The sequence below is a fragment of the Acomys russatus genome, chromosome 1 (genome assembly GCF_903995435.1).
Source record: "Acomys russatus chromosome 1, mAcoRus1.1, whole genome shotgun sequence".
Classification (NCBI taxonomy): Eukaryota; Metazoa; Chordata; class Mammalia; order Rodentia; family Muridae; genus Acomys; species Acomys russatus.
Window position 1 is genome coordinate 121,428,237 of NC_067137.1, and position 109,222 is coordinate 121,537,458.

General features: G+C 45.3%; 2 protein-coding genes across 3 annotated transcripts; both read left to right on the forward strand.

Moving 5' to 3' along the window:
- The first annotated feature begins 8,262 nt into the window (after positions 1-8,262).
- On the forward strand, positions 8,263-20,536 carry LOC127194985 (zinc finger protein 480-like). Of its 2 annotated transcripts, none has more exons than XM_051152480.1 (3): positions 8,263-8,421; positions 13,928-14,054; positions 18,610-20,536. In XM_051152480.1, exons 1-3 carry the CDS (start codon positions 8,413-8,415, stop codon positions 20,259-20,261), a joined length of 1,788 nt encoding a protein of 595 aa, XP_051008437.1. In that variant the 5' UTR covers positions 8,263-8,412; the 3' UTR covers positions 20,262-20,536. The 2 variants fall into 2 exon arrangements, with proteins under 2 accessions (XP_051008437.1, XP_051008438.1); XM_051152481.1 differs by having other exon boundaries at positions 8,283-8,456.
- Positions 20,537-39,770: 19,234 nt separating this feature from the next.
- Positions 39,771-108,815, forward strand: Vipr2 (vasoactive intestinal peptide receptor 2). The gene is made up of 13 exons (XM_051152483.1): positions 39,771-40,154; positions 42,264-42,363; positions 53,992-54,099; positions 56,024-56,121; positions 86,785-86,882; positions 95,338-95,479; positions 100,975-101,125; positions 101,788-101,848; positions 103,157-103,226; positions 103,717-103,808; positions 106,661-106,790; positions 106,864-106,905; positions 107,858-108,815. The coding sequence occupies exons 1-13, from the start codon at positions 40,107-40,109 to the stop codon at positions 108,029-108,031; spliced, it is 1,314 nt and encodes a 437-aa protein (XP_051008440.1). The 5' UTR covers positions 39,771-40,106; the 3' UTR covers positions 108,032-108,815.
- The last annotated feature ends 407 nt before the right edge of the window (positions 108,816-109,222 follow it).

A 109,222-nucleotide genomic window follows, 5' to 3' on the forward strand; every position in this document is an offset into this window, starting at 1 on the left:
TTTTAGAAACATCAATACATACTGTAAAGTCTCTAGTTTTGCCCAGTTGTGCTTGCAAATTTACTCGAACACATTTTAGAGCAGTGTGATGTTTAAATAAATTATTTAAATGGGGTTCATGCTATTTCCTCCAGTGGTCAGCTGTGGGCATGTGACTTGCTTTCATTTTTGACTACTCTGTCAGTAACATGTGCTTATGCGGTGACCCAGAATAACTTGATTCATGATTTCCAGGAGGTCTTCTGGAAAGTACAACATGGGATAGTTTGTATGCTTTGTTTACTTATTATGTGCCTGTGTGTGGGTGTCGGTGGACATTTACACAACTTGTGGAAGTAAATTCTCCACTTCCACCATGCAGGTTCCAAGTTCCAACCCAGAGTGTCTGTGTGGCAGCACGTGCCTTTACCTGGCGAGCTATCCACCTGGCTCAGTTTGTGCGTTGTAAAGTTCATTCTCGTATTTGGATTGTGGATCTCTTGTTGCTTCCTGTAATTGAAGACATGGAACAGAATAGTTTCTAAAACTTTCAGACTTAAGAAATAATAGCAAAATGCAATACATGATATTTTGTGTAATTATGTGTTTCCTTGTTTATATACAACTCAGAAAATCACTGGAAAGTGGTAAATTATATCTAGTTAACTTATTTTTAACTCCTATAATGCATATTAAAGGAATTTTAGTCTTCTGTGGTAGTACACGGCTTTAATGCCACAACTGGGGAGGCAGAGATAGGCATATCTATGAGTTCAAGGACAGCTTTGTCTACTTAGCAAGTTCCTGGCCTGCCAAGGATTCATAGAACAACTCTGTCCCAAACAGCAGGAAAAAAAAGATAGAAGAAAGAAAGAAGAAAGAGGAGCAAGGGAGGGAGAGAGAGAGGGATCCAGAGAGGAAGAGAGGGAGGGAGGGAGGGAGGGAGAGAAGAAAAGAAAGAATGAGAAGTATGTTGTAGCCCAGGCTGGCCTTAAACTTGTGGTCCTCCAGCCTCCACCTCCTTCAGCAAATCCTACTGGCATGCACCACCACAAACCAGCCACTGGGCAGAATGTCCTCTTTCTACCACAGACAGAATTCTGCCTAAAAGTGGGCAAGCTCAGATGCTGGCAGAGTTGACAGCCAAATTCTGCAAGGCAGAGTAAACAAGTCTTCAATAGTCCCTGCCTTGAGAATATGTTTGTCAGATATATTGGACCAGAAGGCTGAAGATGATGCTCCAGCATTTTGGGTTTTGGGTAACTGTTCAGGCAGCAAACTGTCTCTGTCACTTTTTCATTTTGGAAGCAGCTGACCTGCACTTCTGATTTACTCAGGTAATTAAGTTTTATTCCTTCTCAAGTCTCTGATGAGGTTGAAGACCAGATAGTTTAGTTTTACAATTAAGCTTACTTGTTTAAGGGATAAGACTTTTTTTTGGTCTAGATAGATGTTTTAAGTTGATAGAGATGAGATATGATAGATATTGATTTACATTCAGAATTTTAGACTCACCAATATAGGAAAGATGTTTCCTGAAAGATTGCCAAATACAATTAGCCAAAGCACCATGAATGTAGCATTTATATAATTCCTGATTGTTTCATGGTTCTTCTTGCTGTATGTAGTTTATTTTATTTATGTGTAATAATATAAACACATATGCCAAAAAAGAAAGGTAAAATTCCAAAAATAAATATTGTAAACAATAAAAAAGAATGAGTTAATCAAGGTGATTCATCCAATAAATGAATGATTTATATTTAAAAATAGAAATATGTTGTAATGATTGATGTATGGTCATATTGCGCTCAGTGTTCAGATCAAGTTAAATATATTTATCTCCTTAATGTGTATTTTTAACTTGTGAATATTTTCTAAATACTTGTGTGTGTATGTAGGTACATATATGTCTGCATGCATAAACACGCGAACCTATTTTGATATACCCATAGAGGCAATGATCAACCTTGGATGTAGCTCCTTACACATTGTCCATCTTTTTTTCTAGACAGGGTTTCTCTGTGTAGCCTTAGTTGTCCTGAACTCACTTTGTAGACCAGGCTGGCCTTTTTGTCTGCCTCTACCTCTGCCTCCCTGAGTGCTGGAATTACAGGTGTGTATCACTGTGCTCGGATCCATGTTAATTTTTAAAGCACGGTCTCCCTCACTAGGACCTAGAGCTTAACAATTACATAAGTTGATTGGCTAGCCAGTGATCTCCAGGGATGTCTTAGCTCCCCTTTGCTAGTACTGGGATTAAAGCCACACGTCATCATGCCTAGCTTATTTTGTTGCTATTGCTTTTTTTCTATCTCTTTTCTCCCTTACCTACATTTATATACTTTAATTTTCCTTATATAAAAAGAATCCAACGTTCCTCAATTTTTAATTGTAGAAAAAGGTAGGAATGTTAGTATTCTGCCTCAGTCCGCCTACCTATGACATCATCTCTCACCTACCACGGAGCGTGGCCCTGTCCAAGCACATATGAAAGGACAAACCGTCCATGTGTCCCCCTTTTCTACTCCTTCCTCCCCCAGCACCCCGCTCTCTCTTCTTCTTACTCTTCCTGTCTCTGTCTCTGTCTCTCTCTGGGGTACCCCATCCCACTCTCCTTCTCCCTCCATGTTCATTTAATAAACTCCTCTACAACATAATATCTGCTGCCTGGAACATTATTATACCTTATTTCCTTATATATTACTGCCATGATTATTAAATATAAAAGTGAATACCCATGAACTTCTCTGTATGTTGATATACAGAAAAGCTATTTATTTATACAAAGTGATTTTGTATCCTGACACATTGTTAAATTTGTTTATCCATTCTAGAAGTCTTCTGGTAGAGTTTTGGGCCTCTTTCACATCTAGTGTCATGTCATCCACACACAGGAATAACTTGACTTTCTCCTTCCCTATTTTATCCTTTTAATTTCCCCTTTCTTTCCCTATTGCTACAGCTAGTACTTTGAACATAGTATTAAAATGAAGTAAACATCTTTGTCTCAATATCAACTTGAGTGGCACTGCTTCAAGCTTTTCTCCATTTTGGATGATTTGGCTATGGGTTTCTCATATATAGATTTAATTGTGCTGAGATACAGTCCCTTGAGCGATACATCCTCTAGGATTTTTATAATAAAGCCATGTTAGATTTTGGCTAACTTTTTTCATGCATCTATTGAGATGATCATGTGACTTTTGTTTTTCGATTTATTTATATGGCTTGTGTATGTTGAACCACCCCAGCATTTCAGAGATAAATCCAACTTGATCATGGTGTATAATCTTTGTGAAGTACCCCTTATTCTATTTGAAAATATTTTATTAAGTATTTTTGAGTCTGTGCTCATCAGGAATATTGGCCTGTAACTTTCTGTTCTTGTTGTATCTTTACCAGGCTTGGATATTAGAGTTATACAAATTTCATAAAAGGAGTTTGGCAGTGCTCCTTCTGTTTCTGCATTTTTAAATAATTTAAAAATGAATCTGAGCAGTGGTGGCACATGCCTTTGATCCCAGCATTCAGGAAGCAGAGGCAGGTGGATCTCTGTGAGTTCAGGGCCAGACTGGTCCACAAAGTGAGTTCTAGGACAGCCAAGGTAACACAGAGAAATCCTACTTCAAAATAACCAAAAATGTGATTATCTTAGATCTTCTTTGAATATCTGGTAAAATTCTGTTCTGTGTCCAGTAGGTCTTCAACCTATATTTGGATGGAGGGCTTCTTATTACTACCCTAATTTTTATGGGTCAACCTAATGTTTAGATAGTTGAATTCCTTCTGGTTTAAATTTAGTGGTTTGGCTAAATCTAGAAAGTCATCCATTTCTTATAGGTTTTCCATATTTATAGTGTATAGGTTTCTAAAATATACCCCATATAATATTTTTAATTTCATTGGTGTCTGTTGTAATGTCTCCTGTTTATTTATGGCTAATTTAGATTGGTCCTTTTTTTTATTTGTTTCATTGGGTTAGTGGTCTGTTTTTCTTCTTAAAGAACCTGCTTTTATGTGTTCGATCTTTTATTGTTGTATTTGTTTCTATATTATTGATTTCTACTTTATTTTTCATTATTTCTTGCCATCAACTGACTTTTGATTTGGTTTATTCTTGTTTTCCAACTTTTTGAGTTGCATCATTGAGTCATTTATTTGTGTGCTTTCTTTTTTTTTTTTTTTTTTTTTTAATTGTAGGCACTTAAAGCTTTTTATTTCCCTTGTAGAATTGTTTTCAATGTGTTCCAAATGTTTATGTGTGCTATGCTTTGTTTTCATTTTTATTTTGTTCCAGGAAATTTTTGTTATTTATTTATTACGTTTTTTTCTTTGACCATTTCATCGTTCAGTAAAAAGTTACTTAATCTACATGAGCTTGCACATTTACTGAAAGCTTAATTACTATCAACTTTAAGTATTATTGCACTGTGGCCAGATAAGATAGAAAAACTGATTTCAATGTTTTTGAATCTGTAAAGAATTGCATTGTGGGACTGGAGAGATGGCTCAGTGGTTAAGAGCACTGACTGCTCTTCCAAAGGTCATGAGTTCAATTCCCAGCAACCACGTGGTGGCTCACAACCATCTACGATGTGATCTGTTGCCCTCTTCTGGCCTGCAATTGTACATGCAGGCAGAGCACTGTATACACAATAATAAATAAATAAATCTTTAAAAAAAAATAATTTCTTTAAAAAAAAAGAAGAAGAAGAATTGCTTTATGTCCCAGAATGTGACCTAATTTGGGAAAAGATTCCCTGTCCTAGTGAACAGAAATGTGTATTCTTTGATGTTTGGATAGAATATTCTGTGGATAGCTGTTAAATTCATTTGATGCATGGTATCGATTAATTAAGATGCATCTCTGCTAATTTGTTTCTCCAGATGGCTTATCTATTGGAGAAAGTGGAAGATTAAAATCACCTGCTATTAATGGATTGATGTTAATCTGTTTATTTGCATCTGGGAGTAGATTTTTTTTCAATGAAATTGTGTGACCCAGAGTTTGGTTCATTTACGTTTAGGATAGTAATGTCTTCTTGGTTAAGTGATCCCTAATTTACAATGTACTATGGCTATTTATCTCTTCTGATTAGCTTCAGTTTGACGTCTATTTGTCAAATATTAGGGCAGTGATGCTTGCTTGCTTGCTTGTCGTATTTGTTCTCCCTTTTACTTTAAGTCAGTACTCATATTGAAACTTAGATAAGTTTCTTGGATTTTGTTTCTTGACCCATTTAGTCACTCCATGTTTCTTGACTGAAGAATTAAGATGGTCGGCATTTGAAGATGTTATTGAAAAGTGTGTGTTTGTGGTGGTCATCATGCTGCTGAATTTTACTGCCGTTTGTGTTCTCGGTGGTGTTTTGTGTTTTAATAACCATGGCTTCCTATTTCCTCCCAGGGCCTCTCTGCTACGCTCATTCCTTTCCGCAGCCTGAAATAATCCTTCCTGCATTTCCCTTAGGTTTGGTTTGTTAACTGCAAATTTTTTAGGTTGTTTGTGTAGTGTAACATTTTCCTTCTCCTTCAATCGTAAGAAATAGTTTTGTTCTGTGTTTTATTCCAGATCGGTCGTCATGGTCTTTTAGGACTTAGAATGCATTGCCCCATTCCTTTGCCTTTCAAAGTTTCCGTTCAGATATCAGCTGGTATTCTGGTCAGTTTTGCTTTATATGTGACTCTGGCTTTTTTTTTTTTTTTTTTTCTACTGCAGATTTCTGGACTCTTTCTTTGTTACATAACAAAGTGTTTTAACTATGATAATATGCTGTGATGGTTTTATTTTCTGGTCTTGTCTACTTAGTCTTCTCTGAGCCTTTTATATTTTTTATAGAAATATATGTCTTTCCTTAGTTTGGGTTATACAATGAAAGGAATGCTTGGGTGAATAAACTGAGCATTGTCAAAAGGCAAATCTCCTATGGATATCCTAATTGTCAAGTGTCTCACAGCCCACTGGCCTTACTCTGCATTTTGTGTAGCCAGCAGGATTGTACTGGATCCCTAGCTAGAAAAAAAAAAAGATTATTTAACTGGGCAGAGAAGGAGCTGGTAGAAGTTCATCTTTAAATCTTGGGATCCAAATTAACCTGGTATGCCCACTTTTAAAAAGTTAAAGATTTGCTCTGATTCACCTCCCCAAATTGCTTGACTTTAAAAAAAAAAATATGCTCTGGGTATTGTTTTAAAAGAAGCCTAGGCCAGATGATAATATGAAAGATAGATGCAAAGATGTTGAAATAGCAGTCAGAAAGGAAATACAAACTGAACTTCCACAGGACACACAGGTTATGCTCAGAACCCAAGAAGTGGTTGAGCCCACATTGGCAAGAGCAGATAAAAAGGAAGGTTCCGTAGACACAGATAAGGACTTGGGCAGAGGCAGCTCCCAGATCCACCAGTGACGTAAGCCAAGCATGCCCCACTATTATAGTAAAGTGTGCCTCGACCGCCATCTTTCTTCAGTGTGCTGGAGAGAGAGCTGTCTGAAACAGAGGATACTGACCCTGATGAAATAATCGTCCAACATCACGACTACTCTATATCAGAACTCCAAGAACTAAGACAGGACTTTTCGCAGAAAGCACTGACTGAAGTACACTGGTTGATTAGAATCTAGGAAGAAGGAGTCTGTTTTCAGATATTTTTTAAAACCTGAGCAATTTGGGGTGGGCCAATCAGAACAAAACGTTGACTTGACTCTTTAAAAAACAAAACGGGTATGCCACCCACAAAACAAACAAACAAACAACAACAAAAAAAAAAAAACCTTCCACCCAAAATTTACCCTGCCTACAAAATGTGCAAGATAAAGATAGAGCAGAGATTGAGGGAATGTACAACTAATGGCCAGCCACACCATGCAAGAGAGCCAACCCCTGACTCTATTAATGACACTCTGCTAAGCTTGCAGAAGGGAGCCCAGCATAGCTGTCCTCTGAGAGGCTCTACCCTCAAACAGATGCTGAGGCTCATGGCCAAACTTTGGGAGGAGCACAGGGAGTCTCGTGGAAGAAAGGGAGGGAGGTTAGACGGACCCAGAGGGCACAGAAGCTCCACACTAAGACCACAGATCCAACTAACCTGGACCCAGGGGGTCTTGAGGAGACTGAAACACCAACCAAGGACCATGTATGAACTGTACCTAGGCCCTCAACACAGATGTACCCGATGAGCAGCTTGGTCTTCATGAGGGTCCCCTCATATGGGGAGCAAGCAAGAGCTGTCTCTGACAAGGACTTTCTTGCATGCTTTCAATCACTTCCCCCTGGCGAGGCTCCCTTGCCAGGCCGCTATGGTAGATGATGCTCTCAATCCTCATGCTACTAGACAGGCCTGGATGTTGGGGGTTGGGGGCTGTTCCCTTTTCTGAGGGGTAGGGAAGAAGGGGGGATACCTGGAAGAGGGAGGGAGGGGACTATGAGAGGGATGTAAAGTGAATGAGTTAATTAATTAATTAATGGAACTGTATTATATTGAATAAAACTAATCCTGAAGGACCTTGATCATTGTTCCATTCGAAACTGTATTATATGAAATTAAATCTTCAAGCAAGCATAACGCAAGCATTTCCCTTTTCTGCTAGCGTTATATTAGACTGTTCTCCCAAGCGATTTGTAGCACCCATGAGAGGCTTTCGTTTCTTAAAACTGGTGTTACCTGGGAAAGGTTGGGGGGGGGGGGGGGGGGGGGGGAGGCGGGAGGGTCTCCAGGGTCTCCTCCCAAGCTGATTATAAGGAAAGGAACCATCCTCACTGGCCCCAAGCATGTTAATGCCTGTTTAGCACTGGGATATGAAGCATGCTCTAGCACACGTAACTCTTTTGGTTTCTTAAAGTGAGCACAAGAATATTTTAGATTGAATCTCTCGCTCTCGTTTGTACTGGGCACTGCTGACTTGGGAATGGCTTGCCCATCCAGGCAAGAAAACAGAGCCCAAACAAGTTCTTGGAAATAGAAAAATAGTTATTGCTCTGTTCTGTATGTGTATCGTTCTGTGATGAGTCGCATGGCATTACGCAGAAGAAAAAAAACTACAGTTACCCACGCCCCCTCCAGAGAACTAAACCCTAGGAAGCCCGCCTCTAAAACAGTTTCAGCATAGAACTTGTCATTCGGGCCTCATTCGGCTGTGGTTTGGTGCTGTCTGATGTCAACCAAGGTGTTGGGGCGCGGGGCGCGGGGGCGCGGAGATGCGGGGGGGGGGGGAGTCGCTTTGAGCGAAATGTGTTGGTTGAGAACCTGCCAATCAAACTCACAGAGCGAAGGGGCGGGCCTTGACAATCTCGCGAGCCTCTACCCTGTCTCTGGCCTTTGTGTTTGAAAAAATGTCTTAGGGTGGTTCCCAGCTCTTGGAAGCCCCGGTGGCCTTGATGAGATCGCTGTTGCTCAGTGAGCTGCGGGTGCTGGAGATGCTGGAGAGCCATGGAGATGGTGAGCGAGGGTCGCGAGGCTGCGCAGAGGGTTAGGTAGGAGGGAGTCTGCGCCCTGAGGGGCGCCGGGCCAGGTCCCCTTGGCCTAGGGCGGAGATGGGCAACTAACTGCGCTGACCGAGGGTCCTCCGTGCCCCGGAAGGGAGGGGCTGAGCTGAAACACTGATTTTTGCTTCCAGTTCCTTCCCCTGCAGCGGCCTCTGTTTCTGCAGCCAGCTTCTCAAGAGCGCTGGAGGTGCTCTGAAGGAGCATCAGAAAATCCAGTCTTCAGGGTGGAGGAGGTTCCCGCAGGAGAGCCCCAACCCCAAAGTCCTCCCCACCCCCCGCCCCCCGTGAGCTTTGTGGATGTACCGGAAGCAGGAGCTCAGACCCGGAAAACCTTTCCCCAGCTTACAGTGCCTACCTAGGTCTGGCAATTAAGTTCTACATCGCAGATACGAGTATCATTCCCAAAAAGTTATAATCAATTGATGGTTCACCACGGTGTATTTCAGTCAGACAGCTTTTGTCATTTCTTTTCAGATAATGAATTTGACACTTTATTATTGGGTTTTTTTTTTTTAAGATTTTGTGAGTTTCATTATGACATTTCTATACATGATATGTATTTTGAACACGCCCTTCATATCCCCCCTGGCCCCGGCCCACTAACCCCCTTCTTCCCTAGGAGTTCCGCTTTCATCTGTCTCCCCGTACCCCAAGGGGCTTCATCAGGGCTATTTACAGGAGCCTGGGCATCTCTTAGTGGCAGCACCGGTAGAGAAAGTATCTCTCAAGCCCTTGTGAACTGTTAACTGCCCCTAAATCCTCAGGGAGGGGTGAGGGAAGTGCTGACAGATATACAGCCTTTTGCAAGTCTTGTGCATTTAATCACTTCTGACACTTTGGGCGCAAGGGCCATGTCATGCGTGTAGGGTATCATCTGGGCGGCACTTTATGGGGATTTGTCTTCTGTTTAATAGTTCCCCTTTCAACGCCCCGTTTGTTTGTTTCTTTGTTTTTAAGAAGTCTTTGATTGGACTTGATTTTGTACTCTTTCGTTGTCAAGGCCACAGACACCTTCCCACAATGCTTTTGGATTGCGTTGTCCCTTTATCTACATGACGGTTTGCCCACACTCTGAGCTGTAGTTATTTCCTGCACCTGGGCCTGGCACCGCGTGTCCACAGCTGCTATGTACTATCTAGCCCCATATTGACCACTGTGTCCTCTCCTTAGAAAACAGCCTGAGGTGTGGGGTGCAGGGAGGGAGCGGCTGCATGCCCTGAGCCTAGTAGACTCTGATCTAAGAGGCTCTTTGCTGTGTACTGCGTTGACTACTAAAAACAGTATTGTAGTCAGCCTGGGGGAATAGCCATTTCGTCAATACTATGACGTCAGTCCCTTTGTGACTGCGAGGCCATGTGGTCACTGTTTCATGTTTTTAAAAATAGCTTCATTGAATTTATACTTTAAACAATTCTGTGCCAAGGTTTTCTTTCTAATGTACCCGTGGGTACTGGAGCACTTTTGCTTTTAAATTTTCCTCTGATATATTACATTCCATCTGCAGTTTCCCCCTCCCTCCTCCCCTGCCGTCTACTCTCTTCCCCAGATCCACCCCTCCATTTCCCTTCAGGAAAGAGCAGGCTTCCCAGGGATATCAAGTGAACATCACATTACAAGTTACAGTAAGACTAGGCACATACCCTCATATCAAGGTTGGGCGAGGCAACACAGTAGGACGAAGAGGGCCTCAAGAGCAGGCAAGAGAGTCAGAGACAGCCCCACTTCCCACAAGAACAGCAAACTACACAACCATAACATGCAGAGGACTAGGGCAGACCCGTCTAGGCTCCCTGATTGCAGCTTCAGTCCCTCTGAGGCCTGATTAGTTGGTTCTGTGGTCCGTGGGACACTTACAGCACTGACCTGGCACCTGTCGACTGTGTGCTGTATCGACTGACTGAAGTTCTTAGACTCCATGCTGTCAGGTAGCCACTGGCAGCATGCACCGTAACACTTCCTGGAATAAACAGCAGCCGCTACTGCTCTTCAGAGTTGCAGCCCATAGAAAACTTGTCCGTCAGTTTAAGCCAGAAGATCACATGTGCTCAGGTCCGCTCTCTCCCAGAGCCTGCAGGTCCAGGGTCTAGTCCAGTGGAAGGTGTTAACTGGGTCCTTCACTGTGTGCACAAACTCCTTCCAGGCAGAGTTGGCAGGCCTGGAGTCAAGTGGTATGATCAGCTCGAGAGGAGCTGGGGGGTACAGAGCCCAGACTCGGGCTTCCAGAAGCCATTATTGACCGAGGCACAGGAAAATTTAGAGCTTAAGGCATGCCTGGTCTGTGTGTGGTTCCTCATCTCAAAGCAGTACAGACACGCATCTCACAGAGGTAGTGGTGAGGTGAGTGGCCCAGTAGACTGCAGCAGCTGGGAGAGTGGTAGCGAGTGGGCTCATGCCGAGAGCCTTAGTGCCATCTACCTTTATTGTTTATTGATCTGCATTTTCTGATGCAGTGACCCAAGACATAATGTTACATGTGTGTGACATGTTTGTGCTGACTTCTCATATGTATGTTACATGTGTGTAATGTTACATGGGTTCAGGTGACATGTTCATGCTGACTTATTGTATGCATGTAATGTTACATGTATGTAAGTGACATGTTCATGCTGACTTCTCATCGTATGTATCATCTTAAAGGGGGGAGGGCTTTTGTAGAATATAACTCTCCACTTATAGACTAGCAGAGAGTTTCACTACCAACCTTAAGCTAAACATGTCATTTTCCAGTTGTATTTTGTGTTTAGTTCTGAAACAAATCGACTAGAAGGTTTAAGATGGGCTCAGCTTTTTAATGGATATGTTATCTATACAATTCATGCTGCAGAACTACGTAATCAATTTATGAAACAAATTACCAAAGAACGTTCTTTGGTCCACAGTTTACAGATGGGTCATACAGATGCCACAGAGAAAGTGTGGTCACAAACAGCTTCTGAAGGGTGCTTGCTTCCTGGCTACAATGTGTGCAGATCTTACCTTCTCTGTCTCTCGGCTTACCTGGTAACACAGGCTGTTCGAAGTTGTGTTCAAGATAAACATGTTTTATGGCATTGACAATGCCAATTTTGGTTTTGTTCCCAGTTGAATGGGAGTGGACTTTGCAAGTCCTACACATATCCACAAATGGTGGATTGCTTATGGAATTTTTTATATGTTATCACATAACAAAGAAATGTTATAGTCTCTGAAAAGGGTAGATAATATAATTTGTTCCAACACTGAATATTGTCGTTTAACTCTGTGGAAATAGTTAGGAAGTAGATCTCTGAGGTTCAGGACTTGAAGCTAAAGAACCTCGGGGTGAAGAGCAAAGAGATGCATTCCTCTGAGTGTGGCTCCAGTTGGGGCTGTGGAATCCCGTATTCAGAGCTTGCAAACCTTTGCTTCTCCTCTTTTCTTATTTCTGCTTAGTGTGGTTTTGTTTGCTTGTTTGTTGTTATTTTAAGCTACTTCCTCTTCTTCTAAGGTCAGAACATGTTCTTTAAAATAGGAAGTAGACAGAGTGCAAAAGCTTTTTATTTTATTCAATATCATATATACACAATTCTTTAACATTCTTATTTTTAGCCAAAAAATCAAAACTAGTATTCTTCCAAGTATGTTCAAATTAAAGTTTATAATCCAAAACAAATAATAAATGACTAAAAAGCTATAGCTATGATTGTAGCTTGACACCCTTAAATATCTTGTGTGTGTGCGCGTGTGTGCGTGTGTGTGTGTGTGTGTGTGTGTGTGTGTGTGTGTGTGTGTAGAAAAGCAAGGGCTGGAGAGATGGCTTAGTAGTTAAAAGTACTGGCTACTCTGCCAAAAGATCCAGGTTCAATTCCCTGCACCCATATGGCAGCTCCCAACTGTCTGTACCTCCAGTTCCAGTAGATCTGGCAACCGCACAAGCAGGCAAGATAGCAATGTACATAAAGCAAATACTTTTTAAAACGGAATCTTCTTTTAATAGAATGTAATTCAGGTTTGTGTCTGTTTCTTTGGACTTACCATGTAGTTATGGATGGCCTTGAATGTACATCCTGCTACCTCCACCTCCTAAGTAGTGGGGTTAAAAGTGTGTGTCCCCCTCCCCCCACGTCTGACAAAAGCAGTACTGAGAGGTCTGTGCGTGCGTGTGTGTGTGTGTGTGTGTGTGTGTGTGTGTGTGAGAGAGAGAGAGAGAGAGAGAGAGAGAGAGAGAGAGAGAGAGAGAGAGAGAATATCTTCAGGAGGAGCCCAGGGTTAAAAGTGTGTTCCTCCCACATCTGAGTTAAGCAGTACTAGGAGGTCTGTGTAAAAAATATTTATGTACATTGATATCTTGCCTCCTTGAATGTGTGTGTGCAGTTGTCAGATCTCCTGGAACTGAAGTTACAGACTGTGTGTGTGTGTGTGTGTGTGTGTGTGTGTGTGTGTGTGTGTGTCTGTCTGTCTGTCTGTCTGTCTGTCTGTCTGTCTTCAGGAGGAGCCCAGAGTCTTATGTGTACTATCTATTACTAGGAAATATCCTCAGCCATAGTGTGTAGTGTTTTGGATTTATGGCTACCATGTTAAGTTTAGAAATGAAACATAAATGTTTTATTTGATCAGTTTTGGTTTTGCTACCATTTTAACACATTTCCATTCTCAATCTCATGTGAAAACTGCTTGAGGTCTTTTTTGTTTTGTTTTGGGTTTGGGTTTGGTTTTTTAAAGACAGGGTTTCTTTGTTTGGCCCCGACTGTCCTGGAACTCTCTTTGTACACCAGGCTGGCCTTGAACTCAACAGAGATCTCCCTGCCTCTGCCTCCTGAGTGCTGGGATTAAAGATGTGCGCCACCACACCAGCTTTTAGTTTTTTAACTTTTATGTTTCTATCTGAATCGTAGACCAGGTACATTTGGTTAGAACCTGGATTTTACTGTTTGCTATGTATTTGACAAAATGATGTAGAAAAAAAGAAACACCATGGAAAGATTGTTTTTGCTGTACTTCCTATTATAATGAAGTGCATGACCACTTTAAAAATCAAATATACCAGTGAGTTCTTCCACTGGTGTTCTGCCTCGTGCTGCTAATGAGCTGCCCTTGGACTCTGACATCAGCGTTATTACTGACCTATGTCCTCAGAAACCTGACTCCTGAACTCCCGAATTAGAATCAGTGCCCATCTAATTCACTTTGACTTTCTCATCTCATCAATTATGCGGCAGACGGTGTCGCTGTGTCACATTGGTTTATACCGTGCCCATGTTGATGGTAATGCTTTGTGACACTGTGAGTGCCCTATGGCTGTAATGTTCACACTGGTTTGGCAGGTGCCATGCCATACCTACTCAGGTAAGATGCTACCGAGTATGGGCGAGCATGATAGAAAAATCCCCCTACTGAAGAATTTCGCCTGCCTGAACCATCACCTGTAGCTCTCACTTCGTCTTGGTTGACACTAAAAACTCTGATCGGCGTGGCATTTGTCTGTCTTCATTTTGTTTCAGGACCAGTTGACATTCAGTGACGTGGCCATTGACTTCACTCCAGATGAGTGGGAATGCCTGGACCCTCCTCAGCAGACACTGTACAGGGATGTGATGTTAGAAAACTACCGAAACCTGGCCTCTGTGGGTGAGGACGGCATCCCTACTGAGCCCCCGACACACTGCCAGCATCTAATGCCTTTCCTTTCTGAAATGTCTGTCGTAACCTGTGCTTTTCATAGCTGATACAAACCTGTGTTTTAAAGAACAGTTGTGGGGTCACTGGCGTGCATAAGAGACGTCCCCTTTAATCTTTGACTTTGTCTGCTTCCTCTTTCTGGAGTCAGTAAACGTCCTGCCTTTAGATTAGTGGTGATTGCAGCAAAAATTCTATGGCCTCTAACATTCTAATCTACATATTAAGGTCTAGCTTTTCCTCTTCAACTTTGATTTCATTGTAGTTAGAGATGGAGCTCAGTATTCGCCAATTGAAAATGTCTCATGTGTCTTTTGAAAAACCACATTTGGACCAGTGTTGTTCTTGACTCTCTAGTGAGTCTTCTCTCTCCCGTTGAGCATAGTCCTGGGGCAGATGCCTCAGTTGTTCTCTTTTCTGACAATCAAGTCTTACAGTCTCTGAGTCCTACTGGTTACCTCTTTGGAAACAAGCAAAGGAGCCCTGGGGCGTGCAGTGACCAGAGCAGTGCGTTGGTCCTGCTAGGTAGGAAGGATGAAGCGGGGGACCCAGGTGAGAGATGCACAGATCGAGGCGCGCCCCACAGGGCTGCGTCATATTGCGCTGCGTGCGTGTTCCATGTTGCCTCCACCCATTGTTGTCAGGGGGAACTGGGCTGCTTTCAGTTCGCTGTTATGAGTGGTGCTGCAGTTAACCTTGATGCGAAAGTGCATCTTCATTTGGCCATCACCAAGTGTACATTATGCACTCCTGATTTCCGTGTGCACGGAACAACAGAGAATTGTCGAGAACTGTGGCCATCACTGTTCATTTGAATATGCCTGTGTCAGGAAACCCGATGCTTCCTTTTTTTTTTTTTCCTTACGAGTATTGAACCCTTCCTTAACATGAGACACTCATCTGAGTTTTTGAATTGCTGTAGGCACTGCTGCTAAGAATCATTTTCAGGTTTTGATGGGGGTTAAGTGGACTGTCTGGATTGTGTTGGATATGGCAGTCATCTTAATTTTAACTTCTCATGATGCAGCAATTCCACAGTCAAGAGTACGTCCTTTAAAGGACGCGTAGTTTCCCTTCTCCTCCACTGCCGGTGTCTGCTATTACATTTTAGTTAGAAGTGAACTTCAGCACTCTCCTGTTTATTAGGGCCAGTTTTGTGTCCTACCAGGTAATCCAGCTTAGTACTTGTTCCTGTCTGATTGTGTGTTTCTTCAGGATTTGTTTCCTGATTCATGCTCTACCTAGTTTCATTTTACAGTATGAGAAGTCGGGGTGTGAAGTCTTTCTTCTCCTAGGGCTCTCGGTGTTTTACTTCAGTTCTCAGTGTTTGTGCTGTATTTATTACAATTACACTCTCCCAGAGAAAAGGTTGTTTCATGTCTCCGTTACAGTTTCTATGGCTTTGATAAAATACCATGACCAGCAGCAGCGTGGGGAGGAAAGGGTTACATTCCGCACTACAGTGTGTGACCTAGGGAAGTCAGAGCAGGAACTCAAACAGGACAGGGACCTGCAGACAGGAAAGGCCCCTGGAGTGCTCCCTGCTCAGCCCAGGACCGCTATCCAGGGGTGGCACCAGCAACGATGGGCTGGGCTCTCCCACATCGATCATCCGGCATGGACTTCCTCCCTCCCAGTCCTATGAAGGTGTTTTCTCAGTTGAGGTTCCCTCCTCTCGGAAGACTCTGGCTTCTGTCCAGTTAATAAAGGAAAACAGAAAACTTGTTAAGATTGTTGGTTTCTTTCATTACAGTTTCTGTCTTAAATTGTATCTCATTTTCACATAACTGTTTCTGGCTGAAAGTGTATATTTTTTATGACATAATTGTGGACATACCAGTTCTCTTTGGCCCATTCCTTCATGATTCTTTAGCATTCCTGAATACTTACATGTGAAAGAGACTCCTGTGATACAGTGTAATTTTCTTTTTGTTTTTTTTTCCTGACAATGTAATCTCCATTCCATACAAATTATCCTTATAGTTACATTTCCCTCTCCTGTAATATTGATAATACAGATGTTTTGTTTAGAGTGTTTTAACAGAGGCTTATGATAAAGCTTTTGCTTTTGTCTTTAAAATTCTATTCAGAAATTTAAAATGTGCTGTGCGTCCTCCTAAGTCCATGGAATTCTCCTACTCTGTATTTGATTTTTCACAGAGCTTTGAATTTTTGTTATTTGTGTTGCCGTGTAACAGTAGGGAAGTCTAGGGGTGCTGGTCACTTAGAGCACGTCTGTGTTGTCCCTTCACTTTGACGGACGCATCGGCTGGGTGCAACGTGTCTTAGGTTGTGTTCCTTCAGCACGTTCAGCGCTCTCCGTCTTATCTCTGGACTGCAGTGAGTCTTCAAGAGCTCCACAGAGGTCGCATTAGCACCAGTGGGAGGACACATCACTGTCACTGAGACGTAGGCTCTAATGTGTGTGTCGCTTTTCACTCCATCTCTCGCCCTCTCACAACTAATCAAGCTGCTTAAGTTCTGGTGTGTTTCTTCATCATATTTCTAGCTTTTCTACCATTTCTTCATACTAAATTCATCACCTATAGTGTTTGCTTTTGGTGTTCATTTCTTTGTAATCTCACTTTCTTGACTTCAGTGTTTTATTAACATGCTGTCTTTCAGATGGTTATTTCTGTTTATAAAATTTGTAAGTCAGTTTTTGAACAATGAATTTGCAGCATTTTTCATGTTCTTCCCACTGAGTCATCCCTCTCTGTTTCTCTGTATTCTGTGTAAGCGTTCATTGGAATTTTCCCATTTAAAAAATAATGAGCAACAAATTATAACAGTTATGGAGGATGACAGCGCGGAGGTACCTTAAAAACCAAATGCGTATTTGTTCCAGCAAGCCAGGGACTGAACATTTTGGCAGACAATAGCAAATCACTCTGTTGAGAAGATCACTCATAGATTGTGTAGTGTGGCGTGGCTTGAAGTAGCCAAAATAAAAGTTAATGTCTGTACAAATGAATAAATGATTCAGGGGCTAAAGAGAGACCTAAGTATTTAAGAACACAAACTGCTCTTGCTGAAGACCAGAATTTGGTTCTCAGTTCCCACATTGAACAGTTCACAACTACCTGTGACTCCAGTTCCAGAGAGATCTGATGGATCTGGCACTCACAGACATATACTCACACACACACACACACACACACACACACACACACACACACACGTGCGCATTGACACCTCTTAAAGTAATTAGACATTTGTAAAAAGAGTGTATGGTCCATATGCACAATGGATTAATATTCAGCTATATAAAAGAGAAAGATCAAAATCATCTCACTTTATGCAGCATGGTTAAAAGTGCAGGACTTAGAATGAAGTCAGACAGACACAGAAAATGAACATCCTAATGTGCACTCTGAATTTAACCTCAGAAATAAAAGTGAGTGAAAAGGGGTGCATAACCAATGGGTGTCAACTTGGGTTGCTGCCGAAGTAGTAGTGGCCGAAGATGAATAAACAATAAAACTGAAATAAACATAAAGCTGCTAGACAGGTGCTGCTTAGTAGGGATCTAGATTTATTTGAAAGAGGCAGGCATAAGAACATCCAGAACCTTGTAGATCATAAGTATATGTAACATGTGTTCTTGAGACATACGAAGGAAACGGATGGGAAGTACAGAAATTATAATTATATGAAATGATAATGTGTGAAGTAGATAGATTTTGTCATTCCACATAAGCATGTACTTTAAAACAGCATGCTGTACATGATAAATAGGTCAAATTTATTTTTAATAAATAAATCAGTAAACAACAGGAATATCAAAACAGTGGTGAAGTCGTTAGCTTTACATCCAGAGAGTTACTTTTTTTTCTCTCTACAGGATGTCTTCCTTTGTGCTTTTGGTTATTGAGGATGCTGAAACCTATCCCTGGGACATCTGTTGTATGGAGTTCTGTGTCCTTACACAGATTTCGTTAGCCAGCATGGGCTCTATATCCTGCTGACAATTTAGAGTACCAAAATAGTGTTTGCCTTTGGTCTCAGTTTTACAAAACTGTCATGTAAAATATGCCTGGTAGCTCCTATAATCTGTCATTATAGATAACCAGGTTTCAGACAGCTCATACAAAAGAAAAGGAAAAAAACAAAAAGGTATGTCTGTGCTCATTTTTTTTCCCCTGATGGAGATGGAGATTTGAATTTTCCTAATTACCTGTGTTATATAGGGAAAAGAAGGGTTGTGGTTGACAAAAGTAACAAACTTTGCTTCTGCAGCAGTGAGACTGTCCTCGGCTCTGTGGTAGCTTGTAGTGCTGTGACTTTCTTAACTGGTTACGGGAGGCTGCACAAGTCCAACTTGGTCATTGAGTTCTCTGAAGTTAACATCCAAGAGAGTAATGACAACCTTTGGTCCTGTGGTTTCTCCAGGTGTTCCAGATGTGGAACTCCAGGTGTTCCCAGCTGATTTAACCTTACATGTATTTATAAGCTATGATCACCACAGTCAATTAAATTAATTTGTTTGTTTGTTTGTTTATTTCAGCCTTTTCTCATCAGTGTACACATAACTTTTCACCAGAAGAGATCTTAAAATACTCCTTCGACAAAGTGACTAGTGGAAGTCGTGGCCTTCAGAGTTTACACTTACAGGCAGACTGGGCAGATGTAGATGAGAGTAAAGGTCAGACAGCCTACTGTGGTGGACACAACCAGTGTGTGAACACAAGCAACACCAAAGATGTCATTGACAACAGAGATCAAGAACAGAAGACAGCTATGAAAAAGGCTCATGCTAGTACCGGTACTTTTGATGAGCCGTGTATCTATGAACATAAATATCTACAGGAAAATTTTCAGCATAACTTAACTTTGAAAGGGAGTTTGGAAGATCTGAAAGAGGGATTAATCTTTTACTCAAAGAATTCCAGAGACAATGGAGTGAGAAACAGAGAACTGATCTCTAAAAGTGATCAAGTAGACACTTCCTATCCCGAAAGATCCTTACTCTTCCACCAGCAGATAGATCCTTCCTACAGCCACATGCACAATACTAATGATCGTGGGTTGCCTGCTACTGATCCACTGTTGAGTAGCCAAGATCAAGATACAGATATTTGGAAACACCCTTACATGTGTAAAGAAACTAGCAAAGCTTTTAGTAATGGATCTACACTAAATAATTGCAAAAATATGACTATTGTAGAGAAATCTGGTCAGTGTAACAAAGTACATAATAACTTTGACCATTGCTCAGGTCCCAACAAACGTCAGTGTACTTTTCCAAAGAAACTTTTCAATTGTGAAAATGTCTTTACTCGGTGTTCAAAGCTTACTAGCCCTCGATGTAACTATATTCAAGATAATCATTACAAGAATATAGATTGTGACACAAAGTTTGATGAAACCTCAAACCTTTTTACGCGTAGAATTCAGCATGCCCAGAAATCCTACAAATGCAATGAATGTGGCAAAGCCTTTAAGTATTGCTCAAGTTACAGTAAACACAGCATAATTCACACAGGAGAGAAACCCTACAAATGTAAAATATGTGGGAAGTCCTTTACCCAGTGTGCAAGCCTTAAAAAACACCAGAGAATCCACACTGGAGAGAAGCCCTACAGATGTGCAGAATGTGGCAGAAGCTTTAACCACTGCTCAATTCTGAGTCAGCACCAGAGAATCCACACCGGAGAGAAACCTTACAAATGTGACCACTGTGAGAAATCCTTTACCCAGTGTGCAAGCCTTAAAAAACACCAGGTGATCCACACTGGGGAGAAGCCCTACAGATGTGCAGAATGTGGCAAAGCCTTTACCCAAAGCTCAACCCTCAGTGAACACCAGAGAATTCATACTGGAGAGAAACCCTACAAATGTGAGCAATGTGGAAAAGCCTTTACCCAGTGTTCAAGCTTGAAAAAACACCAGAGAATTCACACTGGAGAAAAACCCTACAAATGTGAAGTCTGTGGAAAAGCCTTTAACTGTCGTTCATCTTTTACCAAACACCAGAGAATTCACACAGGAGAGAAACCTTACAAATGTAAGGAGTGTGGTAAAGCTTTTATCCACTGCACAAACCTTACTCAACACCAGAGAATCCATACAGGCGAGAAACCATACAAATGCAATGAATGTGGCAAGTCCTTTAGTCAGTGTTCAAACCTTAGAAAACATCAGAGAATTCATACATGAGTAAAACCATCAAATGTAAATAATCTAGTAAACCCTTCGTACATAGTCAAAAGCTCATGTAATGTCCTATAATTCAAACTGGGGTAAGTCCTACAGAGGCAGTGAATGTAGCAAAGTCTATGATGACCATTCACAATTTTCTCAGAATCAGAATTAATTCTACCCTACAAATAAGAGTACCAAATTCTTAGAATTCTTTACTAGACACCACAGAATTCACTTTGGAGAGAAACACATGATTTTTTAATGTGGAAAAAAATCTAATTGTTGGCCATCTCTTACTTTGAGTCCACACATGAGACAGAAACCGGCATGTGTTCAGAGCCTGAGAATGCCTCTATAGCTCTTCAACTTAACACTAAACACAAAAAAAATCACACTCAAGACAAACCCTACAAGTGCAGAAAAAGCGACAAAGACTTTTACCATTTTACACACCCTAACAGCAGAGTTTATCCTGGAATGAAGCACTACAAATACCCCGGATGTTTCAAAGCCTTTAAATAAAGGCACAAAGTTTTTTAACATCAGACAACAGAGCAAAATTTTCAACTTGGTCCCAAATGCACAACTCAAAAGAACAGTAAAATACTTACGTTCTGTGCAAGTGTAAAAAGTGTAACAGAGCCATACTTCCTAACTGATAGTAGAAGTCAACTAGTATAAATGTTGTGAAGCCTTTAGTTCTTGCTTAATAATTAATTGACACTAATAATTGATCTGGTAGAAATAAACCTGGCTAGCTTCCAGAGAACAGTACCAGCAGCTCACTACTCAAAAGATACGATTGGATCACATAGTGAACGTGTTTAAAGGTGCTCACTTGTGAAAACTGGAGAAAGCACCATTCTCGCAAGTACCAGAAGACCAAGACTCACTTCCGAGGGTTTGTAATGAGTGTTTTGCCAAAGACTGTGCATTTCCCTTATCCTAGATAAAGTTCTAGATGACAGACATTACTAACACATTCTTGGGTGAACAATGGAATAGTGTCTACCAATCATTTACCCCACGATCTTTACATGACTTTTCCTAAACGGACATGTGGCAGGCTAAAGGGTTTCGGAGTATTTGTGGACTGACTTTGTCACCTGCCCAGGATAGGAAAGAGAAAAATACCCTTGAGGTTCGTATGCAGTACCAGCCTCTAATTATGACCAGCTATGCTACAGGCATCCCCTTAGTGAACATCCAATTTCTGTTATCCACAGTGAAGGCTACATGCCAAGGTGGGAGCAACAGCTTGGGGAGCAACCCTTGGTGTTTCTTGAAGAGACCAAAGGTTAGTACCAACACAGCAGCATAATACAAAGCAGTTGCTGCTGCTCCTACCTCAAGTTAGCTAGCTTGTTGGAACATGCAGAGCCTCAGTCCACTGCCAAATGTATGCGTATGACTGTTTGAGTTGGTCTCACCTACAAGACTCACTATTGGGCTGTGATACCATTGACCTAACCAGGAAGCCAGGAGGGAACACACTGCACAGTGTCCACAAAGGAAGGATGCCAGGGCTGCACAAGCACCTGAGATTGACTCCATTGGCCCAGGTAGCTCTGGGATGAATGGGAGGAGGGAAGGTGTTCTGAAGTATAAAGAACCACCTGCTTGAAATTTCAGCTGACCTTTTCTCAACCGTGCAGCAGGTATTGGAGTCATTATAGATAGGAACTGGAGACAAGGGTACGTGGGGGCACCGGGGTCAGACAGACTCTGCTAGCTAAGCCCCGATGACTGGTGTGCGGGAACTGGCTAGGAGAGGTTGGATAGTGTCTGTAAGTTGGGTTAAGGCTACAAGGGTCCTGACCTGAGCCTCGAGTTTTGGGGTGTCCCAACTGGTGCCTAGTCTCGAGTTTTGGGGTGTCCCAAGTGTTGCCTAGTCTATGTTGGGCCACTGGGTGTGAGACCCAGTCTAGATCAGGGAGTGGAAGGAGGAGCATAGGAGGGAGGCTCAGGCAGAGTCAGCCAGGTTTGCCCCGGTGGAGAGTTTGTGGGATGTAACACAGGAAGGGACTATAGGTTGGGAGTAAGTGGCAAGACCCCTCCAGGCTTTGAGGGTCTATAACTTGGAACATTTCCTGCTCTCTGTCTCTGTCTTCTTCCTGACTGGGTCCAGCTCCATGCTGCTGCCGCTGTGCCCTCCCTGACAAAGCGGACTGTGCCTCTGAAGTTACAAGCCAAAAGAAACTATTTCTCCCTTGCGTTGTTTTTAACATGGGGATTGTATCACAGCAACAGGAAAGAAACTAGTAGGGTCCTTGGGTCAAGCATCCACAACAGAGTTCAAAGACATTTGCCCCTTTAACAAAGTAGTAGTAGAAGCAACGACTATGTTTCATCATTCATAAATGTAAATAGCAATCGTAAGTGAAGGGCAGGTGGGCTCAACCCTTTAAAGTTGCAAAGCTTGAGAAGTTTCTTTGCATAGGGTTGCAGGGTAGGTAGTCTGCTGCTGGTCATTCCTGGCAAATAGTATTTAAGTGAGTCCATTAGCTGTCACCATTCTCATGAGATCTGAAGTACATGAGAACTTGTGTGCTTGGCAGGTGTTTTCTGTTGCCTTTTCTGCCATTAGAAGGGATGGAGGAGCGTGGTGTGAAAAAAAACATGAGAAATCTGTTCGTTTTGGCTGTGGGGGTTGGCCTTTGAGTTTAGTTTGCTTTTTACTTTGTGGTTTAAGAGTGCTGCGTGCATATGTTATGTGCATCACTTATGTGTCTGGAACCCACAAAAGTTGGGAAAGTGTATTGCATCCCTTGGAACTAGAGTTACAGATGGTGGTGCACCACCATGTGGGTGCTGGGGATCAGCCCAGGTCCTCTGAGAAAGCAACAAGGTCTCATAACCACTGAGCCATCTCCCCAGTTCCTATGTTTTTTTTTTTTTTTAAATAAAATGTTGCCTGTAAATTTGTTCCTAGCACCGTTATTGGGGACCACAGTTATGTTCCTAGCAGTGGTATTGGGGGCCACAGTTGACTCACACAAGGGTCCTTGTTCCCATCTTGACATTCAACACTTCCAGGGTTTTGTTTTGTTTTGTTTTTCAAAGCAACAACAACAACAAAAAGATTAAATGTGAAGTAGAGTGAGAACACAATTTTATATTCATAAGACATAGTGTATTTTAGCAGATATTTCAATCTAGACGCCCACGTATTCAATATCCAGGAAGAACACAAAATGAGGAGAAAAATAAAATAGTGGTTTATTGTCACTTGGGCAAAATATGTATGAATTTTGAACTAATGTATCAATTTTGACACATTAGTGAAGTTCGGCTGGTAGCTCCACACATGCATACAGTGTATAGTCATCAACCAACCCAAAATATGTGAAGGAAATATATTCAGGATGAGTTATCTCACTCCTCCATATTGGGATCTCCAACAATAGAGTTATGCCCCTATGTCTACAGTCCACTGTCAGTGGAAAAACACCAGCTAAGGAAGTGGAGTCTGACTCATGCCTGTGGTGCTACAGATTAGGGGTGTTAGAAGTTGGCCTCCCCATGGTCCAAACAGTTTTATAGTAAGCCATATTTTTCTGGAAGCTAAAGAAAGGCAAATTATGTTTTGATATAGTCTTAAGAAGTCAATTTGAAACTGATACGTTATTGACTAGGATCATTTCTTAGGCTTGGACTCCAGTGTTTTAAGTGAAAGCCAACTGTAACAATCTGGAAGATTTTTCTATATTAAGTTGAATCTTGGTGCCAATGAGCTTTCTGATTATTTCACTTAAAAACAAACTTGAGTTCTTTATAACTAAGCTGCTACAGTGTTGTGTTTGTTTCTGTTGTCTAGCTTTATTTTCTAGGATTCAAGTATTTGTTTTCATGATACCCAATCAGAGTGATTGGAGAAAGTTGGAAACATTTTGGAGAGTGGCAGCAAGGTTGGTAACAGGAGAATTGTCAACATGCAAGGTAGATAAAAATGCCTTAACAAACCACAGTAAGAACACATTGTTGGAACAACAGGGTGTCATTCTAAATTTCTGTATTAGTTGCTTTTCTATTGTTGTGCTAAGCCACCATGACCACACACCTTATAAGAGTTTATTTGGGTTTATTGGTGCAGAGGGTTAGAGTCTATAGTGGCAAGGCTAGCATAGCAGCAAGCCCGCGAAGCTGAACACTTCACAGGTTGAACTGTAAGCACAAAGCAGAGATACTGAGCTGTCACAGTGAGTAGCTTCTGGCTCTGAAAGCCAGCCCTGAGGGACAGGCTTCCTCACACAGAGTTCCCAAACCTCCCCTAAGCAGTGCCGCCAACTGGGACCAAGTATGGGAGCGTTCGGGGAACACTTTTATTCAGACATCTATCTACACCCCCTGACTCCCATGGGCTGCCGGATATATCTTAATGTGGAATGAATTTAATACAACTTTAAAATTCCCCCATAGTCTTTCCCAGATCTGAACTCTTAAACGTCCAAAGTCTCTTTTGAGACTTAAGATTTTACTTACCTGTAAACATACAATCAAAACCAACCAACTACTCCCCCCCCCAAAAAAGAACCTTACAAGTTACATAATTCCAATAATTGGGGCATAGTGAATACATAATGGACCAAAGCAAGATGGAAGCCCAGCAGACCAAACAGCACCTCTGGAACTTTCATTTCAAAGAGTTTAGGTGGCTCCAACCCTCCTGCCTTGCTGCCTGCAACACACATCTCTCTTGGAATGGTTTCCCTCTCTGTCTGAAGCTGTTCTTGACAGATGCCTCGTGGCTCTGCCATGTTTGGTGTCCTAGGGTCTCACTACAACCCAGACTTCAGTTACACAGCTTCACACAGTGTCATCTCACAACCTCTTGAGGTCTGGAGTACTTCACAAAGCGACTCCCCTGCCACATTTTGCCTGGCCTCGTCAGCTCTCTGAAATCAAGGAGGAGGGGTCCATGAACCCTTCCTTCCCTCTTGCACCTTGCGTGCCTTCATGGCAGCGGTGTGTTGAACACACTGCCAAGCTCCGCAGCCAGCTGGCTTCGGATGAATCTTGACCCTCTTGGATCGCATTAGCAGAAGCAGTTATTACTCAGTTTGCCTTTTAGGGACAGAAAACACTTTAGGCCAATGGTTCTCAATCTTCCTAATGCTGAGACACTATAACACAGTTCCTCGGCGTTAGGAAGGTTGAGAACCACTGGCCTAAAGCATTTTCTGTCTCTAAAAAGCAAACTGAATACAATAATACAGTTCCTTTAGGCAGGTGGTGGCGCACGCCTTTAATCCCAGCACTAGGGAGGCAGAGGCAGGCGGATCGCTGTGAGTTTGAGGCCAGCCTGGTCTACAGAGTGAGTCCAGGGTAGTCAAGGCTACACAGAGAAACCCTGTCTCAAAAACCAAAAAACCCAACAACAACAAAAATACAGTTCCTCATGTTACAGTGGCCTCCAACCACAGTTCTCTCATGGCTACTTCATAGCTGTAACTTTGCTGCTGTTATGAATTGTAGTGTGAACATCTGATATGCAGGACATCTGGCATGTGACCCCTGTGGAAGGGACGTCTGAACCTCAAAGGCGTCATGGCCCACAGGTTGAGAACCGCTGCCTTAGGCTTTCTTTCCCAGATGAGAAGCTAGGTGGGCTCTTGACCTGAGAGCACCTTTTCCTTTATTGACGTGCAGAACAGGAAGTCTCTCCATAAAGGTAATAATCTTATCTCCTTCAGCACATGCTTTGACTGCAACATTTAGTTTCTGGTGCTCTTTTTATCTTCAACATATATATTCTTATTTTTTAGAGTCCCACTTCCCCTTCTTCATTGTAGACCTGCATAACAGTCATTCCTAATAGCCACAGCCCAAATTGAATAGTATGCTACCTTGGAATTCTGTGCACCAAAGAAATTAGTCCACTACTTTTTTATTTACCTTCTAGCAAGTTCTTAGGAGGCCAACAGTGGCCAGAGTCTTTGCAAAAACCATCATATAAATGGCCTCTAACCAAGTTTCAAAAATGGTTTCTTCCCTCTGAAACGTCTTGACAAGCCTCTAACTTCAGCATTGCTCTGAGAACTACTGTATTCCAGGTTCCACTTAAATGTATATTTAAACTGCTTATAGCAGTCAACTACCTTTCTAGTCCAAGGGTCCAAAGTCTTCCCCAATCCCCTTTCTTTCTGACAGCAGCCTGTCCATACCAACTTCTACACTGGTTACTTCTGTTGTGGTAGAACACCATGGCAAAGACAGCTTGTAGGAGAGTTGGCATTTTGTTGATTTTGATGTTTTATTTGGCTTATTGTTCCACAAGTTTAGGGTCCATAATTGTGGATATAGTATAGTAGGAGAGACCAGAAGCTGAGAGCTCACATCTTGAATTGCAAGCACAATGCACAGATAGCAAATTGGATGTGATGGATTTTGGACCTGAAAGCCTGTCTCCAGTGAAATCCTCTCCCCATCAAGGATGCACCTCTGAAACCTTCCCAAACGGCACCACCAGCTAGGAAACAAGTGTTCAAAAACAGGAGCCTGTGGAAGAGTGTTCTCATTTTAATTCCTACAGCTTGATTATTTATTTACCTAAATACAACAAGAATAACAATTGATCATGTGGGCTTTTAAAATGTGAGGTTTTGAAATACTAGATATTGAACTTAGAAACAGTACTGTACCACTCAGCCATATTGGCACATAGAGGGTTGGGGGGGGTGTTTGCTTGATTGGTTGATTGATTGATTGATTTTGTTTTGTTTGGATTTTTAAAAACTTCATATTAAAGTTTTAAAACATTTTGAATTTAGGAAGCCAAGACAATAATATATCATCAGCTTCATTTGCAGTTCAGGGGGTAAGTTGTCCAAATTATCTCAAAACATCAAGGCTGTGAGAAAATAACATTCTTCACTTTCTGCAAGTCCAGGGATCCTACAGGAGAGTAATAACAGACAAGGTGACCAGCTGTTTATTTAGTAGGTGCTCATTAATCCTGTGTGATATCTGAAGTGAAGCATTCCAGCTCAAATCTCCATAATATTATCACTGTTCAAACAACAGCATATTTGTCTTTCCTTTTGTGCTTTGGATCGAAGCAATGGATTATGAAAGCTTAGCACACACTCTTCTACTGAGCTTTTTACAGCACAGCTCATGAACACATCCTTCCTGAACCTAAGAAATAGCTGTAACAGCAAAATATTAGAAAATTCATTGGTAGTCTTAAAACATGAGGCATGACCCCAGTGTGGGAGAAAAGCAAGGTATGCTGCTAGAAGGCTGAGAATATTCAATGACCACAGCTGTAAGGTAGAAACAATTCCCATCCAGGAAAAGAAGCACAAGGCTAACATGGCAAGACCAGAGTGGGACTGGAGGCCTCTCATCACTACTTCATGGAGTAAGATATGAAATCAATGGAGACAACCACTGTTCATGAAGTTTCTGTTTGGCTGAGCTCAGGCTGAAGGCAAGCACGGAACCTGCATGAACGAGGCACCAAACCCTTGCTGAGTCCCAAACAAGGGAGAGTTAGGCCATACAGATATCCAGGCTGTCTTAAGCCTAGATAGATACCAGCGAGCGAATGAAAATCTGTTTGTTTCAGATCGTCCTCAGAAAGCACTGTCTGGTTCAGCACCTGCTTACACCAGGTTCTCAGGGACTGTCCTGTGAGATTTTGCTGTCAATTTGATGCAACCTGGTCACCAAAGAAGAGAGAGACCCAATTGAATGGCCTACAATATATTGCTCTTTATCTGTGTTTTTAAGAAGTGTACTGACTATTGCTTGATATCAGGGTTGGGGGAGTGGGCACAGCCAACTACGGGCAATGCCATTCCTGGGCAGGCCGTCCTAGGCTGTATAAGAAAGATCGCTGGATATGTGCTAGTGAGCGAGCCAGCAGCCAGTATTCCTCCATGGTTATTGCCTCTGGGATCCTGCCTTGAGTTCCTGCCTAACATCCCTCAAACATGGGCTACGAACTGGGTATTAAAATTAAACACTTTCTGTCTCAAGTTCCTTTTGGCCATGGTGTTTCTTATAGAAACGTAAGCTAGAATGGGCGTCAGTGCATATGGAAGACACACGAACACACACTGAATATAAATAGGCCGTCAGTTATTTATATCTGAAATCTGAAACCTTTTTCACGACCATCCTTGTCGTATTGTCTTGCTTCATCTTTACTTCCCATACTTTATCAAAAAATGGCTACATTAAAGGCAGAAAACATTTATTTAAAGTAAATCCAAAGAGATTCCTTGCAACAAAAAACAAACCCAGTGACCAAGTGCAATGTTAATTATCATTAAAAAATAGATAAAGCTGTCAACAAGCATGAACGCCGGATTGTGCCACTATTGAGGGGAAAAAAAACCTACAGTCTCTTATATTTTGTGGAACTATTTGGGAAGGATTAGGAGATGTGGCCTTGTTGTAGGAGGCGTGTCACTGGGGCAGGCTTGGGGGTTTCAAGAGCTCGTGCTATTCCCAGTTACCTCGCTCCCCTCTGTGGTTGTGTTTCATGTGAGCCCTCTGCTGCAGTCCCAGCATCACTGCTGGTGTGTCCCTCCTACCATGATGGCCATGAATTCCAAACATCTGTAGCCATGAGCTCTTCTGTCAGTCGCCTTTATTGTGGTGTTTAATCACAGTAATTGAGAGAAGTTGGTGCCAGCAGTAAACTATTGCTATGGTGGCCGGACCGTAATGGCTTTGGGAGGAATATGGTAGGTGTTGAGACTCTTTACTAGGAAAGAATTTGATCACAGTAAGCAAGGCTTAACGGAACATTCAAGTAGGAACTTTGAAGACAGCAGTGCTGATGGCAACGTGGATTACGGAGCCTCACAAGCGGCTTCAGGCGGGAACAATGTTGGGGGGTCCCTGCAAGCCTCATGGCTTAACAGCCAGATGATCCAGGCGAGTCAAGAATGCAACTCAAGTCAGCACAACTTAGCTGGTGCTTGTCAAAAATTCCCAGAGTCTGATGCCAAGGGGTTTGTTTTTTACACATTTAAACACAGTGAAACATTAAATAAAACCATTTCCACACGACAGTTATCACCACAGAGCTTTAGGCATGGCTACAGCGAAACTCCTTTCCAAAGTACATTTCTTTAGCAAAGCACCTGTGACCTTTTCCACAAGAATGGGTTCTGTTGACCGAGACACAGTGCTCAGGACGAGGGCCTATGGAGGAAAGGGTTTGTAATAAGCATAAGGTGAGTTCTGTTGACTGAGAAGCAATGCTCCGGATGGTGGGGCATTTTGATGAGGGCTGGCTTTACAGAATAGCAAAGATTACTGGGTATTAACACATCCGTTCCCAGCCTTTAGGTTGGAAAACGGGTGTCCATTTCTTCTATTAAAGCAAAGAGCCTATGTGTATAACAACTCTGGTTGCTGTGGTGCTTATCTGAGCACTCGTGCCCTCTACAAACAACGTTAGCAACCTGGATAGATACGATTCTGGTGGCATTTGTCAAAGAATGTGGCTGCTCTCTGCTCTTATCCTCAGAAGCAGACCAAATTGAAAAGTGTTGATTTAATTTCTACTGGAAAGAAGATTTCGAGACAACCTAAAATGGATTCTGTTGTGAGGTTGCTAGTAATCACTATTGTGCAGGTCTACAGTGAAAAAGATCAAGCAGGGCAAAAAGAAATATGGAATGTGCAGTGTGAGATACAAAGGAACCACAGAAAAATCAATGCTGAAGGCAACGCATGTGCTGAAAGACTAAGAAGACATCTGACGTGAGACACAGTAAAGCAAGGGGTTCCACAGGGCAAGACCCCTCCCCACTAAGTTTTCACCTTATAAGTAGGAGGGCCTGGGGATTTTCCACTCATAAAAAGCAACACCAAAGGTCAGCTTATTTGGTGAAAGGGGATAGACTTCACTCAAAAAGGATGGACACACGTGGGAGCATAAGCCTTGTGGTCCTGACCTTAGAGACATGAAACATACAGGTGTGGAAATGTTGTGGAGCCATCCTCTGTGAGACCGCTAAGGACAGGTTGTGGCAGGGATACCTTTATGAATTTCCTGGAGAGAGGACAAAGCTTGAAGGTATGACAGTGAAGGTTACGGTTGGGGTTAGTGTTAGGATTGGGGGTAAGGGTTAAGGCTTAGGGTGGAGTTATAGTGTTAGGGTTAGAGTTATGGTTATTGTAAGGGTTAGGGGTTAGTGTTAGGTAATATGTGTTTGTACACATGTGCAAGTATGTATATATTTATATATTAATGTGCATGTAAATGTCTGTTTATATATCTATGTGCATGTGTATTTACATGCTTACATTTATGTGTGTGCATGTGTATTTTTATGTTTTGTGTATGTCTATAGTTGTATGAACAAATGTATATTTATGTGCATGTGTGTATATTTATGTGTATACACATGTATGTGTTTATGTGTCTATTTACAGATATATATTAATGCATGTGTACATGTGTGTCTTTATATGTGTACATTGCATATTTATTTGTGTATGTGTTATATTTGCATATATACAAATATATTTTATGTGTATTTATATATGTACATGTCTATGTGTATATATCTACACATGTGCACAGGTGTCATGTTTGTGTGTGTAAATCTATACTTGTATTGCATAAGTGTATGTTTATATGTGTACATATATATGTTTATGTATGTATATGTGTTTACTTATGTATATACATTGTATATTTGTGTGTATGTGTGTTTATGTATGTATACATGTGTAATTTATGAGTGTATATATGTGTATGTTTATGTGGAAGTCCATGTGTATACTTGTGTATATTTATCTGAGTGCATGTGTATATTTTGTCCTATTGGCAAGAAAGTGGCCTCCTATCCAGTGGGAACCTTGTAAAGAGTTGTCACAGGCAGCTCTGAGAAAGACCACAACAACATACCAATCGTTTCTGTACTGGAGAAACAATTTTAGTCTTAGTCTCAGCCCCAGGGATCTCTCCAGCAGTTGTAACAGAGCGGAGTTGGTTCTACCTGCGTGAAATCCTGCTTGTCTTCTGTCTTGGTTCCCTTAGCACAAATCCCCTGCATCTATCACGTTGTGGCAAATGACAGCATTCCCTACTTTTAAGATGCTGATTGGAATTCCAGTGCGTGTTTATACCATTGTCTTTATTTACTCATCTGTCAATAGGCGTGTGAATAATTTTCACTAGTAGCCTGGGGTGTGCAGCAGCTCACAAGCGACTCTGTTTCAAATAAAGTGGTGAACACCTGATATTTCTCTGTGACCTCCGTATGTATGTCCACACTCACACACAAGAACACATACACAACATGTACGCAATACACACATGAAAGAGTGGAGATATCTTGTCTTAAATTCCTGAATAATTATCTTAATTTCATTTTACTTCTAAACACTAATTTGAGATGATGGAAGCTGTCTTGCTTCCATCCAAAAGGAGCTTGTCTTAGTGACATAAGGAAAAAAGGAGGAGGAGAAGGACACATACAACTTAAGCTACACATACAACAACACAAAGTGCAACACCACAGCATACAGACACATACACCACAACACACCCCTCACAGTACATGCATACACACACACACACACACACACACACACACACACACTGCCAGCTACACATACCACAGCATACATAATACATGTGTCACACCAGACACACATCACACCAGCTACACACTTATACACGTACCATATCACACACACCAGACACACATCACACCAGCTACACACTTATACATATCACACAGACACATATGCCATACCAGCTACAAATGCATAATAAATTCTACGCTAGCCACACAAACACACCCACCACATCGACTACACGCACACAGCACAACCCACAAACACACAAGCAAAAATACATGTAACACATCAACTGCATACATACTATACCACACATAAAGTCACATAGACACCAGCTGCACACACATACACATGCCCGCTGCATACACACACATCACCATACCAACTACATATTCACATATGCACACATCACCATGTACACACAAACACATAACATATGCCCACATTTACCACACATAAACATATGCCCAAATAGTCACAGGTGACTGATCGCTTTTCTATTCTGAGAGCATGACGCATAAGGACATGTGTCGATCTCACTATTTTGACCTCCTGCGTTTGAGTCTATCACTACTAGTCAGTATCTGTGAATGATTGCTGACCTGTGTGTCCTGTCCTTGGCGCAGCACCTTCTCTGCGGGGCAGAGCACAGATGATGTGGTACAGCATTTCCTCTAGGGCATCGTAGCTCCAAGATTTAGAGTCGGCTTTCAGTGGAGCTAGTTCTCCATATTGCCCTCGGTCACATCTGGTGTACATTTTCCTCAGAAAGCGCTGGCTGTGATTTACAAGAGGAGCCCCCAAACCCTGCCCCTCAGGCTTGGCTTCACATAGATTCTGCTGCCCTGGTGCTGGGAGGAAGGCAGGCTGTACAATAGTGGGCATAGGTCGTGGCCTCTCAGGGTTCTCAGTCTCTTCTGAAGGAAGCACAGGCAGGCAGCGCCCCTCCCAGTGCTCCACTCAGAGGCCCCTTGTCTCACCCCTACACTTCCAGCTAGGTTGGAAGACAGTGCGAGGCAGACGTTGTCCACTGAGGGGCAGTGCTCCCCTGGCCACAGCACTTCAGCCTCAGGAAGCAGCCTTGAGAAAGGCCAGATGGGAGGATTGCCCACGATTGAGAGGCATTGCATACGGGGGAGCTGGGCAGGATATAACCACACAATCCTGATTGTGAACACCTGCCATAGGACACAGCCTCTCGGTGCAGCTCTGCTCTGCTGAAGAGGGAAATTGTGGGGCTCATGTCCTGCACGGCATCTCTACACCTCCCTCTCACCTGATGCTCCAAGTTGTCCTGGCTGGTGATTCACAAGACTTCATATTTACATTTTCTTAAGAATGTCATTAAAATGTTACACTTCATGAGAAGAGGTGTGAAGGAATGAAAGTATTGATTCTCCTTCTGCTTTGCAGTGCGAGGGCTGGAACTGGAGGCTTTGTGAACTCCACACAGGTACTGACTCCCAGCCCTGAATATTTTCTTATTCAAAGAGAATGTAACACAGCATCACAAAACTGAAGGCCACGTTGGCCTCAGGGCTCTTTACTTTCATTTACTGAACTCTATTTATAGCCTGAAATTGAGGGTTTGCTCCAAGCTGATTCGTCCTTTCACGTTTTACATGCCTTGATAACGAAATAAATTATGACTGAAACAAGCTCTTTTTCTTCCACTATAAAGACAGGGTTGACAGTATCTGGTGGACAAGGTACAAGCTAATGATCTTGGAGGCCCCCTCAGGGGCCACCTCCACTGTACTAGCCAGCCCTGGAGGAAAGAGAGAACTTAGCCTCTTTGGATTCTTGATTCCAAATTCAAGTAATTATTCTTTGAGGAAGAGAACGTCAACCACCTGGAGACAGTCACTTCACTGTGACAAAATGCGGCCTGTTCACTTGACTTGTTGGGGAGTGGTTTGAGGAGTCCTCGGCATCAGTCAGGCGTTTGCACTAGAAGACCAAGCACATCCTTTGGCCAAGGCTGGAGTCGGCTGCATCCTCAGCATCAGTCGGGCATTTGCACTAGAAGACCAAGCACATCCTTTGGCCAAGGCTGGAGTCGGCTGCATCCTCAGCATCAGTCGGGCATTTGCACTAGAAGACAATGAGCATCCTTTGGCCAAAGCGGGATCTGCTGTTGCTCCTGCTGTCACAGATTCCCCCATGTGCCCTTCAGGAAGTGGTGCATTCATACTTAGGAATGCTGAGGTGTTGTGTGCTCTCCATGGGCTCTAAACTCAATGAGGCTATGAGGATGCAGAGGCCATTATAACGACACCCATAAGTCCCAGTCAACAAGTACATTATGAAGTCAAACTCAGATAGATCGATCGCTATCATAAACACGTTCTCTTAGGTGGAAAAACAAATTGTTTTTCTGACAAACTCCCTGATGACACCTTTAGACAGCATAGAAGAAGAAAAAAAAAAGAGTTTTGCTTTTTAGCTCCCTCTTCTGGTTTTTTCCCCTTAACCATGCCTGCTAACCCACCTTTTTTGCCTAGAAGGCAACATCACTGTGTGGAGACAAACACAGCTTTATGTGACAGCTATGAGGAAGAAGATAGGTCAAAGCAATCAGCCAGAGGTCCTCCAGTAGAGTAAAGGGAACTTCTCAGCAGGAATTTGGGCTGCCCATAGGCTAGCCAGCACCCTGAGCATCAAAGTGGAGCACTCAGCTGTGACCTCCACAGCTGAGTTTTTCCTTGCTATCTCTATCTGTTCATCTGTTTAGCTAGTTTAGCTTATTAGAGTAAAGCCACAAGAAAGCATGTTTGCTAGCCCTGTGACTTCTGTGTGGATACTGGTCTCCTCATTAGACAACACAGCAGTCCCTTAACAATGAGCATAGGCTCTGTTTGCAGGGCAGAACACGGCACCCAGAACATGTGTGGCACTGCACAAATGTTTGCTTTCGATGGAATGATATGTATGACATTCTAATGATCATCTAGGAACAGGCCAGGGAGCAAATACAATGCTACTAGTTAATACTCCAGCCACTATCACCATAGCCAAGCTCTGCTCGGACACCTCACAGACAGGGAAATAAAGGCAGGTCACAGGCCTGGATTGGCAAACTCACGGTAGCCTGTGAGCCTGGAACAGTGCAAGAGCTCTATGCATGTCAGCACATGTCAAAAGGCAAAAGCAGAAGCGCCACAGTGCCCTGATGGCTTCCCTCATACCGGCTTCATGATACACTCGGGAGCAGTGATTTTCAAGTGTAAAACATAGTTATGCGGTCTGGCAATAACGGCTCGTACTTGTAATCCCAGGACTGAGGAGACGGAGAAAGAAAGATGAAAAATTCACAGTTGGTCTTAGCTAATGTAGAGCGGAGTTTGAAGCCAACCATACTACATGAGACCATCTTTTAAAACACACACACACACACACACACACACACACACACACACACACACACACAAACAACAGCAATAACAAAATAACCACAGCCCTATGGAAGCAGTCGTGTGACAGCTCAGAGCTAGGAGGAGGAGCCCCTGGGTTCTGGATCGCACTGAATCTTCGTGTAGAATATGGCTCTGCTGGTACCTGTGTAGGAAAAACTTAGCGCTGAAAACTATGCTGTTTGTTCTGCATAACTTGTGTTTCTAGTTCAATTTTGAAGAGCAAAGCTATTCTTTTTAGTACAGACAATTACGCAACTGAGTTGAACCTGAACCAGAACACATGAGCTCAGATCTGGCTACAAGTGTTGGCTGCAGACGGATGGATGCAGCCATGGCCCACCCCCACCCCCACCCCCACCACACCTCTGATTCTTGGAGTTCAAGCTGTCATTCCTGCTATTGATTTGAGAAGAAAATTTACCATCTGCTATTTTTTTTAACCAAAACTTCTCACTGTGTTTTGCCTTCCAGTGTTCTCTCATATCCCCATTTTAACCTTCTTCCCTGCAGGCACCAGAAATACTTGTCCCACGTACAGGAAGTGCTCCATGTCATTGTAGATGGAATGTCTGTGAGGGTTTTAAAAAAAACAGTAAAAATATGGAGAATAAAACTTTCTCCGATTTCCACTCAGCATGGGACATATGCGGTGGTGAACATCAGTACTCAATGTATTTGGATTAAGGAAAAGGCAGACCGCTGGCAAGCGTAACATCTAGATTTGTCGTTGGGTATTTTGGATAAGAGTTTAATCCTGGGGCTAACTGGGAAGGTCCACTGTCCATACATATGGCATCATCAGTTAGCTGGGGCTCAAATGGACCAAAAAATGCAAAGAAAAGACCCCCTGCATCATGCACCAGAACTCAGGTTTCCTGAAAATGTGGACCCTGGAACCCACCAGTTCTTGAACCCTAGCCAGATCTTAGAAGTCCACCATCTGCTTCATGGACAGTCACGCCTCCACAGAGCCTCGATACCAGCTTTCCTTCCTGCTTCTGCAGTGTATAGACAGCATGTGGGGCTTCTCAGCCTCCATGCTCAGGCCAGACAAAGCCCTAGAGGACCCTCTTTCCTTTCCCTCCATCTTCTTGGTTCTGCCCACCTGGAGAACCCTGACCTTGCAGGGAGGACCAGACTCAGAATCTGGAAAGGGGCCCAGCAGACGCTGCTGTCCCTGTTGACATGTGCTGCAGCCACGGCCAACCCCACCGCGTTGACATCGTGGTTGATGGAAGCCCTTGGGCTGCATCTCCTCCGAGCTGATTGCAGACTAAGTAACAAAGACAGCAGAAAACTTCTGTGCTCTGAGCACTGGAGAGAAAGGATTTGAATATAAGCATTCCTCCTTTCACAGAATCATTCCAGGATTCGTGTGCCAAGGTGGTGACTTCACACACCATGGTGGCACAGGCGGCAGGTCCATCTCTGGGGAGAAATTTGAGGATGAGAACTTCATCCTGAAGCACACAGGTCCTGGCATCTTGTCCATAGCAAATGCTGGACCAGACCAGTGTAGTTTTTTATCTACACTGCCAAGCCTGAGGGGCTGGATGGCAAGTGTGTGGTCTTTGGGAAGGTGAAAGAAGGCATAAGCATCGTGGAAGCCATGGAGCGCTTTGGGTCCAGGAATGCCAAGACCACCAAGAAGGTCACCATTTCCAACTGTGGACAACTCTAATTCTTTTGACTTGTGAGCATCTTACCCACCAAAGCAATCCTTCTGTAGCTCAGGAGAGCAGCCTCACCCCTTCTGCTCACAGTATCCTGTAACCTCTGCTCTCACTGAAGTTCTTTGGGTTCTGTATTTTCCTCACTCGCCGTCAAGTCTAGCAGAGTTACATTTATGATTATGAATAAAAAGTAAATAAGGAAAAATAATCTGGAAAGATAGTTGTCCTCAACATATAGGTATTAATAGATTAATATTAAACTCAATATAAACACAAATCATTTAAAAAAAGTTAAAATTAAAGAAGATATGGTTCTGTGGGTATTATGAGCTGCTTCCCCCAAAGAGGGGCTGACCCTGAGGTATGTGTGGGTCAGGCCTCATAGTGAGGCGAGACAGCCATCAAAACAGGTTCCATTCACTGATGCTCTCTGTGAAAACAGGCTTGGCTTTCAAATGTGTGCAGCAAAATAAAGTATAAGGCTGCTTCTCCCCCCAGCTTTGACAGAATATTAGGCAAAACTCTCTTGCACTTTCATTTTACATTTTAAAGGCTCATACACAATACGAAATGGGTAGAAACCTTACATTTTGCCCAGGACTTTAGTTTGCTTGCAGGATATTAAGGCGAGTCAGGATGAGCCACCAACCCCTCACCGGATACATTCTGCAGAAGAGGAGGTTTGCCTTTACAAATCAGCTATGCATTGTTTTCCTTCTGTGCACATGAGAGGTGCAGAACCCTGTGGCTGTGCCCCCTAATGGGTCATGTGTCTCTCATAACCATCCTCTCCAGGCACAGCAAATAGATTCAGTTTATGTACGCCCCTGAAATTGAAATTGCTCCCCTCATTACAGGGTGGTGTCAGAAAGAAGCACTGGGAAAGGATTTCATTTTGTAAAAGCAAAACAAATGGAGCTGAAACAATCGCTTTCATTCTTTCTTGTTGTTGAAGATTTTGTGTTGAACACAAAGCCCTTGTAGATAAGAGAGAGTCTGCGGATGTTAGTGGGTGTCATCTGTCGTTTCCTAAGGATCCTTTTTTTACGTCTTCATATAGGCTTCTAATGTTTCTGGTACATTCCACTGAATCAGCTCCATGCAACGAAGTGCTTGGAGTGCTGCTGGCTGAGCATGGAGGGCCACCTCTCAGCTTTGGCCCTCACAGCTGAGACTAACCGTCACTGGCAAAAAGGGAAAGGAAATCAGTGACCACATCCTAAGAGCCCAGGAGAGTTAACCAAAATGGTAAATGAAAATCATTGCCCCAGATGCTACTTTGGGTATAAGAAGCCCCTGTGATAATGAGGACGGAATCCCTTACCTTAACCCTGAGTCTGGAATCTACAGCAGCCACTGGAGTGGGAGGTGCCAGGAAACTGCCCAAGTGGGTGTGGGTGTGGAAAGAACAGGGTTCCCAGACAGGGTAGAGGTAGAGATGCTGTGGGGCGTGGTGCTCAGAGCCGGTCTCAGGGTGTTGGAGGCCACAGCCCACAGCTGAGACTCAAACCCAAATAAGCTTACCCATAGGCACAAGGAAGCGCCCTGCCCCCCACTGCTTATCTACTTGCCGCAATGGTGGTAATTTAGAGAGAAAACTTGGAAGACCTTGAAACACAGAGTAAACTCTCGCTGACAAGTCCAGTCCCATGTTTAATTAGCAATGGGACTTCAGACTAACAAGAACAGCAGGCTAGGGAGTCTTTCTGACCGCAAGCCAACTGCGGTAGACAGCATTGACACACTACTCCCTGTGTGTCAGGGCAGCTGCTCTTGCTTTCTGAGCTGCCGCTGTGAGTGCTGACCACTGGATGTCATGTTCCACAGGACACCTCTTTCTAAAGTGCTATCTGGGGAACTCTGACCTCTGCTGGTGACCAGTCTCCTCTAGTTTCCTCCTGTGAGCTTCTCCTCACTGTCAGAACTGTTACACTGCTGCAGGTAGAGGACTGGAGGGGAGAGTGCTGCTATCTTACCCACTTTCAACCCATAATATCCAGGAGGGATTTTTTTTGGAGTGCAGGTCCTGTGTATCAGGCTCTCTAATTCTTAATGTGACCTCTTGGGTGGAAGGGCGGGGTCATTGTTGTGACTTACAGATGTGCAGGCCAATCAGGTTCATCGGCTGGATGAGGAGTTTGATAATAGAGCGAGAGCCTGCAGACCTAGCGTCCAGACCTGCTTCCCTCCGTAAGAGTCCTCGATGGACAGACACTGACGGATGCACAGATGGTGGAAAGACGTCAGACAAGAGATAGAAACCTAGGCTCCTCAAGTACACGGGGCTCTGGTGTCACGGAGCACGTGACAAGCTCAATGACAAGAAAAGCTAATGGGCAGGCGGACGCCGGAAAGGGTGAAGGGTGCATTTTCTACTACTTTAAGTCTTCTGACTTTGGCTTTGAAATTGCGTCTGAATAAGAAGTTTAAAACTTGACTGCTCTACTTCATCGGCCCAGCCGCAACTGAGCAGTGGCAGTGTCCCCGCAGGCTTGGTGTCCAGTAGGCCACACATATGACACCTGAGGGTTTGGGGAGACACTTTCGCCTTGGTGAAGTCCCTGCTTCTTGTTCAGCTTGCTCTTGAGCTCTCCAGGGGGAAACGTACAAGAGCTTCCTTCTTTATCTTCCCTTACACCAATGCAGCCAGTTTCTGCAGTTCTTCCTGGTGAGGCATACAGGTTTCGCATTTGCCCAGGAAGTTACTGCCATTGCCGCTGCCTCAACACTCAAGTTCCCTTCCCTGGGGCTAGGCGATGCTCTTCTTGAGGTGAGCTTCTGCTTACCTGAGCCTCCAACGCCCCTTTGGGGCGAGCAAGGCAGCTCAAAGTGGAGTCGCCGGGGAGAGAGGCAGTGCTGCAAGGTTAGCAAGGGGAGCCCTGGCAGGAAGAGGTGCGAAAGATCAGGACTGAGAAGGGACGTACCCTGGCAAGGAGGGGGTCAGGGTGAGGCCCTGGGCCCAGCACTGCAGAGAGGAGCAGGGGTGGAGGGAGGAATGCTTGGACACAGATCTGGTGGACCCGGTGCCAGGGAGAGACTCTGCAGAAAGGAGAAGGGGCGCGAGGCGGGGACTGGGCGAGGGGCGGGGCCAGGACTTGCAGCCTGGAAGGCGGAGAAGGCTTTGGGCGCGAGACTGAGGAAATCTGCTCTGGGAGGCCCCAAGCTGGGGCCGGTGCTGCTGAGAGCGCTAAGGACCGAGGAGGCGCGCTGAGCTCAAGATGAGAGCATCGGTGGTACTGACCTGCTACTGCTGGTTGCTGGTGCCGGTGAGTGAACCTGCGCCCCCTTCCCGAAGAGGTGCGTCCTGCAGTGGACCTCTGGACTCAACCTCCGGAGCCCCAGCTAGTGCGGGTGGAACTGGGGACCCGCAGCAGAATGCACCAGACCCCAGGCGTTTTACCGAAGCCTTACCTAACCCTGGGCCTGCTGGACTCACTGGCACTTTTCCTATTCCCACCGCCATCGCAGGTTCGCCAGAAGTGGGGCCCAGGTTCTCCTCAGGCCCCCCCCCCAGGGACAATCTGGGTCCTAGTCTGACAGTGCTCCTGGAGTTGGGGACACCCCTAGCACCGTGCAAGAAGAGTGGTTGCTGCCCTGAGCCACCTGCTCTGGCTTCGCATCTGAGAGAAACTGCAGTTGCTCTGTGGTTAAATATTTCTCTTTCCATCTCCTGGTCCTGTGTTTGTTTAGTATGTGACAGAGGGAACGGGGTGTGACCAAGAAAGTTTCCTCTTGGAAAGAGAGTTTTTTTTTTTCCTAAGAAAGCTAAAGGAACCCCGGAACTGAAGTTTGCAACATGGGTTGCATTGGTTTTATGTAGTTCTCCTGGAACCCTACCCTTTATTTAAAACCTTTTTTTTTTTAAAGAAGAGAAGGATTTGAGCCTATTTCTTGCTCTCCATCCCCGTCCCCCCCTCCCCGTCCCCCCTCCCCGTCCTGAGAACTGTGTCCCTGTGGCAAGCAAGGTTTCCACACTTACATCTAGGCCTCCGGGGCTGAGGGAGCCAGCTAAGCTGAGCGCGTGCACTAAGAGGGGAGGGGTTGTTTACGGAACTCCATGCCTCGTTGTTGATGAAATTTCAGTTTTCTGGACCGCATCTTCTCAGCCCCCACCCGCAGCTTCACAAGGATGGTGGTGAAGCCTCCAGACTCCATTTAGTTTAACCTTTCCATGTCCCAAATTTCTCATCGTTCCCCGTGCTCCCAGCAGTACCGGAGATCACAGGGCTTTTATTGCCTTAGTTTATCATTTCATCGTTTCGGAAGTGTACATCAATGAGTTGCTCTGCTTGGCATCAGGATCTCTTAGTGAGATGTTAAAACCAGGGCATCTCAGGTGGTCTTTAAATGAAATGAATGTGGCAGGAAAATCCGACATTTAGTTTTCTCCTCTGATTTCGCTAGGGAATTATATTCCTTGTGGAATGCTAGTTGCCCTACATCAACAGTAGGATAGCTAAACACAGATAGCCATCCCTAACTATGCGGGACTCCTTTTCATTGCTGTCTTATAAAAGGACATTTTTGCTGAGACAGGGAGAAACGTAGAGAGGCAAGCCAAAAGACAAGTCATGAGGAGAGCAAGAGGTCCACAGGCATCCCAGCCGAGGAGAGCTGTTAAGAACTGAGGTCAGAAAATGCTGTCTCCCTGAACTGACACCTCACGATGCTGTCTTTACCCTCTTGTCGGTGCACAGCTCCAGTGTCTACTTCCAAAGCTGCTAAGGACCCTGCGAGAGCTTCACCAGAAATGCCCCATGGCTCCTTGGGAGCAGATGTGTCTCTGAGTTCTGCCCTCTTCCTTCTAATCCCTCTCATTTAAAAAAAAAAAAAAAAAAAAAAGGTGCTTTTCACACCAAACTGCACAATGGCAGCAACGTTATGTGCTCTCATCAGGTTACGATTTGAATGTGTCCTGAAGCTTGTTAAAAATTCACTTAAGCTATTCTCACTCGCAGGTGATCACAGAGCGAGTCCTCGGGTACACAGAGTGTCTGCGCAGCCCGCTGCCACTAAGAGTTAACTTGCTTTACTTTAGCAAACCACAGACTGTGAACTGGGAGCACTTCCATTCTGAGAGATACGCGTTTCTAAAGACCCATCGCTCCTAAGTTAGTAATAACAAATACCATATAAAATGCCAGTCTATTTTTTGTCCAGGAAAAAGCATTCCACTGGATTTTACGTTTGTTTCACAAAATAAATGTTAAGTTTTCCTTTTTTAAATAACCACACCAGGAAAATAAAAACACTTTCTTTAAAATGAATTTCAGCTTGGAGGAAGTTTAAAGCCATGAGGCTTTGGGTCTTCCTGTAGATTTTTTTCCTGCCGTCTTGTATAATTTTATTTACTTCTGTTTCGTTCACTTGAACAGGTGAGCAGCATCCATCCAGAATGTCGCTTTCACCTGGAGATACAGGAAGAAGAGACAAAATGTGCAGAGCTTCTAATCAGCCAAACAGGGAAGCACAGAGGTAGGTCTGGGAGCTAAATCTGGCCTAAGGGTGAGTGGAAGGTCTAGCTGTCTTCACATCTCAGCTCCCTCCCTAACTCCCCTTAAAGACAGGTCCACTTACCACAGTTCTGGTGGGCCACAAGCAAAACTCATGTAGCCCTGTGACAGTGGGGATTTCACCAAACCCTCTAAAAGAAAACTTCAATTATTAACTCAAACGGTTCCCGTGACTTGAGGAGGCAACTGTTACTAACATGACGTCATGGCTCCGTCGTGATCTTGCAAAGGCAGCTCTGGTTCCTAGAGAACAAAAGCACACATCTGAATTCTTGGCTCTAAAATATTAGCCATCCTTGATGTTGGTTCAGCCAAGAATGGCAGAAAACCTGTCAGAAGCAAACAGGAAAACGAGATTTCCGTTTTCTGAAGACACGCCTCTTGCAAATAACTGTGATTTTTGTTGAGTTGTTCTGCTAAGTGGAACAAAAGTTTTCTGGGACATCAGGCTTTTGCCGGATGCTTTCTCCATGTTCAAAGTCCTAAACCTTTCAAGAAAGAAATTAAAATCGAGGTGAGATTGCTACAATACTCTGGTTTTGTTAGCAGCCCTCGGGTCCTAGACTCCACTCTGAACCTGTTACGTAACAAAACAGCCACAGCCACATCGTGAAGCTTCCAGCAGCCACATTAAACCAAGTTAAAAATAAAACATGTTAGCTGGGTGCTGTGGCACATGCCTGTAGTCCCAGCACCCGTGGAGGTGGATTTCTGGGTGTTCATGTCCAGCCTGGTCTACAAAGTGAGTCCAGAGAAAGAAATTATTGTTTCTACAATTTTTCTTTGCATTAAAATCTTATGCCACAGTGAATTTTTTAAACGTTACTAGCACATAGCCTTTTGGGACACTTTCAAGCCCCCAAAACAACAGATTGGCCAGTGGCTCCTCTGCTAGGCAGAAAGGCGGTAAATGGCCACCTTTTCCCTGGCTGCCTGGCTGCCTAAGATCCCTGCTTCCTCATCCGAAGGTGAAGGCTCTGGCTCCAGGCTTCCTCTAAAGACTGGTGATTTTACAGCACACGTGTGGTTCTGAAGACCACATCCCCAAATTGTCTATCTGACCTCAGTTCATCGACACAGACACAGTCAATACGTCCCACTGCCCCCGTGGAGGGGTGTCAGTAGAGAAAAGACTCCAGCTGGCAGCACATAAAACACGGATCAGCTTTGTGGTCGCTGAGGCTGGCTCTGCTCTGTAAAAATTCAGAGTTCAGGAAAGCAATCCTGTAGCAAAGGACCACGCCCCCCCCACACACACAAGCACTACCAACAACAATGACAGCAATAACAAGAAGGAGAAGAAGAGAACGAGGAGGAAAAGGAAACATTAGATCTGAGGCTGGTGAGGTGGCTTAGTTACGAATGCTTGCTGGGTTCCTAGCAGCTATGGCATCACAAGCTTTGGTAACTACAGTCCCAAGGGATCCTCATGCATGTAGTACACATACATACTTCCAGGAACGCATATAAAATAAAAATAAATCTTTTTAAAAATAAAATTAAAATAAGATTTTTTTAATGGGAGCTGGGCAGACCCCTGTGGCCAGTGATGGCTGGAGCTGCTGGTGGCTGAACTCCTAGACTGCAGACTTCTGCTGCTACCCCTCTCAAAGCTTTGTGGGTCGTTCCCAGACAACAGCCTGTATGAAAAGCCCAGGTGGAGCCTGTGAAAATTGCTCAACTTTCTTTGGTGCTTGGCTGGCATGGCCAGGTGGATCAAGTCTATAGGAGTCCTCCCTTGTTTGGCACACAGACAAGCATCACTGGTTTTCTTGCAAGGACCGATGCCTACTCAGACATTTTATGTTGGGGACTCCCATTTTTCAGTATTAGCTTACAAAAAAGAGTATGTGTGTATCTGATCCATCCACCTTTCTATTTTGCAAGAACTTCTTGGTCACCAGCCAGCCACCCTTAATAGAGCAGAGCTGACCATCAGAGCAGCCCCTGTGCAGCTCCCAGAAGAGACAGCCTGTGTCCCCAGTTCTGTGTCTGCTCTCTGAAATATGCAGGGTTCCAATGCCAAGAATATAAATAGCAGTAGGTTAGCAGGATGAAGATGCTGCAGGCGGCGGGAGCCAGAGGCTGTGTCGAGCCGGGGCTGAGCTAAGGGAGCACTTTTGTGGGACCAGGCCACAGGACACATCCTCGTGAGGTCACGGGTGACATGACTGACATCTTAGCACCTGTGAGAGCTGCTTTCCTATCCCATAGCAGTGTGGAACTAGTGTAAGGGAGTATCGAGAACTAGAAATAAAGCAGCCTCAATGCTAGCAAAGTAATTTCCACAAGCCTGACGTGAGACCCTTCCACTTAACCGTATGAAGAATCAGGAAAACAAAACAGAAAGATGCAATGAACCCATTCCGTTCGAAAAGAGGATTGCTCTAAGGACGAAAAGGGTTGTGGAGGAGTGTGTGGAGCCCTATAGTTTAACTTTGATTCATTCCTAAGGCAAATTTAATCTTGACAGTATGTGGGTGAGGGGCCCAAGGTCACAGATGGTTGAGGGTGGAGGAATGTCCTCCAGAAAGTCAGTATAGGAACTTTTCTGTGGCTTCCTATCACCTCATGCCCACACCCGTGGCCGCTGCAGGGCTTGGCAGACCAAACGCCTTGTTAACCTCCTCCCTCAAAAACCAGGCTGTGCTTGCCAAAAGGAAGTGTGAAGGTTCCAGTCAGCTCAGAACCAGGTAAAGGAAGGTGCTAAACAGTGGGGTGGCCTTTGGTTTGTTTTAATCAAAGAGTGTTAGACTCCTTGGAGGGACTGTGAGGGCCTTGTTGTTCCATGGTGGCGTGACAATAGCCAGCCACAGGTTCATGATAATAGCAGAAGGTGGGACATGTTGGGCCAGGGACAGACTCCCCTGCTTCTAGCACAGCGCACACCGTGGTCTTCACTCTCACAAGGGTCCCTATGCTCCTCTGAAGCCTCTCACAGCCGAGGCCCATGCATCTGGGTCACAGCCACACCCTAGGCAATCCCCAGGATCCACAGGTCCTTGGAATCCCGACAGCCAGTTGAGGATCCAACGGGGAGGGACCTTAATTGCCAGAGTGCCCAGAGGAACAGTCTCTGCCCGCCCAAGGCTGTTTGCATATGACATCCTCAGAAGAGAAGTGGGTGTGAACAGTTAGAGTCTCCTCAGAAGATGCTCATGGAGGGGCTCAGCAGCCCACACTAGAAAAACCCTAGCAAACTGAGTGCTCATGCCACATCACACAGTGACCACGCCCCACAGTGACCACGTCACACTGGTCATCAGTTATTCCTTCTGCCCTGTTGCTCTTGAGAGAGAGAATGAGAACATGTTTTCTTTCTTGTTACATCTCCCAAATCTTACACCACGCTTTTTGGACTAGCTTTTGCTGAAGGAAGTAATGAACATTTTTAGAGCAGAAATTGGTGTAAGACATTAGTGACTACGTACACAGAATAATACTGTTAAAGTATTAGAGTGAGAAGCACACCTGTGCCTGTCCTCCCTCTCCACGTGAGACTGACAATGCCGGTGCACAGTGCCCTCGAGAGCCAGTTGTGTATGTGTTTGCCCTGGTCTGTGTCTTCCTTCATCTTCTTTCCGTCTTTTATTTTGGAGACTGTGTCTGCCCCATATTCTCCTTCAACTTTGTATAAAATCCACCACATTCCTTTGGCCCCTTCCAGCTATTGAGCTTTTAGATGGGTGACAATATTTTGCTATTAGAAATGATTTCCTAATATTCTTAGAAATAAACCATCTCGCCAACATTTGACTTAACTACAACTCACCACTCATGATATTAAGTGGCTTCTTATGACACCATAAGCAGCAAGGTGTGTGTGGCACAGCTCTTCTTACTCGGTGAGGGCTGGACTAAGAGGAAAATCATGCCATGTAGTTCTGCCAGGTGCTGAGGGGCCTGTTACAGTCCTGTCACCATGAATAGGTACTGCAGGGTAGCAATGCTGTTTTTTAGAACAGCGGAAGATGCCCACTCCTGTGGTGTCTGAGACTTTTTCCATTTGGTTAGAGTGGAGGGGCCCTGGGCTTGCTACCAGATCTGACGATCTCAGGATGAGGACACTGAGTCCAGATAGGAGGGCTTTGCAGTCCCTGAACCCCGTCATCTGTGGTTCTGTGCCCACTGAGCGTTAGGAACAGAGCAGCGTTTTCTAGAGGGACATGCCCTCCTTCTTCAGTGTCTGCTCAAAGATCCGACACCACCTAGATGCCGACTCCACTCCCAGATCTGAAGTCCTGCTTGGCTTCCTCATCTGTGTGGTCAGCCAAGGCTGGCCCCAGAAGAGGATTCCCACCAGGTCACCACCTGCCTGGTAAAGTTAGTGTTTTCTTTCCTTGGATCTACGGTGGCTTCTGAGGTTCCAGGCAGCACCCTGTGTCCTTCCCTCTGAGGCCTCGATCTGGCTTGCTCTTTCATGTTGCTTTCCACATTATACCATTGACATAAACCTCTTTCCATCTTTTCTGGGTATAAGATAAGGTTTCCGGGAGCAGCCGTGGCTTTTCTAGATGAGACTGCCCTCTGGGGGGTTGGGTGGGGGTGGACACCAGGTGAGGTGGTACAGATAACCACAGAGTCTGTGCCACTCAGATAAAGAATGGCGTGTTGTCTAACCTTGCCTGAGCTCCCTGCTTTCCTGAGGATAGATGCTGCCCTGAGAAGACCTGAGCTTGATGCTAGGCCACACTTGTGGGTAAGAATGAGACACATAGCCCGGTGTGGTGGCACACTCCTGTAATCCCAAGCACTCAAGGAGGCAGAGGCAGGAGGATCTCTGTGTGTTCAAGGCCAGCTTGGTCTACAAAGCAAGTCTAGGACAACCAAAGCTACAAAGAGAAAGCCTGTCTTGAAAACAAACAAACAAACAAACAAACAAAACCCCACAAAGAAGTAAAAGAAGAAAAAGGAAAAAGGATGAGATGCATGGCCACCAATGAAGCTGTGCTGTGCCCATGGGCACCCTCCCTGAGGTTAATCCATCATTTAAAGCACTCTGGGGACATAAAAGTCTGCACACGTGGTTTCCTTGTGCTAAAAGATACTGGGAGTTCTAAGGAAGGAGAGAGGAAGAGTGTCCACCTAGGACTTAGGTCCTGGCATGAGAGACATGTGCCAGGCTGGTCTCAGATGTAGGAAATAAAAGGGGGTTGTGTCCGTGGCAGGCTAGAAACGTAAGCACAGGTGAAGAAAGAGAGCAGAGGAGATACGTGTGGCCCTGAGGGTAGAGACACCGACGGCTTTGGAGAGGCACTGTCTCAGTATGCGCTGTGCTTTAGGAAGGTCAGGGCGCCCTTGGAAATGAAGAGACATAACAAGCACACAGCATTCTAGGGGAGAAATGAAAGTGTCCCTTGTGGAAGCTGGTAGGGAAAAGTGACTCCCAGAAGCTGCTTCTACAGATCCGGAAGAAAGAGACAGAACTGCAAGGGGGCAAGAACAGGAAAGCCTGGAGGCTGGGATGTGCAGGGCCACCCTAGAGATGACAATGACATCCCTCAGAAGATGGCTGCTCAAAGTTCAGGGAAATTGCCTTCTGTGGCGGTGTCTTCCTTCAGCGGGGGCCACGCCCAGCACGAGGCGGCAGGAAGCGCTCAGACTCTGCCTTGTACAGAAGGAAGGGTCAAAGTTAGCTGAAAAGAGAACATTCTAGCTGAAGGACTCCAGTCATCTCAGGGGCATGCCAGTCCTTCGTGACAAGAGGCCAGAGCAGGAAAAACCACTCAAGCCTCAGAACTGGAGTTGAGCACTGGGGTCTGTTCCCATGAAGGTAGGACGAGGTCACTGGGTCCTAGTGCAAGGCCCTGACTGCTAACCTGCCAGGGCCCAGGCCCCCTGGAAAACATAGTCCTCTGCTTCTACATGGTACAATTCTGTCTAGGCTACAGCTGAATGATGGCTTTGTTAGATTTGGCAGAATTTATACACATACACACAAACACACACACAAACATGCACATGCATACCTATGCACACACAAATATACACACACACACAAACACACACGCATGCAAAAAAAAAAAGTAGGCTCTGTCCAGATCCACACATTACTGTAAAAAACAAACAAACAAAACAAACAACAACAAAAACCTTTTGTTCTCTCAGCAGATTGTGTTTCTTCTGAGGTCTGAACCGTAGTTCAAACTTAGTTTAAGTCCCAGAATCTAGTTCCCACCTTTGGTGCCCACCCAAACCCCAGAATAAAGTTGATGCTTTAGATTCAGAGGCCGGATGTGAGCTGCTTCCCCAACGCCATTGCAGCAGTGTCTTGGAAATGGTGTTTCCGGGCCTTAGGTGGCAGCTAACACCCGACTCTGGACCGAGGATGAGATTCTAGCCACCCTCATTAGGATGAGCACCATTCCTGGTTCTCCTGCAATGCCTACATGGCACTCGGAACACATCGAGTCCCGGCTCTGAATAGCCTTCGATCCATACCTGACTCACTGCCATTTCCCTTATACTGCGCATGATGTCATTCACCGGCCTCCCCAGGCTGAGCCTCTGCTGCGACCCTTTCTTGCAAGAAGAACTCTCTGTCAAGAAGCTTTTGAGAGACAGTGTTGCTCCATCCACAGTGTGGCACCCAGCACAGCAAATGTCTAGAGATCCTTTGTGAAAGCCTGGTAATTCCTGATATATAAACAGCGTGGCCACAACTCATCTAAAACTGCAGGGTCAGTAGGAAGGCGCAGTGAGTGTCTGGCTAGCTTCTGTCTCCGTGGACGGTTAGGTCCCGGACAAAACGAAGCCTGCCCGTTGATAATCTGTTGAATGCTTTATAGCTCCAGTGTGTGATCATCTACAGCCACGTTAACTGTCTCCTGATAGGAGCATGCTTTCCTTGGGTGTGACATCCATCCTAAGGGGTACCTCATTCATTAGCCTTGACCAGCAATTGCTTTGGATATCCCCCTCACAGGTTTCTCTGCTCTGCCTCTCCCTGCTCAGTTACTGTCATTATTCCTAATTGCAGCTTTCCTAAAATGGCATTTGGCAACATACCTAGATGAGCTAATGCATTTATGGAGTTCTGATCTCACCGGCAATATTTTAAGAACAAATGAAGCATCCTTAGAACAAAAGGAAAGGAAGAACCGATCAACATAGCTCCAGTAACCACTTTCTACCCTCAGAGTAACTGACTGGGGGCCCAGGGTGCTCAGAATAGCAACGTTGTTACAGTTAGCGGCTGGAGCAGCCAGCTTTCAGAGGCATCCACAGAGAAAGCCAGCACGGCAGCAGTAGGTTCACAGTCCTAGGGGCTGTGACATCCAGACCCAGTGGTCCCCACCCTGCTTCCTGTGTGGACTTATGCATTGCTCTGAAGCCTTGTGTACAGTTAACACTACCACAACAAAGTTCTGGTTGTAAACTGTCATAGATTTTTGTGACTTTTACTGGGGGATATGTGAACATAGTCACCCTGGATAGTACACCAGCAACAGACGAAAGAAACCATTCCAACAAAGTCGGCTTGGTGAACCATTAAGCCATTAACCATTGGGATAACTATGGAACATGAGAGAACCGGCACATGGAACTCCCCATACAGTTTTCAGGTAGGAAAGAGTGTTCAAATTTGAAGGCAGTGACTGCACAACAGTTTGGCAGCTCATGGAGCAGCTGTTCAGAGAACATCCATATCTGTACCAGGCCTCGGTGGTCAGAAATAAATTCATTAGCTTGGCATAGTCGGCTCAGATGGAGGGCCTAAGCACCCCCCACTAAACACTAAGAATGCCCCCAAAGTGGCATTATTTGGGGTTTCTGAGCTGCGAGCCAAAGTAAAGTGATGATGAAAACATTCCTAAATGTCCATGGGTCACACCTCAGTTGCCCTGCAAGGCTCCAGGAGACATAGCTGCCCTGAGGGTCAGCATTCCATACAGCCCTGATTTGGCCTTTAGACTGTAAGCAGCCTGTGTGTTAGGCATCCTCTTGACCAGGGCTGCTTCAGATGGCCACGGGGTACTTTTTGTGAGGACAATGCCGAGAAGCCAGCACCCTCCTTTATCAGGCAGAAGCCTGAGACAATTCAGGTCAGAAGAGATGGACGTAGTTCAGAGGAGGACAAAACGCTTGTAAAAATTATCTTTCCCAATTCAATTTCCAATTGAATTTCCAATTCCTTCCAGCTCTGTGTCTCTTACGTTGATGGCAGGCATAGAGGATCGGTATGTTTGATGGCCAAGTGATGATTAGCTTTTCCAAAGCCCTGTTGCTTTAAAATTGTAGCACTTAGAAGAGTCACAAAAGCCTCCTTGCCCAACAGTCACCTTAGCAGAGGAAAGGCAAAAGGCTGCATATATACACCAAGCACATGTTAGCTCCAGGAAGGTGTTCCTAGCACAAATGTGCCTTATGCAGTTGGCTGCTGGGCAGGTGTCTCTGCACAAGAGACCCTTAGTTAGCACAAGTGAACTCCCAGGGAGGTAAAGCCCTGAACAGGTGTGTCCTGGGCAGGTGTGCCTGGCACAGGGTTGCTCTGGATACGTGCTGTCTGCACAGATGAACCCTAAATCAGGCTACTGTGCACAGCTGATCTCCAGGAAGGTGGACCCTAGAACAGCTATGCTCCACACCCTGATGTGCCCTGCACAGGTAAGCAGACCTAAGACTCGGTGGGTGTGTTAGTTACTGGGTTGTCTTTTTTATTATTATTATTATTAATTTATTCTTGTTACATCTCAATGGTTATCCCATCCCTTGTATCCTCCCATTCCTCCCTCCTTTCCATTTTCCCATTATTCCCCTCCCCTATGACTGTTCCTGAGGGGGATTACCTCCCCCTGTATATGCTCATAGGATATCAAGTCTCTTCTTGGTAACCTGCTGTCCTTCCTCTGTGTGCCACCAGGTCTCCCCCTCCAGGGGACATGGTCTAGCCAGAGCAATAAGACAACAAAAGGAGATCAAGGGTATCCAAATGGGAAAGGAGGAAGTCAAATTATTCCTATTTGCAGATGATATGATAGTGTATATAAGTGACCCTCAAAATTCCACCAGAGAACTCCTACAGCTGATAAACACCTTCAGCAAATTAGCTGGATACAAAATTAACTCAAAAAAGTCTGCAGCCTTCCTATACACAAATGACAAGCTTTTTTTTGTAATTACTGGGTTGTCTTAACAACAGGGCCTCAGAAGTACTTAGCACCATCTGTTTGAGCATCTATTAATGATTTGGACCTGAATTTACCATTTGTAGGTGAAATATGTTGGTCTCTAAGTCTGACCATTGTTTACATATTCAACTAGTATTCTCAGAAATTTATTCAGCTGGGGAAGAACTACAATTCCTCTTAACAGGCAAGCCCAGGCATTCTTTTTATGCCTGCTCTGTATTTTAATTGCTGTGTTTCCTATCAGTTATTTCATAAACATAACGGATGCTGAGGGCTTGAAAACAGGGATTTAATTGTTAAAGTCAGACTACGGAACATCATGCTGCTGATTAAAATAATCATATTCAATGCACTTAACATGAAATCATGAGAAGCCAGTAATACTAAGTTATGTGTTTCCTTGTAAAAAAAAAAAAAAAAAAAAGTCCTACGATGCCTCTCCATGGACATACATGCATGGGATTGTAGAGGCAGGTGTTGAATAAGGCCAGTAAAGATGCAGGGTAAAGGCCCTAAGTGACAGACCCCTGAGCAGCCTCACAGGCAGGCCTGAGGTTTCCCTGCTCTGGCAGCTTAGGGCTAGGTAGTGTGTGTGGAATGCCACGCCCTCCCCCTTGGCTGCATGACATGCCACAGGGAAGCTGCTCCGGGAGAAAGTAGCAGTTAGAGGTGACAGAGAGAGGGCTTTCGGGGAGCCTGTGGTCCTTCAAGGTTAGGCTGGGCCTGCAGGGCCACCGCAGCATTCAGTCCTCGGGGAGCACTGAGGCGGCTTCAGTGGGAGCTTCTGAGCAGACAGTGCTGGATCACACACTAAGTGGGCACCATGCAGCCATGCCACATGTAACGTAGGGGCCCGCTGGTGCTTTCCATGGAGGTGTGGGTCTGAAGGACTTACTGCGTACTCTCAGGAGGGCCTAATCCGCTCCTGGCTTTCCTCCTTGGATCATGACCTAAGGAAGCCTGGCATATCCATAGAATCTGAGAGGAACTCTAATTCTGTGTCCTGCCAGATAGCAGCTCTGGCCACAGCAAATTCTATGCAAGGGATAGCCAGGGTACAAGAAGTACTTTGTCTGGCTCCTCCTGAGGTAAAAAGAAAAAAGAAAAAAAAAAAAAACACTTTCTATAATAAAAACTTGACCTTATCTTGTGTCTCCATCAAGAGCCAGTGGAGCTGAGCTGTCACAACTGAGGCCCTTGCCACCATTGTTAAGTGGCAATGACTTTTTAGTTTTTCTCTTCCGCGTCTTTCTCATCTCCTCACGTTAAACCCACTCCTGCACTCACAAACCCACTGCTCAGACCGGACCCATGCTGAGATAAGGTGCATAGCCCCTGCCCCCTCTCTGTCTGCACAGCCGCCGCCCCACCCCCACCCCCGTCTGCTCTATCAGCATGTTTCCTAATATGAATTCCAAGATGTCTGTGGCTGGCTCTAAGGCTTCTCATTGGCCTCTTAAATCAGGAAAGCAATATCCAGGGCTGCGTCTATCCCACTAGGCAGGAGAGAAACCTCAGGTGGGCTTTCGGCTGCTTGCATGGACAGCTACATGGGCACTGCAGAGAGTGGCTCTGTCAGGGACACAGGAGTGGCGGGTATTTAAATGTCACTTCCCAGTGGCTAGTCAGAGGGGTGACAATAGTTAGTGCAAACCAGAATACTAAGATAATTAATTTTAAATGTTCTTACCACAAAGAAATTACATTTGAAGTGATAGACTACTTTCTTTATCCTGTATACAATGTATACAATATATACATTGTATCAAATATAGACTACTTTCTTTATCCTGTATACAATGTATACAATATATACATTGTATCAAATATCTCATCTACCCCATAAATATATTCAATTATTAGCTGTCACTTTGATACATTGCTGGTAAATGTAGGAATCTCTGGCTCTGTAACATAGTCATTTTTGTTCAGTTAGTTAAAGACTATTTCTAATTTGCTGCTTATTTGTAGTGCTAGAAGATAAATCCTAAATATTCGCATGAATTTCGCATTCATTTCTAGGATAGAAACATTCCTCAGAAGTAGAACCACAGGAGCAAAGAACATACTCACTTTAATGACTCCTGATATACACTGCTTAAACGTGTATCACAATGTTTGATATTTTTAATACTCTGCTCAAATTTTAATAAAACTTTGTTTTAAAAAGAAATAAGTAACACTTCTTTAAACTACCCAGTGTTCACTGAATTATTCACCTTTCAACCACTGGCCCGTTGCTTTCTTCAAAGATATAAAAGTGAACATACAGGTTCCTCCTATCTCAACAGCATCAGCTGAGTGTCTCAGAGAAACACGGGTTTGGCAGGCAGCTGTATAACAAGCAGCTCCCTTCTTGCAGGACATTTGCGCAGACTCACTCATCCTCCTGCCAGCCTTCTAGGCAGTGTGTTCTCATGGCTCATGCTTTGCACCTAATTCTTTGCCTCTCTTTCTAGCCTGCAGTGGTGTCTGGGACAACATCACGTGCTGGCGCCCCGCAGACATTGGGGAAACTGTCACTGTACCCTGCCCCAAAGTGTTCAGCAATTTCTACAGCAGACCAGGTATGGTGTTTGCATTGGTTCCTGGGCTCACGGGTGTCCGCGTACATACAGGGGTCAGTTTTACCATTACAGTAACAAGAAGCTGGGCCTTGCTTCTGTTGCAGCTATAAACTCCCTGGTCCTAAGAGAGCCAGAGAACATCTGGTTCATCTTGGGCAAGTTCTCCTTTAAGGAAGCAGGACAACCTCAACCACTGGAGCCTAGACAGCAAGCAGGGAAAGACTGGGTGATGAGAGCTCAGGACACAGAGCAGGGAACAGTGCCTGCATGATAATGGGGGGGGGGAGGAAGATGACTGTAAGTGCTAGAGAGATTCCCTCAAGTTGTAGGGTTAGACTGAGAATGTGGAGCCACCTCAGCCCCTCTGCCTCACACTGTTCTTCATACATGTCCCGGGGGGGGGGGGGGGCGGCGTGCCAGGTTTTCACAACGCAGAGGAATCTATTCGAGGTTAGGAGACGCAGCTAGATCGCTAGATCAAGGAAAGCGCAGCCCTTTGGAGAACTTGGAAAAGTGTGTTTCATCTGGGCAGATACAAAAGGGGAAAACTGTGAGGAGTGATAATGTCAAGGTTAAGGCAGAGAATTAAGCACAGACCGAAACAGAGAAAAGCAGTGAGGTAAGAGGCTCGATCTCCTGCTGCATCACTGGGCATTCATGGTCATGTTAGAGACTCTCAGCCATTCTCAATAGTCTAGCCTCTAAAGGCTCTCGCCCCGCCTGCTCACCAACACCTCCCTGAAGGGCTCGGCTCTGAGTATAAAGAGGCAGTCCACCCTGAGTACCAATGGGTCAGGTGTGGCCTGAGTCAAAGGCCTCGGAAGGACACCGTAGGTCCTCAGGGAAGGTGGTAGGGCACTGGGACCCAGGGTCCTCCAAAGACTAATGAGCTGAGTCTGCCCAGCAGTGCTAGTTTCAGAACCACCAGGCTGGCAGGAACTGCTAATGTGAGTTGCCACATGAGAGATGAGCTCTCGGTGCCCGCTGACCGCTCAGCACCAGTGAACAGGTGTCCATCGCCATATAGGAAAAATTGCAGGGCCTTGGAGTTAGAAAGCTCATCTCCTGCTCAGGCTCAAAGATTACCCAGCCTCCAGGGCCTTAGTCTCCAACCTGTAGGACAAGAGCGGCAGTTCAAGCCACAGCTGCCTCTCAAGTCCACTCTGAAAATAAACCTGTATGTAAGGGAAGACCTTTGTAAAACTTAAGTGTTCTAGACCCTGTGCATCCCGTGAGTGGCCTGGGCTATGGGCAGAAGCTCCACGGAGGGCAAGGATGTGTGGCTACCCTAGGCGCCTGGAGTAACAATCTGGCCTAGTCAGTTTAAATCACAGATGCCTTTGTCTGTCCCTTTCCCACCAGGTCTGCCCAGAGCTTTATACTCTTTGTAAATAGAGTGAATGCTTCATATCTGGACAAATTTGAGATTATTTAGAAACAAATTGTGGGATTTTTAAAATTACAAAACGGCTATATTTCTTGCTATTTAAACCTCAATCACATGTTTTCCTCAATCACATGATAGCCAAGTGGAAAGTGCCCTACGCTGAGGCGGGCCAAATGGAGAGAGAACAAGGACTAAAGAGCTAGCCCCACAGGCCCCCACCCACCCCCCCCCCCCCCCCCACCCTGGGCACCAGTGCTCTGACAGACACAGCCATCAGAGTGTGCTAAGGGTTCAGCTTCAGAACAGCGGCTTTGAGGCAACAGCAGCCACCATCAGTGCTGTCACCACTTTTACCAGACAGTGTGTCCACTCAGTTCTCCCTGGCAGGAAGGTCTCAGGGAAGAAGCTGTGAAGAGCAAGTGAGGAAGGACTCCTGGGTGGCCTCAGTCTCTTACTGATTACGGCTCCAGCTTGTCACATCATCCTTAATTGTGAGGCTGGTTTTCAAGGACCAAACATCTGAAATTTACTTTGCAGGAAACATAAGCAAAAACTGCACTAGTGATGGGTGGTCGGAGACATTTCCGGATTTCATAGATGCGTGTGGCTACAATGACCCAGAGGATGAGAGTAAGGTAGGTGCCCAGCCGGCCTCACGTGCTCACTGCAAACAGACAACATTCTCTGTGAGGCTCCTTCCCTCTGCAGGGCAGTTTCTTGATCCGCACTTGGCCTCGAATATGCTGTGGCATTTGGGATTTGCTGATTCTCCATAATTTTGGAAGCCCATAAAGGAAGGCTTTCCTTACCTGTCAACATGTCTGGATGGGAGAGACTCCTGTAATCGAGTTAGGCCTGCCACGGACTAGCTCTTCTGGGTCCCCTGAGCAACACATCTTTCGTGCCATCTGGATCTCTTCATCCTAGTTAGTTTTGCCGCCATCTGGTTTTCTAGGTTCAATATTCTTCATCTCATCCCACAGTACACAAGTCCAATGTCAGACATCTTTGTAAGCTCAGAGACTGGGTCTGTTTGTAGCTGCTAGTGTCTTACCTCAGGCTACTCAGGCCACTCAGGCCAATGGCCAAGAGTCTTTCCAGTGGTAGTGACAGCACTCAAGCAACCATTCTAAGAGCACCACATCCATGAGTAGATCTTTCTGTAAGAATGTAATTGTTGGTGATGCGGACATTCCTACACTCAGCTCTGTCCCTCTGCCTTGTTCCATCTCAACTCAGCAGCCTGGTGCATCCGTGCATCACCTTCCACCATGCTTGATCATTGTGTCCTCCTCCTCCTCCTCCTCCTCCTCCTCTTCCTCCCACCCTCCTCCTCCCCCCTCCTCCTCCTCCCCTTCCTCCTCCCCCTACTCCTCCTCCCTCTATTCTTCCTCTTTCTTGTCCTCTTCCTCATCCTCATCCTCCTCCTGGTCCTCATCCTCGTCCTCCTCTTACTCCTCCTCCTCCTCCTCAGCCTGGGGCATCTTCTTACCAAAAGGAGGACTCGAGCTCCTTACAAACCCACAGTCAGATATATACAAACATACTGACTGCTCAGTAAGTTACAGAATACAGAAGAGACCCTACAGAGACTCGGTAAACAGCCAGGCACAGATTCCTCCACACGGCCACAGTGCACAGTCACTTCATGCCCCCCCCCCCCACTATCGGTGTCAGCAGGCCTGTTTCTGGGAGTTGACCCACTTGCTCCTTTCCCCAGCCTAATTGCTTCCCTTTCTTCATTAAGGTTTATAATTCAAAGCCAAAAGATTATGAAACTAGAGGGGGGGAACTGCCACGTCTTTGTGGATGCTCCACAAGTTGAGGGCAGCATTCCTGGACAGTAGTTACTAGTATAGACTGTGAACTATGAGCCAGACAATATACCATGGCTTTCACTGAGCCTTGATGGTGCCAGTTCCACAGACAGGTGCTCAGGCTTGGGGAAGTGCTGTGATTTGCTGGCTGTCATCTGTCTGACTTTACAACCTTCCACTCGCTTTGACATTTCCACTAGACAGGGAAACCACTGGCCTTCTACCGTCTTCAGCTGCATTACCGGAAGTCTCAGCTCTGGACTGGGATGCTGGCTGGGATCCCAGACCTTTAGCACACCCAGAACACATTGGAAAGAGTCCTGCCCTGCAGGCTGCATAGTGGAGCAAAGCTGAGGGAAGAGCCAGGGCTGGAGGCCTGGCTTCCTCATATTCAAATAGATGCCAGCTCACTTCTGACCCAACCCTACCCAGACACCCAAGCCCCTGGTCAGATGTAGGAAGCGGGAGCCTATGTCCGTTCTGTCCCCTGTGCTGCACTCTGACAATGACCTGATTCTGTTGTGTGGCATCACTTGATGCTTTTCCCTAACAAAACAGGTTTCTTTTCTGACCAGTGACACTGTGGCGCCTGCTGCTCTGTAGCGTGTGTGTAATCACTGCCTTCAGCGTCTCTGTGACAGGTGTATCCTGTGTTCTCTGTGGCTATGATTAGTGGCGAAGCCGTGGGTGGTACCCATCCCCGTGGAACAAGAGCGTGCTGCTGAGCACACAGGACAATTGTGTGAGCTGGGCTTGCTGATTAGAGCGACTGAGTTTCGTGTCACTGAACCCCACCCCACATATCCTGGAGGCCCAACCTCAAGAGGAAGCTCGCTTACCTGAGTCAGGCTCTGGAGCCTAGGGAACACAGACACATGGCAGCTGCTTTGAATGCAGCTGAATGTAATATACATAAAAACTCATTCTGCTTCACCAAGTAATTTTAAAGGGGACCTGAAGAGATGGCTCAGGGATTAAGAATGCATGATGCTCTTGTACAGCACTCAAAGACAGATGCTAGCACCTACACCAGGGTGTAGCCACAGTTCACCTGTCATCTGCAGATCAAGTGGCAAGACACTTTTTTTCTGGACTCTGCAGGCTCCCCAGTGAACACTGAAAGTAAAGTTCTATGAGTGTATTTTCTCTACTATTTGCTACACACACATTCTGACCTGGTACAAGTACAACTGTGGTCGCATGTCCCCACACAAATCATACATATCCACGCTGGGTCACCTCACACCAGTCTCTCTCATCTCCTTGTCACTTGGGTTTATTCACTTGTCCTCTGTCTTCACAGTGGATTAAATGGGAGAGTCTATGTATGGACCTATACTTATTAAATAAAATAGTTCTTTTAGGGTAGTTTTATAAATTGATTACTTGATGGTGAAAATATTTCAATTAAAAAAAGAAAATTTCAAACAGAAAAAAAAAAAAAGATGCAGAGAGGCTAAGAAAGCAGAAATGCCCTCACCTAGATCAGCTGATTCTGCATGTGTGACTAGAGGCCAAATTTCTGATTTCCCTGCTTCCTCCTCATTTACCAAATCCCTGAAATGGCTGTTTCTGCCCCATTTGTTAATGGCACCATCAGGGTCCCCTTGACACCAAATGATGCTTAGCATTTCAACCTTTTATATACTGGATCCTTACAAATATGGACCCAGTCCCACAAGAGCCTCCTACTAATTCCTCCACAAAGTCCAAAATTTGTACACACACACAAAAATAAAACTCTGGGCAGCCTGGCCTGCAGCTCTGAGGGCTGCTTTCTTGCTAGCCCCCTTCCCAACCGGAATCTGGAGATGGGCAAACGTCCATCTGAGAGCTCAAAAGCTTTATCCACGTGCAAAAAGATCGACAGCATGTTTTTACAGAAGACAGCCCTGGATCAATTCGGTGGGCTGTCTCTAGGAAGCTGCCCAGTGGCCTTCTGGGAGCTGACTCTGCAGAGATGGTTCCTACATCCTCATGTGAGTGTCCTGAGTTCTGATCCAAAGCAGGGATGGCGGTTGTGGAGCAGGGGCTTTGACACCATCCCTCTCAAGCTGGGCAGCTGGGACACGGTCACCTGCTCAGGGGCCATGTGGGCAGATGAAGCAGACATGAGTCCAAGGTTTCTGTGAGGCTGTAGAGTTGGGAGGATTCCCACTTCTACGTGGGATTGTCTGCCCTGTGAGCGTGCAAATGAGCTTCGCTTCACGTCTGAGTGCAGCAGGATGTGCAGATGCTGAGCAGTGTCCTAAAGCTGTACCAGGGCTCTCTTCCTGGCCCCTGTGCGGCTTCCCGGGGTGTCCCTGGGCCAGATACCCACGCAAGCCTTCATTTCTCCTGTGTACGAAGATGTCTGGGAGCCTGCACTCTGAGCTGTCCCCAGTTATGAAGAACGACAGGGGTGCGAGAGGCTCCCGTGTGTCCTTGCAGAACAGGCTCTCTCTTTTCCTTGATTTTCCCAGGTCACACTCAGGGAAACTGGACACTGGAAAAGTCCTCAGGCCCATTCAGTGCTTCTGAGGGGGCTATAATTAAACCCTGCCTGTGTGAGGCTCAGCTTCTGATCCCTTGTGCTTTCTGTCTGCTTTGAAGTACTATTTCTGTTCTTAATTACACATTTTAGAGATTCTTCAAATAGCATAAATTTATAACGGATTAAAAAGTCAAAATATTTTAATGCGAAAGGCAACGGGACTGAGGGACCAAAGTCAGAATGAGTAATGCTTCCAAATTGCAGCTTCCACACTTTAAATATTTTAGATACTAGGTTGTTTCACAGACTCCTTGAAATATGAAACTTTAGCAAACACGGTGCCATCTCGAATGCCCTGGGCACTGGGACACACTGCAGCTGGGCTCTGGGCACACACCCTGCCTGATCTCGGGTTCATTGTCAAGGAGTCTAGAGGCATCTGGGAGATGAGTACATATAGGCAAAGACCAGCTTTTTTTTTTTTTTTTTTTTTGCCTTTTTAAATTACAAATATCTACAATATATTTTAAAGGTGGTTTTCTCTCTCTGCCATCTCCTCCAACTCCATAGCTTCTTTCTCTCTGTTCTTAGAAAAAAAAAACAGGCAAATTGAAAATGCAAAAAAACAAAAAAAAAACCAGAATTTTTTTAAAAGTACAGTGAAAAAGCACAGGCAACACAGAGATAGACAGAGAATCCACAAAAACACAAAGTTGGAGATCACAGTATACGTGGGAAAGGCCAGTAATATAGAAAATGCCCCCCAGCAAAGCAAAAAAAAAAAAAAAAACTAAACTAAACTAAAAAACCAGAGTTCATCCCTCTCTTATTAGATTTAGGCCCCACTCCCCAGGATGGAACCTATTCCTGACACTCTTCAGGTGGCCTAGAAGCTCAGACTGGACAAGCCATGGGTCGAGAAAAGCGCAGATCTTCCCTGAAACTGCTTGAGCTTGCCTCAGCATCTTACTTTCCCCTCAGATTTGTGTCTCAGGGAGGACTCACATGTAGCCAGCATCTCCCATGACGACAGTACGTGTGGTCATCATTGGTTTCAATATACATCAAGAAAAATAAATAGATTTCACACTCTCTCTCTCTCTCTCTCTCTCTCTCTCTCTCTCTCTCTCTCTCTCTCTCTCTCTCTCTCTCTAGTCTTAGCTACAAATGGAAGAATAAAAAGATAGAATGACAGTGCCAGGAATCTCTTCAAGGAGACGTTGGGGTCCTCAGGGCTTTGTCATAGCGCCCAGAGCTGCTGATGTGGCCATAACTCACTTGAGAACAAGGAACTGCCTCTGCTATGCCTTTCCCACCTGGCTCTCAAATAAAGGAACACTGGCTAAATGTAGAAGAGAGCTTCTGGCACCTGTGTCAAGTAGACACACATTTCTTCCATATTATTTGATATTCCTAAAAATATTTATCCCTTCTGTTCCCAGCATCCTCCACACTAGCCACTCTTCTTGACAGGGTTCTGCAAACGTATGCCTGATGGCACAGACCTCACCACCAACCCTCTGGCACAATGAGGGCACACGACCCCCTAACGACCTAACGGTATCCCACTGTTGTCCTGGGCCTGAGAGGAGGACTCCCACACAGACCATCTACAACACCTGCCCAGAGTTCCCACCTGCAGGGATATGTCAGGATGGGGAGTTCCTGGACATCAGTTCCGATGCTCATCTCGTGGCAGATTCCAGCAGGAGTTCACACAGACGTAGGCATTTGCTCATTCTATTGTAGGTTATGCTCACTCCAAGGTGTTGTGTCTTTGTTTTACCACACGTCAAAAGGCTCGCACTTTAATAGTGTTTAGGGTGTGTTGTGTACCAAGCTTAATGACATCTAGTAGTGAGAAGAAAGTGCTTAGGGAAAACAGAGTGAGGTCAGCAGTGGACAAGACGGGCTTGGCATCTTGAAAAGGCCAGGCGCGGAGCTACCCCACAGATGGCCCTGCAGAGAGCTGGAATCACTGGGATAACAGAAATTTCACCAAGAAGCTGCCCTGTGAAGACAGACTCAGTTGTCAGCCATGCTGATTCTTGTTTCAATAGAAGCTTCACACATGGGCTTGATGCTTTGCAGTAAACCGTTAATTTTCTCCAAGGCCAAAGGAGAGACACAACAGGGAAAGGCTGCCCAGGAAGAGGCTATGACTCTCCAGATTCTTAAACCCCTTTTTTTAGAAATACTACCCTAAAGATGGAATTTGATGCAAACCAGAAAAGAAAAGGACACAGGAGCAGGCTATGAAGATGGCCAGCCAGGGAAAATATAAGCTAGCCAGGCTCAAAAAGGCCTGAGACAGACAGACAGACAGACAGACAGACACACACACACACACACACACACACACACACACACACACACACACACACACCTCAGAGTTAAGGCAATGGCCATTAAAGTGTGGGATCATACCAGGGTCTGGATTAGCATGTATATCCCAGTGGATGATGAAATTCCTTATGGAGGTGTCCTAGCAGGGAACTGTGCTTGGGTTTCTGTCCTCAAGCCCTCCCTCCCATTCTTTGAGCCTGTACATGAGCATCCTTGTATGTGAGTAATGTACCCAGAACTGGCTCTGAGGACAGCAGGTGAGGGTGGGCTCAGGATGGAGCTGTGGACTGCCAGGAAGAAAGCAGAGGCTCAGGGGAACCATTCCTTGCCGAGACATCCTGAGAACCACTGAGCGCACCTCACTCCTCAAGGATGCACAGCACAGATTTCAGAACTAGCAACTCAACGTCCTAAGAAGGAACAAAGCAAGTATACAAATGGGTTTCTCTCATCAGACCATAGTTTTTATTGGAGGGCTAGAAAACAAAAGGCTACTGTCGAGCATCCCCAACCCATCACATTCTGTGATGAAGAACCCCAATGACCTTAGGATAGGTTCCAGAACACATGTATCAAGAATTACTTTATGTCCTTAGAAAGTAATACTTATATTTGTACCGTTTGTCTCTTGTACTATGTTGGAACAGTGAGGAAATGGTTGACACCTGTGCCCTCATTGTCTCGTTTGCTGTTTGTTTGAGACAGAGCCTCACTCTGCAATCCAGGGCCCTCCCTAAACTCATCTTTCTGCCTCAGCCTCCTGAGTCCCCTCTTTCCTTTTTAAGAGACCATCTTGACTTCTCTGGAACCTTAAGTCAAAATAAATTAAAAAATAAATAAATAAATAAAAATCTCTCTTAAGATAAATTACTTGCCAAGATTGGGCAAGAGCCCCACACAGAGCAGACACAATCCTCTAGATGTCAGCTTTCGTTGGGCTTCTTGGTCCTCTCCTACCTGTAGCATCTCTCTGTGGTGAGGGCAAGCCTTCCACAGAAGGTTTTAAGCCCTGCAGGTTCATGAGAACAGATAGAAAGACTTGCACTTCCAGCAAGCTAAATCCCAAGCTCTTCCCTATCTCCCTAGAGGTCTGAAGATGCCTACTCAGGAAACCTTAGGCCATGCCAGGTCAGGCAGCCCTTCAGGCTCTGATCCTGGAAAATTATATGTTTTCCTGACAGGACACCAGTGTCTGGAGACATCAGATAACCCTGCACTGGTGGGCTTCAGCTGGATTTGGTAGGTTCTCCTAGCAATTAGATCTCGGTGGTCTGGCAGTTACAAGTTAAAAAATCAAAGGTCAGAACATTTGATAATAAAACAAAGACTGCCAGTTCTAGATCAGCTGCCTTTTTGTTTATAATCATAAACTGCACATGTATAAAATGCCCAGTGGGATAATGTGCTATAAAATATCTCTGAATATTTTCTTACCTTAGAAATTCTATATTGGGGTTTTTAAAGTAAAATTCTCTCCCTGCTCATGCCATCATCAGAAAGAAACACTCAGTTCTATTTAAAATAAGGTACACAAGTTAGGAGGAAGAATGTCACCATGATTGTAGGACTGCCCTCAATAGCCCCTGAGCATGTCCAACATCACCCTAGAGGCACACAGGCTAAAGTGCATTCTGCAATCACCCTTGAGCTGGGCTCATAATCTCCATGGGAACAGTGATAACATAGGCCTCACCACTGGAAACCAGCTTTTCCCTAAGCTGGGTACGTGGCTTTTTCCTTTCCCAGGATTTCTTTGCCATTCTCTGGAGGATGTGTATCCCCAGGAGAGTCTGTGTCTTCTGGAGAGGCCATGTTTACAAGAAAAGCTTAGTCCTCAGGAAAGACAATGACCCCATGAGAAGATGCTATTCACCGTGCCACACACACACACCATGAAAGGTCAGTCTCCCTTTGAAAGGCTTGGCTCCTGCAGCTGAGCTAGGATTAGCCTTGCAGCCTTTGACCAGAAGCGGCCAAAATGTGTGCATCTGACCATGAAGTTTTGAGTGACTACTGACATCCAACCAGATTCCACCAAAACCTCCGAGAGAGGATTTACAGGGTGGAGATCAGGACTCTGTTGCAGGAAGCCAGTGAACATACAGATGTGCCACTCCACCCTTCCAGATGGAGCTGCTTGGCTTCTAATCTCCAGACTTCAGTCTCCTGGAATATGTTGGAAGAGCAAAACATCATTTTAGACTCAGGGTTCTGTGTCTGGAGCCACTCAGCACTGTAAAACCTGTTGGCTGAGCCTTCAGCAGAAGGAAGTGGTTTGTTTTGGTGGAAAGTAAGTTTTTCCTGAGTCGGTAACAGAGGTCCTTATTTGTCGATGATTTACTCATCCTGGGCACATATTCTGTCCTCATCTCCATGAGCTCTTTGCCCTTGCATTCAGCTGGACTCAGAGGCAAAACAGTGTCCCAAGGCTACTGTGCAGTGCAACCATGATGCCTGTACTGAACATAAACAGAGGGTTTTTGCCATTTTCCCCTAAACAATGCAACGTAACAGCTATTGCATGGAGCTTATAGTGTACTGGTTAGCATAGCCATGTGGAGATGACGTAATCATATGAAAGGATTGCACAGGTTGTATATAGATACTATAACACTTATATGAAGGACTCCAGCATCTGTAATTTTTATGTCTCGAGACTCTGGAAGTAGTCCTCACAGGTATCAAGTCCTCATGGGTACCAAGGGATGATATAGAGCCTGTTTCTCCAGGCCAATGCTTGCACCTGCCTGGCTGATCAGCCATTTCTACAGTCCCAAGAGACTGTGGGGAAGAGAATCTTCTTCCTGACCACCAGCCCCTCAGGAGCTTCAACAAATTTGAAACATTGGCCAGGAAGCCAGTGGTAGACCTCCTCCTCCTCCTCCTCCTCCTCCTCCTCCTCCTCCTCCTGGCACCAAGCATCAGCACCATGGCCAGTTCTGCCTGCGAATAAATCTCCATAGAGCCTCAGCCAGGAGATAAAGGGCTCCCAACTTCATTTAACCGTGGGGGGAAAACAGTTGAAAACAGTTGCATAAGACATGTACTCCTCAGCTACTGAGAATCTGGACCACCGACACAAGATATTAAGGACCAGAATAAGCTCTGAAAATGGCTGTTCCCTGACTGATGGCTAGTGCCTTCTACACGTGTCAGTGCAGAAATCTGAAATAGGTAGGCAACTGTTTCTCCATCAGTAAAATGAAGTTAGCAAAATAAGCTGCCCCACTTCTTCAAAGTATGACTTGGACTCTAGGTCACACTTCTGATTCGCTATTGGCAGGCTTCGGCCACATCTGAGGCTATATTCCTAAGAGAATATGCACGGTAGATGTTGTGACTGATAGGTGTCCTTGTTGGGAGCGGGGGATTCCTGGGGAGGCATGTAAAAAGGGACTGGGGCCACGGGTGTGCTGTTGCTATGCAGCTCTCCTCTGTAGCCTGTCACAATGCAGCCACAGTTCAGACGAGTGACAACCAGATCCACTGAGCTCATGGGAAAAACCCACCTCCAGGCACCATTTGCAGAAGTGGGTACCAGGCTGCCCCTCATGCCTCTAAGCCCAATGCACCTCTGTGGCTAATGGCAGCCTGGACTACGGCGCAGCAGAAAGGAGACAGTGAATAGGCTTTGGGCTTGTTTCTTTTCATTTGTTTTTTAGAATCCATGTCCTTGCAAAATGACTTGTGATATCATTGTTAATTCCCCATAAAGAGGCATAAGTATGTTCTTAGGACCATCTGAGATGAAATCTGCAGACAAACTTCTGCATTAAAACTAATCTCCAGGCTTACTTATTATTATTATTGAAGACGAATTGACAACTTTAGCACTAGTTATATGATAATTTAGAGCTTTATCAATATCTAATCATGCGTCTGTACTCTGCCTAACATTGTGCCAGGTCATAGATACAGGTCTGAAGAAGCCAAAAAGGAGGTGCCCATTCAGAGCCCTCAGCCCGGCAAGGAGGACAAGGCTAGAGTCTGGAGCCTACACAGGATGTTGAGCATTTCTTTAAGTGTTCCTGGGCCACTTGACGTTCGTCTGTTAAGAATTCTTGGTTTACCTCTATGCCCCATTTTTTTTAAACTGGGTCCCTTTGGCTGTTGGCATTTAATGTTTTGAGTTCTTTATATATTTTAGATATTAGCCCTTTGTTATATGTAGGACTGGTGAAGATCTTTTTCCAATCTTTTGTTCTATTGGCAGTGTCCTTAGCCTTACAGAAGTTTTTCAGTTTCAAGGGGTCCCATTAATTAATTGTTGATCTTAGAGCCTGAGCTATTGGTGTCCTGTTCAGGAAGTTGTCTCCTGTTTCAATGGATTCAAGGCTCTTCCCCACTTTCTCTCTTAATAGATTTAGTTCATTCAGTTTTATGTTGAGGTCTTTGATCCACTAGGACTTGAGTTTTGTGCAGGGTGATACATATATATCTATTTGCATTTTTCTACATGTAGAAAACTACATGTAGTTTCTTTCCTCAGAGACTTGCCGTTCTTGTCTCACAGGTCTTTGACTAGCTTGGTTAGACATACACCAAGACACTTTATATTATTTGTAGCTATTGTGAAAGGTGTAGTTATCCTAATTTCTTTCTTGTTTGTCCTTTTTAAAAATTAATCTGCTCTCTAGACACTTTGCTGAAGGTGTTTATCAGCTGTAGGAGTTCTCCGGTGGAATGCTTGGAGTCACATATACTACCATACCATCCGTGGATAGCAATATTTTACTTCTTCCTTTCTAATTTGTGTACCCTTGATCTCCTTATGTGCCTTATTGCTCTAGCTAGAACTTCTAGTACTAATTGAAAAGATATGGAGATATTGGGCAGCCTTGACTTGGTCTTGATTTTAGTGGGATTGTTTTGAGTTTCTCTCCATTTAATTTGATGTTAGCTATTGGCTTGCTGTATATAACCTTTATTATGTTTAGGTATGTGCCTTGTATCCCTGATCTCTCTAAGACCACAGAAAAGAGGCCTTCAGATCATATCCAGCCCAAGTCCTATATCCTAAGAGTGTGGTGTCTTCTGGAATAAGGGCCAAACTTCAACTCCTGAGAGACAGCAAAGGCTACATGACCATCCTACCAAAATTGCAAAGCAATTTGCAGATTCAACACAATCCCAACACATCCTTCACAAAAACAGGAAAAAAATCCCAAAATTCATATGGAACCAGGAAATACTTAGATAGCCAAATCAATGTTAGCCAAAAAAGAAAAGAAAAAGAAAAAGAAAAAAAGAATAATGGAGGAATTGCTATTTTAGACTTCGAGGTATATTATAGACCTATCATAATAAAGACAATATGGTTTTGGCACAAAACATATATGTAGATCAATGGCATAAAATAGAAGACCCAAACAGGAATGAGTACTCATAACTATAACCACTTGATAAATGATAAAGAGTCAAAAAAATATACACTGGAGAAAAGATGGCATCTTCAATAGATGGTGCCAGAAAAACTGTATTTCCAGCAGAAAATGTCCATGAAAGTCTTCATTTACCAGGAGATTGGGTTAGATGTGAAGACATCACACTGGGACTCTTGGTAAGAGAAACATAGGAGATGGGGAAATAGAAGGATCCAGAGGATCTTATATGACAGAGAATTAATAAATCAGAATATACAAACAAGCAAAAAAGCAAAATGTCAAGAAACAAAAATAAAACCCGTTTAAAAATGGGCTGAGATCCAAACAAAGAGTTCTCAATAAAAGAAATAAAAATGGCTAATAAATACCTCAAATTTTTTCATCATCCTTAGCAATTAAGAAAATGCAAAATAATGCCCCATATTTTACCACGTCCCCTGGATTGGGATGCCTGGTGGCACTCAGAGGAAGGATAGCAAGATACCAAGAAGAGACTTGATACCCTGTGAGCATATACAGGGGGAAAAGGTCTCCCTTATTCACAGTCATAGGAGAAGGGAATAAGGCAAAAATGGGAAGGAGGGAGGAATAGGAGGATACAAGGGATGGGATAACAATTGAGATGTAATATGAATAAATTAATAAAATATATTTTTAAAAAAGAAAATGCAAAATAAAATAATGTGGAGATTTTATCCCACCCAAGTAAAAATGACTAAAATCAACAAAATAATTGACAACAAATGCTGGTGAGGGTGTGGATAAAGGGTAACACCCATTCACTGCTGATGGGAAAGTAAATGGCTCAACCACTCTGAAATTAGTATGAAGAATTCTCAAAAAATTTAAAAAAATTTAAAAATCTCCATATGACTCAGCTATATCATTCCTTGATGTATGCTCAAATGATTCAACATACTATTCCACAGGTAATGACTCAGGCATATTCATTGTTCTGAATTCACAATAGCCAGAAAATATAAAAAGTCTAAATGTCCCAAAACTTATGAATGGATAATGAAAATGTGGTATATATACACTATAGGATAGCATTCAGCTATAAAGAAAAGTGAAATTATGAAATTTGCAGGTAAATAGATGGAACTAGAAGGATTATATTGACTATATATGCTAAATATTATATGCAAATATAATATTATATTGAGGCAGCCTCTGTAGCCAGCTTCTTTCTTATGCAATCCATGTATACCTGCCCAGGGATGGTAGCAATCATAGTGGAATGGCCTCTTACACATTGATAATTATTGAAGAAAATGCACCACAGACATGCCCAAAAGTCAATCTAATGGAGACAATGCTTCGATTGTAGTTCCACTTTTCTAAGTGGCTCTAGTTTGTGTCAACAAAACCTAACCAGCATAACTGACACATTATCAACATAACATACAAACACATCACTATTAAACCATAACCTTTCCTTTTTTATTTATCCCCTAAGATCTCATGTTACTGTAGGTTCCTAAAAAAAATCAAAAACAAGTTAAATAATTTCTTACTCCAAAATAGAATGCCCAGGAAATAAAACATAACACACAAACACATCACTAGTAAACCGTAACCTTTCCTTTTTTGTTTATCCTCTAAGATCTCATGTTAGTATCACAATATAAAACATAGCATTACTTTTAAAGTCTGATGGTCTTTAAGAATCTCAAATGCTCTGAAAGTTTTTTAAAAATCTCTTTAAACTAATAACATTTAAACTCAAACTCCAACAGTGTAAATAATTCAGTCCAAAATCTGGAACACACTTACAGCCTTCTGGGTCCTAAAGAGTTTGGGCAGATCCTCTTCCCCAGCTCTGCCATCCACAGCACATACAGTACGTCTACTAAACTCAGGCCAGCTCTAGTCTACACCTACTGCTGTCCTTGGTGGCCATCCCATAATTCTGACATCTCAAATATGTTGAGACCTTGAGCATCTCAAGTGAGCTTGCACCTTCAACATTGATTTTCCTAGCCTCTTCAGCCTTGACTTCTCCCCGGAGCCCATTTAATCGTGGTGTTTTCACTGCACCAACGGTCTCTCCTGACCTCTCATGGTGCCAAGCTTCCCCTTCATTCACTGGCCCCTTCAGTCTTGCAGCTTTCATACCACAGCCAGCACCACATGGTCTCCCACTTACATATTCCCAACCTCAGCTGCCAGCTTGAGTTTCAGCTTTCGCTTCTTCTGGACCACAGTTTCAGTGCGCTGACCCTGAGGAAATACTTCCCAGGGTATTTTACCCAAATAAAGCTGATCTCTTGTTAATCACAGCTGATTCTCTTAAGCCCTGGCCAAACAGCACTGATTGCCCCAGTAAAGCAAAGGTTCCATTTCTTTGGCAAGGGATTGGGGGTGCACTTCTGAAAGTGGAAGTGGAGCTGTCTCTGACTCTTTTGCCTGCTCTTGAGACCCTTTTCCTCTGACTGAGTTGCCTTATTTAGCCTTGATGTGAGGGTTTGTGTCTGGTCTTATTGTATCTTGTGCCCTGTTTGTTTGATGTCCCTGAGAGGCCTGGTCTTTTCTGGTGGAGGAGACTGGGGAAGATTGTATCTGGGAGAGAGGGGATATGGAGAAGGGGGAGTAGGGGTTAGTGAAGGAAGGGCAGTCTGTGGTCAGGATATATTGTAGGAGAGGAGAATAAATAAAAATTCTTTTAAAAGATTCTTAACCCAAAAGGTCGCTTGAAGGAACCAGATATAATCTTTGTTGCCCTCTGACACATCACAAGCCAAGCCTCTACCATCTTATCTTGGCATTATCTTCCAAGTTACCAAAAGCTCAATGACTTTTATAGCCCAAATTTCCAAACATCTCCTACACTCCTCCCCCAAAATATAGGCAGGTCTGTCACAGCAGCATCCCACTCTCTGGTACCAATTTTTCTTCTACTTTGTTTTTTGTTGCTGTGATAAAATATAACCAACAGCAATTTAAAGAGGAAAGGATGTATTCATCAACTGTCAAGGGAGGCCAGGACAGGAGCTCAAAGCAGGAGCCTAGAGGCAGAACACTGAAGCAGAGACCGCGGAGGAATGCAGCTTACTTCCTTGCTCATCTATTCTTATACAGCCTAGGACCACCAGCCCAGAGGTGGTGCTGCCACCACTGTGATAGGCCTTCCTACATGAGTCATTCATCAAAGTGCCCCCACAGACATGCCCAAAGGGCAATCTGATAGAAGTAATTCCTCAATGGAGGTTCTCTTTTTCTAGATGACCCGCGTTTGTGTCAAACTGACAAAACTAACCAGGACACTGGGTGTGGTGGATACAGAGTTGTAAATGTCAGCTCTCTGCCAGGAACAGTAGAAAAACTACACTGGCTTCAGGAGAATGTGGAGCCAACCCACAACGGTAACTAGGAACAGCACATGTGGGAAATGGGCCAGCAGTGTCAAAAGAAATCCAGAGAGATATTCTTGACAGGAAAATTTGGTTAAGCGGGAAACCATCTGTTGCTGAACAAGGAGAGAAGACCAAACAGCCTCACAAGAGTAGCCAGCCGGCTTCTGAGGTGGGCTGTGCACATTGACTGAGATGCTCTTCTCACTGGTTAGGGTAGATAGCCACACAGCTGGTACTCACTGGCCACATTATACCAAGCTGTCACCCATGACTTGAAGCTGGAGCTGCCACAGCTGCTAGGAAAACAGCCTGTGTAAGTAAGCCTCGTCTGCTGATGCAGCTGCCAAATCAGGCATAGGGCACCCCTGGCCTCCCTGTGTAATAACAACCATCACTCTCCTTTGGTCATTCTCTCTGTTAGTTGAGAAATGTCCCCAGCTGTTAGGTATTACTGATGGTCACATTACATTCCTTTCCTATGTACACAGCACGTCAAAAACCAGAGTCCCCATAGATCGTTAGAGTGACTGTGGTCATGTGGTTTTGTCTGACAGGTTCTGATGGAGTTCAGTGAAAATGGTGAATCGCAAAATTAATAAGGAGCCATCACAGGATTGCAGCTCAGGTCTGTGTGCTCACTGCCTAAATTTAATTAAAGAAAGACCAATGAGTCAGCACATGATTTTCAGCCAGTCTTCATTTTTCTAGACAAAGTTTAGCTGGGTTCCAGGTTTTCCCCCAGGCTGCAGAAATGTTGGGTAGTGGAACACACCACCACTCCTTTATTCAGTGAGCGCCCTGTGGCCCTGTGATTGCCTTGTACAAATCTAACCAAAGAAGCCACAGCTGTGTCATTTGCAAAGGCCGTAGGAGACAAGGTGTCTTCCAACAAGGCACAAGGACACTATTTTGTTGACATCTCAGTAAGTCCTGACATCTGAGCAACATCCCCTTACCTCATGAAAACACTGAAACTGGTGAGAAACAGTCTGTGAGCATTGCCTTAAGTGAGGAAGCCACGCTTACCTGGTTCAGGTGCCTCTTCAGGAGGCAGCACTGCAAGGCTCCCACCCAAGTTAGACGTCTGTATGGCGCAGGCAGAGACTTGACAAATGTTTCTCTGGAAACAAAAGAAAAACAAAGGTCAATACTCAGAACAAATGGCACGCTTGGAAACACCAGGGGAAGGGCTCCCGGCTTCCAGCTTCTGGCTTCCAGTGGCTCTAAGTCACAGGTGCAGTATCAGCCTGTGGCTGTTGTAGCTTCCACTAGACTATCCTTGGTGGCGTCATCAAGTGTCCCAGAACAAGGGCTTTGCAGCACAGTGTGACAATTGTTGGCAAATGTGGCAGTGGTGGTTTCATTAAAGCTTGCAGTAGCTATTCTAGGTCCAACTACCTTGCCTTGAAGAATGCAGCCCCGGTTTCTAGTGACTGCAAATGGCAGAAGGAACTGCCGCGAGCTTACACAAATCGCAACATCCCACAAAAGTTAGAGGACACAATAAAAGCTCCTCAGCTCATTTTGTTTACAAAAGCACCCTTTGTCAACGTCTCAGAAAGCTCCAGAAAAAAGAGAATATGGGTTCTTTGCATCTAGGAAACAGAACATCAAAGAATCAATTTCAAACAAAAAGTCATAAAAGTTATTTCCTTGATGGGTCAGCTTCGTTATCCTGAAAATCCCCATCCAAGCAGACTTAAAACTATCCAAAAGCTGCCCTTGCCTATCTGCCGTGGCTCCTCTTGCACTGTGTATGGTAGCCCCTTGCAGAACCTCTCAGAAGAGCATCGGATTGAGAAACCAGCTGGCAAAGGGCTGGGATAAAGAACTGATGGGGGCTCACTCCAAACAGTGTGTTACTAGAACTGGCCTGCTAGCATGGGAAACACTGGGTTTCCAGGAGTCTTGCATTTCTGGCAGGCCTAAGCCAATGGCATCCATGCACACAGAGAAAAGGTAAGGAAAGTAAACCATCATCTACTGCAAAAAACCCTAGTGAATTCAATATCTCTTTGTTTATAAACAGAAAGAACAAATTACTTTGAGCTTGCTAGGAGCCCTCTGTAAAAACCCAAGTTACATTTTTCTTGTTTCTATTCCCCTCTCTGTCTCTGTCTCTGTCTCTGTCTCTGTCTGTCTCTCTCCCCCCCCCCCGCCTCTTTTCTTCTCTCCCCATGCTCATATAATAAACCTCTCAATAAAAAAAAAAAAAAAACAAATTAGTTTGAAATCAAAAGGTTTTATTTAGAATTCAATTTGCAGAAGTTTGTCAAAAATATCAAAAGTGTAAAAACATTGTTTAGGATCAAAGGCAGTTGTCTCTCTAAAACAGTGACAAACTTCAAAGCTAAATACAGAAAGTCACACAGTTACTTAAAAGACGGAAAATGTAATTTTTAATAGTGGACCATAGAAAATTATTTTGATGAAAAGGAAACTTTCCTGATCAGGTTATTCAAAAGGCAAAGGAAATGCTTTAGAAGCTCCTCTCCTGAGATGAGCATTTCCCCCCAGGATGTGTGTCACTAGTGGAGTGTTGTCTACATCCGCCTATGTACTCAAGGCCATAGGATCCATCAACACTGAACACAGAAAAAATGAGTAAGATCAAGAAATGGTGGAGCATGCTAGTAATGCAGGACTGGACAGGCAGGAGGGTCGTGAGTTCAAGGCCACCTTGGGCTATGCAGGCAGACATAGACACCATCTCAACAAACTCAGAGAACAGGAAGACAGGGAGGGAAAGACAGAAAGCTTGAATGGTATTTTATCTTTGAAGAAACAAATTCTTATTTTTACATTAGTTCATCTTATAACAATGCTCATTTTAAGGACACCCATAGCTTCATATAGAGCCTTACCATAAAGGCTGTCCTTCCCTTTCTCTGCCTGCGCTCTGCTGTGTCTCCCAATAGCTGTAAGTATGTATTGATGGTCACAAAGCCCTCTGTCGATTGGCTGGCCTGTAAACAGTTGGGGGTTTTTTTTTTGTTTGTTTTGCTTTGTTTGTTTTGTTTTGTTTTTGGTGTGGCATAGGACTGTTGACAAGCAAACTAATTCTCTTCATTTATCTGTCAAAAAAAGTAGATAAACATAAGCTTGACAGCTAATTCCTTTTACTTGAAATTGCACTGATTTGATCCATTTGTTTCTTAACTTTTATTGCTGAGAAATTTTGTAACACACAGACAGTTTGATTCGTTAGAACAAAAGTAATATGCCTGCAACATGTGACACTAGTTTCTCTAAATACATTGTTTTAAAGCTAAAGGCTAAATACATTGTTTTAAAAGCTAAAAGCATAAAATCTTGACCGTTTCTAAGCTAATGTGTAATCTTCGTTTCTAATTTCCACTTTTGGGGATACATACATAAGTGTGTATTTTTCTTTATGCTAACTAAATAGAGCTTTTTGAAAATTAATTTTACCTCTGTCATCCAGGGGTAAAAAGTTCCTCACGCACAGGCGTATATGCAGGAACAGAGACCTCATAGCTTTCTATTTGAAATATTAGGCATGTGACATATATATGATAAATAAAAATTTAAAAACGCAGTGACGTGCCCTGAGTAGCTGGTCCAGGCTGTGCCTCTGGGAGCTGAGGTGTACTAAGCATGCAGATGCTGAACACTCGTCACATGGACTTCTCATTTCTGCATCACAGGAACCAATCTCTTCAGAGTAGCAACTTTAGCCTGACAAGCTCTCTCTGCAAGAGACCCAGACCCTCCTTCAAGCTGTCCCAGTAGCAGATGTCTTCACTAAGCTGACAGTTCCTTTGGACCATGACAGGTCCAGGTTATCCCTTCCGAATTCACCCATTTTTCCCCCAAAAGGCACAAGACTCTGGTGTATTGTAGGCTTGGGTACGAGAGGGACTCCTCACGGCCTTAAACCCCTCAGATACTCTAGCACAGCAGCTAACCAGAAAGCACAAGGAATTAGAAGCCCCCCCCCCACTTCTGTTGGGCTATTGGTTCCAGGGCCATGTCAGTCAACTTGACCCCGTTTTACTGCTACTTGACAGGCTAACAAAAGTTCCTAAACTCTAATAAGAGAACGGCAAAGGGCATTGTGGGAATCAGAGATCAGGCTAACATGAAGTAAGTCATTTGTTACCGTGGCCTGGGTCGGACTGTAGCCCATCTTGGCCCCAAATCCAAACTGCTAGGGATTAGCTGATTAATGCATCCTGGAGTTAGCTTTGTGCTTTGTCCTCTGCCATTACCTGCCTTCCAGCACCTCAGCCACAATAGTCGCCGTAAGTGCTTTTCAAAATGGGCAGAAATTTCAGCAGCACTTTCCTTTACCTTTTGAACTCTTTTTGTTGATTTGAGTAAGACAAGTTCCTGTATGATTGTGGCCACAAGAATGGCTTAAGAAGACTTTGTTTTGGATCAGGCTACTGTAACAAAATATTGCAGCTGGAATGACTTGTCAACAGAAGAGACTCTTTTCTCATTGTTCTAGAAGCTGAAGTCCAAGGTCAGGCCACTGGCAGGTGCTGGTCTGAGGAGACTTCCCTGAAAGAGCTACCTTTGCACTGTGTCAGGTGTGGTAAGCAGGTGGACCCCTTCGGAGTTGCTCTGAGGAAGGAGCCATCCTCGACTCCTGAGCCCATCCCTCAGAACCTAGGCAACTCAGCAAGCTCTGGCTCCTTACTGTTAAAAATTCTATCTGTGCAGCCGGGCGTGGTGACGCACGCCTTTACTCCCAGCACTTGGGAGGCAAAGGTAGGCGGATTGCTGTGAGTTCAAGGCCAGCCTGGTCTACAGAGTGAGTCTAGGATAGCCAAGGCTACACAGAGAGACCCTGTGTCGAAAAACAAAATAAAACAAAACAAACATAGATTGGATCTGTGGGGTTTGGGGGTGGGGCACAGATACTGAGGCCACAGTTCCCACCAACAGACAATTTTATTTATTTTCAATTGTCACCAATTTGTAAGCAAAAATACACCAGGTCGGATTACGTTTTGCTGATCACTGATGGGGCTGGAAGATGGCCCTTGTTTGTTTTTAATTTACTTGTTTTTATTTACTTTATTTGGTGTTAGCGTCTTTCCTTTGCCAGTTTTCCTGCGGGATTTTTCCCCTTCCTCACTCACCACTTCATCTACTAAGGACCTTGTCTTATTTTTCTCCAACATATTTCCTCACACCAGTCTCCATAATCTGTAATAACATAAATTTAGCAGTACAAGTCACCGTCTACTTGCCCTTTGCTTGCGGGTTCTCCTTTCTCTCCATCCTTTGGCCACTAACACAATACAGGCAGATGCCCAGACACCTTGTCTTTCCTCTTAGCAGTTTTTCACATCAGCTAGCTAGTGTACTTCAAGTGCATTTGCCTGAACTCTGATAAGTAAGATATCACTTCTCACAAAGAAATTCATCATTCTCCTGGAATCCCATCAGTTTTCCAGCTCTTCTCATCCCATGGACGCCCACCCTCGCTCTAGGCTGGTGCAGCTGAGTCCCACCCTCAACTGGATTTTCACAGTGCCTAAGTTTCTGTTCCCTGGAACCCTGGCATTTCCTGCCCCAAAGTGGGACTTGGTTGTAACATGAGTCTTACTGGGGATGAGGAGCAGAATCCGCTGTCTGCAACGGGTCCTCATACTGACATGGCATCTGTCTTGTATTCTCTGTCAGGTTCTTACAATGGGAAGTTTCTTAAAGGTTTATTTAAAGACATTTGGCCACCTGTGTAGCTGGTGGCTTTATTATTTCTGCTGTTGCTTCATGGCTTTCTAGGTATGTGCTTGCCCACTCCAAATGGCGGTTGTGTCTCTCTTTTTCCAATTCATAAACTGCTTTTATTCTTCATGTCCTACTTTATGGGTTAAAAACTAAAACACCTTTCCCTAGAAGCGGCAGAGCACATCCCTAATACTGATGGAGGAACTCCAGAAGAGGTCCCAGACCACAGTGTCCTGTTTATACAGAGGGACTTATGGGAAAATACCATGGTTTTGTTTTTTTTGTTTTTGTTTTTTGTTTGTTTGTTTTTGTTTTGGGGGAGCTGGATTTTTTTGTTTGTTTGTTTGTTTGTTTGTTTGTTTGTTTGTTTTGGCTTGCTTTGGGTATGGTTTTGGGTTTTCAAGACAGGGTCTTTCTGTGTAGCCTTAGCTGTCCTGGACTCACTTTGCAGAACAGGCTGGCCTCGAACTCACAGCGATCCACCTGCCTCTGCCTCCCAAGTGCTGGAATTAAAGGTCTGCGCCACTACACCCAGCTTTACCATGGTTTTCCTAAAACAGTCCAACAGCCCCCGGCTTACAAGGCTCTGAGCACTGCCCCAGTCCCTCGGTAGCACTTGCTGTCTGTGCTTAGAATCACCTCCTTGCCTGTGCAGCTCTAAGGAATCAGAACTTCATCTTGCTAAACCAGCAAGGGTCCAGAGCTGCTCCTGAGTCCTCAGGCACTGTCTCTGGCCGTGTTGCATACCCCTCACGGGCACTGTGATCCTGTGTTCTGGGGAAACCTACCTGACTGGGGCATACAAGCCTAAGCACCAGCTAGATAGTTGGAGATCTTTGCCCTTCTGTGTTTAAATTGGCCTTAAATTTTGGTTAAGTTTGGTTTTTGCCTTTCTTGTCTGTTTCTGTGTGTTTAGTGGTTTTTTTTTTTTTTCCTTTTTTTTCTTTTTTCCTTTTTTAATTTATTTTATTAATTTATTCAGATTACATCTCAATTGTTATCCCTTCACTTTTATCTTCCTTTTCCTCCCTCCCTCCTTCTTTCACCCTTTTCCCCTCCCCTAGGTCTGTGACAGAAGGGGACCTTTTTCTCCACCATAAGGTCACAGACTATCAAGTCCCATCCTGGTAGCCTGCTTATCCTTTTTCTGAGTGCCACCAGGGCCTCCCCACCAAGGGGAAGTGGTCAAATATGGGACACTAGAGTTCTTTAGTGTTTTTTTAAGTCAGACTCGGCTAGCTTCATGATTGAAATACCATGTGTTTCCGCCACTAGTTGTTATGTGCTAGAGTGACCTCTACATAACACAAGTAGTGCAATCCTTGGGATCTGTGGAAACAGCCAATTTCTTCACTAACTTTTAAATAAACTATGGTTGTTGAAATTTGGATCTTAATCCAAGCCTGGTAATGTCAGAGCACTGATAATGTTACCCACTTCCTTGAAGTCTTGATGACGTTGTCACTGAGCTGTACATCTCACGTTGTTTAATTAAAGAGTCTGAGTGGGTGCAAGCCACATCGGGAATTGATTTCTTACTGTTTTATTATCTTGGTATTTCATGAATACTGTGTTGGCCTGTGCCAAAAGTGTGTCCTTATAGACCGATTACAAATGCAACTGCTTTTTGGCATTTTCGCCTTTGGGGACATCTGTTGAGTGACACTGCACACCAGCTCTGCTTGAGGTGTTTGCACATATTAATGAGTGAAAACGGAAACCTGCTGAGCATAGCTTCCAGGAAAGAGCCGACCTCCTGGTCCTCCCCCCCCCCCTCCTGTGCTTTCATCATTGTCTTCTTCTTCTGCCTGTCATTCAATGTCTGCTCATCCCTAGGAGGGATCTCATAAGACCAACGCCAGCTGCTAGACACAAACTTAGGTGCCACAAAGATTCTGTCTTCCTGAAGAACTTAGGCTGATCAGAAGTCCACCATAGGGATGGCTGGAGATCTCAAGGAAAGAACTTCAGGCTCAGGCTTTTGGCTCTGGCATCAGAGACCTGAAATTTTTTACAAATCAGACTTAGTTCCCTATAGGAAGAGCAAATCACGGAAAGGCAGTGGCTGTGTTTTACAGTCACTTCAGTCACTGTGACCTACTGAGCACTGACTGCAGCCATGGCTGGGACAGTGATACCCTCCAGTCAGATGCAGCATGCTTGGTGCTTGCTAGAAATGTGGTCTGTCGCAGACGTCTTTGCCTGGAGTCCATGGATAATCGTTCTCCTGTGATGAGCATCTCCATTGGTCTTCTGGGTCAAGCTTCCCAAAGAGGAAGCCACTTCCTTAAGCTGTGTTTTGTAACATTCTACTTAGCCAAAAGCCGCTGCTTTGCGACACCATCAAAACATTTGCTTTTTTTTTTTTAAAGAAAGGACACATATTATGTTGAGCTCTCGGAGCCATCTTTGTCGTGTTTGCTGCAGCAGGATCTCAGCTCTACAAAAAGACCTAACTTCAAGGCTTTGAAAATGTTTCCTTGCAAAGTCTGGGCTACAATTTCCTCCAAAGACCTAGGTGATGCTTATGCACTTTCTTAGACTTTTATGACCAGCTACACCGTTCCTGCTGGTGGGAGAGCCTCTCAATCTTCCTTAGTTTATCACTTTCTGGTAATTTTTATCGATAAGGTTTGCTTCAGCCTTGCAGAGTCCACATTTTAAATTTTCGTTAGTGTGAGACTACAGTATCAAAGCCAACTGTATCAGGTTGCCCTTTCGTGACTGTTGAATGTCTGGCACCTTAGAACCTTGGATCAGGCACAACTAATAGAGCTGAGAGAGATCCCATTGCACTGCAGACTCTTGCATCATGATAGATGCAGGGGGTCTGAAAATGCGTGATTTCCCACACATTACAGGAATGGTGCATCTGGTCATAAAGAGAGAGGAAACATACCAAACTTCTTTGTGTATGACGTTTAATGGGGCCATTGCAGAAACTGAACAAAGTCTGAGGCAATCTCCATTGAGCTAAGCCAACAGAGGACCCACACCCTCTATGCATGTCCCTTTAGCACAACCAGGAGGTGACAATGCTTTGCTCATGTACGCTAGTTAGGGGTGGTGGAGTGGACGTCCCCTTTGTCCGTGTCTGACGTGTGCTTTGTTAGCTGTTGACCTTGACTGTCTGTTGTTAGCCACTGGCTGCTGTTGCTACCACCAACCTGGCAGGTGTCTAAAAGTCTCGTTAATTGTAGGAGTCCCTCTGTGTTCTCACAGCCAAGAAGCAGCTCTATTTGTTCCTAGTTAACTCCCTGACTGTGGGAGGGGCTGGGCTACCTTTCCTAACATAGGCCGAGGCATCTTGTTAGAGCAGTCTTGCTTACAATTAGATGCACCAGACTCCAGGACACAAGCAGGAACAATAGCGCCTTTCATCCATCCCTCAAGAGCTGGTGGGGCGGGGCACACAGCCTGCCTGCACTGGCCCAGAGCCCTGCCCCCCTCCCCCGTCATATCTGTCTAGCTTGGTTGTCTCACACCTAAGCATAAATCTTCTTGCTTACTTTTCTCAGTGGTCCAGCGCTTGATGTGTTAACCATTAACCTTTTTTTTCTGTTGTAATTTATTCACATTACATCTCAACTGTTAGCCCATCCCTTGTATCCTCCCATTCCTCCCTCCCTCCCTCCCGCTTCCCCCCTACTCCCCTCTCCTATGTCTGTGACTAAGGGAGACCTCCTCCCCCTGTATATGCTCATAGGATATTAACCTTCTTTTTAAAGCCTGCTGCTGCTCTCACTTGCTATCTGCAGGCAGCTTCAGAGTCCGGTGGCATTGGGGCCATATCTGAGCAGGGATGGCTCTGCAACTGTGTGTGACTTCTCAAAGGCCAGGAAGGAGCAGGAAGACACACAAGACAGAGGCAGCAATCCAGGCAGGAGCGAATGAATGTCTGCCTAGCCTAGTGCAAGTGGGGTAGAGTGCAGCAGTTCATGAGCAACAGATCGCAACTTCAGATGGTGTCCAGCATGCACTGTTAGGCCTTCCTGACAGAATGCAAAAGATCTTCTTCTGTCCTTCCAGGGTTTAAGCCACGGATAGCTGGACTTTGGAGCCCTGAAATGAAGCCGGTATAACCAAGTAACTGAAGTTTTAAACCTTATTTCCCTTTAATTTAGTTTAATTTAAATGGCCTCGCCCAGCAAGAGGCAGGTTGAAAGCATCTGCATATGCCTTACCACAGGAACCAAGGTTTACTGTTAAGATTTAACAAGGTAGATATAAAAATTCTTCTATCATCTCATCTAATGCCTTAATTTGCTACACCAAAGTGTACACTCACCTCAATCACTTGAACCAAGTAAGATTAATGCCTACTTAATTTTCTCACAAAGCACTAACCAGAATGATTCTCCCAGCTCTAACCCAAGTCCTTCCAACTGTATGAGGTATGAGGAACTTCCTTTGGAAAGTAAGTTCTCAGTTGGGCTTTGCAGACAGATGTGAGGTGGACAAAACACAAGCAAGTCAGCCTAGTCCATGGCCCCGCCAGGCAAGGCTGTCCATTCCTGTGGCCCTCAGAGTCCCCCAAGTCCAGGCAGGAGCCAAGGCTGAGAGAGAGAGAGAGAGAGAGAGAGAGAGAGAGAGAGAGAGAGAGAGAGAGAGAGAGAGAGAGAGAGAGAGAAAGAGAGAGAGATGCTCTCAGACCTGTGGGTCACCTTTCATTCACTGGCTAAACACCACGTGCCAGTGCCTACTGATCCCCTAGGACCTTATGAACTCTGTAGGGACAATGTGGCTGTGATGACAGTGACACGTGGGTGGAGACACTCAGAAATTCAGGTATCCAGAGCCAAGAGTTCCAAGCAGACCAACAGGGCAGCTGGGACTTCAGCCAAAGGCCTTGGGGGACTTGGTAGAAGAGATAGCTTCTAGACACAGGGGTTGCTGCTTGGCTGGAGATAATCAGAGCTTCTTTCTATGCTGTCTGTGTTGAGGTGGGACTATTTTGCTCATCTGCTTTGTTTTGTTTGGGCTAGTGTGCCTGCATGCCTGCATGCCTGCCTGCCTCCATGTCTGCCTCTGTGCCTGCCTGCCTCTGTGCCTGCCTGCCTCCATGCCCGCCTTCTTTCCTGCCTGCTTGCCTGCCTGGGTGCCTGCCTCCATGAATGTGTCACGTAGGTGGTGTTGAATATGGAACACAGGGACTTATTCATGCCGAGCAAGTGCTCTGCTATTGAAGTTTCTCCTGGTCATTATAGTTTCTCATTTGATGTTCTCCCTGTATGGAGCTCAGTTCATCAGAAGTTTTATTGTGTACTTGAGGAATGCCATCAGTTCCTGTGCGCACAGGATGTACTCAATTATGCATAGACAAAAATGTGAAGAGAGTAAAGAAATGTCTAAAAAGATTTCTGCAGCCTCCATCTCTCATTCCATCCACTATGGAGACAAAGTGGGAACCTTGATCCTCAGCCCCAAGTAGCCTGCAGGGCTCCCTCTTCACAGCTTCCCATGGACTCACTGTGTGATGTCAAAGTGAGCGAGCAGCCTAGCCAGAGCCTCACATCTATACTCCTGTAGATGGTATGTACCAGTGAGGTACCTCCCATCCTCCACAGGATCCCCTTGTCTGTTTTCAATCTCACCCACAGATTGGCGGGCTCACTGACTCTCTACGGCTCATTAAATTTCTTAGTAAACAAACACCCATCTCCTGCTGAGAACTCCTCACAGCACTCTGGTCCAGGCTTCTCTTGGACTCTTGCTACTTCTGCAGAGGCAGAGTCCTCCTGGCAGTACATAAGGGAGAAGCCATAGTCCTGGCTCTTCCTGTCCCTCCTCCCTATTCTTGGTCCAACTCGCTTGGATGCCCCTGTATCTCATCCTTTATCCACTCTGTTGGGAAGTCCTATCGGCCTTCGCAGTACCATCCGTCAGCCTCTGGATGCCTTTCATCACTATTCGGATCGGACACAGTGTTTCCCTGGAGCATGCACTCACCACTGGAAAGAGCCACCCACGTCTGCCCTCCGTGTATGTCTGCCCCATGCCAGCAGTGGGATCACATTGTTCCTGTAGCTTCGTGCCTTCACAGCCTGTGTGGCCAGCACCTTCCTACCGTCCCTGTCGGCCACAGTACCTTTGCACTAGCCATTCCTTTTGCCAGACTCCTCCCCTCTTTCCCAAGGTTGACCCTAATCATACTGTCCTGGTTGCAACTGGCCTCAGGCAATGCAGCTGCTGTGAACCCTGCTCCACGTTCTTACTTTCCATAACAGGCTGGAACCTACCACATGGCTCATCTAGCCATTCGGGATGTTGGGTTTGGTCTCTGTGATTCCTGTCTCCTCGCATTGCTGACATCCCTGGCTCTTGCAGTCACTTGATGATACATGTTAGGTAATGAAAGGAGCAGATGTATTTGCTTCAGCACCATAGTTGATTGGGCAAGGGTGTGAGTTATCCCATTTCCACATCATGAGTGGCGTGATTTTAGCACATCTCTGTTCAGATAGGATTCATTTGTCATCTTGGAGTGCAGTCTTGGAAGCTCAGCTACAGAAGTCAGACGTTCACAGGTTTCCGGCATGCTGCTGCTGTGTTTGTGATGCTTGCACTGCAAGCGGCTGTGCAGACATGCCCTTCACCACCAAAGTACGTTACATTTGGTTAGGGAAAAAACTTGCACATTGGTTTGCTTTGTTGTTACTCTGCTGCTCTGAGTGGAGGCTTTGCGACCACAGGAGTGAGTCCCTTCAGTCAGTAAGTCATGCGTGCACTCCCACTTCCCCAGAGGGGAGACTGACATGTTCCAAGGTAGCTGCTGGGGGAGGCTGGCCAGTGCCAACGTTAGTGTGTTTACATGTCAGCAAGGCTCCATGCTCAACCTTCCCCAGCGCAGACTTAGCTGAGCACGTGACCACTCCAGATCTCCCAGACAGGACACCAATCACGGCACTCCGGAGTTCTGCTCTGCTTTGCCTCAGGCCAGATGAGGGTAAGGAGGTAAGGGTGAGTAAGGCCTGGTTAATCATAGCAGGGCCTGTAGAGGCAGTAAAAGCTCAGGAAGAGGCACTTGCATAAGGCCAAGTATAATCAAGAGTAAACCTATTGTGTACATTAGCACCAGAAGAAGTTAAAGAAGGGGACCTGACTGTAGGGATTTGAATGGGACGGCCCCATAATGCCCAGCTAGTGGCACCGGCAGGCTGAGTGGGTGTGAACTTACTAGAAGAAGTATGTCACTGAGAGAAAGATTTGAGGCTTCAAAAGCCAAGTACCATTCCCAGTTTCCTCTCTCTGCCTCATGCTTGCGCCCTCAGCTTCTGTCGCAGCCACCATGTCTTCTGCAGCTCGGTTCCATACTCCATCAAGGATGGACTCTGAGCCCTCTGAAACCATAAGCCCAAACAAACTCTTCCCTCTATAAATGACCTCAGCTATGATGTTTGATCACAGCAAAAGAAAAGTAGCTATTCACCAACCAAACAGGGTGCTTCGGGGACCGATCATGAGGTCTGGAGGAAGGCACACTGGTTTGAACTAGAATGGCTTCCTTAGGCACATAGATTTGAATGTTTGGTTCCCAGTTGATCAAATATTTAGGAAGGATTAGGGGGTGTGGCCTTGCTGGAGGAAGTGTGTCTCTGGGGGTGGGCTCTGAGGTTTCAAAGGCCCATGCAGGCCCAGTCATCTCCTCTTATCTCTGCCTACTGTTTGTGGATAAGATGTACGCTCTCATCTACTGCTCCAACTCTATGCCTGCCTGCTGCCTGCCTGCTGCTGTGCTCCCTACCACAGTAATCATGAGTCACCCTCTCACACTGTAAGCAAGCCCCAACTAAATGCTTCCTTTTATAAATTGCCTTGGTCATGGTGTCTCTTCATAACAATAGAAAAGTAACTAAGGCAGAAGACAGAGGGAGATGAGAGTGAGGTGACGGGGGAAGAAGGGGTAATGGGGTGAGGTGAGGATGCAGGCAGAAGGGGATGAGATGAGAGTTATTGAGGGGTTAGGATGAAGATAAGATAGGGAAATGGGGGAGACAGGGAGCATAAAGTGTGGGGCCCTCGTTACGTGGAAGGGAAGATGAGATAAGGGTAGAGATGAGGTGGGGAAGATGAAGCATGAAGGAAAGAGGCGGAAGAGCTGAGGCAAGGGTGACCATGCTTAGGATGGAGGGGGCTGTATGGACTCCTGTGTTCTCTGCTTTCCTGTGGCCAACCCTCGGTACAGCTCTAGTACCAACAAGGAGAATTCCTGCAATTCAAAGTTAATGCTTTCAAACTTGACTAGACTGTTCCATATTATGAGCAAGCCTAACAGGTCCCCACATAACTTTTTATACTATTTTTATTTATTTAATTTTACACATAATAAAAAATATTTTTATTCTATCTATCCCTAGTAACCTCTCTCAACTTTTCCAGGATACCCTGACCAATCTCCTCTCCAACTTCATGTTTTCTTTTTCCATTACCTATCATCATTATCATTATCATCACCACCACCACCACCACCATCACCATCATCATCATCCCTAAAGTAAAGTGAGTCTCCCACTGTCAGAAGCCATCTACCACCAATAGCTTCTCCACTAGGGTAGGGGCTGGGGAGCTCTCCTCAGTCCGTGCTGGAATTTTGGCTGGCTTGATTTTTTTTTCAAGGCTTGTGCAAACAACCACAGATGCTATGTGTCGATGTGTTCAACAGCTATGAAATATTCAGAAGTCATATTTCACAATTTTCGTACTCATCCTCTGGCTATTACACTCTTTCTGTGCTCTCTACTCAATGTTCCTGAGCCTTGGGTGGATGGAAATAGGTACAGATGCTCTGCCTACAGCTGAACACTCACATTTACTTATTCTCAGTACTTGGACCACTTAGGAACCTTTGCATTAACCCCACTACTCATTGGGAAAATAAGCTCCTCTGACCAAGCCTGACAGTAGCACAAAGAATAGATGTTTAGAAGAAGGCAGCTTGACAACATGACCATTTGCTGAGACACCAGTAGGTTCTTCACTATGGCTTATGGTATCCCCATTCATGGCTTTTGATGAAACTCTCAGTACCGGAAATTAAATTCCTCCTGTGGAGGACCTCAAATCTAGTCAGAGAATAGCTGGTCCCATAATGGTCGTCCCACTATTGCATGATTGGATACAACTTGCCTAGCAGATTGGTATTGTAGCAAGATGCAAACTTTTTTGTTTTACTATAAATACTTCTAATTAGGGCCTTCTGTAGTTGAAGCTCACTTCAGATTGTCTATGCATTGAGGGCTGGCCTTGAACTTCTGATCTTCCAGCCCCTAACTCCTAAGTCCTGGGATTGCAGTCATATGCCACCATACCTGACAGACAGAACTCTTCATTGTACCATAACCATGAGGTTTGGCAGCAGTAGATATGTCTATTTTAGGGCTTTTTTTTTTTACAAAAAAAAATCCTATATCAACAAGTATATTCTCATTTTCATGTAAGAATTAGTTTTACCAGAAAGTACAGAACAGGCATGCCCTCTGAGCATCTAGGATGTTGCAGCCCATTCAAGTGCCCTGTGATTGACTGGTCTTCTCTATAGTGACTACACACACACACACATGCACACGCGTGCACGCACACACACACACACACACACACACGCGCACATGTGCACACACTCACACACACACACGCGCACACGCGCACGCACACACGGTTCTGGTTTTCACATATGGCCTTCTGTCCCATATCTGTGGTTGCATGGATGTTAGAGTCTGGCTATGAAGTCTACTAGCCTAAGAAGCATGAGAAAGAAAAGTTCAAAGACACAGCAACTCCATGAGGAGAGACCTCTGAGTAAGTGGCCTTGTACCTTTGATGCCATGTTGTTTTCCATGAGCTCAAATGTGTGTGCCTGCCTAGTCTTATTTAGAAATGTGTTTCCAGAAGACTGTCACATTCCTACTCCAGTCAAGGGACCACACAAGTTCTATACATCTCAGCCTTCCTTTTTCTTGGCCCTAATATAGACAACACAGTTCCCTCTGATAAATTTCTTACAGAAGGCATCCACTCACTTATAGTGGTTTGTAAGAGAAGATAGGTGTTCAAAAGGCGAAGGTCCTTCTAACCTCCAGATGGAGGTAGAATTCTGATATGATCCTGGCAGCACTCAGCGTGCAAGAGAGAGAGTCTTTTATGACTGAGATCTCAGAATGTTCTGTTGCCCCATGCATTTGGGTAGCAACTTACAGATGTGTTTTTTATTTCTTTGTAGATGGCGTTTTATATTCTGGTGAAGGCCATTTATACCTTGGGCTACAGCGTTTCTCTGATATCTCTTACAACAGGAAGCATAATTATCTGCCTCTTCAGGTAAGGAACAAAAACGAGCACTTCTACAAAGACTATGAGAAGAGCAAAGGTCCCCGTAGGTTTTTTGGCACCTGAGAGGGTTAGGCTCCTGACCTGGAACCCCTCCGTATGCCAAGTTATAGGGCACCCTTGGGGCTAGAGAGATAGGTCAGCAGTTTAAAGCACTTGCTGTTGCAGAGGGCTGGGATTTCAGTTCCAAGAAATCTGTTGCTTTATTCTGACAGCCACGGGCCTCCTTGTAGACATGGCACACACAACCTCAGTTACACACACACACACACAAGTAGATAAGCAAAATAGAGCACTCTTGGAGAAAGGGAGCGTGTTGAAACTTAATTTTCTATCTAAACATTCTGCATTTCTTATGTGAACAGTAACACTGCCCTTCAGCTCAGCTATCACTTATTAAATAATTAGGTGCTATGCAAAAACATGGAACTGGCTATCAACGTGTAGAAGACGGAAACTAGACTAGCTTTTCTCACAGTGTACTAACATGCAGCATTGCTAGGCTCGCACTTAAAATTCTAGTTACTCCAGTTCCCTTCTTTTATACTTTTAATTACAGATTCTATTTTCAATCCGTTACAATCTGACCTTTACAAGCCTTCCCACCCCCTCTCTCCTCTCTCTGTTCTTCCAGACAGAGTTTCTCTGTGTAGCAATGGCTGACTGACTGTCCTGGAATTTACATTGTCAAATTTAGGTATCTGCCTGCCTCTGTCTCAAAAGCACTGGGATTAAAGGCGTGTACCACCACTGCCACCCACACATTCTCTTACTTATAACCTCTAACCTCTAACCTTTACCACTCACCGGTCAGTTCACGAGCATCACATTTTGACTCCATGTGCTGTTCTTGCACTCTTTCTATGTTTTAATTCTATGTTATGATCCCACAGACATTGTCGGTTTAGGTTGGTGTTTATTTAGCCTACACACTGCCCTTCTTTCTCCTTATCCTTCTCCTTCTCCTTCTTCTTCTTCTTCTTCTTCTTCTTCTTCTTCTTCTTCTTCTTCTTCTTCTTCTTCTTCTTTTTCTTCTTCTTCTCCTCCTCCTCCTCCTCCTCCTCCTCCTCCTCCTCCTCCTCCTTCTTCTTCTTCTTCTTCTTCTTCTTCTTCTTCTTCTTCTTCCCTGCACCTCTCTTCCTGCTAGGGTCATCCTCCTGGTGCTCATGAGCCTCCCTAGCTGCTTCTGGTCACATTCTCATGGCAAAGAGTTCTCAAGAAGTGTTTTGCTGGCCTAAAACAGACAATTTTGCCTTGCTTTTTAAAACAATATGTCTGAGTACTGAGGGGAAGGTTGGTGTCTCTTGAGAAGCTGCCTATGGTTCAACCGTGTTCCAAAAGGCTCCCCCTGTACTGCCCACTCTCCACAGCTTTCTCTCGTGGACTTAGTGCCGTTACTTTTGTGTCTTTCTTATGGTTGTGAGTGTCTGATCTCTTACCCTTCTTTGATCAGTTTCGGAACCAGCTGGTGCCTCCTGAAGTGTTGCTTCCCTATCGTTCTCTCCTGCATCACCATCCTCACTCGTGTTTGGTGTTTTGACCTGTTCTCATGTTTTCTTACGATTCTTCTATCTTTTCTACTATTTCATGTCTCTCCACTTTAATCTAGATATGTTCTACAGATCCAGTTCATAACGCTTTCTTTTTCTAGTTTATTTGTTCACTTTACATCCCTATCGCAGCCCCTTCCCTGCTCCCTTCCTGGCCCCACCCTCCAGCCCTCTTCCCCTCTCCCCGTCTGCTTCTCCTCAGAGAAGGGAGATTCCCCCCTGCCACCAACCCACTTCAGGACTAAGCTACAGTTGGATATCTCTACCATTCTTAAGAGCAGAGGAATTTGTGGGAGCGGGTATTTCAGGTCGTTTTCTTTTTTCACATGATTTTAATGTGTTCTATAAAGCTTCTTGCTTAGATAAAGTCTCTTTTGATTATATCCAATATCCTCCCCACCTCCAAAGCAGGTTCACTACCACACACCCACTCAAATCCATGTCCTTTGCCTTTTTTATGAGGGTATGCCAGCTAGTTTTTATTGTCAACTTGTCACAATCAAGAATCACTTGTAGCCGGGCCTGGTAGCACACGCCTTTAATCCCAGCACTCAGGAGGCAGAGGCAGACGGATCGCTGTGAGTTGGCGGCCAGCCTGGTCTACAAAGCGAGTCTAGGACAGCCAAGGCTACACAGAGAAACCCTGTCTTGGGGGGGGGGCAGGAAGAGTCACTTCTGAAGAGGAAGTGTCAGCTGAGAGATGGTTTGGGTCAGATTGATCAATGTCCACATCTGTGGGAAATTTCCTTCATTGTTGACTGATGTGGGAGGGCCTGGCCCAATGTGGGTGGCACCATCCCTAGGCAGGCCAGCCTGGGCTGCATAAGAAAACTAGGTGAGCAAGCTGGAGAAAGTGAGTCCCTAACTCGCCCTTCTTTGTGGTTTCTGCCTTTAGTTCTTTCCCTGACTGCCCTTAGTGATGGATTGTAAGAGGAAACAAGCCCTTTCCTCCCCCACATTGACTTTGATTACAGCTTTCTATCACAGCAGCATAAAGCAGAGCAGACCAGGGGTAACTAACAGCCTTCTGATTGGATTTAAGTCGTTACATAGGATGGAACTCATGCCTATTGTTTTGAATCTAGCCAAGAACGTGTGCTTGCAGATCTTACGGACCCTGGGAGTGAACCTGCTAGTATTATTTTGCAAAGTGCACATTTGTCAAACTCTGCCCTAAATACTTATATCTACATGGATAGTTCAGTTATCAGGCCTTATCAGGGAAGCGTCTTTTTGCAGTGGATGTTGGTTAATACAGAGACTCACAGTGTTCAGAATGCAGACAGTAAGTGACTGTAGAGTGGAGGTGAACTGGTACTGGATGATCTCATATACCTTGTGTGTGTGGTGTATGTATCTATTCATGTGTGTGCACAAGTGTGTAAGAGTTCATGCATGTACATGCATGTGAAGGCCAGAAGTCAGTGTCTAGCATTTTCCTTAATCATTCTATTTTGAGACAGGCTCTCTCACGGAACCTAGAGCTCACTGATTTAGCTAGACTTGCTGGCCAGCAAATCTCAAGTCCCAAGGATGCTCTGGCCTCCACCTCCCTGGTGCTGCACCTGGTGTTTCACAGGGATGCTGTAGCCCCCAGCTCCCTGGTGCTGCACCTGGTGTTTCACAGGGATGCTGTAGCCTCCTCCTCCCTGGTGCTGCACCTGGTGTTTCACAGGGATGCTCTGGCCTCCACCTCCCTGGTGCTGCACCTGGTGTTTCACAGGGATGCTGTAGTGTCCACCTCCCTGGTGCTGCACCTGGTGTTTTACAGGGATGCTGTAGCCTCCACCTCCCTGGTGCTGCACCTGGTGTTTTACAGGGATGCTGTAGCCTCCACCTCCCTGGTGCTGCACCTGGTGTTTCACAGGGATGCTGTAGCCCCCACCTCCCTGGTGCTGCACCTGGTGTTTCACAGGGATGCTGTAGCCCCCACCTCCCTGGTGCTGCACCTGGTGTTTCACAGGGATGCTGTAGCCCCCACCTCCCTAGTGCTGCACCTGGTCTTTCACAGGGATGCTCTGGCCTCCACCTCCCTGGTGCTGCACCTGGTCTTTCACAGGGATGCTCTGGCCTCCACCTCCCTGGTGCTGCACCTGGTGTTTCACAGGGATGCTGTAGTGTCCACCTCCCTGGTGCTGCACCTGGTGTTTCACAGGGATGCTGTAGTGTCCACCTCCCTGGTGCTGCACCTGGTGTTTCACAGGGATGCTGTAGCCCCCAGCTCCCTGGTGCTGCACCTGGTGTTTCACCGGGATGCTCTGGCCTCCACCTCCCTAGTGCTGCACCTGGTGTTTCACAGGGATGCTCTGGCCTCCACCTCCCTAGTGCTGCACCTGGTGTTTCACAGGGATGCTGTAGCCTCCACCTCCCTAGTGCTGCACCTGGTGTTTCACAGGGATGCTCTGGCCTCCACCTCCCTGGTGCTGCACCTGATGCTTCACAGGGATGCTGTAGCCTCCACCTCCCTGGTGCTGCACCTGGTGTTTCACAGGGATGCTGTAGCCCCCACCTCCCTGATGTTGCACCTGACTTTTTCACAAAGAACTATAAGATCTAACTAGGGTCCTAATGCTGAGTACAGCAAACACTTCACCAACTTAAGCCGTCATTCTAGCTTCCTCCTGTGCTTTTTGATTATTTTCATATCTCCTCTAGTCCCATGTCTGTGCAGTTTCTAATTCAATTTTTGTTTCTTGTTATATTTTAAGAATTTTTCATATACTATAGATACTCGCTTGTATTATAAGTCTAGTCTACAAGTGTTTTCTACCACTGTTTAGGTTTACCTTAAGCTTGGTGGTATATACTTAATATGTGAAAGTTTTAAATTTTGATGAAGTCCACCCTGTCTATTTTTTGTTATGTTGCTTGTGCTTTTGGTATAATATTTAAGAGACCTTTGTCATATCCAAGGTCACATTTTTCCAGCCCAAAATAGTCTTATACTTCTAGCTCTTGTATTTTGATTACTCGTTCATTTTTAGTTAGTTTTTCATATGCTATGAAATGGGAGTCTAGCTTTATTCTCTCACAAGTCCTACCTAGTGGTTTAACATCAACAGTTTAAAAGACTATTGAATGCTCCTGGCTTCATGAGAAGCCAGCTGGCCATAAGTGTGTGCATCTTAAGATTCTCACTCTGATGCACTGGGTGATTTGCAGAGCCATACCTAGGTCACCATAGTCTCCAGAAAGTTCTGAGTCCAGAAGTGAGTTGTTCCACTTTGTTCTCTTTAGGATTGCTCTGGCCATTTGAGGTCCTTGCAATTGCATGTTATTTTTAGATAGAATCTAGGGCTTCTAGTATGTAAGCAATGGTAGTATTCCATGTCTTTGGGGATTATTTGTTTGTTTGTTTTGTTTGTTTTTCTTCGTCTATTTATTTTTCTGCTTCTGATGTCTGACTTTTTCAGCCATAAACAAACATCTATTTACCACATAAATAAATGGAAATAAACAAGTAAAGAGGAACCTGCATCTGATCAAAGTAATTCTACTCAAGTCTAGATTAGTGAGCCAATGAATTTATTGAGGCTAATTACAGCAGTATGGACAACAGGTTACTTACAGAGACATGAGCGACTCAAAAGCAAATGCAGCCCTGGAAAGCCCACTCAGGCACAGATGATAATTCACAAAGGCTGCGTGCTTGGAGTTCCTTCTCTCAGTTTGCAGGCTGATAAACAGGTTGGAGAGTCTCCTCTACTCAGAAGTTGTTGCTGTTTGAGGAGAGTCCTTGTGAATATTATAAGTTTCAGAAACTTCCTAAGACCTGGGAGGTGTTTATTTTCTGAGCCTGGGCCTGGTAAGTTTTGTTTACTTGAATATCTTTTTTTTTTTTTTTTTTTGTCTTTTTGTTCCTTTGTATAGCTTTGGATATCATGGAGCTTACTCCATAGGCCAGGGTGGCCTGGAGCTCACAGAGATCTGCCTGCCTCTACTTCCTAAATACTGGGATTAAAGGCTTAAGGTGTGTACCACCACCACCAGGCCTTACTAGCACAGTCTTAATGACCCTACTCCAAGATGAAATGTTTCCATATTGAGCCAATCAGAGCATAGCAGCTTCTAGGACTGGGTCATTTGATCTTTAAACTCACTGTCTCTCTCCTTTGCATGCCTAGAGTTTCCTTGGCAATCTCTAGGCAACTTCTAATGCCAGTTACACATTTTAAATCCAAAACTGTATTTAGCTTCTTCCTCAAATATCACTACTTTATTGAAAAATCTGTGTTTGTTGGATTGTTCTCTTTATTTTATTCTGTTCTTTAAACATAGTCAAGGCATTTGGCTTTAAGCTTCTGTCTAGTAAATTTTCTTCATGTAACTTTTTTGTTTGGCTGGGGTTTTTTTTTTTTTCTTTTTCAAGACTCATGTGGTTTTTCAAGGGAAGGTTTTGTTCCCTTTGTTTTTCCTATTAGTGATTCAGATTTCTTGCTTCTTATAGTGCTTCAAAACCTTTTCGTTGATATTGGACAATTTTAATAATATAACAACTCTGGAAATGAGTTGTTTATCTCTCAGTTTTGTGTCCTTTATCATGAGTAGGAGGTGCGTCTACACTATTTATTCTATTTTATTATTTTTGTGGTACTTGGGATTGAGCTCAGGGCCTTACAAAGGCTAGACAAGCAACCTATCACTGCGGCACAGCTCAACCCTCTCCTTTACTGTCATTTTGAGATAGTCTCTCTCTCTCTCTCTCTCTCTCTCTCTCTCTCTCTCTCTCTCTCTCTCTCTCTCTCAAACACTCAAGTTATCCCTGAAGCCCCTCTTGGTCCCAGGTATGCGTGTCTTTTGCTTATGCTAAGTCTAAAACTCACCTGCAGTGAAAGCTCTTTTGGAGCACCTGACCTGCCCAGAGTATGTATGCGGGCATCCATGTCCCTCTGTATACATGAAAGCTTTCCAAGTCCCTGGTTCCCGAGGAAGTCTCCTTCTCTCCTCCGCCTTTCTTCTCAGACTCCAGAATGTCTGTTATTTGCCTCAACTGTTAGTGTTGGCCTTAGGCAACAGCCAGCAACTATCTGGCGTTCATTACAGCTGAGGCTCAGTCGGAGTGGGTTCTGGGAGGTCACACAAGTTGTTCTATGAACTCAGAAGGTTTTTTTTAAGTAGCTTGTATTTGTAGGTAATTCCTGAGACCACACTGAGAACATGAGCTACAGTCTTCAGGATAACACAAAGGTGGACATATACCCTAGGATGAGGCAAGGCTGGCCCATACCACGCTAACCTGAGGGGAGGGAGCACATAGGCAAGGCTGGCCCACACCGTGCTCGCCTAGGGGGAGGGAGCACATAGATAGTGACTCTGGCTATTTTCCAGAGTCCTGACAGGAGCAGTTTGAGTAGTTTTGCCAGGTTTTCAGGGTTTCTTGGAAATGCTGGACCAGGGCCTCTGTTCCACTGTTTTCACTGGCCTCCTCTGTTGGAATTTTAATTCTAATTTCAGGTGACTTACTTTTGGAAAGTTCTTGTTGAATTAAACAGACTTTTTTTTTTTTAAGGTCCCCACTTTACTAACTCAACATTTTTATCCAATGAAAGTTTTTGTCTCCCTCTACCATCTGCTGTTCATGAAATTGGTGACATAGCCTCAACTAACTGTTATGGTCTTCATGCCAGCAATACGTCTTCACTTTAAATTCTCAGGCTTGGCTACACTTATTTTACAAAATAAAAAATACTTTCAACCAAATTAACATATTCACACAAATATTTAAATATGACTTTTCACAACTATTACCAAAACTCATTCGGTCTCCAAAAAATATTAACATATTACAATGTTTCATTTGTGCACAGAAAAGAAAGTAACTCCAACTGAATTAATCTATTAACTTCTGTGACATCAGTGTCTCACTTGTGTGTAATACTAAAGAGTACATACACCTGACACTGCCACAGTGCACATCACACACACACACACACACACACACACACACACACACACACACGTGGATACATACATGGTGCTTCTGTTAAAGTGAAATACAAGTCTACTAAAGAGTACATACACCTGACACTGCCACAGTGCACATCACACACACACACACACACACACACACACACACACACACACGTGGATACATACATGGTGCTTCTGTTAAAGTGAAATACAACTCTACTAAAACATGAGCACAGTGTACAAAAGAAAAGCAGCTCATGCTACTCTAGCTTTTAACTTTAGATTACTTAAAATTACATAAAATTTGAAATCAGCCCACATTTGGGCATATTTTAGTCTCACTTGTTTGTGTAGCTCATGGCTGATGACTGGTTAGCACATGTCCAGAGCTATGAAAGAGTCAAAAGCAAGTAAGAGCCTGCGTGACCAGGAAAAGGGGGGTCAATGGGAAGGAATCAAATTGTGCTGCCTTTAGTGAGCCAGCCTTAGTGTCGATATAAAAAGGAGAAAGTCGCCTTTTATGGAAGACAGTTCCCCACCTAATACAGAAAGTTATGCATCAGAGTTGAAGCCTTTGAGGCCAAGAATCAGCTGAGGGATGGGTAAGGCCAAGCTGTGGCTCTGTTCAAAGTAGAAGCATCAGAGCATCACGACCACAAGCAACAGCAGAGAGGGGAGACAATGAGGCTTCCACACTCAGCTGCACAGCCTGTGTCCTGGAGCCATGTGTGGGAACAGAGCATAGCTGGTTGCACAGCTGGTTGCAGGACTAAGGCAGTCCAGGGTGGCTTTTGCATTATATATTCATACTGAACTCCACCCTCAGGAGAAAATCTGAAATAAAAGGAGAGTGCATGTGTAAAAATATTTATCATGATCCAAACTAGAAACAAACAATAGATATGCTGTGATAATGGAAGTTAAATAAATGGCTAACTTTGTGAGAAGAGAAGATGATGATTAAACATTGATTTCTCCCACTTCAGGAAGCTACACTGCACCAGGAACTACATCCACCTGAATCTGTTCCTGTCCTTCATGCTGAGAGCCATCTCGGTACTGGTCAAGGACAGCGTCCTCTACTCCAGCTCGGGTACACTGCGCTGCCATGACCAGTCAGCCTCCTGGGTAAGACTATCCTAAGGGCGAGATCGTTGGATAGAGAGAGACGCTAGTGCCTACCAACCTCCTCCCTCTCAAAGGTGCAGCAGAGGCCAAGTCCTGCTCCAGCCTGAGCAATGGGAAGAGGCTGAATGGATCAGGCTGGGTGAGCAGGCAAGGCCAGGTCCACAAGAAGGCTGGGTGGTGTCTAGCCAGAGTGGGAGCTAGAAAATTTAAAGGCGCAAGGCCCTGGTGACAAATGAGGAAATGAGTGCAGTATGAAGTGGTGACAACTCCTTTTGTAAATAAGCATACACTTTCATCTAAATCACCCAGATTCCAAGGAATAAATCCTTCTACCCATCTGCTGTAGAAAAGTCAACTCACATGGTATATAAACCCCAGGCAGTGCCTGTGGGAAATGCACTTAGTCTATGTCTTTGATAACAAGAGCAAACGATGCTAATGATTAGTTTCTGCAGTGCGGCAGGAGTTCTCTCAGGTGCGTGGCCATTCTGCCTTCCTCTGCTGGTGAGGTTCACAGTGGTGATTGCTGCCTACTCAAGGCAACTGGGCAGGCACTTGAGAGCTGCCTACATGCAAGCCTTCCCAGGGCTTTCTCTGCTCCACATGTGGACATTTGCTGTGTTGTTCCTGACCTGCGGTCTCAGTAACATAACGAGACAGGACACTGAACTACCTCACCATGCTGCCTGTCAGTAGACTCGTCTTCTAACAGCTGGTTTGACCTGAATGGATTTTACTTAGTTTAGTTTTGACACAGCAAAGTGCCTTGTAGCTGCATAGCCTTCCAGCTGTGTGTAGCCATCACCATCTTCCTACAGGGAAGGGCATTCTCCAGGGTCATGATGCAGAAATGGGCTTTAAAGGGATCTGTTACGTTAGCAAAGTCAAAAGCAGGCTCTACCTTGTGGAAAATTCTGCCCCTGGGCATACCTTGCTGTCCTGAAGCTCTGGTCCTGAGATGAGGGTCTTACCACGTGCTTTCCAGAGGTGCTCAACTTACGTTCCTTAGCTCTTTTACTAAAGAAACTGATCCTCAGAGACCACCCAATACCCACCTCTATCTGAAGCACCCATGCTTAACTCTACCTTGATGAGACACCCAAAACCTTAACCCTCCATGTGGAGGGGCAGAGGGAAGGCAGCAAGCCCCCTGAAGTAGAAAAGGACAGAGTGGTACCACCACCCCACACACGCTCTCCAAGTGGCCAGCTCCTACAGGGAATCTCTGCCTCCCACCACACTAATGAACTCCTCCCAGGTCCAGTCTGCTTGCCTGCACTGTTTGTGAGTAATTTCTGAGCCAGGACTTAGCCTGTTAGTAAGACTGAGCTGAGGAAATCCTGACGTTCTCCCAAGGTGTTGAGGATCCAACCTGAAGAGCTGCTACTCACGCACCCAGGGTCTCACACACACTAGCCAGCATACACCAGCCAGTGCTAAGGGCTGGGGATGAAAGTTGGAAATGGGGACAGGTTCCTCCAGCCTGTTTCTGGAGCTATTCTCTGGGGAGTAGAGGATCCATCTGTGCCCCAATACCTGATGGCCCTGGGATTCCTGAATAGAGGAGGCATACAGGAGGGACACAGAAGGAGCCAACGAAGGAAGGCAGAACACGGCGTGGAGGGGAGAGAGGAGGCAACGGATGGGGCTGTCTGAAGAATGATAAAGTTCTGAACACATTAGCAAAACAGAGTCAGATTGCAGAATGAGCAATAGGAAAACATTTTCCTTCCAACTCCATTTTTCCATTTATTCCTCCCAAGCAGCCCACCAGAAATGCTCCCCGCAATGTGATAAATTGCTTTTTCCAGGCAGCAGAATGATTCCACACATGAAGAAGAGGCCTCTTCCTGGCCAGGGGAGGCTGGCAGAACAGCTCTTCCATGTGCCTGGAGGCTGCACGACTTCCTCAACTTCTGGGCAGCTTGCATGAGGCAGGGCAGCTCATCACTGGCGAGCCGAACAGATTTCTCTTGAGGTCTGCGGATTCTAAAAAGCCTGAGTCCTGCCTGCCAGGATTAGGGAAGCAGATAAGCCCTAAACACTACAGCAAGCCCCGAACACCCACCTGGGCAGAAACAGGCTCTCTCCGAGTGTCTGGGGGAATGAGGGGATGGCAGGCCAGTGATCCAGGCTAGAAGCTTGCCAAGGTACTCATCCCACATAGCCACACAGCTGATGCCAGGATGAAAATAGGAAGTGAGTGGAACAGTGACTTTGCCCATGTACCTGTACAGAGGATGAACAAACACACTCACAAAAATGCACACATGCAAGACACTGTCCAAACACAGGTGTACATGCATCCCAAGTATGTCCGTGTGGACATATGCACATGCACCCCAGACACATGAATGTGCACATGTATATATACACACAGAGACTCTCAGATGCCTGCTGCTGATTTGTCTGGCCCTGTTAATTGTTCCCTGCACTGCTGTTCCTGCACTGGCCTGCCAGGGCAGCAGCAGGTGTCCCCAACACCCATGGACTCCAGTGTTGTATGGTTCAGTGACTGCTGTTGTAAAAGGTGAGGTCAGAAGGTGACCCCATGTTCCTCAGGCCTCTGGTCCTCACAGATGACACTTGTTATCAATGAGTAAAGGGAAGCAGGTGAGAAGCAGCATTTCTGACACCAGTTAGCATCATAAGTGAACTTCTGCACTTTCTCCCTGTGCCCTGTTCTCAGCCATCTAGGCTCATCATGTCATGGCCACCGCATGGTCAGCATAATCCATCTGACTGGCTCCCCAGTAGGGGCACGGTCTTGGTTTTGCCTGTGTCTTTTGTGTCTCCAGGCATGCTCTTCCACACACACACTGATGTGTCAGTGTTTCTGTGAGAAGGACCACACAGGTGGAGCAGTCAGCTCAGAGCATCTCAGCAACCTGAGCAGTCACAACAGCACACATGCTTGTTTCTTACTGTTCTGGACCAAAGCACCACCAACTTGGCATCCCATGAGGGTCATAGATAAAGAACCCGATTCTCAACCATGTCTCTCATGATCTCATCACCCACCAAAACCCCTCCTCACACCACCACCTGGGGGCTGGTGCCTTGCAAAGGGCAGATCCATTTTACATTGTAAGCAAATGAGTTGATTGCTTTTTGAAAGGCACCAGGAGGACTCTGACCTGGTGCTGTACCCTTGGCATCGGGTATCCTGTTCAAAGACACTGCCAAGAGCAGCCATCCTTCTGGGATTCCATCAGCCTCACAAAACATTGTGCCTTTTCCTTGACACATTTCTTATTATTGCTCTCTACTGAAAGGAGCATTTTATGTTTCTGTTGCGAATGTGTTTCCAGATCCATCATGTGTCAGTTGCATTTTAGTGGTGTTTTGCTTCCTAGAAGTTTTCAGTATATTTGTTTGCTCAAAATTATCTTCTAGCCTATCAGCATTACATTCATGTTTGGGTTTCAGGTTTCCTATCTTGATTAGGAGGTATTTATTTTCAATTTTGTTCATTTCTGTCTTTAATAGACTTGTAACTTACTCCTTTTGTGTTTTAAGGTAGGGTAGTCTTTATCAAGTGTTAAGAAGCAAGATACATTTAAACAGGTTATTGCCTACCAGACTGTCCCAATGGATGATTACAAGATACTAAGTTACGGACCTTTGTTTTCCCACTTTGATGGCTGAGTTATTGTGGCACTTTTGTGCAGGATCCCACTCTAAGATCAGAAGCTTCGAGACTCTTCACTGATGGTGAAGATACACAGCAGGAAGTCTCTGGTGTCTGGCTGTTCCTAGAAATAGGAGCTTGTTTGACCTTACTTTCCTTTAGAGAAAAAGGAGGCAGCAAAGCATAAGACTATAGCCACGTGGGGCAGGCCGGGGCATGGGTGGGGTTCAGCGTGTTGAGGTCAAGGCCCTCACAGCCATGCAGACCATCTGGAAAGGCTTCCGTGTTTCTTGGAAGTACATCCACCCTGTGTGTGATGTAAAATATGTAACCAGAGTATTTAAACCTTTGGTCTCCTTCCATAAGAGCAGGGATTTCATAAATCATGGATTTCAACTTTGTGAGCCACTGAGAAATGGCTTTCAGCTCTATTCTCATTTATCTATCCATAAATATGTATGTCTACAGATATATACAAGTAAATATACATATATCAGAGATTCTTGTATTATAGATACAATATGTGTGATGGATGTCTTTTATTCATAGGATGGGTATATACTTAAATACATGTGATATATATTTATATATGTAAATATAAACGTATCATATATGTGTGATATATGTTCACATATGTGATATATTATTGTGCCCACTCATATGAGTGAGCACAAATGTGTATCTGTATGTGGGCCGGGTAACCACACACCTACATATACATGAAAAGATTGTAAAAGAGTGGGTATTCAAATTTTGAGGAATTAATTAGAGTTGGAAATAAAGTATAGCAAATGAACTATTTTTCCTAGGAGTTTTAAAATGATCTTGACTGGAGGGAAAATGGCATAAATTAAAGGTTGTCAATTTTTTTAAAAGTCTAGGAACCTAGCTTTGGCCCACTGTTTTCTCTTCCCAAACTTCTCTCATTTATTAAGAAAATGACCACAGTCTGCCAGCCTTCTCCAGTGCTCATCCTGTGTTCAGATGCAGGGGTGAGGCCAGGGAGCTGCAGGTTCACCGGGCAGACCCTACCCTTCCCCCAGCATCAAGCAAGTCACTGACAGACTACAGGTATCCTGGCCCATGCCGCTGCAGGTGCCTCAAATGTCCATAGCACTGTTTTGGCTAGCTTATGTCAACTTGACACAAACTAGAGTCACTCGGCGAGTGAAAGTCTCAGTTGAGAAGATGCCTCCACCAGATTGGCCTGTGGGCATTGTCTTGATTGATGTGAAAGGATCCAGCTCCCTGGCTGAGCAAGCCGTGAGGAGCAAGGCAGTGGGCAGCATTCCTTGTGGCCTTGGCTTCAGGCCCTGCCTCCATACTCCTGCCTTGACTTTCCTCAGTAATGAAGTGTGACTTGAGAGCTATAAGGTGAAATAAACCCTTTCCTCCTTCAACAGCTTTTGGTCACGGTGTTTCAAACACATCAGTAGAAACCATGAAACAAGCCATCCCACCCGTTACTTTGCCTAGCAACGCTCTCCTGGAGAGGGTGAGCCTCTAGAGTAGGCAGTTGAGGAAGTACCAGTCAGAGGGACCATGAGGAACATAGCAGGAAGGGACAGTCAAGCACAAGGAAGTACATCTGAGCCTGGTGTCCAGTAACCGGCTCCCAGGAACTCTCTGCCTGCGCTTCTCTCTTCAGTGAGTCAGAGGCTCCCTGGCATTGTATATACAAAGGGTTCTGCCTCAGTATAACACATTTTTTTTTTTTTTTTGGCCTCTGCCAGGCCAAGATATTACAGTGTCCCTCCAAGTCAGCACCCTGGCTTGGCTTTACAACTTATCTAAACAAAGAGAAGCAGCCCCACCTACCATAACTATTTTTACTGACTGGCACATTCTCTGTCTGTGGTTCCAGGTCGGCTGCAAGCTCAGCCTGGTATTCTTCCAGTACTGCATCATGGCAAACTTCTACTGGCTCCTGGTGGAGGGTCTCTACCTACACACCCTCCTCGTGGCCGTCCTGCCCCCCAGCAGGTGCTTCCTGACCTACCTTCTGATCGGATGGGGTAAGGGCTTCACAGTCTCCATTCGGACTCTCATCTCATCTGTACAAAATATCTAGGTTTCTGCTCAGAACTCTACTCCCACGGTATACGTTGTGGTGACCTTGGGTGCACTGAGGGGGTTCCATTGATGCCAACCAAGGACATGGTTTACAATGCTTTAGAATTCTACCCCTGTTCACAGCCCCCTTTATCTTACATGAAACCACTGCTAACAAGTAGCAAAATAGTCGCTTCTCTCCTTTTCTCAGTCAGCTCATATCAGCAATGAAAAGTCAGAGGAGCAGGCTGATGACCCAGCTACCTGCTGGCAGGAGCCCAGCCCTTCCCAGAGCAGGAAGGCATAGAAGCTTGCATGGCTCAGGGAGGCAAACACACAGCCCCCCAGGCAACAGGGAGCCAGTGAGTGTGTTTCCCTCTTACTTCCGCCTCCCTGTCAGCAGACAGATCTCAGCACCGTTCAGATTTTCAGCTTTGTCTTTGCTGCCTACAAAGGCGTTAAGTATAAACCTTCCCATATTGATGAAGACATTAAGCCAGAGCTTCCATAGGTTCCATTTTGGTAGAAAATTCCTCTTTAGAAGTTCTGGCTATTGAGCACCAGGTGTGTGGGGGTGCTGCTCCCCATTAATGAGCATGGGCCAATTTATGGGGTCTCTCCACAGGCATCCCCAGTGTGTGTATAGGTGCGTGGACAGCAACCCGCCTCTCTTTGGAAGACACAGGGTGAGTGCTGTGTGTGCATCCATGTCTGTAAACCAATGCCTGCCAGTGCTGGTTGAGTATCTGGGAACTAAAGAAACCATTAGAGAGACAAGAAAAACCTGCAGCCAGTCAGGACATTTCTAGGTACCATTTAGCACCCCCGTGACTAGAAGATATGAGCCGGGCTCACTACATGTTTCAGTGTACTTTGGAAGATGGTCCAAATAAGAGGGTAGAGTGAGGCCATGCCTGCATTTAGCCAAAATCGGGACAAACCAGGCGGAATGAGTGATACTTTGCATGACTCCTTGCTTGATGTCCTCGAAAGAGCCAGGCAGCAACAAGTAGGTTTATTAGAAAAAAATGCACTGAGATCAGGCTATGTGGCTGCTTGGATGGCCTCTATGAGCAGCTCCTCCTCTGAGAATGTTTGAGCCTAGTAATGCAGACAGCCCTAGCCTAAACGGAACTCACAAAAGACCCCATGGCATCAACTCTCCACTGAAGAACATGTCACTCTCTGAGTGGATGGCCTAAGCCAATCCGTTCCGTTATTCTGTGACTTTACAGTGACAACAGAAAGAAAACCCCACCCACACCCACACCCACTCCCACAGCTTTTCCTCAGCTGGGTTCGCTGGCCCTTGGGTAAGCAGGACCGATGATTGAGGCAGTGTCAGCTGGAACACACTCTGTGCTCTGTGGGTCCCTGCAAAACAAATATGAGCTAGAGTTCTCAGAGCTAGCCCAACTGCCCATGTCACATTGCCAAACCAGCTGGGGCCCAAGGCCATGGAACTCTGCCCCTGCTGGAACAGTCAGCATCCATTGCGGGCTGTAGACACCAGAGCAGAAAGCCTTACATAATCCCACTTATGCTGGAGATAAACCTTACTGCAAATCAGGACCACTTCAACCACTCTCAAGGCACGTTTTTTTAATTCTCCCTTTGAAACACAGATACAAACAATTGGGGATGGGGCAGAGGGGTGGGAGGTTGTTTTCAGAAAGGGGGGAAAGGCCTTCTGTGACATCACGTGAAGTGATGAGAGCATGTGCTTCAAATTCACATCGCAGCTTTGAGACCTCCCAGCCCTGCAGCCACACTCCCATCCCACCTCCCCATTAGCCGACTGTGGAAAGCTGTTTCGCCCCCACATGCAGAGCAGTTAGATTTAGTTGGAGGTGACTTGTCAAGCCGAGTCTGACTGACAGATGGAGTATCAGGCTCAAGAAGCTGCGTGTGAGAGGCCAGTCCTCAGCCGAAGCGTTCTGCACAGAGCCCGGTTCGCATGTTGACTCAGGGTGACACCAGTCTCTTTCTAACAGTTGCTGGGACACTAACGAACACAGCATCCCCTGGTGGGTTATCCGGATGCCCATCTTAGTCTCTATTGTAGTAAGTATCGGCCTGTGGGGAGGCTATGACCTGATCTTTGTTTATGTACCTGCACCATGCAGGGTGTAGGCGCCATGTTTCCCTGTGTGCAAGTGGCTACCACCTTCCTAAACAGAAGGCTGCCCCATCACCTCCAGGGCAATACCCAGGGAAGAGTGGGATGTGAGGGCTGAAGACCAGAAGATTCTAAGCTTGGAGGAGATTACAATAGTCTGTGGCCCATCTCCAGCTGCTCACGACCTTACATAGTAGTGCCCTCTGTGCCCACATGAGGTCCTCTCTCATGCAGTGGGCAAATCTAGTGCCTGGGGTAGATGGTGGCTCAGTCCTGTAGGTGGGTGGTCAGGGATAAGATTAAAGGTTCCCACAGATCAGGTTGGTTGTTTTGTTTTGTTTTTTGTTTTGTTTTGTTTTGTTTTTGTTTTTTGTTTTTTGTTTGTTTGTTTTTTTTTTTTTTTTTTTTTTTTTTTTTTTTTTTGTCTCTGTGAAGGTCAACTTTGCCCTCTTCATCAGCATTGTAAGGATCTTACTTCAGAAGCTAACCTCCCCAGATGTCGGTGGCAATGACCAGTCACAGTACAAGTGAGTACCTGCATGAGAAATGTACGGTGAAGCTGTGGGGAGTAGACCCCAATACATAGGTGGCCCTTTAAGGCTCAACGTCCACTGACTAGAGTCTGCCAGCCCAGCATTCGAGAAGCCACCCTGATAGGATGAGGGTGTTAAAAAAGATGGGAACCTTCTCTCGTGGTTGACAACATGCAGAGAGTCTTGTAGTGAGGGTGTTGCTAATGTCTGTGTCCTTGCTGTGGTATCACAGCTTGGCATCTCCCTTTGACCACACGTTCTTCTTCATAGTGTCTGTCTTCCCCACCAGACCCTGGGGCTGGGCCACACAAGCACTGCTGGCACTTTGTGCCTGGACCTGCCCTAGCAATAATCTAACAAGCTGTGTGTCAATCAGAAGGGCACGGGGCAGAGGTCACGCGTGTCAGCAGCTAATTTATGACTATCCAAGGAATCTGTAAATTACCCATAACTCACACAGAAAGAAGAAAAAAAAAGATCCCCAACTCAGGTGTGATGTAAGCACAAACTCAGTGATGTGATCAGTGCAGCTCGGGAGGCTGGGCTCACATGGGGCTGTGTTGAGAGCTGCGTCACCCTGGCAGGTCACCAGCTCCCAGCCAGCTGCAAGTTACCACCTGCACCCTGGTGCCTTACCCTTCAAAAAATGCAGCATCCATGTGGGTGATGAGCCAGCACGATGGCTGAGCAGAAAGAGGTCTCCCCTGTATTCTCGCCTCCCTGTAAGATGGAACAGATCCTTGCATGTTAAGGTTGACAAACAACTGGAAGACATTCAGTGCCTGGCACAGAAGCACAGAGAAAGGATTTGGTGGACATTTATGTCTTAGTTGTGCCATGCTGTGTGTGCACAGAATCCAAGGAATAAGTTTCTCTTAGTGGAGGAGACCTGCTGGGCTTCACATAACAAGGTATAGGCTACCACACGCTGCCTAATAGGAGACGACGGTCCTCAGGCATCCCCTGCAGCCCTGAAAGGCAGCTTCAATTGAATTTGGATTTTCGGCAAATCTTGTTTAGCGTCTGTGCTGACCTTTTCTCTGGGTTCCTGGGGAGTGTTAGTTAAGAAGGCCTTGAGATGGATGCATTTATTTTGGAAACAATCATATGGGGTAATGAAGTCTGTGCTTTTCCAGGGTGATGAGGAGGGTAGAGGGCTGTGTTTCACCCCTGGGTTGTGGCAAAGAAGGACTAAAGACCTTCCTCTCCCATAGGCTTCCCTAGGGCCAGATGGGTAGGTAGGTTAGGCAAATGTCAGGCCCTGACAGCTTCCTTATGACCTCAGCTAAAGGAATGGTGCTCAGGAACCTGGCGACCCACCACACTGACACTGGAGGACTTGGGCACAGAGCCTTGAGGGTGCACATTTGCAAGGTGGCATCTGGAGCAATGTCCTGTTGGCAGAGATACCTCCTACCACTTGCACCATGGCCATCACAGAAAGGACCAGACTTCTGTGCAGGTTATCAAATAGGATAAAATAAAAATAAGACACACACACACACACACACACACACACACACACACACACACACACACACACATACACCATAGGACACGATATGTGGAGGAAGGCGCACACCTCTAGAACTTGCATACCCTATTGCTGTGATGAAACATCATGACCGAAATTGACTTACACTTCCACACCACTGTTCATCTGAAAGAAGTCAGGACAGGAACTCAAAAGGGCATGATCCTAGAGTCAGGAGCTGATGCAGAGGCTGATGCTGCTTATGGGCTTTTCCTCCAGCCTGCTTTCTTATAGAACCCAGAACCACCAGCCCAAGGGTAGCCCCACCCACAATGGGGCTGGGCCCTCCCCTATCAATCACTAATTAAGAAAACACCTTACAGCTGGATCTTATGGAGGCATTTTCTCAATTGAGGTTCCCTCCTTTCAGATAACTCTAGGTTGTGACAAGATGATTGTGTAAAATTAGGCAAAACACCATGTTCAGTGTTGACTTGAAGCAGATATCTTTAAGTGAGAGAAAACTGATTAATTATGGTTAGAAGGTAATGAAAGGAGCAAGAGGAACAGGAACCAGGAAGAGCCTCCTGCCTCCCGTAGCTGAGTCTAGAGGAGATGGGCTGTGTGCTTAGTGATAGCCAGCAGCCTACCCAGGGCTTCCACACGTCTGCATGGCCTCCAGGTGGCTGCTCAGATGAGCACTCACTCCTGAGCAGTTAGAGGCACCTGGGGATGGTCCCTAGTGTGGGGATGATAGAACAGGGTACAGACAGCAGATGTCATAGGAACTGGGCAGAGATGTAGATGCCCAGGCTGTTGCCCAGCTGTTCCTGGTCCAGAATTCTGATGAGGACTGGAATCTGAGCTGCAACAAGGAATCCACATAGTCCCAATGCAGTAGAAGGCTAGGAAGCTGTGGCTAGGTATCTCAGATACCAGGGAGACCTAACCTATACTCACCGGTGCCTGTATCAGTGATGCAGGACCCTGTGTGCGGTGGGGAGAGGGGGGATGCCTCATGCAGGGCCCCCCGCCCAGTGCTAAGGATGGAATCCAGAGTCCTACTTGTTGGAGGCTTTGTCCCCAATCAATAGCCCCACCCCCTACAGAATGTATCTGTCTAGGACTAGTGTGGCCCACCAGTCGGCACTGGTGACAAAGGGCAGTAAATCCCCCGGGAGCTGTTGGGGTCATACAGTGTGTGTGCTGTAAGAGCCTTATCTTCATGAGCAAAATCATGTGGCCCCATCTGCAAATTCTGCCCAAATGCGCAAAAAGGGAGGGAGGGAGGGTTCACTGGGCACGAGAAGAGTGACCGCCTGCGTGGTCACTGACTATGGCACACAGCTCCACAACCTTCTCCTTCCGCTAGGAGGCTGGCCAAGTCCACGCTGCTGCTAATCCCCCTGTTTGGCGTCCACTACATGGTGTTTGCCGCTTTCCCCATTGGTATCTCCTCCACATACCAGATCCTGTTTGAGTTGTGTGTTGGATCCTTCCAGGTAAGTGTGGGAGGTGCTGTGGGGCCCGCTGCAAACTATGGGCAGCTCTGACACCTGTGTTGTCTCTTTGCAGGGCCTGGTGGTAGCAGTGCTATACTGCTTCCTGAATAGTGAGGTAAGCCCGCCCTCTGTTGATTGAGCATCAGCACTGACATTGCGTCAGGAGTTGGCCCCATCACCCACCTCTGCCCAGCGGCGCCCCCACACAACTGAGGTCAAACATCCTGTCCCCAAACCCTCCACCCAGTGTCCCCATTATGGTCAACATTATTTGTTTGTTCATTTAGTTAATCTATATGAGTGCTCTAGCTGCCTGTATACCTGCCTGCCAGAAGTGGGCATCAGATCCCAGGTGTGAGCCAATGTGTGGTTTCTGGGAATTGAACTCAGGACCTCTGGAAGAGCAGACAGCACTTAACCGTCCCCATGGTCAGCATCTGACTCTTCAACCCATAACTGAGTCCATTGATGGGAGGGGCCGGGCCTCGTTGAGACATGCATCACTTTGTCCCAAAATAAGACAGGAGCCAAGTTAGCTCTCCTTACAGGGCCACTGCTTCCATTCCCCCCGCCAGTCCCCAGAATCTGACTGTCTCTGTGTATGACCCTCACCTGATGACCAGCCCCTTCTTCAAGTCACTAAGGAAGGCTTTTACAGAGCCAGCATCCCTGTCTGCTTCCAAAATTTCCTTCACTCAAAGTCCTTAAAGGAGGAAGATGTTGATGAAGGCTCTGCAGGAGCCATGGGGCTGTGTCGAGGCAGGACACATCCCATAGTACGTCAGCATAGCCTGCTAGTGTCTGGGATTCATTCTCAAAAAAAGCTGGGCCCATCTCCTACAGCTCTCGTTCTGCCTGCCCCTCCACACTCAGCCAACACCTTCCTGAGGATAAAACTTCTCGCCCAGTGCATGAGTGGGGGCGGTCCAGACCACCCACCCCGTGGCTCCCAGAGTTCCACACCGGCTGCTTGCTGTCTAGTGGTTGAATCCACGCTGCGTGTTCTCTGGAGGATGCGTGAGTCGCTGCACGCTGAGCTCACCCTTCCTTAACACCCTCATCCCCAGGTACAGTGTGAACTGAAAAGAAGGTGGCGAGGCCTGTGCCTGACCCAACCTGGAAGCCGGGACTACCGGCTGCACAGCTGGTCCATGTCCCGGAATGGTTCAGAAAGCGTCCTGCAGATACACCGAGGCTCCCGCACCCAGTCCTTCCTGCAGACAGAGACGTCAGTCATTTAGCTGGGTCCCTCTCACGGAGCTGCTGCTGCTGCTGGTCTTTGACACACGTGTTTGCCGGCTTCCTCTGCAGCCCCAGTGTCTGGTGCCTTACTTATTGGGTCAGCCCTGGTCCTTACTCTGCTCCTCATGTGTGTAATTTGGTTGAAACACCTGTTATTGTCAGACTCTTGCCTTTAAGCTGCCCTCTTCATAGTATGGCTCAGCCATGGAAGTGGGTCTGCTTTCAAAGACAGAAAGAAAGGCAAATGACCCTGAACATCAAAACTGGATCCTAGCACCTCTGAAGAGAACAGGAACTTTCTGGCTCCCCTACTGACTCCCATCAGAGGGAACCAGGTCCAGAACCAACTGCGAGTCACCAGCCTGTGGCATCCAATGCATGTCTGTGGGTGTCTATGAAGTTCCTCCTTAGTCTGTGACAAGCCAGGGAAAGCTGTTGAGAGCAGCCTTCTCACCCTAGAAACTTGCTGGCCCCCATGGCCTTGAGTCCTGCCATGTGGGCCTACCTACTCCGGGCCTCAGTGTCTGCACAGCCACACCCTCGACATCTCCTGGACCACTTAGTAGTGGCCAAAGATAAGTCAGGGAGAATATTCGTGGTTCAGCGACCAAGCCAGGAACTCATATCCTCCTGAGCACTTAGCATCTGCTGCTTCCTATAAGTGGTGATCAGCTCTGGACCCCATGCCACTGTTGGCATGAAGGCCCTGGTGGCTTGTCCATACAGCCCGGGGATGTCCTCGAGCCAAAAGAAAACTGTTCTCTTTTTAAAGAAAAATCACCATCTTAATACCTATCTGGTATTTGCCAATAACAACCCTTGTTATTTGCAACTGTGGGCAGGCAGACCTGGGGAAATGCTTGCCACGATCAAAGAAGCATCTGAAGACAGAAAGTACCTGCCCCTGCAGTGCCCAGAGACCCTGGACAACTGTGACCTGGCCCAGGCCAAGGGCTGTAGGTTCTGGACCTAGTGTTCTGGCACAGTCTACATAATTTCCCTCCAAGACACACACACACACACACACACACACACACATACACACACACACACACACACACACACACACACACACACCAAGGGCAAGAGCTGCAAAAGTGTTTTTCCTGTGGTTTCTGTGGCATGTAGACCCCAGCCAGCATGAATGCCAACACTCTCAACAATTGTGCCAGAGCCAGAGGTCTCAGGGT

Excerpts from the sequence above, each read along its gene's own strand:
- LOC127194985 (XM_051152480.1), top strand. Across the intron at positions 14,055-18,609 it reads CCGAAACCTGGCCTCTGTGG|CCTTTTCTCATCAGTGTACA; the intron begins GTGAGGACGGCA and ends TGTTTATTTCAG.
- Vipr2 (XM_051152483.1), top strand. The coding sequence starts at position 40,107 with ATGAGAGCATCGGTGGTACTGACCTGCTACTGCTGGTTGCTGGTGCCG. Across the intron at positions 86,883-95,337 it reads ATAATTATCTGCCTCTTCAG|GAAGCTACACTGCACCAGGA; the intron begins GTAAGGAACAAA and ends CTCCCACTTCAG. Across the intron at positions 106,906-107,857 it reads ACTGCTTCCTGAATAGTGAG|GTACAGTGTGAACTGAAAAG; the intron begins GTAAGCCCGCCC and ends CCTCATCCCCAG.